At 39.1% G+C, this 144179-nt stretch overlaps 2 protein-coding genes and 1 non-coding gene across 8 annotated transcripts; 2 read left to right on the top strand and 1 right to left on the bottom strand.

The window, feature by feature from the left end:
* Nucleotides 1-26768: 26768 nt before the first annotated feature.
* GPR180 (G protein-coupled receptor 180) lies at nucleotides 26769-48084 on the bottom strand. The gene is made up of 9 exons (XM_010959690.3): nucleotides 47819-48084; nucleotides 45258-45416; nucleotides 39043-39243; nucleotides 35307-35487; nucleotides 35121-35170; nucleotides 32009-32166; nucleotides 30373-30564; nucleotides 28435-28512; nucleotides 26769-27458 (listed from the first exon to the last, which is right to left on the bottom strand). Exons 1-9 carry the CDS (start codon nucleotides 47961-47963, stop codon nucleotides 27300-27302), a joined length of 1323 nt encoding a protein of 440 aa, XP_010957992.3. The 5' UTR covers nucleotides 47964-48084; the 3' UTR covers nucleotides 26769-27299.
* Nucleotides 48085-51230: 3146 nt separating this feature from the next.
* On the top strand, nucleotides 51231-140500 carry LOC105072677 (dTDP-D-glucose 4,6-dehydratase). Of its 6 annotated transcripts, XM_045520175.2 has the most exons (18): nucleotides 51232-51439; nucleotides 53389-53455; nucleotides 54628-54696; nucleotides 55801-55891; nucleotides 61786-61928; nucleotides 63028-63126; nucleotides 64083-64142; nucleotides 65352-65395; nucleotides 65997-66162; nucleotides 67544-67602; nucleotides 68233-68330; nucleotides 121097-121396; nucleotides 123617-123717; nucleotides 123850-124016; nucleotides 126095-126274; nucleotides 127806-127941; nucleotides 134952-135153; nucleotides 137702-140500. In XM_045520175.2, exons 1-18 carry the CDS (start codon nucleotides 51354-51356, stop codon nucleotides 137872-137874), a joined length of 2241 nt encoding a protein of 746 aa, XP_045376131.2. In that variant the 5' UTR covers nucleotides 51232-51353; the 3' UTR covers nucleotides 137875-140500. The 6 variants fall into 6 exon arrangements, with proteins under 6 accessions (XP_045376132.2, XP_045376131.2, XP_010957996.1 ...); XM_045520176.2 differs by lacking the exon at nucleotides 54628-54696 and having other exon boundaries at nucleotides 51231-51439; XM_010959694.3 differs by lacking the exons at nucleotides 121097-121396; nucleotides 123617-123717; nucleotides 123850-124016; ... (2 more) ...; nucleotides 134952-135153; nucleotides 137702-140500 and adding an exon at nucleotides 69470-70951 and having other exon boundaries at nucleotides 51243-51439.
* TRNAF-GAA (transfer RNA phenylalanine (anticodon GAA)) lies at nucleotides 85394-85466 on the top strand. Its single transcript has one exon. It is a non-coding gene; the product is annotated as a tRNA-Phe (tRNA).
* Nucleotides 140501-144179: the final 3679 nt, after the last annotated feature.

Here is a 144179-nt window from a genome sequence, read left to right as displayed (position 1 = left end):
TATATTTTTCTCACTCTGTCAAACATTTAATTTCACGCCCCGTGTTCTGAATATGCTAAAATGCATATCTCTGATGCACCTTTAAGCCAGAAAAACGAATGCAAAATTGAAGATAAAATGATGTGATTTGCACTACAAGCCTATTACTTGAGGTATTTACATATAGTTTACCTCTGCAGTTCTGAGGATGATTTATTAAAAAAAATCTGGATTAAGCTCATATAAATATGTATAAATCTTTGTTTAGAAAATAGATTTTGCAGCTGTTGTGTCAAAAAAGTTCTTTAAGATTCTATGAAGAATTTCCCTTTTAGCATGCTTTAAGAGGGAAAAAAAGGGGGACAGAATTTGACATTCTGCTTGGCGAGGGGGAAGAAAAGCGTATTCCACCATCCAGCAGTCATAAAGACTCCTTTATTGCCCTTCTTGGCCCAAAGCAGGTTGGCCCCTCCTCGCTCTTTTATTATACTTATTTAATTTTCTTTTTTTCCCCCCTGTTTTGCTTGGGCCCAAATAATAGTGCCTTGGATTACTAAGCCCAAATTAAATATCGGTGTTTAATGACTGAAACAATCGTGAGCCTTTTGGATGCGTCCCCTCCGCCATACCCCGCCAGCCTCCTCTCTAGCCTTTCCAAACACACTCCTTTCCGACACATCCTCCAAGAGACTCCTCGCTAACACCAAGCCCTGGACCTGCAGGGAGCAACTGCCAGTTACTGATTTGAAAATGATTATTAACACACTGCAAGGGGGATATCTTAGCTGATGGAAAAGTAATTCTAAAAATACTAGTGTTTCCTCTAAACAATCCCCCCATGTGTTTTAGCCTTCTCTCCCCCTCCCTCTCTCTCTCTCTCATCTAGAGTTTTGCCTCTTTGTCTGAAAAATGCTTCATTTAGTTCGGCCTCTTGCATACTGCTCTGATCCCTGTCCCTCTGTGTTCATTGTGGGGGAATTACTCTTTGCTATTTTCTTGTTAGGCTTTGGGTTTAGGAGAATTTAGATAACAAAGTTGACTAATTCAGAGCTGAACACACATTGGTCTCTGCAAATATACCTCCCGCCACATGATAAGGGCAGGGCCAGCTTCTGGGCTGCACCTGCCGAGATGCTGTGGGAACAGCTGCTTCTGGAAGCAGGTACTGGCAACAGCTATTTCTTCAAAGCCTGCATTAATCCCTCCCCAATTAAACAAGAAAGGGATGTTTACAGGCATTTGATCGCTTTCGGTGAGGGAGATACCAGTTTGCTTACAAAGATTGAATTCCAGTTCTGGTGTGCTGCGCCTGCTTAAAGTTGACTAATGACAATTTAAAAGAATGAAACTGCAGTCATTTTCAAAAGTTAAGAGTCACTCTTTTTTTGCACAAAATGGCTTAACAATCCCCCCTAGTGGTCTGTTTCCCTTTACTGTGAATTATGAACACTCTCCTTTCCAAAACTACCCACTTGGTTTGTTTATAGGTTCATAGCAAAGAAACTGGAAAAAAGAAGCTCAGATTAGTTTGAGTTGAGATGAGCTTTCACTGAGTTCCTCCTTTCCTATGCCCAGACAGAGCCTAATTTTCCATACAGTGATTGGACTAAATCCTACCACGAAGCCAGCTTGCTATCTAGACAGTTTTCTCAAAACTGATGAGTAACCTCAGAGTTCTCATGTTCACACACTCAGCACTGAAATCAGGGAACAGACGGGCATGATGCACTCAAAATGGTGGGTCTGGGTTTCTGAAGGGAAAAGGAATAAATCATAGAAATGGTCTGTGCATTTCTTTCAGGAAGGTTTGGCCCAAACTGGATTATTTCAGTCCTTTAGGATAGAATTACCTTTACATGGTTAAAGAACTCTGTCTTTCAAGTGTAACCTCTAAGAAAATGCCCAGTCATTACTGCCATCCAGTGTGTGGTCCTTTTCTGTCCTCTGCACACGAAGGTAGGAAATCCTGCTTCGTTCAGTGTCTCCAGGTGAGATGAACTGCCTGACACCCTCTGCTGCTTCTTTCTAGGCCCCTGCCTACACGCCAGGCTGACTCTAACTGGGCTGTGGCCACCCAAGTATTTCAAGCTTTGAACGTTGAGACAAGGAAGATACGCTACTCACCCGAATGCCGGCTTCCTTTCCCTTGGCCGTGTGCCCAGTCATGCTCCTTTTTCAGACTGGATAAAAGGGGAAGCTAGCACATCCACTGATCATGGAAGAGGCTACACAGTACAGCCTCTGGACAGCTCAGACGGGAAGAGTGTCAAGATTTCTTATATTACTGGATACCTTAGTCTGTTCAGGCTGCTACAACAAAACACCACAGACTGGGTGTCTTATAAACACCAGAAATCATTGCTCACAGCTCTGGAAGCTCAATGTCCAAGATTTGGGTACCAGCACGGTTGGGTTCTGGTGAAGGCCCTCTCAGACTGCTGACATCTCGCTGTGCCCTCCCACGGTGGAAGCTGTGAGGGGCCTCTCTGGAGTTTCTCTCATGAGCTCTACCCTCATGACCCAACCACCCCGCAAAGGTCCCACCTCCTAATACCATCACATTGGGGGTTAGCATTTCAACATATGAATCTGGGAGGGGTGAGGGGGGACACAAACATTCAGAGCATAGCAATGGAACATGGGAGAAGAATAATATTAGATTTTTACTAAATACGCATCTCCAAAAAACAGTTCAAAACAATCCTAAAACCCTAAGCGCTGACCCACAAGAAGCTTATGACATTAGAAAAAAGTAACAATGAAAAATGAATCCATTGCCAACCTTCTTGTACTTCAGCCTTGAAAGCTTGCAGACTTTAAGTCCGGTTTTCTCCCAAATATCTGCAATGATTTTTTTTTGCTAACACTTGGACTTGGCTTCCTTTCCTTCCTTTCAGTTTCTGCAGTCTCAATCCTGGTCCACAAAAATCATCATTTCTTATTAGAAATATCTCTGGGAGCCACAGGGCCTCCTTTTACTTACTGACTGATTTCATCTTAAGTCCAGTGGCAGGAAAGATCTAGCTGACCACACAGCTTTCCTTCTCAGTGCTCTAGTTCCCAAACACATCCTCAGGAAACTTAATCTCCTTAGCTTTGAGGCCCCCTAAAAGGACTGTGGCCTTTTCAATCAACAATTTAGTAACACACCTGCCACCTTCCTCTACACACTAGACCATAGTTAAACCTGTTTGCTCTTCCTTGAACCACAACTTTGTTTTCACATGTGCACACGCCCCTCCTAAGGAGACAAATTCACCATCAAGCTAATGAAGTTTAGGTCTCAGGGCCTATTGCACGGGTCACTTCTAAGGCCCTTCCCTTCATTTTCTTAAAGAGGACCCCTCCCCCCCAAACTGCATAAACTTTAGGCTCCACAAAATCAGACCTGCCCCATCCCCTTACTGTTGCACCTGGATGTGGACATTCACTCAGTCCAGAACCTTCTCAGGGTCCACACACGTCAGGTCATCCTGTCTGTGAACTACACATCTTGCTTGTGCATATTGTGAATTTCAGGACCTTGAGGGCTTTCCGCTGCGATTACGTTATCTTTTCCGTAAGATGATCTAATGCACAAGCCACAGTGGGGCTGACCTCTTCTTTGCATTCAGTACTGGAGTATCAGTGTTGGCATATTTTTAACATCCTGAACAAAATATTTGACCAACTGTTTCTGAGGAAGTTAGAAATTATTTATTTATAGGTATCTACATTAAAGATTATTAGAGACCATTAGAGGCTTAAACTGTAACTTGCCAATCCCAAGGGCATTCAGATGAAAATCAAAATAAGCAAACATTCATGGAGCATGTGCACTGCTGCATCTTTAAACCTAGCGTGGGTGGGTAATGACTACTTGAATAATTCATACGTCAGTCGGGACTAGGGGTGGAGGGTGGAGATTGTTGTTGGCTTCCATCACTGAGGAAGCCAGGGGGATTTAACTGGCTTCTGGCATGGGCTGGATCTCGACATCCACCTCTTCCTCCATTGGTTGCACTGTCTCTGTGTTGGATTCCCACTCAGGCAGGTCTAACCCACACGCTAGCATGACCTACAGCACCTCTAAGTATGCATCCTACTAGATCAGAAGCCCCAGAGTAAAAACAAACAAACAAAAACAACAACAAAACTCCTTTCCCCCTAAAATTCCCAACAAAACTTGTGAAGTCAAGCCTCACTGGGCCAGCTGGAGGCACAAACTGAGTCGCCTGTCCCTCCTGAGTGGTGCCTGGGGAATGGGCTGGGGCTGGGCCACATGTGTGTCTGGCGTTGGGAAGGGAGCCAACCCCACTGAAGCCAGGTGATTGAGAAAACAGTTAGACACGGTTTCCTAAAAGAAAATTGAGGAGGCCACTTTCATTTCTTCATAGAAAAATGTGAAGAGTTATTACAAAGTGACGGAAATCTTCATAAACTGCTGGTTGCAGTATAAGTTGGAAGAACCACTGGAAAAGACAGTTTGGGGTGGTCTGGTGAAGTCAAACATGTGTGTTGTCTGGGACCCTGCAGTCCCGCTCCTCAAGTGTGTCCCAGAGAACTGCTTCCACACATGCACAGGAGTGTCCAAGGCAGCGTCGCTCAGGTTATCCCTTCGTTATCTGGAGCTGCAAAATGGCGATCGTCCATCAACCCAACCCTTCTTCTTTATGAGCCGGAATACTTGTCTAAAGAGAAACATCCCTCATCTACTAGTATAGTTTATGTCAGTGAGATAAGGTAAGCATTTAATTTTTTTCCCCTTTATCATTTTTAAAAATCAAGATTTAGTTTCTTTCAATGGTGACCAATTTGGGGGGGCACCTCAAGCTGGCTCCTAAGTCCATTAGACAAGACCCTAGTAATGCTTGATATTTTCCTTTCTTTCTGCTTTAACAAGATGCTCTGACATCATCTTAGACACCCCCTGCCCCAAACCTGGGGCAGCAGTTTCTCCAAGGAGCCCTAGTCGTCTGATGAGAAATGACACCTGATACTGGAGGTGCTCATTGCTTTTGGGCTCACCACAGTTTCTGGGTTTTCCCAGTGGACAGCACTAGGCATGTATGCATACTGAAGAAAAACTGTATCAAGAGTTCATAGTGATATTTCTAATTTAAATTCAGGGCTGTAGAGTTTTAGCTCTGTCTTCTCCCACATTTAGAATGCTGGTTCTCAAAGCACTTAATATTTGATTAAAAAACTTGCTTTTAGTAGTTGATCATTTTTACTAATTGGACAATTTAATTGGCAATAGTGTTCTTACAGTTCTAATTAAGTCCACTGAAAGAAAGTTATCTTACAGACATCGTTATTTTCCTAAAAAAACATTTAAATGGCAATATTTTACATTTAACTAGCTCAAAACATTCGTGGGCTATCTCATTTCTCTTTTAGTAATGTTGGTGATGTGTAATGTTGGCAATGTTCTTATTTTCCTGCTTGGGGTTTGAACATGACTCTTGACTCTTAGCCAGATTTAGTCAGATAAGTGCTCTGTTCACACTTTCCACATGTCTTTCCATGTAAAGCATATGATACTAAACAGAGCAATGATCATTTGGTTTTGTATTAAAGGATGTATTATGAGAGAGTCTGGTGATGGCTTATGATGGCATCAACAGATAAAAAGATAGGCCTGAAATTTCAGTTCCTCATCAATACTATAAAGATTTTATTACCCTTAACTAGCAGGTTAGTGGGGAGGTAGGATTCCACGCCAGTCTAGGATTAAATGCCTGAAGGGTGGGGGCCCTACCAAGCAGGCCCTTCTCCCTTCAGAAAAGTGTAGGAAGTTAAATAACGTGTCCAAAGTCACATTATTGTTATAGGGCTGAGGTGATCCTTGAACTGTAAGAGGTCAATGTCCACGCATGGTCTTTCCACTAAGATAAACTATTGTGATTTTATAATATGTGAACGATCCACATGCCTAGCTTTACACATACTCACCCTTTATCTTATTTGTATGTATGTGTGTCTGTATTCACATATAGACACACGTGTGTATGGGCATAAACTCATAGAGATGCACATATATTCATATATAAAAAAGATGAAAGATGAGCATGTAGAGAGCTGGGCATTTATATAATTCACAGATATACCCAATACACATATCTGGCTGACACAGCCTCTTCAGGTAATGAGTTTTATATATCAACTACATGTTTTAACAGCTTGTCTTTGAAGTACATGCCTAATTTAGATCACAAATCCAAGGACCAGGTTTATCTTCCAGTCTTGAACCTTTTTGAATTCTCAGCTCGTGCTCAAGAAATATTAAATTGTGACCATATTGTTATAGGAAACAAAGCGAACAATTCAAAATCAAAGGTCATATCAAGGAAAAATTAAACTAGTCATTTATGGAAAACTAAGCAACAGTCATTGTGACCTTAACTTTTCTAGCCAAGATAGACTGTAAGAAAAAAGAACAATGTTTCAAGTAGATTACACACTACAGGAAGTGTACTGATTTCTGAAATCCTTACTTATACTTAGATGTCTAGCAGAGCAAAATTTGGCCCCTGAGGCAGGCTAGGGCGACTTAATTTTTAGCATTTCAACCATAACTTTAATTTTCTTACAACTCAAAAATCTACTGGATGTACTTTTAGGCAAATCTATTAGTTTTTGTAATAAATTAGACTCCATACCTAGTAAATATGGATACTCATTTGTTGCAATCTGGCAAATGCAAATGGTACTAAACCTTGTGTCTCTTGGTGGATGTAGGGAGAATGAACTGAACTGCATACTTCCAACACATCATGCCACAAATGTGGAATTCAGTGAGTGAATACAAAATGAAATGAGACATATCTGAAAAGTAGCTGCTGTACTTATGCACTAATCACACCTCAAAGCATAACATTGTTTGTTTTTTTTTTAATAACAGAAGCAATAAAATCCTATTATGGATTAATCTTGTGCCAAATTTTGTTTTTTAATCAAATCTATTTTGAGCTAAAGAAAATACAAAAATGCAAATGAAGGGTCTGATCCTCCAGATCTTGTGAACATGTAAGGGCTGATACACTTCAAAGATTTTTTTTTTTAACTCAAAAATTAAGCTCATCATGCGACTCAGCAAAACATACTTATTTGTAAACATTTTAATTCTCTATTCCATGTGAAGTTTCAGCCTAATAAAAAGTCTTTAGAAGGGAGAGTTTTTAAAACCCTGAAATTAGATGTTTACTAAATAAATACTGGTCTAATTTAATTTCTCACAGATGTACCACACTCTTAGACTGCAAGTGAGAATTCAGTTGCTTCACATGGCAAACCAAACGACAACAAGAAAACCACATTTGAAAAGAGTCAGTGTTCTCAAATGTGCAGCCCCGTCCTCTCCAGATACACACACCACTTGAACACAAATGGTGGGTGAGTTCACGGAAGGGATGTTTGTGCGGCATTCCCCTGTGGGTTCCCTCTGTTGGGGATGCAATGTTCATTAGCAGACCTAAACAAACTCGTCAGAACATTTTATCTCAAAGGGAAAAAATGCTATTCAACTAGGCTGCTAATGAAGCCATCCGCCATCTTGTTTGATGTTGTTCTTGTGGTTAAAGGGAGCTTGGAAAGGCTTCAGGCAGTGCCTACTCTCAGTTGGCAACTGTTTTAACCTTTGTGGGTCAACTGTGTAGCTGGGACACAGACTCATCCCATAAAATGTCAACCCACATGCTGCAAATGTAAGATCCAACAATATTCAAGGACATCAACTATATAATATCAAGTATCACATAAACTACACTTTACTGAATGAGATCACACTATGTAGAAGGACCTAATAACATACTGTAAGAATGCTTCCTCTTAGAATTCAAAGCATAAGAAAGAATGTGCTTCGGTTTCTGTCCTGAAGACAGAGAACCCAGAAGATATTGGGAAATAAATGTACACTGTTGAGGAAATACATTAAACAAGTGGTTTGTACGTCCATCTTTCATAAGAATGTCTCACGTTACTTAGAAGCAAATATATCATGGGAAAGAACTTCAGATTATTTCAAGATATGTGTATGTGTGTGTATACACACATATGCACAAAACTCTAAGTAGAGTTAAAGTGCATAAAATTGAAATTTTACAACAAGTTGTAATGATACAAAGAAATTCTAAGATGCTCTTATCCTTTATGCAATTACCACATCTGTCCAGTTGGACAGGAATAGTTATTCAGGAGATGATTTTGCAGTATTTGTGTTGAAGTGGGATGTGTGCCAAAGTCCACAGGTGCTGTGCAGAAATTCACCAAGCCAGGATTCTACACCCAGGTGACACACGGGCATTTCAAACTCAGTACCTCAAAAATTAAACTCAGTATTTAACCCCAATAAGACTGCCCCTCTTCATGTATTTTCTATTTCAATTCACGACACGTTATCTGCGGTAGGCAGAATTCTAAGAGGATCCCCAGTGACCCACACTCTGTGGGGACCTGTGAAGGACCTGTGAAAATGGTGGGATAGCACTCCCAGGATTATGTCACACCGTGTGGCAAAAGGCAAAGGGATTGTGCAGATGTAATTAAAGCCTCTAACTGATCGACTTTGAGTTAATCAAGAGGGAAGCGAACTTGCCTAGGCCTGATTTAATCGGGCGAGCCTTTGAAAGAGGAAAGAGAAGTCAGAGAGAGTCTTCTGCTGGCACTGAAGAAGTAAGCTACTATGTTGGGAGAGGACCTGTGAGAGGACCACATATGAACGGCCTTTAGGAGCTTAGAGAGATCCCTGGCTGACAGCCAGCAAGAGAATGGGGACCTCAGTCTTATAAATGCAAGGCACTGAATTCTTCCAGCAACCACATGAGCTTGGAAGAAAACCCTGGGCCCCAGAAAGGAACACGGCCCAGATGACACCGTAACTGTAGCTTTCAAAGACTGCGCAGAGGACCAGCCAAGCTGTGCTTGATCTTCCAATCCATGGTAACTAGCACAAAAAAGTGTACGTTGTTTCAGACCATTAAGCTTGTGATAATTTGTCAAAAAGAGACAGAAACTAATATATCATATTCGTAGTTTCCCAAGGCAATGCAGAAATCTTGGGAGTTATCCTTATGCTTTCTTGGACCATGACTATTCACAATCAATCTTACTTCCAAAATACATTTTTTAATTCGTTTCCCCATTGTGTTCTGTCATGTCTGCGCTATATCTCACCTGGATTGGTAGGTTTTCTGACTGTAGAGTCAAACTTCGACAACCAATATTTGAATCTGAGGCCAGAATTCTCTTACCACAAAATTGATTGAGTTCCCCTCCTCCTAAGATACACCAGGATAAAACTTGTAACCCTTAGTCTGATATTCAAAATGTTTCTGGCCTGGCTGTTAGCTGCCTTGCTAGCATCATCTTCAGAGCCTCTCCAACTCATACCCTGCTCTCTAGCCTTACAAAGTGACTTGTATTTCTGCACACAGGCTCATTCAAACCTCTGTGATTTCGCATAGACCATTCACTTTGCTTGAAATGCCCTTTCTTTCTTGGACCACCTGGCAAATTACCTCATTCATTTTTCATGATTCTGATACCTTCACCTCACTCTCAACTTCCCCAGTGAAGCCCTCCCTGACAGCCATCCCTAAACCTGTATTTGCTTTTTCCCACAGTCTTTCCATCAAACTTTGGGCAGGACTCCTTCAACACTCAGCTCGACATAATGCCATCATTTGATTCCATGCCTGTCATTTACCTGTAAAAGCTTCTTGAGGACGGAGCCTCAGTTTCCTTTCTCAACCCTTCATGTTTCCACCTCTAACACACTGCTTGGCACATAGCAGGTAGTGGGTGAAATGTTACGGCTGAAAGAAGACACAGTAGAACTCACTAACATAATCCGATATCATGTATGAAAACTCCACCTAAGCTCGGCATTGTACAGCACGCTGGGGAAAGTTTAAAAGCCACAAGGAGTTAAGATCATAAACTATTATCATTGACATAAGACAAATCACAGAAACACTACAAGTAGGATGGAAGCTAAACAAACTAAAGACAAAAAACAGGAATATTATTAAATCTGTGCTGTGAATTAACAAGTGCACTGGGAAGATTAATTTGGGGATGACATGTGGAAATGGAGAGGTTCACCAAAGATAGGGAAAAAAACCACTGTGTGGAAACCTGCCCTTCCTCTCTTCTTTGCTGTCGTGCAGAACTCACTGAGTGCCTACCGTGTGCCAGACAGAGTGCCAATAAAACAGGCCTGATCCAATCTAGTGGAACTTTTAGTGAAGATGCATTTCCATTATTCTACCTTCTCTTTTGATGAAAAAGGCTGCTTGCTTTTCCAAGTTTTTAAGGAATAATTAAATATTATTTATAACGATGAAAAGTTGGAGAAAATCAAAATGTCTAACCAAACGTTTAGGAATTACTTAAGTAAGTTGTGGTATGTTCACCCAATGGAATACTATCAAAGTATTTTAACTGATGCTAAAAATTAATGTATCTTAAAGGTGATGGAATAATATTAGAGCAGTATCCTATTTAATGCATGTGTAATATTTATATTATATTTAACTCTAGGGGGGAAGTCTGTAAAAATACACACAAATTTATCAAAAGTGGTGTCTGGCTAGTAGGCATAGAGTTTTCCTTTGTTTGTTTTTTGTTTGTAATATTTTTCCTTCATTATATTTTAAAATTCTTTTCCATTAAATTCCCCTAATTTTCCTATGCATTTAGCTTTGCAATGGTGTATACGAAAAGAAGAATTTCTAATTAGAAAAACAACATGAATGCTTTTCTCCATAGCTGCATGTGGCCAATAGGAGATCATTGTTCCTGTCAACAAACTTATTTAGATAAGTGGTCATCATTTGACAAATACTTGTTGAGTACCTATGATATGTTAGGCCTACTGCTAAATTCTGAGAATATATTGATGATAAAATACAATTCCTGCCCTCAAGAAGTTCGCAACGTAGACAGGAGAAAGGAAATTGGAAAATTTGATGCAGCACACTAAGGCAAGAGCCTGTAAGCAGGAGCATAAAGAGGGGACATCTAACATAGCCTGGAAGAAGGGTAAGCCAGAGAGGCTTCCCAGAGGAGGTAACGCTTAAGCTGAGCCCCGAAGATCAAAAATCAGGGGATTCTTATTAATAAAAAAAAATTAACAAACACATTCCTTCCTTCCATAGTGCATGAGAACCAAGATGAATGAGGATGTGTACCGACTTAATGGTTTCCTTTAACTCATCCCAGACGGGTTCACCAGTTCAAGGTCAAATGACTGGTAGTTCTTCCTGTGCTTGCAGGCAGCACCACCAACACCGAACTCTAAAGGTTCCAGTGTCTGACCTTTGGCAGATGCGAGCATGTTTAATCCTAAATTCTTTCTAAAATTCTAAACTAAATTGCTCTTACTATAGTTTTGAATTATTGCATATCACTGTCATCTGTGAAATATATAAGAGCTATTTCTTTCATACACTCTATTATTCACATTGTTTGTTTGTTTTTTAAGATGCCCTCTCTGCCCTCTCTTGAATCCTATAACTGTCACTCCTATCTTTTCTTATAGTAACTCTTTCCCATTGTTTTGACTGTCTTCTACCCTCTTCAGTATATCCACAGTCCACTCAAAATACTAAAATCCAATCAGACCCGTTTCAGTAACAAAATAATGCGTTTCCAACTCTTCCATGTAATGTTTCTATTTAGTATATCCAGCTCTTATAGAGTAAAATATACTCAACAGCAGTCTGATATGAATTTTGCATCTATACCTTGTGTCTACTTAGTTATAGTACCATTTTATGTGAAACAACTTTCTTAGCTATCTTTATAGCTATGACTATAATAGCATCTTTTAAAAATATTTTTTAGGTAAAATTTACAGAGCGTAGAATGCATGGATCTTAAGTGTACAATTTGGTGAGTTTCCATAAATGTGTACATCCATGTAACAAACATCCAATCAAGATAAGAATATTTCTAGTACCTCATAAAGATCCTTTTGTCTCCTTCTAATGAATGTTCATGTTTCTGTTGCCTGCTCTGAAACTTCAAACGAATGTGACCATACTCCTTCATGCATGTGGCTTCTTTTGCTTAACGATGTTTTTGTGATTCATTCACGTAGCATATATCAGTTTGTTCCTTTTTATTGCTGAGTAATATTTCATTATCTGAATATAGCACTATTTTGTTAATTCATTCCCCTATGTACAAATATTTGAGTTGCTCCCAGGTTTTGGCCATTATGAAGTAGTAATCTTGGCTCTGCTTCTATGTGACCATGTGATCTTGAGCAAATTATTCCCCTCCCACTTCAGGCTCCCCTCTAGCACATAGAAGATGCCAAAGCTATGGCAAAGTGGGTGCCTGAGTCATTTAACTAATCAGAAAGCTTTCTGCAGAAGAACTCTTACTTGCAATAGACTTTACACTTAATATGGCAGAAACAAATGTCTCCAAACAGGTAACTGGAGTGTCACCTGGATTGGTAGGAAGACATGGCCTCTGATCCTTCTTGGGTTGATCTCTCACAATAATGCATTTCACTTGGACTAAACATGTCTCCTAACAAATTATCGTATGAAACCTTTCTTCACTAATCTCAGTTATAACGTCTACAACTTAATTGGTGTAGAACCATTTGAATATTAAAGCTTAAATCCTGGATGTATTGGAAAAGAAAGTCTCCTCATTTTCTGTATTCTCATTTGAAGAGAAGAATGTCTTTTTTGATTCTAAAATGCATGTTTCAAACTCTAAGATCTTGAAATTGGATGCGTCTAATAGTCGATGTGTTTGGAAAGCACTGTGTCATGATTTGATTAGCAACATTTTGTTTACTTAATCAAATTAATGGTAAGTCTTAAAAGCGATGGAATCTTAGATTCAGTTAAATACAGTAAAATCTTGCCAACCAAATACAGGAACTTTCATAAGGCTCTGATGAAATAAATGGTCTTCAAAGTCTTCTCAAGTGTCAGTGGGAGAATGGACTAAATGTTGTCTAAAGTTCTTAGTTTCTAATGTCTACAGAAGTCCTACATGAATTCAAGATCTTCTTATTAAATTGATTTCCTTCTGCAAAATGAAGAAATGTTATAAAACAAGCTAGGATAAAACCATACTGGCCACAATGATTTCCTCATTGGCCCAAGAAATCAAATGCTGAACTACGTAGAGTCTTTTTATTGGTCTTCCCCAAACTGTATTTTATTCTCAGAGATGAATTAATATTAAAAAGCAAACATTTAATAAATTTAAAATCAGTTATAACTTAAGTTAATATATGTCTATAAAATAAACATGTATTTGTTTATAAAAATATGAGCAGTAGACTGTAAAACTTATGGATTTAAGTGGAACGTCCTCATCTGATAAGCCACCTTCCCAAGCCACAGACTTAATCTAACAAAATTAGCACAACTGAAACACTTCCCGTACTCTTCTACATACTGTTTAGAAAATAATGACTAGAAATTAATCTTTTTCAAAATTAAAGTTATTCTGTAACTAATTTTTCTTATTATAAAGAGTAGTACGTATCCCTTGTAGAGAATTTGGAAAATACAAAAAAGGATAAATGAGAAAATTTAAATCCCACCACCCTGAGATAGTCACCCTTAAGATCTGAATGTATCTTTCAGTCTTTTGTATAGTGCTACGTACATCAGTGTAAAGTTGGAGTCAGAGAGTACTGGTATATACACACACACATAAAGTTTATGGCAATTTTTTTCACTTATGCTTATTGTATCATGACCATTTTCATATCAGCAAATATTCTTCAAAAACATCTTTGTGAGATAGATTGGAACAATTCGGAAAAACAAAATATTAGATCCATACTCAACTCTTTAAACAATGGTTCTTGACTTTGGTTGCACATCACAAATCACTTGCAGAAATTCTAAGAAAAATAAATATGGCCAGACCCCACCCTCAGAGGTTCTAAATGAATTAGTCTGGGATGGCATTTATACACACAGATTTTTTTTCTCATGTAATTTTCATGCATGGTTCTGGAGGAGAACTATTGTTTTACATCCAGATAAATTCCAAATAGATTAAAATTTGCTTGTAAAAAAAAAAAGAAACCATGGAATTAGTGAATAAAAATATAACTGTACACATAATTTTAGGATACTAGAGAACACTAAGAGCAGAAACACCATAGGAAAACATTCATATATTTAACTACATGAAAACTTTAAATATCTGAGAGCCAAAAGAATCACAAACAGAATGGAAAAGCAAATCACAAACTAGGAAAAATATTTCCAACATGCATTATAAGCAAAGCCCTTTGAAATTATAAAGGAAAAGATGAAGAACTAAATAAAAAAGGTCAGGTATAGGTAAATCACCCAGAAAAAAATGCCACTACATATATGGAGATAAAAAAGCATTTCCTTTTTAAATGAAAAATAAGCTGATCTTCACTTCAGAATATATTCCTCCATTCCTGACTCCTCCCCCGCCATTCATAACTCAGGGGCTGGCAATACAGTAGCGTTTACATTTATACCCTGAAGCTTTACCTCATTAAAAAAAATCAAAATCTAAGCAAATGGATTAAAACTAAAATACAAAAACATAAAGAGGAGAGTCACAATGACACATAAAGATCTCATAAAATCAGATGCAAAGGAACATAACGCCGCTTTATGACTGCCCGAGTCCAGCTCTGCACAGGTTCAACCCGCAATAAAAGTAAGTCTTTTCAATCTGCTGCAGTGACTTTACCCTTATTAGAATGCATACTCATTATTTTCTGATTACTCCTTTACATAAAACATACCATTTTGTACCTTGGTTTCCACACCCCTTGTACAGTATTCATATTTTATCTCTAAAGATTGTAATAAATACTTCCAACACAATAACCCATTTAAGAATGGGTTTTATAGGCAAAAAGGCACACCTTTGGCGATGTGATCGCAATCATCAGATGTTCCAACTCTCCTCGAGCACGTACGACACAGTGTGTACACAAGTGATGCAGCAGGGACAGGAGAGGCGATTACGGGCGGAATGAGTCAACGCAACCCCATGTGTACTTCCCTGTTTCAGGGTGTAGCCATAGGAACCCTTTGAAATGTTTTGTTTTATTCATTTGGCTCCTTTTCTATTTTTCGCTAGTGCCAACACTTTCAAGATAATGCAGTTTAGACATGTCACAGCTGTTGAAACTCATAGCGTGAGCTTGAGCTGACAGTGGTGTACCATGAAGAACCAGAAACACCAAAACAACATTATGATGAAGAGTAGAAGTATGAAAAATAAGAAGACAAAAGGCAGGAAATATTGCCTTACCGACTTAAAGCAGAGCCCTGGGGGAAAACATCTGGTTCAGAGAAAATAGGGATTCCTTCAGCCCAGTGGAGGGGTCCCACTGGCGAGAGTGAGGGTGGCCAGGTGAGAGAGATGGGTTCCTGGAAGCTGGAGAGCAGGCAGGGGAAGGGTGCTCTCTGTAAAGGAATTTATATGTAAAAAGGTGAGAGATCCATGACCTTGAAATCTAGATAGTGCTTTTTGCTCTTGTGCTTAAAACCTGACTTTACTACATCTGGAATGCTTTCCATCGTGAATTCTCAAGTTAAGCTTATGAACCTCTCCATGTGCTTTGAGGAACAATGAAAGATACAATTTACAGGGGCTTAAAAGGATTGTTAGTTTGGAAATATTAAACCTTAACAACCATCTAATGTCATTTATTTCTATAGAACCTGATGTCTTTACAAAAGGAACATTGTAGTTTGCTAATCTGATGAGGAACTTGGGTCATAGAAATTGGGGTATCTGAGAAGAAGCCACTTTCCACTTTGACAATCCTCCACCCTTAAAGAAAAAACCCACCTTTTACCAACACTCTAACTTCTGGGTAAGTCAAAACTAATCTTCTGAAAGATCTATAAGGCTCACAGGCTAGGCAAGAGATGTAACAGTTTGTTTTGTGTGGGTGTATGTTGGAATGTAGTCATGTGTGGATTAGACAGAATCTTGAATATACTCCAATTACACCTACTTTCTGTTCTAACCACATATGTACGATTATTTAAAACAAACACCTTTCATCTCATGGACATTTAAATATTATCTCTATGAATGAATACATTGGGAAGAACCTCAGGTTCACTGAAAGTTTTGCACACAACCTTCAGGTCCATAAAGAACATTGCACTGAGTAGGCATACCATACCATACATAATCTTTACACCAATCCCATGCGCTAGTAATATTAGAAGCCATCTTTCACATCTGGATGCTGCTCATTCTACTGTAAGACCTCTGCTCCACGTTAAAGCAATCACTGTTTGCTCCAAAACCAAATGACACAAGAGAAAATCACTGAGAAATGGCAGAGCCAGGGCTTGAAATCAGTCTCGCCAAAAAGTCCCTGCTCTTTCCAATATATAATAAAACCTCCTAAATATGAACGATTTGGGCATGTTTTACACCTAACATGCTATGTACTAAAGCATCTAAAGGCAAAAAAACCTGAAATAGTAAGTGACGCATAAAGCAAAAATTCAAAATAATACAACTGATTTTAAATGCACTTTTTAGAAAAAACACATATGACTCATCTTTCAAAGACATCCTCGAGGAATGAGAGAATCTGAATATTTTCACTCTTCAAACCACGAAAGTTCACACCTTATTAACTATCCCAGTTTTTTAAAAACCTCATCAGTTTGGGATGGTAAGACTTCCAAAAATGTATTGAACGGTGGTTCTGCATCAAGAAATTGTTACTACTCCTCACTATTTCTTAGAACAAAAGAGAAAAATCATTATCATCATATTCTTGGATGCTGAAAGGCACTAGAAAACATCCAATATTCATTTAAAAATTATTTTATTCTTTAAATTATGACACAGTAGAATTGACTTTTTCAGTGTACAGCTCTTGGAATTTTGACACATGTATAGATTGATGTCACAACAACCACAATCAGGATACAGAAAAGCTTCATTACCCTCCCCAAACTGCTTGGTGTTATAGCTTCATAGTCATGTCCTTCTCCCATCTGTAACTCCTGGCAACCACTGGTCCTTCCTCCATCACTGTAGTTTTTGTTTACTTGAGAATGTCATCGAGCTGGACTTATACAGTATATAACTTTTCAAGAATGGCTTTTTCAATTCAGCATAATGACTTTGAGACTCACCTAAGTTGTATGAATCAACGGTTTGCTTCTTTTTATTTCTGACAGTATTCCTTTGCATGGATATGTCACACTTCATTAATCTAGGACATGTGGGCTGTTTCTTATTTTTTTTTTTATATGGTTGTGAATAGAGCTTCTATAAACATTTGTGTAGATTTTTGTGTGAACACAAGTTTTCACTTCTCTCGGGTTAATACCCAGAGGTGGGATTGCTGTGTCATACGGTGACTTATTTAACATTATAAGCAACTGTGAAACTGCTTTTCCAGAACAGCTGTGCCATTTTACATTCTTACCAGCAATAGAAGGGAGTTCCAGGTGCTCCACATCCCTGGTAGGACTTAGGATTTTCAGTATTTTTTTTTTAGCATTCTAATAGGTATGTAATGGTATCTCACCATGATTTTAATTTACATTTCCCTAATAGCTAATTATGTTGAACATCTCCTCATGTGCTAATTTGTCGTCTGTATATTCTGTTTGGTGAAGTGCCTGTTCAAGACTTTGGTCCATTTTTTAATTGCTGTGTCTTCTCACTGTCGGGTTTTAAGAGCTCTTTTCACTTTTTTTTTTAAAAAAAATTAGAGCCCTTAATTGGATATGCGACTTACAAATATTTTCTCCCAGACTGTAGCTTATCTATTCATTCTCTTAAGATTCTCTTTTGCAGGGGGAAAGGATATAACTCAGTGGTAGAGTGTGTGCCTAGCATGCACGAGACCCTGGGTTCAATCCCCAGTATCTCCATTAAAAATAAATAAATAAATCTAACTACCACTCTCCTCAAAAAAAGATAAAAAAAAAAAAGAAGAATAAACAGATCTTTTTAAAAAGTCTTTTTTTGCAGAGCGAAAATTTTAAATTCTAATGAAGGCAAATTTATCAAAATTTTCTTCTGTAGATTGTGCTTCTGGTGTGTAAGAACTCTTTGTCTAACCTTGAGTCACAGAGATTTCATCCTATGTATTCTAAAAGTTTTGTAGTTTTATGTTTTACATCTAAGTCAATGATTCATTTTGCATTGACTTTTGTATAAGGCATGAGGTTTATGTTGAGGTTCATTTATTTTGCACATGGATGTCTGATAGTTCTAACATTGCTTGTTGGAAAAACATTCATTTCTCAACTGAAATGCCTTTGCACCTTTCTCTCTCTTCCACTTACATTTCTCTGGAAGAGACTGTGTAGAATTGGCACTATTTCATCTTTAAATGTATGGTAGAAAAATGACTATAACTCAATGAAAAAATGTTTTAAAAAATGCATGGTAGAATTCACCAGTAAAACTATCTGGACCTTGAGATTACTATTTCAGAAGGCTTTTAAACAAGAACTCCTTAGTCATTATAGGACTATTTTGTATATTTAATTCACCTTGACTGGGCTTTGGTGGTTTGTGGTATTGGAAGAGGTAATCCATCCTGGGCCCTGTGAACCCCTGCGTGCCTTTGCTGGTATGTGAAGAATGCAAGGCTCCAACTACTCCTTATTGGGGCCCTTTCTCAGGATTGTGTTTGCAGTGAGCAAAATGAGCTAACTTCTCCCTCTCAACACAGAGCCAGATATAAAAGGGGGAAATCCCTAAGTTCAGAGTTCCTTAGGGGTTACACAAATCCATTGTATGTGTAACATCTAGTCCCCCTAGCATTGCCCCCATGGGCTTAGGAGGTATGTGTAACCAATGCAAAACAACCTGAATCTCATGATGCTTGCTGTGCTATGCTTGCTGTAATAAAGTCCTTTTTCTCTGACCCATGAGTCTCATGTGCCCTGCAGCCTCAATGAAGCAGTAAAAGTTTAACTAGTTAGTGAGTAAGTAGGGTAAAATCTCAGACTCTTCATAATTCTTTATATTCAGTTTTCAGGAAATGATTATTTAATCTAAATTGTCATATTTATGTTAGTAGAGGTTTTGTTTTTGGCTTGGTTTTGCAGCATTTCCTTGTTATCCTGTCAGAGTCTGTTATCTCCTCTTTTATTCCTGGTAACAGTAATTTGTGCCTTATCTTTGTTTTCTTTGTCAATTTTGTTAGAGGCTTTATCAATTTTATTGATTTGTTTCAAAGAACCAATTTGGTTTTATTGATTTTCTCCATGGTTTTTCTGTGATCAAGTTCATTGATATCTGTTGTTATCTTATTTCCTTCCTTCTGATAACTTTGAGGTTATTTTTCACTTCTTTTTTATTTTCTTCAGTTGGAAGCTGAGATTACTGACTTGGAACTTTTCTTCTTGTCTATACAAGCATTTGATGCTATAAATTTCCTTCTAAGAAATATTTTTGCTTCCTCCCACAAATTTTCATATGCTGTATTTTCATTTTCCATTAAATCAAAATATATTTGCAAAGCCATGGTTCATTTAAAAAGTGTTTAGTTTTCAAGGGTTTGTAGATTTTCCAGTTATCTTTCTGTTCTTGATTATGATCAGAGAGAGTATTTTATATAATCTCAGTTCTTTCAGATTTATGGCTTATGACACAAGGTATGGTCTATCTTAATGAATGCTCCATATGCACCTGAAAAGAATGTATATTCTTCTGCTGTTGGTTTGAGTGATCTATAAATGTCAACTGGATATGGTTTAATAGGTGGTGGTGTTCAGTTCTATATCCTAGCTGATTTTTCACTAGTTCTCCTGATCTTCACTGAGAGAAGAGTGTTGAAGTCTCCAACTATAATTATGAGTTTGCCTATTTCTCCTTTCAGTCCTGCCATATTTTGATGTATGTATTTTGAAGATCTATTGTTTGATGTAAACATTTAGGATTGCAATGTTGTCTTAGTGAATTGACCCTTTTATCTTTTCATCTTTTCTTTATCTCTGGTAGTTTTCATTACTCTAAAGTCTACTTTGATATTAATACAGTCATTCCAGCTTTCAGTTCATTGCTATTTGCATGTGTATATCTTACCCATGATTTTACTTTAAGCTACCTATATCATTATATTTGAAGTGAGTTTCTTACAGACAGCATATAACTGCAACATTAAAAAATCTATTCTGACAATCTCTTGTCTATTCGCTGATGTATGCAGAACACTTACATTTAACATGATTATTGATGTGTTTGGATTTGGGTCATCATTTTGTTTTTTGCTTGTTTTCTGTTTTTCTCTGTTTTTAATTCCCCTGCCTTCTCTTTTGTTGGGTTATTTGAATTTTTTTTTATTATTTTATTTTAATTTTCCTATTGTATTTTTGACAAAATGTTTGTATAGTTGTTTTTTTTTCCTTAGTTTTTCCTCTAGGGATTGCAGTAAATCTATTTAATTTTTCAAAGTCTACTTGGAACCACTTCATGTGGAATGTAGAACTCTTACCACCACGTTACAAAAACTAACATTGTTTCAGAGATACTAGCAATAAGGAATAAAAATGAGAGGTAAGAAAGGGAAAGAAGAGAATTAAAATGACCATTATATGCAGATGACATGATTGTTTATCTACAAAGTACAAGAGAATCAACTAGAAAGTTATTACAACTGTTAGGAGATTTCAGTTAGTCAGTGAGAGCAAATTAAAATACAGAAACCAACAGTCTTCATATGTAAAACAACAGCCATGTGCAGGATATAATGAAAGAAAACAATAAAAATATCCAGAGGTATCAAGAAATGTGCAAGTTCTAAATAAAGAAATCTTTAAAAAGTGATTGACAAACACAAGCTCATATTAAAGAAATAGAAAGGTATTTCATACCAGTTTCTTGGATCACTATGGAAGCAACCACAGTTCAGACAGTTGATGACATGCTTGGCTAAGGAGCCAAAAGGACGAGCTACCATCTGTGAAATTAACATCCAACATGTTAAGGAAGTCAAATCTCCCTAAGTTGATATGGAAATTTAATTCATCCCACTAAAAACAGTAAACAGGATTTGTTTTTCTTTTGAAAAATCAGGAAAAAAAAACTGATTCTAAAGCTCAAATGAAAAAATTGGCAAGAATGATATAAAAATTATGAAGGAGAGTACTAACAGGAAACTATTCCTATCAGTTATTTTAAAGCTACAATAATTAAAACAGTATGGTACTAGATCATGAATCAACAGTTTATAGAAAAGGCTTAAAAGCCCCAAAATAGATTAGCAACAAATCAATAAAGAATAGGTGGATTATACAATATATGATGTTGCAATAAGTGGACAACCATCTGAAAAAAAATTAAGTTGTATCTCTAGTTCATACTTAACAGCAAAATAAATTCCAGGTGGATCAAAACTTTAAACATAAAAAACAACAACAACAACAACAACAAAAAACACAAGGCTGCTGGAAGAAAATATGGAGGATTTAAACAATTTCCAAGAGAAAGGCTTTTCTTCCTGTGAGGTGGAACACAGTGGCCATTAAAAAAATACTTATAATTCAACCTGTATTTTAAAAGAATCTATAAGCTCACAGGAGCTTCAGTGTGCAGAGTTTTTGTTGGGGTTTCATTACAATGGCATGATGGATTTGGTGCATTGACCACAAGGTTGACTTTAATCCCCATCCCCTTTTCCCTCCCCAGAGGTCAGGCTGAGTCACCACTGTGACTCAAAGCCCCAAACCTCTAATCAAATATTTGGTCTTTCTGGTGTGGTCAGCCCTCATCCTGAGTCATCTCATTAGCATAAACTATCAGGTTCCACCATGAATAACAAAGACAACTCTATCACTCTGGAAATTTTAATGATTTAGAAACTGGAAAGTGCAATGAGGAGACAGGAAGGGGCTGGGAGAGGGGAAGAGGGTCAGCAAAGTTTTTATTCCAAGTGTTTAGTGGCTACCTACAATAGCGAAGGCTGAAAACGAACAATGTCCGGTAACAGAGGACTACTTTAAAAAATTAAGATACATTCATATAATGGAGTTCTAAGCAACTGATGAAAAAATGGGGCAACTCAGTAGGTAGGAATACAGAATAAACTGCTGAATGCACAAAACAACCTGTATGGTATGCTCTAATCTGTGTTTCACATATGTTTATTTTTTACATGAGGCCATCTCTAGAAAAATAAACAAGAAGCCGGTAACAAAGGTTGAATCCTTGGAAGAGAAATGTGTGGCTGGGAGGACTGACTTTTTTACCCTTTTCAACCTTCTAATTTTTGTACAATGGACATACATTACCAATCTAACAAAAATAAAACAGTAACAATGTATTTGAACATTTCTCTGAGCATACTGAACATAATTTATAATTTAATTTTTGATTATGAGGGCTACTGTCATATTGAACAATATATTGAACAATAAAGCTCTAAGTGTCTATTGATGCACCAATGACCCCAGGTTGCTGTGATTTGAGTGTTAGTGTCACTCTTAGTTTTTCTGTATTCTCCTGGCTGCTTCTGACTACTGTCAACATTCCTTCTTCTAGCTGACGCAAGTGTCTTTAAAATTGGTGCTTTTAGTTGTGAAGGGCAAGGTGGCAGTCACATAGTCCTACTACAGTCTATATAAAATAAAGCTGCCTCTTTGGCAACTTGAGGAATCCTCTTATAATTAATGAGTTTTAGAGATTAGACTTTATTAACATCTTCTTGACTACTCAAGATTTTTACACATTCACAGTTCCACATGATTTAATAGGCATTATTGAAGTCACTATATAGGAAGTTTAAGTATTTAATTTTAGAATTGCTTTCATCCATTCATTTAAAAGTATTTTTGAGCATCTAGTATGCACCAGACAATGTTCTAAGAGCTAGGGATGCAGCAATGAACAATACAGACAATAGCCAAACTCCCCCAGAATTTACAGTCTAACTGGGGAGAGAGGCAACAGGCAAAGATAAAGCAGTAAGTACCACAAAGAGAAAAGCAGTCAGTGTAATAGTGATCAGGATGGGGAGCAGAATTAGACAGGATGGTGTGTCTGTAGGGTCTGATCAGAAAGGGAGAATCACTGGGACATAACACACACACACACTCACACACACACACACAATCTCCATCTTTAATATATAAAATAAGTAATTTATTATAAGGATTATAGGAGGCTATTTCTTTTGTGTCTGGCAAGTGAGAAGAGAAAATGGATGTGAAGTGGGGAAAGCACGGACACTCTGGGACCTGCCAGGATCCCATCCATGGGAAGCAGAATCCATGGGAACTGGGTGGAACTCATGAGGATGGACTGGAACCCAGGTCAGTCTCTCATGCCTTCAAGCCTCCAACCTTCATGGCGGGGATGTCCTGCAGAACCTGGCACCCTTTGTCACAGAGTAACATACACATCTGGCCCAGGAGTCTGAGAAGCTGAAGGAGGTGACCCAGCGGGAGCTGGTGTTCCTGGGCCTGGCTGTTGGCCCACAGACCAAGATGAGCTAGTAGGCAAGCAATAATGTGGGTGAGCAGCAACAGTGTGTGCCTTCCTTGGACCTTTCAATCATAACAAGTATCTGGATCTGGCTACTTCACTTTGGTCCACTAAATCTCACACCAAACGTCTCTTGTGATCCATGCTATTCTGGAATTATGCAGGGATGATTCTGAGGAGCACATTTCCAGTTTAGCTACCATACAAATCCACCACAGATGGTCAGAGGTCTCTGAAAGATACTTGAGCTGAGAACCTGAAGGAAGAGGATTCAACCATGCAACATGCTAAGATTTGGAAGAGAACATTCCAGACAGAAGAAACAGCTAGTGCAAAGGCTCTGAGGCAGTGATATAAATGAGGTATTTTTGGATGATGAGGCTGAGATATGGTGGGAGGGAGAGTGATATGAAATGAGCTCAGAGATAGAGGAAGGGACCAGACCACGTGGGGCCTTGTAGAACAGAGTAATAAGCATGGATCACTTTTTTCTAAGTGCACTGGGAAGCAAATGGAGAATTTTAAATAATATCCGATCTGATTTACATTTTTAAACTCTATTTTAAATTGATTTTAAACCTAAGAAAAAAGGGGGTAAGTTTAGCACAAAGAACTCCATCAATCAGCTGATCTCCCTTTGCTCTAGGGAGACTGGGCTGTAGTGGGCAGGACCACTCCTTCCACAACTCCAGGCCTCCTGGTACTCTACGTAACTGTCACTCCTAGAGCACAGTGTGCACGAGGCCCTGGAGTTGTGCAGAGAAGGCACCCCAGTGTGGAAGCAGCAGTACTAGAGAGCTACGGCACGAGTTCAAGCTAGCACACGCTCGTTTTCAGATCTCGTAGGAAAACCAATCTCATTATTTTAGTCTCAATTCACAAATACATGCTGGAACAAACATTGGTATTATCTCTTCAGATCTGGTCTCAAGTTGATTAGCCATCATAACATTTCTCAAAAACAAAAAACCTCAAAGGTCTGACACCACTGAAGCTATTTTAAAGTGAATGTTTCACAAATAATTCCAGATTTCCAGAGAATTTCCAGAGCATATGCACAGCCTCCTAAGTGAAACATGCTGAAGGGGCCAATGTGTATGTTGCTGTATGAGTTCTAGTCTCCTTTATGTCAGCACTGGCCTTAGATGTGTACCTTCCATTTTCATCAGACATGGCTTACTTTACTTGAGATCATGAACATTTTTCCTAAAGCAAGCTCTTCTGCCCGGATTATGTCTCCCTGCTAGCAACACAGTCTGGCTGAAAGCCAAGGTTCAAATACTGAAGTGAGCTGAGGTGCACACGGAAATATTCAAGCTCATTTCTGACTTTCAGCACAATTCTAGTTTTAATGTGAAAATCAACAGCTAAAATTAACTATGGATAGCCATTCGTTCTCACTAAAATGTAACACAATATCTAATAAGTGCTCATTAAACCATGAGGGTAAAGTAGAAAAATGAAGTTAGGTGACTATGGGGAATCACTCACTCTCCCTCACACTCAGTTAAAGGGGAGCTTGGTTACTGCACTCGGGCTCAGTGATGAGTGTGAATGGCCTGACGCACAGGAGGCATTCAGCTAATCAGGGGCTACTGTTATTTCACGTGTCAATAAAAATAAACATCTTCATACACCTTCCTAAGGGAAGAAACAAAGTGCCTCTGGCAGGGAGGCAGTGGGGGACGGTGAGCTCTGGACAGACCATTCATCTTCTTTAAGAAAAAAACGTAAAAGCAGATTTTTAAGAAAGCGTTATCTGACAGAGAAAGAAAAGTAGAAAAGTTTTGATCTTTCATTAGAGTTTGCAGCATACACTTAGCTTTCTGTAATCTATGGTGACAAATCTCCACTGGAAACACTCAAAGTGAAAAGGAGGGGATACTGTGTCACGACTTATGAACTATATATTTTGAGCTCTGATTACTAAACTTTATTCACAACTGTTTTAAATGTTTATTAACAACTGTTTTCCTTCATTTAACAATGGCTCTTGAGTAACAAAATAAATTATCAGTGATAACCATAAATTAAAAAATAAAGTAAAACAAAACCTGTTCAAGTCTCATAAACCCAAGCACAGTAACATATTTCTTATAAGCTGATTACAGTTTCCATGTTCTTTGTGTAAGTAACACAAAGATTCTCCTCTTCCCATTGTTGCAAGTTCACAAAATGTATGAAAAGGCTTCAGTTTTTTTCAGCTCAATTAACTACACCTCAGTGGAATACAACAGACAATAACTGGGACTACCGGTGAGATGTGGTGAAAAAGGTCATGACCACCCAGCAGATCACGGAAACCTAAAACATACCTCAGACTTTCTAGTCTCAAGCTGTAGCTCTCATTTATTAAATAATTTACAAAGAACTGTTAGATGATTTAATGAGCAGGCTGCACTCTGTCACCGCGCCATTGTGTTAGTCACAAAGATATATCTTGCCTTTAAAATGAGGCAGAATACTATTCATTTCCAATAAGACTAGGTGTAAGGGACAAAGGCAAAACCACAGATGTTGTTAAGTTGCACTAAGTTATTTCAACTATTTTAATTTAAAAGTTTAATTACCAGATCAGCACACCATTTTTTGTTTAAAAACATAATACCTCTGAAAGTAAATGAAAAATATTTTAAAAAATAAGCCAGAGGTAAAAATGAAAAGGCCTGAATGACTTGGAAAACGGAACAATAATTTCTGATCAGTGACTATTAATGGGAATAGTCATTTTTTACAGCAGGTACCAACAACCATTTAGTGATTCTTTAAACAGGCACCTGTTAAAAAAATAGAGTATTTTTCAGCTAGCATACTCAATATTGGGCATCATACACAAGAAATATGGCTTTATTACAAAGGATTCAAGATGGCAACTACTTAGAATCCAGTGCCAGCATGGATTATAACAAATCCAGTGAGTATTTTGTTTTTCAATTATTCATAGAAAATTTAATCCTGATTAAGTATCCTTGGGCAGGAATTCATGGGTAGTTGATGACTGAAACCAGCATTTATGTGAAATGCTTCTGTTAATTTAATCTGTGTATATGGCTTAATTATGATTGGAGAGTCAATGCAAGAGAAATGAATTATATCAGGATTAAAATTTTAGGACCATATCGCATAGTACTTTTTCCTTCTTTCTTTTTAAACATGTAAATCTGCTTGTGCCTTCACCTAAGTGCTCAGATTTTAAAACCCTTTGCACAACCAATATAATGCATCTAAGTTTTATTTTTCTTAAACTATCTGTCAAAAACCCTTTGCTAATCAAGCTAAAACCAAACCAGAGCCAAAAGTAATAGAAGACGGAGAATAAGCCCACCCACAAATAAACAAAAGCTTATTCATTTAACTATGTGTATATTTTATATTAATTTTTCTGAAGTTAATTTTCAATTCCTTTAAACTCCAATATGAAATGCGTTTTCCTTAAAGCATAAAAAGAAGCAGTTTTTAACCAATGTATTACACTGATTTCATAACTGGACTTAGTTTAGATATGTATAAGTAATCATTTAACTGACTACTTTTTATAAGACAATCAAACCTGAGTTAACTAGTGATACAGGATGAGGCATTATAACTGGTGAATCTCTTACCAAAATATCATATAATTCTTTCCATATTTATTTCCGTAAGGAAATTGCATAAATCATCTCATAACAACACTCTTTCCTGAAAGTTTATTAAGCATATTTCAAAACATTTATTACCTTTTTTCTGTTTTGGTACTGCTTAAATGCAGCTGTATAAATAACATGCTCTGCTTTCTCTGTTCAATTTTTCACACCAAAGGTACGAAAAACAAAGTCACTGTATTTGGATCCTTATTGCACTCTGGTAAATCAATTCACTTTTCCTCTTAAGAAAATCAAGTATCAGAAGTGAGGCCGACTTTTGTGTCCAGATGATACGGTCAATGGTAGTGTTACTGAGGAAAGTGAAGAAACTTCCCAGTACAGACTGTGGGACAGAAAGAGCCTGTAGAGAATGACCATGGAAACAGCCTGGCAAAGGATAACACCTACTGTAATGACCTGAAAAGAAAAGAAAGGGAATGCTTTTACCGCGTGCCAAACAGAGACGTTACACTCAACTTATTATGAACTTATATATATTTTATATACATAGAAATTTATACATACTTTATATAAATATAAATAAATAAAAAACTGTATCCCCCCATCTTTACCATGGGTACATTTTAACAAAGAAATTTTCAATAGGGAAATACAACTAATGTTCAGAACTGTAATTGTTCAAAAGTAAAATTCCTTTAACAGTGAGTTTATACATGTCAAAATAAGACAGAAAAGAGTAATGCGCTAAACCATTCTCTCCTCAGTGTGCATGAACTAAAGGAAAGCAGTAAGAAAAATCAGGTTCTGGCTAATCTAGTAACAGGAATAAAGCACGTCCTGACCTGAATCTTGAAGATTACTCTAAAAGCCCTTTCAGTCACTTCTCTATTTGTGTGGACTACCTTCGTGTCTCTTTACCATTTGTAGATGCCTCGGGTTCAAGAAATATGTGTGCGTTCAAGCACATACTGCATTGCCTGTAAAGGGCTCCCGGCAGAGCTCTACTCTGAAATGATGTGGTCATTCACCTAAGAAGGTAGGTATCAACACAACCAAACCACGGCATGCTTGAGCGCGGCGCGCCAGTCTACAGGCCATTAAAGAACCCAGACTGACTTTTAGAACGCTATTTGGATTTCTAACATTACGTAGCAAAAATTTTAATCATTTTTTCTTAATGAAGATATATTATGAATTCTGTAATTTAATTTATAAAACAGTATTATGAAATAGGCTAAAATAATAACAAAAGCTATTTTCCATCATTTTGCTTATAAAGTAAATTTAATTACTCACTGGTTCAATATTTTGCTTCAAAGTTTTACTTTAAAGAACACAAGAAACCTCTGAATGGATAAACAGGCCTTTCCTACTTCAATAATTTCTCAATAAAGACTACAAAAAAACTACTTTGATCATATATATTATTTACCTTATCTCTTTGGTAGTCATTAAAAATGATAGAAATGCATGCAAGACCTGGATGGCATAAAAACCACAAGATACAGCCCTGAAACAAATGAAAAATAAGGCGAATAAGTGTAGCTACACCTTTGTTTTCATAATTTACCAGACAAAAAAACATTACTAGAATATTTAGGAGGCCCTGATTGATCTCAATTGGCCTTTAGAGTAGAACTTGCAATAAAATGTAGAAATAAATTTGCTATTGTTGTGACAACAATATTTTGTTTCTAATCAAATGGGTGTTTTTTTGGAATATTTAAAATCGTAACATTTTTACAAACATACATTTTGATGTACTACAAATATGGTAATGTAAGTAACAAAAAATTGAGAAAAGCAAGGTACAAATGTGTAATATTTCTGTAAAAAATGAATAAGAATGTACATTCATATTTGCATGTAGATTCACAGAGCTATTTAGTAAGAACATACAAAAAACTGATTAACAGTGGTTACCTGTTTAAGAGTTAGTACAGAAGGCACTGGAAATAGGCAAATAGGGATGAGAAACTTTTTAACACTATACTTCTCAAATATATCTTTTCTATTTTTCCTAGAACACAGCAACATAGCCTCTTTTCCAAAATTAAATTTGAAATAAAACAATAAGTTAGTTCTAGTAGCTGTTGAGATGCCTAGTACATTGAGGATACCGGAGAAAAACCAAAATGTAGAAAAATGTGTTTAGTGTGCTACTATTTGCATAAGTGAAGGGAAATATAAAGTAATATATATTTTAAATTCTCTGAAAAATAAATTAGAAATGAACAGCTGTGGTGATACGAGGAGGCGATAACTGAGTAGATGGGAGAGAGGTTAAGAAGCATGGTTGCTACTCCTTATGTACATCTGGATGTTTGAAACTATTCAAGTAGTTAAATTAAAACACGTAAAAATAAAAATTTCAGTTCAAGAAAGAATTTTGGTACTGTTTCAAACATAGAACAAAAGAGAAAATTTAGTTTTAAACACCTGAAGTACATACTAACTTTTCAAACAATAAGCAGCACTGTCTGAAGAATTCCACGGTGCAATGGAATACTCTTGGCTGTTTGGCACTCAAATCCCTCAAGAGGGGTCCAAAGGCTGCAGTAGCAGCTTGAAAGTGCTCCCTCCACACTGGGAATAAAGAAGGAATCTGGCCCTCCTCCCACAGCTGCCTCCAACAGCTCAGGGACTCTGTGGACTAGGATGGGCTGACCAAACAGCTTATCAGAATGCTGTTTTGAGTTGTCAAGAGGATAGGTTATGGATTCTCTCAGTCTGACAAAAAATACAGTATTCTAGGGAAGGGGGCTTCTGTAATGGTACTGCCCAACCTCCCTCCCAATTTTTTCCATTATCAAATAGGTATAGAAAAAAATTCATGGACTCTTAGATCTCAATAGCATAAGGACAAGGAAAGAGGGAATGAAGTAAACAGGATGCCGTGAAATGTAACATGTGCTCGGCTTCTTGGCTCCCTCTGTTTAAGCTGAAGGATGGCTCTTCATGGTTTGTTATAAAACACTGCATAATTCTGGGAGTGACAGTTCATAGTCAATTAATAATTGTTCTTTTGAGATGTGAAAACTGTATTCTTTTTTAATTAAAAAAATTCTGAGACCAGAAAAAGGAGGAAAATCCCAACTGATAAAGAAATTATAATCCAGGTAAAACTGACCTGTCAAAGATTACATGGAAACTGCCATTTCACAGGTTCTGTCTATAAAATGGGGATAATATCATCTACATCTCATAGGCTGTGAAGACTAAATGAGCTGGAGCACATAAAAGGCTTACAGTAGTGTCTGACACATAAAACAAGTTTACTAAAATTAGCATATGGTTGCTTATTAACTTCCCAAGTGAAGCAGAATGAAGTTGATACTCCGAAGAAGCCATTTTCTAACCAAACCCATACTTTGGCAAATGTGATGTAGAACTCCCTTTTGAGTGTACTTCTCTCCACTGTGATGATCTGGTAGAGTCCACAGCCTAAGGACAATGCTAGGCAAATCCTTAAAACAATTAGAAGGATCCCTGCCAAGTTGTGGTGTGAATGGTGGCTGTGAGGACTGGTATCTTCAAACTGTTCCCAAAGTAGCAAAATGCTCTGCAAAAAACAATGTTACACTTAGAGAAAAAAAGTCACACCGACTTATAATAAAGTACCTTTTCAACTCTTTTAATTATACCCTTAAATAGTATATAAACATTCCTAAGAGGTTCTAAGATTTATCAGACTATAAAAGCATCAAATAATATAGCACAAGCAGGTTTTCCCTCACTGACACCCTTGGCTGAGAAAAGGAATTGTTACCAAATGAGACCACACACAAAAGATAAAAAATGCTACGACTGCTACCATGATTCAAGTAAGACTATCTCTAAGGTTGAGAGTAAGTTGAAAAGATGAAGAGAATAAATGTACACTTTTTTCTAAATCCATCTACTTCTTACTTCAATACCTTATTAGGAATCAGAGTGTTCTGCATTAAAGCCCACTATCTCCAGATAAACTTTCATATATCTCAGCATCTTTTGTAATCCAGGAATTAACAAGTCAGATTGTCACTCCTTTTCCATGATAACCCCCATGGGTAGAGCAGACTGTTAATATTCACCGTAGCATCCAGGGCACAGTTTATCCTTATTTGTTTGTTCGCCTTTTCTCCCACACTAGCACTCTACCACTGAAAGCTCAGCAAGCTCCTCGTGAAGCTGTTCCGTTTACTGCTATTCGGCAGAAATCAGGGCCCACATTCCCTCCAACTTTATGAAACATCAATCACTTCAATGATTATAATACTATCATTTTTACCATCACACGTCAGTAGCCCTCTGTGCTCCCTTCATCTGCCAACTCAGCCCTCAGAATTGACTCTTCAGTGACTTCTAAAGAGTTTAGATCAAAACCTCATTATTAAGTCCAATTCTTTAAAAAAAAAATCCAATTCTTAGGCTTTATGGGTTTACCAACAACCCCTCCCTCTTCTCATTCTCAAATCTCCACCATAATTTTACTCCTGTTACCATTCTTGACAGGTCAACTCCTTTGTCATCTTGCACACATGAATTTCTTTCTTGACCCAAATATCTGCTCTTTGTTACTGAAAGTGCTGTTCCTCTGCTCTACCAAAGCACACCAGTCTGACTCCTTAGCCTGCATTTCTAAACTTAACTTTTATAAAGACATGCTATCGTAGAACTACCATTTCCTGCAATCCGTGTGAGGTGATGGATATGCGAATTGGCTAGACCGTGCTGGTCATTTCACAATGTATATATTATCAAAACATCAAGCTGCCTACCTTAAATACACACAATTTCTGTTTGTCAATTACAAGCCAATAAAGCAGGAAAAAATAAACAACTATTTCCCATGACGCAAATTTTTACATATTAGAACTCTCTATTTTCACATACATATGCTAATGCGTGACCTGTGGAGTGACACAAATTCCTCATGGGTCTCAGGTTTCAATTTTGAAGTAAGATATGCTCAAGGTTGCATTTCTGAATGCTGCAAAGCAGAAACACTGAGTATCAATACTCACCTGTGTTATGACAATGAATACAGCAATGCCAGTGGATGCAGGAGTGGAATCCCACTGCAGAGGCCTGCTTTGAGACTTCTTCATCCTGACCATTGTCCAACCCATGCACAGACTCAGAAGTAGGTATAACATTTGAATTTGAGAAGCGATATCAAAAACTAATGGGAAATGAAAACCAAAGTCAACTGATTCACAATTCACAAAAAATTTGATCCTTTTTGCATTGAAAATATAATCATTTTATTAACCACAAAAACACATATTTTCAAAAAGAAGCTGATGAAATTCATTAAGAAATATTCTTATATAATAATTCTAAAGAATTAAAATTTTGCCATTAAGTTTGTAAACATCTGTGAAAACAGTTAAAACAATGGCAACTACTGTTTTAAATATATATATGCCCATATCATATCTTTATCAAGGCCAACTTTAAATCTCTTTGTGTTTCTTACTTTTCTTAGTATTTCTAACTACAATCTATAATTCATTGTTTATTAAAACAAACAAATGTTAAATGTAACTCCTGCAATGTAGAGTATACTAGTGCCAACATTTCTAGGTTGCTAATTTGTTTGATGGCTGAACTATAATGTGAAGACTACTTTCTAAAACTGTTAATAACAAATAGCATGACAGTAAAACACACAGCTGCTGTAACATCCAATCATGCTGGCTTTACTGTCAGAGCGCCGAAGACAAATGAAATCCTCCATGCATTAGTGTGATGTGCCACCAGGTGGCCATCACTTACACTGCAGGGGAAGCCTGCTCCTTAAAGAGGGTGCAACAAAACAGCCTGCATCCTGTTTAGTGCTACAAGAAAACAACATCAATAATACTTCAACTTCCATGTGTATTTATTTTAGAAGTTGTATTTATTGATTTTTTTTAAATTATAACTTTTTCATTACAGTGAATCTTGATATGGTTTCTGGAATAAATGTGTAACTACAATTTAACAAAATAAAACTTTCTTCAAACTGTTATTTCTAACTTTGATGTCTACGACTTCTACTTTTTTAATATAAAGATGTTCTTGGAGAAAAAGATAACATAAGCTGTAGTATAACAGTTATATTAAAAGTTATAAGCGAAAACCCATTAATAATAGGACTATTCAGATTTATTTTGACATATTTTTCTCCAGCTCTGTCACCCAAATTAAAACCAGATACTCTATATTTATGCTTATATATTTGTAACAGTGAATTCTACTAATGAACTGTCACTACATTTCAATGATATAAAATGTCGGGGCCTTTCAGATCAAGCACAATTTTCTTTCACCTTTGATGTTAAATGACTGTGATGCCAATTATTTTTATTAAACATTTCACAAATACGTACTTAGTTACTTAAAGAAGTTAGCCAAAGGAAAATTCCTACATAAATACCGGGGTGATGGGAGCCCTGATATCCTGGCTCATTTCTTTATATACTAAGCAATGCACATACTGATGATACAACACCGTAACTGTGAGGACAGGCAGAACATAGCTTATTTATTCCTGAAAAGTAACTAACTGTAGATCAAATACACAGATCACACAAAAACCTCACTCTGTGGAATTTGATTAAAAATCTTAAAGTTTTTATGTGTAGTTTATATGAAATACAACTGAAATATGTGTAGTTTACTGTACAGGAACCATACCACAATAAAGGTATTAAAATATTTTTTTAATCTTAAAATTTTAATCACTGAATTAACCAAACCTGTTCTCAGAACTACCAAAAATGATCAACATAGATTTATTGTAGTTTTTCAAAAAAGATTTTGCTTTTAACCTACTATGAAAATGCCAGACAGCTTAAATTACTGTTTTGTATACAGAAGACACTCAAAACTTCAAAAATCCTTGATTTTAGTAATAGCTTTGCTGCTGATGGGCTTCTCCGTGCTTTGCCTCTTTGGACCTCAATTTTCTCACTTAAAATGCGTAAGCTAAATTATTTCTACCTTCTGTCCAGCTTTAAAACTCTAAGATTCTATTAAACATCCTGAGCAGGAGAAACCAGGGCTCTAGATAGTGTCAAAAAAGGAGAAGTAACGTGTGTTCACGCCCAGGAAGCAAACAGGGTACATGCTCTTCACAAGGAAAATAAAAGGTTCTAGAAGTTTTAGAATCTTAAAATAGGCAGCAAGATCAGGACAAGCAGGTCCTGAGATGATTACAGAGGTTACCATAAGATGTCCTATTAGAAAGTGAGAGGACTGGGAGAGAAACATGGAAACATGAGGAAAGCAAATCCTAGAATGGTATTCAGAATTTGCTTTTCCAGGATTGAGAAAGGCATATAACCATCCCCCTGAAATTCTCTTTAAAATTTAAGGCATGAGGGGCAAGGGTATAGCTCAAGTGGTAGAGTTCATGCTTAGTACGCAGGAAGTCCTGGGTTCAATCCCCAGTACCTCCTCTAAAAATAAATAAATAAACCTAATTACCTCCCCTACAAAATAAAATAAATAATTTTTTAAAAGGCAGTTTAAAAAAATTTTTAAATAAAAAAATAAAGTCATGATTACAGGAACTATTATTTTTTTTACCATCATGCTTAATTGAAAAATTACCTCATAAAAATTCCTCTTATAAATCAAAGAACAAAGCTGAGAGGTCAGCTTAATAACAGGTGTACTCTATGGCCGTGAGTCAGAAACAGAAACAAAGGGTCAGAAAAGGGATGAAGAACAGGGAAAAACTTCTGCTTTGCAGTCAGAAAACTTGGGTCTGAGTCTTGGCTCTACCACGTGCTAGCTGACTGACACTTGGAAATGTGCTTCCTGTCACTGAGCCCAGGTTCTTTATCTGCAAAAGAGGGATGAGCATACCTGCTTCACTGAGCTTTTATTGAGGATAAAGTGAGAGAATGTATATAAATAAGCTCTAAAGACGAGGAAGAGCTACACACACTACCTATTACTAAGAAGAAACTGAACAGGATATGTGGAAACTAAACCTGTAAACTTGTTTCCAGCTGAGCTGAATCTAACAACTTTGGGTAAAAAAATTATATTATGCCAAAAAATAATTTACAAAAGAAGAAAGCATACATGAAGAACATATCTAGCAAGTTTATGCTTTAAAAAAATGCTCGGTGAGATACTCACATTCGGCCAAACTTCCCATAAAAGGTACCCCTATTCCGTCTTTGGAGTAACTGAGGAATTGAAGAGGAGAGTATTAGTATAAATTACAAATGTGAAAAAAAATAATCAAAACAAGTATAATTTTGGTGGACTAATTAGGATTAATTAGATGTAATGATGAACACAGTTTTAATGGCTTTGAGTTACCTGGAGAAATGAATGTAATTAGCGAAAGCTGAACCAGCTTGTAACAGCAATGCAGTTGTCAGAACCTTTAAAACCATGTGCATGGGTCCTCCTTTCTTAATAGCCTGCCACAATGACTGAGCATAAATGCAAGCAATCACAAAGTACACTAGGACTAGGAGGAAAAAGAACTCATGTAACCCTGTGAAGAGAAGAAAGGAACAAGCTGTTACAGTGTTGGATTGCTTTCAAATCTTCCCATCAATATATTTCCAGAACTTGTTTTTTAACTGGAGTCATAGCATTCAGTTTTGTTAAGAGAAAAAAAGGGAAATTGTTGAAAGTTAAATAATTTTCTACTTTGGGATAAAGTTTTAACAATAAGAAGACAGATTAAACTAAATTTAATCTATAAAAAAGCATAGTGGTCAGGGAATAAACCCCAAAACTAACCACAAGATCATAGTTTTGTTTGAAATAGTAACTTAAAACAATGACTTTAGCATTCAGTTGGATATGCTTTTTATCTCCAAAGTGGATTTCTTTTACAAGACGTTTAGGAACAGATTTTAGTCAGTCAACAGTAGTTTAGTACACCCTGACAAGGATTCTCAATATGTGAGCCCTGGGCCAGCAGCAGAACCATTACTAGGGAACTAGTTAGAAATGCAGATTCTCGGGCCCCATCCCATATCTACTAAATCAGAGATTCTGGGAGTGGGGCTCAGCATTTAGATTTTAATCAGCCCTTCAGTGATTCTGATGCAGCTAAAGAGTGAGAACGACAGCTCTGGAGTGTATCATAACCTCAATTTTCCATTTGGACAAAGCATCAAAGTACCTGTCATGACCAGAGCCTCCTTCTGAAGTAAATGGCCTTCTGCTCTTGTCAAAGAGGAAAACCTCTGGAGTCCATGTGACCCTACTCCACAGGTGACTGAAACTAAAAACCCAAAAAATGCCTGCCAATCCAAAGACTAGTCACTGGACAGCAGAATCACCTGGTTCTCAAAGATAAGCAACTAATCGTATTCTCTTGGGAAGTCAAACCAGAAAACATAGAAAGGATTCTGCAATAGAAACTGAAGTTGAGAGGAGCTGATGTTGGGACAGGCCGAAGGAGTCAAACCAGGCCAAGATGGAATTAAAATTTTGAGTAAGCAGAAATTTTGAATGAGCAAGGGGAGCCGGCTGGTAAAGACAAGAACAAAGTAAATGTGCAGATTTTATATTAAAAATGGTGCCAGTCATCACGCAGCCTCTAGCTCCTACTAGCAGCTTTTTTAGTGCAGTCTGCATACCTCAAGATAAACACCCCATTTTCTACATTACCTAGAATCTTTGGCTATGTCTTCATTTTTTGGAAATTTCAGAAAATTTTTATGATAAACCAGAGGGCAAGCTTTGAGTTTAACAGCTTACGTTTACTTGGTTACCTCTAAAGCTAGTCCCTAGTATGAGGGTTTTTGTATTCTATCTAAATAACACCAGATGTAGTGACAGTGACTATGAAGAGAGCCATCTCCGTTGACTCTGTGGGTGAACCCTCTGCATTGCAGTCACTTCCACTCTAGCTGGGACCCTGGATCTGCTCTGGTTTCCCATTTGGGAGAAACTCCAAACCACAGGCAGAGAACAGAATATTTCCATTGTAAGGCATATAATTTTGGAAAAGTAATCCAGGAGATATAAATACTAGGAAAAATACTCAATAAACAGTTCAACTTCAACTGTGTTTTTGGTATGGTTAGAAAAAAAGAGAGAGAGAAGTACTTCAACCACTGGGTGTCTCTCCTGCTCTACGTATGTAAATGCCGACAGCACATGTCTCTAGTCCAGGTGAGAAACCTTATTTAAACTTCAGGAAGATAACGTCAAATAACAGAATGGGCATTTTTTTTTAAAGTTCCTGACACAGAGAAGTATTCCAGCTTTAAATAATGGGACACTAAGCCTGGGATTGTTATATTAATGAGACAAGGCAGAAAATAAGCTAAACATATTAAAAGTGTGAGTCTTCACAGTTATAAAGCCTTTACACTATCCTGTGTTCTGAATCTTAGTTTTTATCTTTCCTTTTTCGTATAAAGAATCAAACATAGCATTTTAAGGTTTTATTTATTTATAACACTTTACAGAATATGCATTACAAGATAAAGTTTCAGACTCCATTAGGTTAGAAATCCACCATGAAAAGAAAATCCTCAGACTATTTATTGAGTAACCAGAATAATACATGAGGAAGGGCCTTGAAAATAAGACATATGTCCCTAGCAAAAAATGTCTTAGAATTATTCAAGATCAAATGTATCTTCTAGAAAAAGCTAACATTATAACCAACACATTGTTTCCTTGAGATAATTAATATATTAAAATAACTTGAGCTAGAACATTTGTCCTACACTCTGTTCATTGCATTTTGCATAACTTATTCTTAACTGGACCCTGATACTTTAAAGATAAAACTCTGGTTCTGCACTCAGTGTTCTTTTAAATAAATGACCTTTAGGGAAAAAAGTCTGTTTTTGTTTTTTCTCTTCAGCGATCAACTTTAACTTTTGTTCTGCCACCATCCTTCACAAGAAAGCAATCTATGTTCACCATGAAATTAAAATCTGTAATTTTAAAACAGGTAGATACTAGGTATTAAATCCTCCCTATATGCAAAAAAGAAGAACACTCTTAAATGAGCACGAACAGGTGACAAACACTTATGTTGTCAGGAAATGTGCAGATTTTAAGGCAAACTTAATGGGAAGAAGCACTGGCAAAATTCAATAGGAAGAAAGCTTCCAGGACAGCTTCAGAACAATTAGCTCCAGTTAAATGATGGGATGCAGGTGACAAGAGAGTAAGAAAAGGGGAGATTCAATGGGTCATGGGCCATCTACCTGGAACACTCTCGCCTACCCATGGTCTTGCTGTCTCAGAACCCCAATGTCTATCCCTCAAGTGTCTCAAGATATATCCTGATTAGTCTAAACCAATTAGAGAAATTCAAATATTCCCCTTGCCAAAAGAGGGAAACCTAAGCCTTTACTTTGACATATTGGTTTGCCCTTTTCTCCTTTCTGACATCTTCACTTACATTTCTCTTATGATGTTGTCACGTGTCCCAGTTCTGGACAATGAAATGCGATGAGAAAGCTTCTGGGAGAAGTTTCCTTGCTCTTAAAAAAGAGACAGTGAATTTTGCCATTATCTAAATGTAAGGCCCAGAAATGCTGCAGTCAACTTTGAATATGAGGGAGTTCACAAAGCTGACAGTCAGAGGACAGCAGGTGGAGAGAAGCCATACAAAGGAGTGCAGTTTCTATCTCACTTAATCAGTGGGTTTCTAATTTAGATTGCTCAGTTTACTAACATTTTTCTGTTTCTGAAAATAAAGCTAGCTTATAAAAACAACAAAAAGATTCAAAGTGTGGAGAAAAACTAAAACCTATCCATAACTCTACCACCCAAAATATGGAAATAAGATGTAAATATTTCTGTACTTCTTTCTGATTATTCACTGCATTTTTTAACGTACTTGAAATTATACAATATAAAGTTTTGAGTTCTGCTTTTTTAACCTAATAATATAGCTGTTACAATACTGTAAGAAGATTTATTTAACCATTTCTCTACTGCTTAAAACTTAAAACACTTAAGTTGTTTTTAATTTTCAATATTCTAAAAACACAACATGAAGATACTTGTGTATAAATCTTTTTTTTTTTTTTATATTTAGGATATACATTTAAATATATATTCTTACCAGATTCACCAGCACTAAAGTGGTCATATGGATTCCCTTCAGCATCCGGGTTTAGTAACATCATTTCAAAAGGGATATCTTCCACCTGAGAATTCTCACTGTCCTCTTTGCATGTATACTTGTCTGCATAAAACACGTGCCACGTTTGTGGATATGGAATCTGGGACACTGTCAGATTATGTTCAGTCTGATTCACGGTCACTTAAAAGAGAAAAAAATAGCACTTTCAAAGTAAAACTCTCAAATATATTAATTCTTTAAGTCATATAATCAATTTGAAATTAGAATTCTTTTGTTTAGTTGTCATTGCCTCAGTAGTCCAAGCCCTGATGTAGTATTGGAACAAGGTCCGTAAATCATAAAGCATTTGAAAATAATGTATTTTAACCAACCAAAGGAATGACTACAAAAGTTCTACGAAATACTACAAGTGAATAGAATGATTTCACTGAAACTTTGAATTTCAATTTTAAATATTTTCAAAGTTTTCATGTGAGTTAGCAACATTAAAAATTCTTTTCTGATGGGGTAAAATATGTACAACACAAAAGTTACCATTTTAACAATTTTTAAGTGTACAGTTCTATATTAATTACATTCACAATGCTGTGTAACCATCACAGGGACACTTCTGAAAATTACTTATCTGAGTTCAATTTAAAACAGAGCATTCAACTTTGGGAATTATTATATCTAAAAACTATAACTGACAAACATCTTCAAAAGATTTTCCAAAATTTTCTGATTGGTTATTCTTTAAAAAGGTTCTAAAAGTAGAAAAACAGAAATCACAGGAATATAAGAGTTGTTACACTGGGTCAGATCTATATAATGGCCATGGGGGTGGGGAGGTACAGGGGCTCATGAATGTTGGCCTCACACTGACCTGTGCTTGAATCCTGGCTCCAATACTTACCTCCTACATGACTTTGGGCAAGTTAACATAAGCAATGACACTCACTTTCTTCATCTGTAAAATGAAGATAATACTTAGAGCAAAGAGCTGATGCAAGGACTCAGTTACTTAGCATGGTATCCGTCATATAGTAGTTGCTGAATAAAGGTTAATTGTCCTTTTCCTTTCTTTAAAACAATACTAGTAAGTGGCTTTCAGACTAGAGTAATTCTTTTCCACTGCAGTGCATCTGAGAACGTGTAGAGACAGTTTCATTGTCACAGCAGTTGTGAAGACAGCTGAAGCAGAGCTGTGCTAAACCTCATGTAATCCGATGTAAAGTCTCACACAGTAAAGACCTGTTCCACCCGAAAGTGCCAATAGCACCCCCTTTGAGAAACACTAAATGATGTCTAAGATCCCTTCTCAATCTAAAACTATGATTCTGACCTAAGAGAGACTCACTGCCAGCATCACAGTGTTGTAGGAGAACAGGGTCTCAAACACCATAGATAATAGAGAGAGAAGAGTTAGAGGAGCAAGTCTTGGCCCAACTACTTACTAACCTTCTGACTCATCATATACATCACTTAACGTCTCTAAATTTGTTTCTTTAGTAGTAAATTTAAGACACTTGCCCTATCTGGCTCAGAGTTCTTGTGAGGAGCAAATGAGACAGTATATGAAAATCCTACGTGAACAGTCTGATTCTATACAAAGTATTCTTAAAATATAGAATTATGATGGGCCCAATTTCCAAGTCTAGACTGCCCCCACTGCTTGCCAGTTAGTCTTGATGTTTTTCTCAACTGAAAAAAAAAAAACTTAATAAATAAAAGACATTTCGTGAGGTAGTTGTGGAAATGTGTACATGGAAGAGGTTTTAGAGGCCGTTATGAAATTATTCCTTTTCTTAGGTGCATAATGGTATCGTTATGGTAATGATGATGATTATGGAGAACGTCCTTACTTTCATGAGATGTACGCTGAAATATGGTGAACTGCTCAAGACACCCACAGCTTGTTCTCATTTTGATTAAAAACAAAAATTACATATATACAAACATAAAGCAAAGGTAACAAAATATTAAAATTATTAAATCTATGCCAAAGATATACAGATGTTGGCTGTACTACACTTTCAACTTTTCTGTGTAACTGAAAAATGTCCTAATAGAAAGTTGGGAAAATATTATTTATAGATTGTCTTTATAAATGTCAGGATTCAATTTTTAAGGACTTGGAAAATTCATTAATAGTAATTAAAATGGATAAGATGATTTTGTTAACAATGTCACAGCATTGTTTTGGTAGTAATATCCTAATTTAGCTGACATTTATACTGTTTTTCTTACTGCACAGCTTTTGGAAAAATGTAGCAAAGACTCTAGTTTCTGTTAAATATTTGAAGAACTTTAGTAAGAATTCAGTATATGATCAATAAGCAGCTCGGAAATAAGGGTTCTGAAATGCGCTGCTGGCCATTATATAATCTGGACTTCATTATATAAAAGGGTCTGCTGTGTTGAAGTTTTATCATTTGACTTATTCTCTTAGATAAAACAATATAAAAATTAACCATTATATTTTCATCAGTACTTTTTGATGTTTCATAATTTTAAATGATGTGGATCTACATCAAATCAAAACAAAAGGGTGCTTCATTAAGTAATATTGGCCTTTAGTTTTTGTCTGGCTGTCTTTTCAGTAAGCCTGGGAAACAAGCCTCTTGACAAAACTGTGTGTTCATTGTTTTTGAAACAAAACACTAGAGCATAGCATACTTATTCTATGCTGATGTAATTAGTACCTCAAATATTAACAAAACTCAAACTGTGGAGAACAGTGTTGAACAGCTAATTGCCCAATCATATTATAAAAGGAAATGAATACTGTTGACAAAAATACCCAGAATAATAAAATACTAACATCTTTAAGCAGTTTATAAAATACATCAAATGTACAAAAGGAAATATATGCATATGATGCAAAAATACTGAAAATGTTTTATATACAAAATTACATTTAGTTCTTGTAATCTGATAGCAAATTTTTTGTTTTGCATAGAAACTTCATTTTCAGTGCATTTAAATATCTTGTTTGTTTCCTTTAAAAATCTACAAAATACTTTTTATCATTAAAAAATCTGATGTTTTATGATTTTACTAAAAGAGAACAAAGGAAGACAGGAGAGTAATTTCTCAAACATTAATTTGGGAGAACATATAATCACAAGCAACATTAACACTATGAGATTGTTCAGGTCTACTAATCTCAGTTCATGGCAGCAAGAAGGTTTTACATAGGGTTAGGAATAGCTAATGAGCTCACTACCAAGTAGGTGAAAGGCTACTAATTCTCAGAAGTTTCATTAACGGTCAGGAAATGAGAATTATTTCTAGAAGGAATTATTTTCAAATATGTGATACTACTACACTGTCACCAATTTAAGGACATGCTTTTTGTTTCAATGCATCAAAACTTCTAAATAGTAACATACTCTAAATATGACAAATGATACATAAAAGTTGGAGAATACAGATTTTGTTAATACACGGCTTTTGTTACTGGAAAAAGAATTGATTAAATATGTAGAAAGTGATCTATATGTCACCAGTACTTTATTTCAGGCTCCAAATTTAACAGACCAATCTTCATTCCTCAAAAATTTCTGTTTCTTGAGATTTCCATTTCGATTATTCCAAAAAATACTCTTGCACTTAACAGAGTAGGGAAGAGGAAAAGGAAATAGAAAAAAAAAACCAGCAAGAGGTTTTATAAATTATAGCTCTCTATATATGCAGCTCCACCTAGAGAGTTATAGTTAGAATCACAGCATTTTAGGACTTTCAGGAACCTTGGAGAAACCTAGTCCAACTTCCCTGTTGTGTGGAGAGGTAAGGTGCAGCTCAAAGATAACAAGACATTGCTACAAGTTACTAGCAGTGATTCTTAGTTTAGCTTTCTTTCCAATGCTCCAAGTGCATCCTATATACATAAGTTCTGTGACTGATTTGACTGATACAAACATTATCTTTTTGCACGTATATATACTACATGGTATACTGTTGACCGCATGATGTAAGAAAACAAATCGAAGCTTTAAATTGCCTGATAAATTTTTAATAGAGAAAGAAAAAGGCTTTGAGATGCCAAATATAAAGCAAATGACCTCTCAACCAAAAGCTCAAGCCCCTCAAGCACTAAGCTCCATAACAATTCATTCTACAAATACTTAAGTCAATGCCCAACTGAGCACTAGGGTTGGGCATAAATTCTCACACATAGTACCATGTAACTAACATTCATAGTCCTTATCATAACTGCAATCTCACATTTATTCACAGTGATCTGATTCATACCCTCAGCAGCCTTAGGGGCTGAGAGAGTGGCAGTATTTTGGTCCCTTGATTTATCGCTAGGGCCTAGCATAGTACTGGAAGAGCTCTGTGAATGAATGAATGAATGAATGAACGAACAGATCAAAAGAGCCCTGCTGCTCTCTGACTGATTTTATAACAAATAAATAAAATGTAAATTGGTAACTATTATAAGTGCTGTGGAGGAAAACATCTGGCTATAAAAACTCAAGTATTAACTGAGTGGAGGGAGGAGCCAAAGAGGGGAAGGAAGAACAAGCAGAGGAAGAGCCTGTGCAAAGGCCCAGGGCAGCACTGAAACAAAACCAGTGCTACAAACAAAATGAGGCCGAAGGGGGCAGCACTGTGAGGTGAGGCTGGCGGGTAAGCAATGGCTAGACTCGGATGGCCTTCTGATCAGGTGAGGGAGGGCCGTCTTTGTCCGAAGAGCAGTAGGAATCCACTGAAGTAGATAAGGGTGCGGTGGGGAAGTGAATGTGACATGATCCAACCTGCTGTTCAGAAAGATCACTCTGGTCACAGAGCGGGAGCACACAGCTGCAGGGGCCAGACAGGAGCTGCGGCAAGAGTACGGGCACGAGATTACTGCAGCCTGGAATACTATGGTGGGGCTAGAGGTGATGAAAAGTAGGTAATTCAAGAGCTATTTAGAGGTAACTTACTAGTTTGGAAGGGGAAAGAGAAGTCAAAGAGGGGAGTGTTGGAAGACTCCCTGGTTTCTGACGGTTCACTAGATGGATGGTGTGGTGGTGCCAGTTCCTGAAACAGGCAACACTGGAAAAGGACCAGATTTGGCCAGGCAAGGTGATGAGCTCAGTTCTGGACATTATGAGAATTGGGAACAGAAGCCTAGAACTTCTCACATATAACACTTAGATGAGCAGACTGGTATAGAAAGGAAAAGATAATTGATAATGAGCATTTGCACAAGTTTCCCAGATAAGTTCTGAAATTCAGGATTGAGGTAAATAACTTATTATATGAATAACTGTCTCTCTGATATCTGAATCCAGTCACTGAGACTTCTTCAGCACCCTGTCAATGCCACCTCACAAACCTAGACTAAAAGATTCCCACAATGAGTGGCAAGGACTGGGGACTTCTACTCTTATCCCTATTCAGGCTACGAGGGAACCAGACAGCTGCTAAAACTAGGAAGAATGGATGTTTAGAAACGGCACTGTTTTACTGACTAGACTAAAAGATTCAGAGACTCATTGATGTGCAGAACATGATAGGGTAAATACGGCAGGGAAAAGGGGAGAAGGGTAATTCTGGATCTTTTCTCACGGATGTTTCACATTCCTAATTAACAACCAATTAACTTCCAAGGGGTAAAATGGGTAGCATGCACGTGCTCTTCATTTCTACATTACAGAGAACGCAGGCAACTAGAATAATGAAAGTAGAGTCTCTCGAGAGGCAAACCTAGAGGTTTACAGATGATGCGGTGCTGGTACCTCCCAAAATGACATACTGTGTCACTATATGACTAGGTCCTGTGTTCTAATAACATGTTGCAAAACAGTATCACTTGGGCTAAATTATACAATTAACTGAGATAATACATGCTTATTGCCTAGCTCAGTGCTACCAGATAATAAGCATTCAATTCAAATGTCATCATTCACTCTATGCTGCCGCTTGATCAAAATATACCTGCCATATTGGTATGAATTATGTGACCTGTAAGTACACCTTTACAAATTATCTGGATATTTTTTCAAATAATTTGAATGACAAAAGGGGGAAAAGGCATTCCATCTTTTGCTCAAGGGAAAGATTAGTTTCCTTGAACTTCAGCTTAAAATGTACTAGGCAAAATGTCATCAGTGTGATGTGTGGTGTGCCATGAAACATCTTGATATGTAAATACTATACTCCAACATTAAGAAGGGAAAATAAGTACCTAATGATAAAAAAAAATAGGATATACTCACTTGTCAACTGAGCTTTGGATAATTTTTCACTACAACTATAACCATGACCACTTTCCTGTAGCTTTAGCCATTCCTGGGCTTGGAACAGGTAGAGTTTAGCTTCCTTTCCAACAGCTACTGCTATGTTGTTGATTCGGACACACAGAAGAGCATGGTCACCTGGACAATGAAAAAAAAATATATCAACTAGTTTGGGCTTCCATGGAATGGAGATGGTAGGACAATTCAATACGTCTATTTATCAAACTAGGAATTAAAAGAGCAAAATTTTTCTCAAGTCTCACAGATCACATTAGAATGAACATCCCATTCACATGCAAGTCAAGAGATTATTCACATAAATTATCCAAAACAATGTGTAGTGTTTCCTTATGCTTCAGCTGATAACTGATGGCATTTCACTGAATAAACAGCAACATCTACCATATGTAGACATTCACTGTGACAGAATTTTGCCTCATTTTCAACACCCCACATTTTAACATTTGTTTATAACCTATCTATAGAAGTTTCCTGCCAAAGTTTCTTGTTTTTTAATATAGGATGGCTGTTAATACTCAACTATACTTTTAATATACAAAATAAACATATCTAGCATCAAGAAAGTTTAAATAAATGAGTTTTGGGGTAGACCTTTTATACCTGATACAAAATTTGACATCTGTGACTTTTACAAAGAATTTTCAGAACAATATGTGTTGTAAGACAACTACAGAATGAGCCTAGTTGCACACAGCAACTGCATTTTTGGCCTAGAACAGAAATGGCAAAAAGTAGATGCCTCTAGGGAAAGCGATTTTGGGTGAGAAGTGAAAAAGCAAACTGTCTCTTCATCTTAAGATCTTTTTATTCTCCTATTGTTGTTTTTACTACTATCACTTTGATCAAACATTTTAAATAAATTTAAGTGCACAGTATGTATGAAAAATTATCTAAGTCTCCTATATACGCTGATTATATTATACATTACATATTATCAAAGCCTTAAAAGTGACTCTAAGGCCCTCTGAACATCTTAAATCACTTTCTGAATTAGCGTTCATTATTTCAGTACTACAGTCTTAGCGTTCTTATTTTACTACCTTCAAATTCACTGAAAATTGGTAATAATAAAATATATGTACACACATAGAAAATGTTTATGTTAATATACTTGGAACATCTATTCCCCAATTTTTCCTAAGAAATATGGATTTACTACATGTTCCTCCTCTATGTTTATCAGGTAATCACCATGAAATATCGGGGTTGCTTAAGCCTGTAGGCGAGTCATGAGTCACATGTCATGCCACAGCTTCCATACATCCCAGATTTTCTAGCACTGTCCAGATCGTGCCATTTGTTGTAGTGACATTACTATTACTGTCAATACTCAAAGTATAGTTACAGCCAGTTGATTAAGAAACTGAAAATGTTACCTAAAAAAACTAATAATAAAACTGTTTCTAGCATTTTTTTCTTCATTTACCCAAGGTCGATTCCACATTAGATTTTGGAAAATAGGTTGCATCTCCTTTTCTCAGCTATTTTTAAAACTTCAGATTAAAAACAATAAATTAAGTTTCCCCTCCTTTCACACCAACAATTCTGTAATTCAATACTTTAAATTTCTTTCCCAATTAGCTTCTTGTTTTTATTATCTTCTCCTAAGAATATTCTCTAGCACCATATTCTGAACTTGCATCTTTTAATGCTAAAGTCTCTATGAATCAAGGATCTTAATCTTGTCAAGGCGAATAATTATTTGAAATATAGTAGTAGTCAAATTAAGACTAGCAAGGGTATGTACCACTTAAATTTTGAGGGTGCAAGTAAGTAAAGCAAAAATTAGAATGAATACAGATTCATTCATTGAAGAATTATGGATTTTTGAGGGAGACCAGGAGGGAAGAATCAAATGCAATCTGATTTCAGAAGGACCAGAGAATACAAGTTATGAAGCTTCCAGGACACATGTGCAGCATTTCTGTCAAGTTACTTCTAGGCCTCGTGGTCTATAGTAAAGGTATTCCTTTAGTAGGGAAGTAACCAAACTGTTCTAGCAATGGGACAACTAGATTATTAGGTGTTTTATTTGGTTTGTAAAATCTTTCAGCTGTAAGCAGGTTTTAGCAAATTGGCCTTAAAACAAAAAGAACAAAACGCTGGAAATCTAAGTTCCAGAACTTACATTCATGTGTAATTTCGGTGCCTTAGTGTGCACAATGAGGCTGAGACAGGAGAGGGCTGCTTTGAGCGAAGGCTCTGAAAACATGCAACAGGGGAGTCATTTGCGCTTTCGTTGGTGCGGAGAGGACTGCGGAAACGGTCTTTTAGGTGCAGGATACAACCACCAATCCGGGGAGGGCGCTGACGAGGGTCTGGGGAGCAGCAACAGTGGGGCTGGCAATAAAAGCATCCCGAGGTTCCGGGAAGCTGCGATGGGGAAGGCTACCGGCGACGCTAGAGGCGCAGGTAAGCGGGGTGAAGCCCCCAGCCTTGCCGCAGCGGGCTCCAGGTTCCCCACGAGAGGCGGGGAGGGGCCCACGCGCCTTCATCCCTCTCCCCGCCCCGGCACCTACCGTGGAACTCGAAGTGGCCGATGCTCTGGCCCTGAGAGTCCCGGGCCGCGGCACTGCTGAAGCTGCCCCGCAGCGTCTTACCCTGGCTGCCCGGCGGCCACCAGCAGCAGGTGAGGGCCACCGCCAGCAGCCGCAGCCCCCCCATCCCCGCCTCCCGCTGGGCACCCACACCCCGGCACCTAACCGCCTGCGGCCGCTGCCCCACGTCGACAGCTGCGGGGGGTGAGGGGAGCCAGCCCGGCGTTGCAGGCCCGCCTTCGAGAGATTGACAGCCAATGAGACGGGCCCCTCCGCCACGAGCCAAGGACATCCACCAATCAGAGGCTGAAATGGGCGGGACGTGCAGATACGCGCCTCCCGTCACTCCCCTGCCTGTTGGCTAGTTCCCGCCTTTTTTATGGAGAATCAGGAGGATGTTGCTTCAGGTTAGGAAAAATTATTGCCCTCCTCTCCGCCCCTGCGCGTGGTGCCACTGCGCATGCGCGGACTCGTCGTCACCAACCCGGAGAGTGTTCCAGAGATGTGTGGGATTCCGAAAGAACTAAGACAGACACAGCAGCAACATTTCTGGTGAAGAGAGGAGAACTTCAGCAAAGTCCTACATGCCTATGTAACCTACTGGACGTTCCTAATTTAATAACTCAAAGACGCGTAGCTGTACATGTCCACAGTTTAACGCATGTTAAATCTCTCTTGGCATCTGCAACCAATTCTTCCCTCCTAGGTCTCCCATCTTCTTGAGTTATGCCATCAACCAGCAGGCCAGACAGCTGAGAATTATAGCGACCCCCCTCCCCAACCCCACCCCTTATATCCCTACATGCAATCAATTCAATGAAACAGAAGTTTATTAGCGCCTTTTCTGGATGGTTAGGTTAGGGAATAGCATCTACGATCCTATCCAGGCCACCATCTTATCACCATGTTGTTGGCCTAGGGCAAATTACCCGACAACAGTCAGTTTTCTCCAAGTGGCTATACACAGTCCATCTCTACCCTAGAGACACAGAAAGCTTTGGGAAACGCAGTATGACTGCATCACTTTCCTTCAGAGGCTCTCAGTTGCCTTTAGAATATGACTTTCAAGTCTCTCAAATTTCCACCTCTCAACGTTTAATGTGCATGCTTACCGAGCCACTGTAAGTTCGCTAAACACACTTCCAGTTCTCCCGTCTGGGTCAATAGCACTTGCAGATCCCTCTGGCTGGAATGCTTCATATATTGTACCATTCAACCCCCATATCATCTCCTTTTCCTATTTTTCTTTCCAAAGAGCACGTTAAGAAGCCTTTCTCAAACCCTCAAATCTGTGTTAGGTACCCCTGGAGCCAGAATCCCTTACTGCCCTACCAAGGCACTTACTACAGTGTATTGTAAATGTCTCTATCTGAATCCCTTACTATGTTGTGAATTCCAGCTGGTCAGACTCTATGTCTGTTTTGATGAGAGTAGAATCTCAAAATCATTTCATGAATAAATATATATAAATTATTTTCACTGGACAAAAAGCTTCTATTACATGTAAGTGGGTTCTCACAACAGACCTCACCATTTAGAAAAAGAAACCTGAGGGAACACTTCCAATCATATTCCCAACATTTTCTATATCTCTGGTTGACAAGGAATAAACTGGAGGTATTAATATTATGAGATTTTTTAAACTGCATAATTTTAAATTATAAAAGTAGTTCATGCAACCTAGACAAAAAAAAAATCAGTCAAAAGTGTATGAAGCAAGAATGGAAGTTCTTATTTCCTCCTTCCCCTGCTCATACTGATACCAAAAGAAACTCCTTGTTAATAGTCTATGGTGGATCCTTTAAGATATGCACTTACATGTATGTGGTGTTTGCAAACCAAAGACAGGAATGTAATTGGTCCCGAAAAAAGATCAGAACTTGAGCCTTAAATACTGAGGCTTCTTTTCTTTCTTCTTTTCACAATCAACATTGTTTTTTCTCTCTCACTAAAAACAAACTTTTTGATTCCTCACTTCATTTGAATGAGATGGCTACCAACAAGTCCCCAGTTGGTAGGTCCTCAGAGTTCAAGAAGAGCAACTAGACTGCGTTGAAACCTTAGTCCAATTCCAAAACTCAGGAAGAGGATTCATTTGGCCTATGGTGAGTCAGATGCACATCCTGTGGTCAATCTGGGTGGATCAACTTGGGGAGATCATAAAGGGTAGGGAAGTCTGTTCATACAAAACTGTAAGTAGCTACTGCAATATATTTTGGTCCTCATTCCATGTTGGTACATTTCTTTTTAAAGGCTATATATCAGCCCGGTGTATTAAAAAAGTGAGACAACACTAGTAGACATATAGATTGTATCCAGTTTTTCATTATCATAAGCAATATGGCAATGAACACATTTATGTTTTTCTGTAATTACTTATGTTACACATCATGGAATTTGGGGACCATAAAGTGGTATGTACATTTGAACTTTTCATATATGTTACCACTTGGCCCCCAAAAATGGCTGCAACAAATGATACTTGCACATATACTGGGTAGTCCCATTCTTTTTAGGCTTTGCCAATACAGTATGTGGAAAACAAAAAAACAAAAAACCCAAGATATTTATTCATCTGTAAACAGTGTTTACTGATGGTTTATTCTGTACCAGGCCTGGTTCTAGAGCCCCAGGATTATAGCGGGAAACAAAACAAAGCCCCTACCCTCATGGAGCAGTAACAATGATTAATTCAACATAAATGTTGAAGACAGCTATGGAGAAAAATACAGAAGGGTAAAGTGGCTGGGCGGGGCTAGGGTACAGCTTGCTATTTTAATTGGAGTGGTCAAAGAGGGATTCTCCTCTAGCGTGACATTGAAGTTAAGACCTGAGGGTAAAAACTAAGCAGACGTCTAGGGAAAGGGTGTCTAGGCCCAAGAGAAGTAACATGCCTGGGAAATTCAAGGAAGAGAAAGGAGGAGAGGGAGGCTGGGGCAGAGTGAGCAAGAGGGAGAACAGTAGAAAAGATCTAAGGGTAGGATCTAGGGAACGTGTTTACCAGAATTGTAAGTAGCCCGTACTGTCTGTAACAATATCAACGACAAAGTAAACAGCCATTTTGCAATTCCAACCTCCAATCTCCATACTTTGCAAGTACTCCCCGGAGTTCTCAGCTCAACTGGTGAGTAATGTGTGAAGATCGCTGTAGTTCAAGAATGAAAATCATTCCTAACTCTGACTATCTCTGTAGCTAAGTAAAGTCTAATCCACGCTGGTGTCACTTACCCCGAAATGTTTAAGGCCCCACTTTCCTAGCCACCCCAGTTACTCCTAGCGGGCCAGGTGTAAGCACAGAAGAGCTGCGCCTGCGCAGTGTCGCTTCGAGGCTCTCACACCCGTGGGCCCGCCCAGCCTCCCAGGGGGCGGGGACAAGTCGGCCCAAGCTCCGGAAGTGGCCGCTGCCTGCCCCATTAACGTGTCGGGGAGCAAGACGCGTCGTAAAAAGTCGCGGTGGAACGTCCCTGCGATCTACTGAGCTGGCGCTTTACGGTGCTGGGCACTGCTGAGCTGGGAGATGTCGGCCGCGGGCTGGGCCGAGCCCTTGGGTCCTCCCAGCAGCTTTGCGAAGCGAGTTCTGGTGACCGGGGGTGCTGGTTTCATGTAGGTAACGGCGCCGCTGGCCCAGTAGTGGCTCCCCAGAAACCCCAACCTTTTCATGCGCCTCCGCTTGCCCTTGGCACCTTGGGATCAGCTTTGGGGGTCTGATTGACATGGGGAGGGTCTTAACGCACGACGATAATAATGCCACCTTCTCCCCCTTTCCTGGCCTGCGAAGACTTGGCTCCTTTGATACTTAGACTTCCTTTAAACGCCTCTCAACCAAAGCAGAAGTGCTGTGGTACAGTCCACCTTTCTACCTGGGCCGAGTGGTACCCGGCACTCTTCTGAGTGCGCCCACTTCGCAGTAAGCTGCTCACCCCTGCCGCAACCCCAGCTCAGCTCCCGTGCCCCCGCGATACGCAGGCCTTGTACGTGTCGGCGCCAAGAAACGGTTTTTGGATTATGATAGGAGTTTCTTTTAGTCAGCTGACTTTTAAAATTCCTCTGCCAGTGCTTTGTACTAGTTGTTTGAAGCCTCTTTCCCTGTCACACCCGCATTTAATCAGCACGTCCTCTCAGTACTTCCAAAGCGACCACTTCTCACCCTTTCAGTCCTAGCCCGTGTTACTGTTTGCTTTTGCCTAGACTGTTACTTGTAGCTTCCTGATTGGTCATACAGCTTCCATTCTTGTTCCCTTAAAGCCTGTCCCTCACTTAGAAGTCAGTGTTTCACTGTAATGGTTCCTGCCAGAATTAGAATAAAATCCAAACCCTACCATATCTAGAAGACTCTCAAGTGCCCAGGCTCTTAACCTGATCTTCTATCATTCTGCGCCTTGCTTTTCTGTGCCTGTCACACTCACCCTCTTGCAATTCCTGGAACACACGAGTCTAGTTCCTCCTATTTTGAAGCATTTGCACTGGCTTCCTCTTTGCTTAGGCTGTTTGCATCACTCAATTCAGATATTTACTCAGACATACCTCCTCCTGGCTTTACCTGACCATCTTATCTGAAATAGTTCCTGTCCCAACTAACACACTTATCACTACCTGAAATTATATTGTGTATTTGTGTTTACTTGCTTATTGCCTACATCCCCACCCTAGAAGGTAAACCGAATGCGAGCAGAGACTGTGGTTCCCTCAACACCTGGAAGAATGCTCCCCCACCAAACCTGCACCCTTTAGCACATTAGATCACCTCTTCTAATCTGACAGTGACTTGTAGGAGGGTCCCAGGCAAATTTCATTTACTGAGAAGAAGAGCATGGGCATTAAAGGGTGGTCCAGGAAGGGTACATCCTAGAAAATTCTGTGAAAGGGCCGTCAAGTACAAACTCTGAATTTGTTCATAATTTGTTCCTAGGAGCTCGCATGCTGGTGTATGATAAAATCCTAGGGATCATCTCACTGAGAGATGCCTCTGGTTCCACTTCAGGGTCCCCTGAAACCTGGGAGCCCTGTCAGTATTCAACTCAGGAAGGTTTCAGCAGTTATTTGCCTTGAAAACCTAGGTTTCTGGTTTACTACACCACCAAATTCTTGCACCAGGAGCTGGCAGTTGCAGTAGGGTTACTGTGAACATGGACAACTCCTATGCTCTTATCAGCTTACTTTTTACACATTTACACCTACAGTCTCTGAAAAGGCACGTTTTAGTTTCAGTCCATCTGTACTGACTACTACCCGCTATGTTTATGATACTGCTTTACTCCCACACTCAAAGCGTGCATAGATAGCATCATTTGATTAATTATTTTCTTACCCCCAGCACCAGTGAATTCTCTCTTCACCATAGTGTAAAGGGAGTGTAAGATTTTGTATATCAATACTGTTGAGATTATTGAAAACTGTGGGTGTGTGTATATTCAGTGTAGTTATATTATTTCTGTTGCAACAATTTAAAGGATCTTTGAATAATTTACTAATACTGGACAGCTTAGAGTAACATTCACAGTTTAGGGAAAAGGTTTAATTTTCTACTAACAAGATATCCTTTTTTTCTATAGTGCATCACATGTGATTGTCTCTTTAGTAGAAGACTATCCAAACTATATGATCATAAATCTAGACAAGGTGAGTTTTATAAAAATGAGCTCCACGTGCTGGAACTTATTTATATTTATATTAGAATTCTGTCGTGCTGATATTTTAGTTTTTTATTTAGTCATTTTAGCAACTTTGGGACCTATACAGTCATGTGTTCATGCAGTTTTTAATCTTACATAAAGTCTTGAAACTTTTTCACTTATTATGATAGCCCATAACATAAAGGTTTTAAGTGCAGTATTTTACTAAAACAAAATCTTCACTCTAAATTCAACATTTAGTGTAATCTTGTGATTGTTAACCTTTTCTGGAGTTGAGAGACTCTGATTATTTCCTTCTGTCATATGGTTTTACAACTGCCACCTCTTGGAAAATTGCATTTATTTTTAAAAATAAAATGCAGTTATATTAATTTTGAGAATTTTTCTGTATTAATTGGAATATCCCTGGAGATTCTGAAAGCTGTGATTGGTAGTCACTGCACTGTTGACTTTAAACACAACATGCAGTTAGTTATCTTAATTTCATAAAATGTTGTAGTAAAAGTATATAGAAAAAAATAATTAGCACAATATTCAATACCTTGTCATGGCCTATAATGAAAAGGAATATGAAAATGAATGTGTATATATGTATTTATATATATGTATATATGTAAGTATATTTGAATCACTATGCTGTGCACCAGAAATTAACACAACATTGTAAATCAACTATACTTCAATTTAAAAAATATGTAAGTCTTGTTAAAATTTACCTGTCATAATACTGTAGACAGTAATTTTTTTTCTTATCTGTATACCAATTTACTAACAGATAACTCAGGAAAAAGCGTAATGAGTTATACTATGTGTAACATAGGTGTAATTGTATTCAATCACTAATTCCTTTTCAGTAAGGAATAGTAAACCCTTACAGCCACCAGTAGCTGGAGGCAGATCTGGGCAGGAAAGTTTTTTAAAAGAGAGGCTTATAAAAAGCAATTTTTTTATATTTTGAAAAGGTAACAAAATCACATGTTTTTTGTTTGTTACTTTTAAGATAGCAGAAACTTCTAAAAACACTGAGGACAAACACTTTAAAAAGACATGTTCTTGTATTATGATCAGAACATCTATAGTCTTTAAAATAAATTGAAGTTTTATAGGAAAAGCTATTATCACTTTTTGTGTTGTTTCTCCCTCCTTACTTTTTTTAAGCTGGATTACTGTGCAAGCTTGAAGAATCTTGAAACCATTTCTAACAAACAAAACTACAAATTTATACAGGTACAAAAGTGTTCTTATAATTATATGATTATTATACTGTGCCTTTTTAGTCATTCAGATGTTATATCTTTCTGCTTGATAAATTTGTGTAATAAGGGCTTGGAAAGCACAATTATTAAAGACCTTTTAATTTCCAGAAGTACCACGTGCTGTGGAGAATACCACTTGTAGATTGATGTCACACATAAAGCAACATGTGATTTTTGATGCCTTGGTAGATCTATGAGTAGCTGATTGAACTTCCATGGTTTGTGATTTGGGGGACTTCACTAGGCTTCTTAATAAGGCCTTGTTGGGATTTAAATGAAAGAGACTGGTATAAAGCAGGGTGTGTTACTCAAGCCAGCCAACAGCCAAAACGTCCACCAGACAGTCCCTGATAGTTTTTTCCCATGAAGGTGGGTTGATTGGCCCTGGAAGGGTGATTCTTACTAGCTTCTCTTGGAAGAGTCCAAAATATAAACCAGGGAACCAGGTCATTAATTCACAAAGGGAAATTTTAATGTCAAATAAAGCTATTTATCTAATGATTTGTGTGTTTTTTTAAAAAGTGATTTTATAAACTCTTCTTTTAACCACAAATCTTAAAGAATCTACTGAGCAAACATTTCATAATTCTGTTCTTCTTTATGAAAGTGTTTTTCAGTCACTGAAGAATTGTTGAGAATACCTATTTAGAACTAAGTGTATATAACATCAAAAGTACTCATAAATTTGCTTAGCCATGGTGAAATACATTTTTCAAAATGTCATTCCAGTTGTTAACATTTACTTTAAATATATTTCAATCATGGCTATCTCAAACTTTGAAAAAAATAAATTAAAAATTTTCTTGGTTACATAGTCACCTTAGGTTGGCAAGAATGTTAAAAAAAAAGCTACCATAATTCTTAGTATTGCTCAATAAAATGTTGTTTAGACATTTATTTACAAAAACTTATTTTAAATTGAATATTTTATATCCTAGGATGCTGGAGAAATACATCATTACTACATTTGACCCCTTGGTTGAATTTTCAAGATAACTCTCTTTGAAACCAGGATGGTCACTGTGAATGAGAGTGTTCAGTGAAACAATTTTTTCGTGTTTGCTTTTTTATGCAGGGTGACATATGTGATTCTCACTTCGTGAAACTGCTTTTTGAAACTGAGAAAATTGACATAGTACTACATTTTGCTGCACAAACACATGTAGGTAAGCATTGTTTTATGTTACAGTTTTGATGGGCAAATTTTTTTTCCAGTAGCTAACTAGCCAAAATTAAAATCTAATGATGGAGTTGAACAAATAGGTATTTAAATATATGCCTTTGCAAGAACGTACACCATGCTTTACCAGAAAAGCCCATGGTCATTCTGTCATCGAGATACTTGGTGCTTTTCAGATCGCCTATATTAGTGTATGTTGAAATGTAACCTTGAGTGCTGTCTTAAAACTGACTTCAACCAAATCCAGAATAGTGATTACTTCTGGGGAGATGGGCCTTCAACTGTATTTTTATGTTGTTTTTTTTTAAGGTGGGTGGTAGATACACAGTTGGACATTATATTATTGTCTGTACTGTTTTGTCCTGAGATATTGTGTAATAATTTGTCTAAAATTTTATATTGTGAAATATAATATGCATTAAAAAGAATTTAGGAGTAGGGCTAAATGATTAATGATATTGCAAATAGCCATGTAGCTATCATCTAAACAAAAGATAGAGTGTTGCTGAATAGCAGTAGTATTACTACTGCCTTATTAACTGATTTTGTTATAATTTCCCTTGGTTTTTGCTATAGTTTTACTGTATATGTATTTATCTTTAAACAGTATAAGTTAGTTTTGCCTGTTTCTAAATTTTATAATAATGTATATATAAAATAACAAGTAGGTTTTTTGATCTTGCTTTTTCATCCTTGTAGATTCTTCCTTGCAGTTTGGTGTAAGTGTAATTTCATTTTCAGGGACGTACAATATCCCATTCCAAGTATACAGCACCACTCTTGGGTTTGTTTTACTCTTGATGGACTTTTGGGTTGTTTGCACTTTGGGGCAATTTTGAGCAGTACTACCATAAGCATTCTTACACATGTATCTTGGTACACATTTCTTTCAATATGTAATGGGAATCATAAGATCTGCACACACTTCAACATTGAGATAATGTCCAACTATTTTACAAAGCAGTTGTACCAATTTCCTGTCCTCCGGGAGACCCCCTGTTGCTCCAGATCTCACCAACGCTTCGTTTTGTCAGTCTTCTCCATTTTTATCAATCTGAATAGTGTGTAGAGAGTGGTATCTCACTGTGATTTTAATTTATATTTCCCTGATTACTAAGGCTGTCTACATTTTATCTGTTTATTGATAATTTCAATTTCTTCTTTTGTGGAATGCTGTTGAAATCTTTTGTCCATTTTTAAATTAGCTTGTTTATCTTTTTCTCATTGATTTGAAGAAGTTTGTTTATGTGTGTACATACATATATACACATATACATACATATATATATACTGGATACTAGTCCTTTGTTATGTGTATTACAAATGTCTTCTCCCACTCTGTGGCTTATCTTTTCATGTTTTTGTTAGCCTGTTTTGATGAACAAATATTCTTAAATAAATTCTTAATGAATTTGTATGCCTTTTATGTTGTGATTAATGCTTTTTGGGTCTTAAGAAATTCTTGTCCCAGGATCATGAAGATATTCTCCTACATTATCTTTGAAAAACTTCATACTTTTGTCTTTCACATTTAGATTTGTAATCCATCTGAAATTGATTTTTATATGAAGTATTAGAATCCAGTTTCATTTTTTTCTATCTGAATACCAGTTGGACCTCTACTGCTTATGGGAAAGTTTATCAGTTCCCACTGCCCTCTCAGGTATCAAGTATCTTTGTATGAGTACCTGTTTCTCAACTCTTTATTTGTCCATTTGTGTATGCCTGTGCTGATTACACAGTATATTGACTGATACAGTACTTTCATATCTTGTAGAGCAAATCCTTATGCTTGGTTAATGATACGGCAGTTCTCCTTCCAGCAATTTATGGGATACTCACCAATATTTCTGTTGTCAATCTTTTGTGATTTTTTTTGATGTTTTCCCTGATTATTAATAAGATTAAAAACCTTTGCATCTGTTTATTGGGTTATCCTCCCCCTTTTCTTGTTGATATATCTTCTTTAGAAAGTTTCTGTTTAAGTATCTACCATTTTCTAGTGGATTGTCAGTGTTTTCCCTGCAGATTTTTATAAGACCTTTATATATTCTGAATTCAAGCCTTTTGCCACTACCTTTTTTCAATCTGTGGTTTGCCTTTTCACTTTCTTAATGATATCTTTTGATCAATTGAAATTCTTCATTTGAGTGTAGTTCAATTTATCAACCTTTTCCTTTAGTAAGGTTACTCCTCTTTGTGTTCTGTGTTAGAACTCTTCCTACCTCCAAGGTCATGGAGATATTCTCTTATATTCTTTTCATAAAAGTTATTGTTTTGCCTTTTACATTCAGATTTTTTTCCCCGCATATCAATATCAGTTTGACCCGACACCGTTTATTGAAAAGACTCAGCCTTTCCCCGTTGCCACCTTTGTTGGAGATCAGGTTCCCATGTGTGCTTGGCTCTCTTTCTGGGCTCCTGTTCTGTTCTATTGGTCTTTGTCCATCCTTATGCTGTTACCACACAAATTACTATAACTTTATAATAATTCTTGATACCCACAAAGCAAACCCTCCTACCTTTTTGTGGTTCCAAAAAATTATCTACAACTTTGTTGATCTTTTCTATTATAGGCTTGTTTTCTACGTAATGAACTTCTGCTCTTACCTGTACTATTGTTTCTGCTTTGTTAGGCTTATTTTCTATTTTTTTTTCTACCTTTTTGTGGTATTATTTAGCTTATTAATTTTAGCTTTTCTCTAATGATGCATTTTAGGCTATAAATTTATTTCTAAATACTAAATACTGCTGTATCTGAATCCCATGTTTTCATGTGTACTAATTTAATTATCTTTTATTTTTAAGATTTGATTTCTTTTTCAATCCATGGAGTTACTTAGAAGTTTGTATCTCAACTTGCAAAAATGTATAGATTTTCTTGTTACCTTTTCATTACTGATTTATAGCTTAATTGTAGTATTGGTTAGATAACACACTACATTGATTTCAGTTCTTTGTGCTACAACTTACTTTTTGGCAATATAGGGTCACTTTCTGTAAATATTCCATGTGTATTGAGAAGAATGTGTCATCTGCAAACATTAAGTGCATTGTTCTTTGTAGATGCATTAGATTAAGTTCATAATCCTGTTCTTTAAATTTCCTGTATGTTTCTGGTGAAATGAATCTTTCAGCCTTATGAAGTGATCTTTCTTCCTTGGTGATGGTACCACCTTGAAGTCCATTTTGTTTGACATTAATATAGCTGTATCACCTTTCTTTTTGTTATTATTTCATGATGATGTCTTTTTCTATCCATTTATTTCCAGCCTTTCTCTGGCTATGGTTTAGCTGTGTGTCTTATAAACAACTTGTGTGTGGATTTTGGTTTAATTTTCACTCTGAGCATCCTTGGTAATTGACTTGAATGTTTAGATCATTGATATATTTGGATTTATTTTTACGAGCTCATTATGTGCTTTCTATTTTTCTCACCTGTCTGCTTCTTTGCTTGTTTCTTTTAAAATTATTTTTCAGAACATTCTTTCTTGCCTTCCTTTTTAGAAATTCTTACTTGCGTTTTTAAGAGCTTGACTGAAGGAATTTTATTCTATTTTTCTTCCTCTGCTGGTTCAGAAGTTATATATTCTGTTTGTATTCCTTAAGTGGTTACCCTGGAAATTACCATATGCATAATTAACTTATCAAAGTCTAAAGTCCATCAAAACCTTTGCCCTCTTCCCAAATAATACAAGGGCCTCAGACACTTTACCTTCAGTTATCTATTCCCAACTGTTTTTAGCCAGGTTTTGAAGTCTATCTTGTTTTGTTTTTTCAATTCCACTAGAAATCATTTTTTGTACTTTATATAGTCAGTATTCATTTGTATGTGGGGTTTGCAAAATGATGACATTTTAACTATGTCATACATTCTTCATTTATGAACTGGAATACCTATAAAACTAAATTTTTCTTTTAAGTTATTGGGTTACCTGAAATTTAATTGATATAGAAAGGACAGGTAAAATGCTTGATTCTTTTTGTTTACTTACAGGTTTTATTATAATGAGTTAGTTTCCTAGCATCCTCCTTTTTCCCTCTTTTTTTTTTTAGTATTGTAAATTCTTCAATTTTTACACATTTAATTTTTGTTAATTCATTGTAGTTATTATTCTTATTTTTGTTATCTCTGTCTTTTGTCTTTTCCACTGTGTTCTCCTCTTCCCCCTGCAGATAACTGTATATGCTTTTATTTATGATTTATCTTTTCTTTTTATTAAAAAAATGTAACCTACTCCCCTTCTTGGAGAAATGGTAGCCTGCTGTATATATTTTACTCCATCTTGCTTTTTTTATATAATGGTGTATCTAGGAGATCATTACACAGCAGAATGGATGCCTTCTTTATTTCTTTCTATTTTCAGAGTACTTCATTGTGTGGATGTACTGTGGTTGAGTTTCTTTTCTTTTTTGCCATTTTAAAAATAGTGCTGCAGTAGACGGCTTTGTGCCTGTGTCTTTTTGTATATTTATCAGTTGATGTTGGGGAGAGATTCCCAGAAGTAGGATTACAGGATATATGACCTCCTAGGGCTGCCATGACAAAATTCCACAGACTGTGTGGCTTAAACAACAGAATTTTGTTTCTCACAGTTCTGGATGCTGTAAGTCCAAGATCAAGGTGCTGGCAGGTTTGGTTTATGCTGAGGTCTCTTCTCAGCTTGCAGAGCACCTTCATCAGTGTCTTTACATGGTCTCCCCTCTGTACATCCCTGGTTCTTCTTTTTGTGTCCAGATATCCTCTGTTTGTAAGGACACCAGTCGCTGGGCCCCCCCTGAAAACCTCGTTTTAGGTTTATCACCCTTTTGAAGATCCCGTCTCTAAGTACAGTCACTTTGTGAGGTACTGAGGGTGAGGGCTCCTCCATGAGTGGAGGGGACAATTGAGTCCCATAACACTGGGTTAAAGGCCAAATGCGTGTATAATTTGCCTAGATATTGCCAGATTTCCCTCATTAGGAATTGTAAACTTTTTTTTTTTGCATTCTCACTCCCAGCATATAAGTGTGTTTTTACCTATAACCCAACCAACAAATTGTGTTGTCAAATTTTAAAATTTTTGCCCATCTAATAGGTAAAAAACAGTATCTGTGAGTTTTTAATTTGGATTTTCCTTGCTATAATTGAGGTTGAGTATCTCAAGCTTAAGGACTATTTGTATTTCTTTGTCTTAAGTCTTTGTTTATGTCTCCTACCCATTTACTACAGGGTCATTCCTTTTTACTTTTTATGACTTCTTTCTAGATTGAAGACATTAACCCTTTGTCTCTGAAAACTTCAGATATTTTCCCCTGTTTGTCCTTTGTCCATTTACTTTGTTTATAGATTTTTTTAAACCATGCAAGACTTTTTAATGTTGTCAGATTTATCAGCTTCTTTCCTTTTGCTTCTGGATCATAAGTCGTAGTTAGGAAAGTTTTTCCTGTTCCCAGATTATAGAGAATCAATTCATTAAAGTGAATTTGTTTTAAAATAATTCATCCAGCATTTTTTTTTTGTCATATTCGGCAATCACATGTCAATCTGAAAAGCCTAGCCCTCTGTTAGCAGAAACTGGAAGTTTCAACATTTTTTAAATTTAAGAGCATTTTGAAGTTAGCTGTATCATTCCTTTTTTTGTCATTTTCTTTTTAGAATAAAAAAAAATTTCCTGTAAATATAGCACTGGTATTTTTCTAGGTTCTAAAAATTGACATGTACTATGTAATTTGGGCTTAAAGAAGTCGTAAATAGCAGTGCATTTTTATGTTATTTTTAACACTTGCAGTTGTGGTGAATGAAGAAAAGTAAATAGAGCTCTCCTTAAACCTGAGTCTACTGTTTGGTATTTGCTTTGTCCCTTGGATGGAATCATTCTAGCTTTTTCTTCTTTTTTAGATCTTTCCTTTGTCCATGCCTTTGAGTTTACATATGTTAATGTTTACGGCACTCACGTTTTGGTGAGTGCTGCTCATGAAGCCAGAGTGGAGAAATTTATTTACGTCAGCACAGATGAGGTATACGGAGGCAGTCTTGATAAGGTAAGCTTAGAAAATGTCCATTTCATCTCCTTACCCTCTTCCATGATACAAGCCTGTCTTACTAAAACCTACTCTGGACTTTTTTATTCTCTAATATACACACTTACGGGACTCTCCAAAATGTTATTCCACTGTGTCTTCTGTTCAAATCAAATAATGTGACCCCAAATGGGGAACAACAGCCTTGTCTTGGTGCAGACTTATATGTAATTTGACTGACAGTGTTATGTGAGAGCAGCAGGTCTCACCCAGCTCCCATCATGCGCGGCGTTCCCACGGGTCATAGCACGTGCTGGGCTGCAGCACACTCCCGCCTCCCTTCTCCTCCACTCAGGACAGCAAGTTGCAGTGTCAGGGAGCGACTTCTTTTTGAATCATTTGTAAATATTGCACTTTTTATGCATAGCAATGACTCCATTCTCCAGTCTGTATTTTTCAAAGTCAGCACCTCATTTTGTCCTGTTTTATTTTTTAAATATATCTATTTACCAAAACACATGCATAGTGGAAAAAAACCCACGTAGTCTGAAAAGAGTTACAATGAGAAAAAGCAGACCCTGGCCACTTCTCCTCAATTCCTAATCCTACTTCTGAGAAACAATCCTTTGCAACTCTCTTTGCAGTTTTTTCAGGTAAGCTTCTTCCTTCTTGTACTCTTGTCATCCTACATCAGCTCTGACACAGTAACCAGAATGATTTTTGAAATATAAGTCAGATTATGATATTACTCTGACCAAAACTGGTCAGTGTTTTGACAGTGGTCTTCAAGGTTCCACATGTTCTGGCCTCTAGCTTTCCAACCTTGTATCCCATTTCTCTTCCCTCACACCAGCCTCCCTGTAGTTCCACTGGACACAGTTCTGACTCAGGGCCTTTGCACCTGCTGTTCTTTCTGCCTGCCTTATAGGGTTGTTGTGAACCTTAAAGAAGTTACTACATGTGAAGTGCTTAGAAAAATGCCAGGCACATAGTTGGGTTTCAATAAATGTTTTTTAAATGTAGCGATTAACATTTCAAATTTGTAATATATATTCCTTGATTTTTCTACTTAGAAAGTATGCATAATACTTATTTTTTTAACATACTTTTTCAAAATTAGGAATTTGATGAATCTTCCCCTAAACAACCAACCAATCCTTACGCGTCATCTAAGGCAGCTGCTGAGTGTTTTGTACAGTCTTACTGGGAACGATACAAGGTAAGAGCTGACCTCAGAACCTCTTGAATCCCTTTTCTTTGAATGTAGGTGTTAAAACTCCCAGTTAGCATCAGCAACATTTCATTTTCAGAACAGAAGACACAGACTGAGAAAAGTTATATATTAAGGAATTTTAAAAACTGATTTCCTATATTGTGCGGACAAAGCCGGACCTACTTCTTTTTATCCCGTGCATCATTTAAAGGAGCAATTTATATATGTGTATTTTTCTACTTCAGGAATAGGTAGAGCGTTACAGCTAGAGTGAAAGCCCTGTTGGAATGCCCTGGGTCCCAGGAGCCTTCTTAATGGAGACAGAGGGTGGGCAGATTCCCCACCTGCCGCTGCTGCTCTTGGCTCTGTGTCAGTGAGAGGTAGCCTGGCCCCGGTGGCTGTCAGTGTCCCTGGGGAAGCCTTTCCCACTATGAATCTTGAGCTCGAACTCTTGTATTTGGCTTCCCACTGATCTTCCAGTGTGATTAGGGACTGGGTCAGAAAGGCAAGCCAAGGAATTACTTAAGGTTCTCTGGCCTTTTGTGTTCCGGTAGCTTTGGCCCTTTCCCTCCATGGTAGCTCTTCTCATTTGTAGGGGTTGATACAACAGAGAAAGACAACTTGAAGTTTGACATCTAAGGTGGTCTCTGAAATAATCAGGTGGAAATGATCTTAATTCCCTGATGTCAAACCTACAAACCTGCCTCCATCTATATTCATCCATCCCTAGTCCCAGTAAGGAAACTAGTCCTCTTCTTCCTCTTGGAACCTCTGCCTTTATCTGAATCCTATCCTGTCCTGTCTCTGCAGGAACCTTACATTAGAAAAAAAATCCCTTCATTTCTGCCCTTAAGGTGTATAGAATTATTTAGCCAAAACCTCCCTCATTTTAAAACTGCTTGTTTTTTGATAATCATTATTATTGGACCTTTCCATTGCCTTAATGTCAAATACTCTTTAAGTTTCCAGTTGTCATCACACGAAGCAGTAATGTTTATGGACCACATCAGTATCCAGAAAAGGTACATTTAACTTCTGAATCCATAATATGTTTTAGTGATTGTAACTTCTCATTGTTTAAAATAATCTTTCTTCAGTTATTTGTTTAAGATAATCTGTGTTGTAATTAACCATAATCATAAATGCTACATAGGCCACATGCAAATCTCATCAAGTTTAGAGTTTGAAGACTCAAGTTTAAGTCTCAGCTCACCAGCTGGCATGACCTTAGGCCCTTTGAACATGGTATTTAAGTTGACGGGTAATTATAATACTTAAGAAGGGCTTCGAAGGATCCAGTGAGATGATGTATGTGAAAACGCCTTGTACTTTGTGGGATTCTAGTGTTACACCAGTGAAGACTCCTTCCTGGTTTGCAGTCAGACTGGTATGTTAGGCTGTAGAGAAATGTCAACACTAGTTGGAGAGTGATGCGGGAAGCTCAAACATAAGTTTGTCTTGGTCAGCTGGTCCAACCCCTCTGTGTTGCTGCAGGCCTGAATGTCTTCCAGAAAGTAGTTTAAGTAGCGAGTAAAGAAATGTAGATAAAAGGCTGAAAATGCCTGTGTGGCCGATTCTGTATCATTAAGCTCAGTGTTAAGTAACTGTTAGTCTCTCTGTCTAAAGTCTCTCTCTCTCTAAGACTGAGTTTTCTCACTTCCTAGCTGGTTGCACTGATCTGTTTGCCCAAGGGAAAGTGTTATATCATGATCTGCTGGTATTAATAGCTACTTGGCTTGGTTTTTGAAGTATCTTTAACAGATTTATTAGAAATTCAGTAATTTCTTATCTTACCCTGTTTAACATAAATTTTCTTTAAATCCAGTGGTACTGGAATTACTTTTTATTAATTTCACAAGCACAAATTGAGTGGGTACTATATGTAAAATAATAAGTAAGAGATGATTCTTGCCCAAATAAATCAACATAAAAATGAGTTTTGTGATGAGAGCAAACTGTTCATCAAGATTTTTTCTGAACTTTTTCACTATTTGCATCATTTTTCCTCATTTTCATCTAGCAGATAACTGATTTTTGTGAACTACGAAGCGATCTTAGAGTTCTTTCATTTATCAAAATTATAATAAGTGTTTCTTGAACTCCTGATAAGAATTAGCAGTTATCCATAAGTGTATTTCTTGACAATAATAATCTTCTAATCTTATGATGAGTTCAGATTCATATTAATGAATGAATTTCCAAAGTCTAAAATGATATTTAAATTTTTTTAGGTTATTCCAAAATTTATATCTTTACTACAACACAACAGGAAATGGTATGTCATTATTTACCTTTATACCCATGTTTTTCTGATATGTGATAGTAGTTAGTGTCAGTCTTTCTTGAAAATCATGAAGTTTTAGAGTTGGAGGCCATAGACTTGAATGTCTCAACAAATTTAAGAATTCTTCCTACAATCAGTGTAATAGTTTTTTAAATAGTTATAATCTGTAATTCATCTTTATAATTTAATTACTAATTTCAATTTAAATGATCTACCCTAAAATTTTGAGTTATAGCATTAAAATTTACCATCTGTCTTTATATAATTTTACCTTTTCAAAGGGTTTATTTAATTCATAGAGCTACAGATATTCTTCAAAATGAACTTAAGTTATCAAATTGATGAGTAAATATTTCTCAGGGGTCACTTATATGTTTGCTGCTTTCCCACTGAGTACCTGCAGAGGGGTTGGAGATCCTTTAAGAATTATGGATAAAATTTAGAAGTCATGATGATTTATATTTTCAATAAAAGATATCTAGGATCCTCCTGGGATTGGCTTCTCTGGAATTGTACCCAGTCATCGCCTTACTCTGGTTTGGGAGAATTTACTTTTTATACTTTATGATTCTCTTTCATTTCATCTTTTTAGTTGCATTCATGGATCAGGGCTTCAAACAAGAAATTTCCTTTATGCTACTGATGTAGTGGAAGCATTTCTTACTGTCCTCAAAAAGGGGAAACCAGGTGAAATTTACAACATTGGAACCAATTTTGAAATGTCAGTTCTACAGCTTGCCAAAGAACTAATACAACTGGTATGTATATATTATAAAAGGGTACTATTTTCAAAATTGTCACTGAGTCAGTGACAGTAATCACTAATTGTCAAAATCAACAATTTACAGTTTACTCATTTGAAAAATGAAATAGGAAATGTATGCTGAGATGTTCATTATTTGAAACTGTATCATTCATTTAGTAACAGCTTTTCAGGAAAAAAAATTCCAATACATTAAATGTACATACCCATTATAAGACATATTCAATTTGAGAAAATTGAGTATGAAATTGTGTGCCCTAGAATCAAGGAACAATGATGTGTAAGTAACAATTGTGAATGCATGTGTGTATTAGCATCATTTATAAATCTCAGGATTCAGTAGAAAGAGGACCAAGCGAATGGAAAAACTGATTTTCCTTTACGCCACTCGCAGAACGCTCTGTACTCCAAACGTGTGGGTTTCCATACCAAGCAATTCTCAGACACCAGCTCGTGTCCTACAATTTAACTTAATTTCGACATTTTCTACTTGGAGATAGCATCAGATCCCACAGGTTAAGGCCTCAGTCCCACAAGACTGCCCTCACTTCACCTGTCAGTCACAAGACCTGGTTGTCACCTGTGCCTCTGATCAACCACCTGTAAATCTGAGGTAATTTTCTGGAGTGGTTCACAGAACTCAGGAGAACAGTTTACTTACTAGATTACCAGTTTATTACAAAGGATGGAGGAGCTGCATAAGGCAATCTGCCACGCCCTCTCCAGGTGTGCCCCCTCCCAGCACCACCATGTGCTCAGCAGCCTGGAAGCTCTTCTCTTGAGTTTTCACAAATATTTCATTAAGGAGCCATGATTGGTTAAATCATTGGCCACTGATGATTAATTCAGTCTGAAGTCCCTTTCCCCTCCTTGGAGGTGCGGGCAGGGAGGCTGAGTTCCATCCTTCTAATCACATGTTAGATTCCTTTGGCAACCAGTCTTCATCCTTAGGGGCTTTCCAAAAAAATCACTCATTAACATGAACTCTGGTGTGGTTGAAGGGACTTGTTCTGAATAGCAAAAGATACTTTTATCTCTTGGGAAACTGCAAGGGTTTTAGGAGCTCTGTGCCAGGAACAGGGATGAAGACTAAATATCTATTTCTTATTATAAATCACAGTATCATGCTGAGTAATGATCATAAGCCAAAAAAATTTATTTTCTCCCATAGTTTATATAATGTGTATTCTTTCTGAGCTCAGACAGAATTTAGATTATAAAGTGTAGAAAGTGTTAATAAAATGCTCTTTATCTTGGCCATCTCCCCCACTCGGAGGAGGTTGTTTTTCTTGTCTTTTGAATCATCTGTTGAATACCGTTTTTATTCTCTGGTCTCATTTTATAATTTGACTCAAAAGTCTTCTCCATTCTGACAGATCAAAGAGACCAATTCAGAGTCTGAAATGGAAAACTGGGTCGATTATGTTAATGATCGGTGAGTAACAAGTTAAAACATTGGGGAAAAGTGTGAAATCTTAGGTACTTATAAAATTGTAAAATGTGTGGACTTACCCAGTAAAGTTTATCTCTTGAGTTTTCTGCTAAAATATTTGTTCCTAATTATAAATAACGTAAGAATAAAGTGTAGCATTGTTACTTATAACAGCTGTGTAACTTAAAGAAGGTTATTGACCCTTTCCAAGGCTGAGGTTTCCTTGAATGTGAAATAGAGATAATATACCTTGCTTACAGAAGAATTTAAAAATTTAATTTATAATGTATATAAAGTATCAGATCCAGGGTGTGGAACATGAGTCCTGATATGTTTATGTGTATTTATTTATTCATTCATCAGACATTTAGGTATGAGGCATTGCATTCATACCTAGATTGTGGTTGAAATAAGAAAAGAATAAGTCACAGAGATGAGGCATCTAGATTATAGATGATTTTTAACGTATACTTTATTTTACAAATTTTCTATAAAAAGTGTGTCATCAGGGAGAATTTCTTGAGAAGAAATTAGAATTATGGTAAAGATGCATGGACACACATAATTTCTCTTAGCATTTAAATTTGTAAATATATATCCACAATGTTATTTTAAATCTGTTTGTTTTCCAAGACCTACCAATGACATGAGATATCCAATGAAGTCAGAAAAAATACATGGCTTAGGATGGAGGCCTAAAGTGCCTTGGAAAGAAGGAATCAAGAAAACAAGTATGTTATGAATTGATCATTTTAGGGTAGAGGGGGATTCAGGAAAATTTTGAGGCACAGTAATTTTTAGAACACTCCAAATTCAGCAAAATGTGGTGGTGAATCACTTTCACTTTTGAAATTCTTACATTTAATATATTTCTAACAGTAGTACTTAAGTATCTTGAATTTCATAGTCTAACTTTTGGTCAGGCTTCCTTTGTCTTAGTACCATTTATCAGGTACCTATTTCATTGGTTCTCTGGCACGCTTTTTCAGTTTTTTCACCTCCTTGAAAGGCATGTGTTTTACAGTCACTAGTGTCTTATAATTATTATTTCAACTTTTTTTTCCTTTCTTACTGATACATAAAATAGTGGTCCATCTTAAGATCAGTGGCATCTTAGATTTGATGAAATATAGACATTGATGTCTTTGAGTGTCTTAAGTCTTTTTATACTGAAACAAACAAGTAGGAAATAAATTTAGTATGTGCAGAAATATCCATCCATTGAAATAAGTGTAAGGTCTGTATATATATGTTAAAATTCTATTTAGAAATGTACTCATGAGAAAAGATATCCAAGTGTAGGAAAAAGTCTTGATTAGAGCTTGACATACAAAATACTTGTGTTGAATTTTAAATAGCAAATTCAAAATAATTTATCAGTTTTTGAACTAAAAAATGTATTAATCGGATAGCAACATAAAATGATTTTACATATTAACAGAAGGAAGTCCACATCATCTCACTAGGCCTGTCATGCAGTATAGTGAGTGACATTTACATGAACAAAATACTGTACTTTTTTTTCTGTAACTTTATTTTTTCCATAACTTTAAAACCAGTGCAAATGATTTCTCTCCCTTTCCCCCTGAATTCCCTAAAATCCGAATGTTTTAACACTTCATACTAGTTAATTCAACATTGAAGGACTTTTCAAGTTATAACGAAAAAAAATAGTTGATTTTTAAATCTAAGTTTTCAGGTATTGAAATACCTTCTGATTAATGTCACTGGTTCAAAGTCACATTCTTTTTGTCATTAGGCAACCCTTGCCTGCACATTAGCTGATGGGCAAGACTTTTCTTACTTAGCAGGAACTCAGTAAATAATGGTTAGTTTTTTTATTTTTTATTTTTGTCTTTTGTTTCATCAGTTGAGTGGTACAGAGAGAATTTTCACAACTGGAAGAACGCGGAAAAGGCGTTAGAACCCTTTCCAGTACAATCACCGTTTGTATAGTCAGGACAGTTTTCAGAGAAAGAAGAAAATTTCCCTACCTCGACAAGTGATATGAAATCAAGTGACCAAATGAAGTGTCCTCTTTTCATTTGGAATCAGATTATGACTTTTTGTATAAAATTCAAATGTACAATGCCTCAATCTTGGAGGAGTTTCAGTATTCGCATAGGACTTAAATATCAAAATTCTCTCAGAAATCTTTTCTCCTGAAAATTAGGAACTGATGGGCCTAGGAAGATGTAGGTGTGGGCTGGGAGGGAGGAATCCCCTGGTTCTGAGAGCAAGGACAGGTAACAACTCTGGGCAGATGACAGCCTCCCCTGGCACCGCACTCAGCTTCCCAGCCTTTCCCACCGCCTAGAAAGACTCCGAAGTTTTATAGGAAATACAGGATGAGCCTTATGCCCTAATTTATCTTTTTTTAAGGTTTGATGTTGTGCTATAATTGCTTCAAAAATGGAACAAAATGGAAGCATATCTAGCACTTTTTAACTTTTGATAATTTTTTAAAATTAAGTTAAATATTTATAAAAAGAAGGATGTAGTTTTTATATTTTCAAAATCAGTCATTGAACTATATATGTAACTTTGTATCAGAGAAATTTTATCATGTATTTACTGTTTAAAATAATCTTATTTATAAAATTGTCAGTATTTTAATGTACTTAATGTAGAATGTGGCTTTTTAAAAATAATGTATGTTTTTATTTTGCTGTAGAAAATGTTTTTAAACACTTGATTATATATTTTTAATTCCTCTCTCTCCTAAAGACTTTAAGATGATTTGAAAAGGTAATTGATTGCATATTGCCTTGAGAAAAGGAAAAGAGTCAAAGATGGTGCCTAGATTTCTGGCTTCAGTGTATGAGTGATGGCTTGTTTTCTCTGTGAAGCAGGAAGCAAGGTTATTAATTCAGAGTTGGGTGGGGGGGTGGGGGCTGGGAGTGGAGTAGGGGCCTTGGGGATGTGGAGATTGGAAAAAGAGTAATGAACAGATCCAAAATTAGTAAGAGGATTTGCCAAACAGGAATGAAGCACAAACTGAAGTTGAACACTGTAATTTCAGAATTCTGATACATGTAAAAATAGAGTGAGCCAGAATTGGGCCCAGTAGGAAGCTGACTGGGCACCAGGACAAGAGAGTTGAGTGAGAGAGACTGAAATGATGGTCCCCTGGTCTTAGTTGTGTAGGAAAGAAAATGCTTCTTGGAAATAGCCTGTAGCTCTAGAGAAAATGGAGAGGAGGAGAGGGCATAAGGGAGTGGGGGTTAAGAGATCAGAGAGGCAGCTGTAGGAAGTTGCAGGAAGAAAATGGGACCAACTGAGAGCAGACGGTCTTTGATAGAGCTTGGTCACTGAGGGTAGATGACAAAATAAAAACACTTTTTCTGTGTCATTTGTTCTGTGTCATTTGTTCTTGTACATGTTTTTGTGTACTTTTATTTCCAGTTTTAATGTTCTCAGTGTGATTTACTTTTATCATTTGTCTAATCTCAGGAGATAACCTTGATAGGCCTTAAACATATAATGAACAAAGTTTGAAAAATTTATGCAGAAAGTGTTAAAAAAAATTGTTCCATGTCATATGTCGTTAGGGAAATGTAAATTAAAACAGCAATGAGATACTACTGCACACCTATTAGAATGGCCAAAATCTGGAACACTGACACCACCAAATGCTGACAAGGATGTGAGCAACTGAACTCTGGTGGGAATGCAAAATGGTACAGCCTGTAGAATTCTCCCTGTCGTCACCAGCATCAAAAACCCTCCTGAGAAATGTCAACTACTCTCGTCACTTTAATTGCCATCTTTTCTCTTTTTCTTTTTTAGTTGAAGTACAGTCAGTTTACAATGATGCATCAGTTTCTGGTGTACAGCATAATGTTTCAGCCATGCATATACATACATATATTCCTACTCTTTTTCATTATAGGTTGCTACAAAATACTGAATATAGTTTCCTGTGCTACAATTTCAGTTTCTTATCTCTAGCAAAGATCTCTTTTCTGAGGTTCCGATCTCCAGTTTGAAGTCAGTGTGATAGGGCCTCCAAAATTTAAACATAGAATTACCATTTGATCCAGCAATTCCGCTCTTAGATACATATCCCAAAGAATTGAAAGCAGGATCTCAACATATCCTTTGAGACCAATGTTCAGTGCAGCATTATTCACAATAGCTGGAAGGTGGAAGCAACCCAAATATACATCTACAGATGAATGCATAAATAAGATACAGTCTGTACTAACAGTGGAATGGTATGATTCCACTTACATGAAGTACTTAGATTAGGCAAATTCATAGACACAGAAAGTAGGACAGAGGTTTACCAGGGGCTGAGGGGAGAAAGATAGTGAGGAGTTACTATTTAATGGATACAGAGTTTCTGTTTGGGATGATGAAATTCTGAAAGGAGATAAGGGTGATGATTGCATAATGCTGTAAATGTACTTAATGCCAGTGAATTGTACACTTAAAAATAGTTAGCATGGTTAAGTTTTTGGTTATGTATATTTTTGCATAATGATAATTTTTTTAAATGTGTACCCAGACCAACAGCATTTGTGTCAGTTGTTAGACCTGCAAATTCCTGGACCCCTTCCTAGACTTACAGAATTAGAAACTTGGTAGGGGGCAGTGATTCTGATACACCCTAGTGCTTAAGAATCCCTGCTCTATACCATGGAGGTGGGGAAATGAGGCCAGAGAGAAAAGTGGCTGGGTCATGGAAGGCCTTGTCTGCCATGAAAAAAGTGCTTGGACCTCATCCTGAGAGTTAATTCAGGATCGAAGAAAGAAATCAATGTTGTTAGATTTCTGGGATTTATCTAATTCTTAATTTGAAAACTAATATGTGCCCGTTGCAGAAAGCTTGGAAAACTAAATTAATTTTAAAAAGCAAACTGCCCATTGTTTACACTTGGAAGCTTACCCCTGTTAATATTTAGATGCACGTTCTTCATTTCATTTCTTGGAACATATAGACACATTTTAAAAAACCAAAATGGGATCATAATGGACATACTGTCTGGGAGCCTGCTTTTTTTCACTAAGCAATATATCACAAACATTTTTACACATTATGAGATCTTATGCCATTTTCATTGACTGCAGAATTACGTTTTTGATAGCTCATTCTGGCAATAGTGTGAAAGATGAATTTAAAGGAAGGCAAGATTGAGCCCCTGCAGGGATCCAAGTTACGAAGCTGTTGCAGTAAATCAGCCTGGCGATGGTAAGGCCTAAAGCATGGCGCTGCCAGCAGGTAGCATCATGGGCAGTTGGGAGAACTCTTGAGATTAGAAAACTTGTTGATTGATTACATGTGGGAGGTGCACTTCCTTGACTTGGGTGGTATTTTAAGATTTTGAATGTTGAACTGGCAAGAGTGGAGAATGGTAAATTGTGTTTGGGAGATGTTGAGCTTTAGGCATCCATGGGTTATCCAAGTGGAGATATCTTATAGTCAAACCTATGAATCTGACATTCAAATTAGTGAGTGGGATTTGAAATCTACAGTTGCATATCTGGGAGTTAAATGGCTATTTAAAACCCTAAGAGTGGATTAAATTCCACCCCCCAACCCCGACCCTGAGGAGAACATACAAAATGACAAAATTGTTGGTGGGTGGCCTGATTCGTAGACAAGCCCTGAGAAACACCAAGGTCTTAATTGCAGGCAGGGGAGCCAGAGAGATTAAGAATGAATGGTTAAAAATAAATAAATAAAAATAGAGGAGTGGGAGAGAACAGGAGGAAATAATATCACAGAAGCCAAAAGGGACAGACATTCAACAAACAGGTGGCCACTTGAAGTTCAGTAAAACAAAGATTCAAGAAGCTCGCATTGGTTTTGGCGATGTGCAGGCAGATTTCCTAGAGTCGTTTTTGTGGAGTATGTGGGGTGGGGGAGAGGGAGAGAGAGCATCTGGGTAATAAAGAATTGAGTAGTGATTAAGGTTGGAGAAATGGAGAAATGGAATTTAGATGAGTCTTTCAAAGATCTGAGTCAAGTCAAATTAGGGTCAGCCCTAGGGAGGATACAGGGTCAAGGAAGCCCTAGGAGGATGTGGTATAGTAAGAAATAGATCTGAGCTTTGTCCCAGGTTCTTGGCACAGGCTCCTAAAACCTGTGGTATTCCCTCAGTGATTGGAGTGTCTTTGTTATTCGTAAGGAGCCCCTTTAGATTACACTTCGTATGCTAATGAAGGGATTTAGGGCAGGGCCTCCAGACAGTCTCAGGTTGGGACTGGTCACCAGAAGGACCAAGCGATTAGAGACTGGGATCTTTCAGCACCACCCACTGACCTACAGGAAGGGGAGAAGGGGGCCTGGCGCATAAACTCCACAAAAACTCTTGTACAGAGAGGTTTGATGAGCTTCCAGGTTGGTGAACAGGTGGAGAAGCTGGGAGAAGGGTACACCTGGAGAGGATGTGGGAGCCCTGTGCCCCTCCCTCTACACCTTGCCCTGTGCGTTTTCTCTTCCATCTGGCTGTTCTGGGTTGTATCCTTTATAATAAACTGGTAAGCGTAGGTAAAGTGTTGCCCTGAGTTTTGTGAGCCATTCTAGCAGATTATTGAACCCAAGGAGGGAGTCACAGGAACCTGAGGTTTTTATAGCCAATTGGTCAGAAGTACGAGTAGTAACCTGGACTTGCAATTAATGTCTGAATTGGAGGCAGTCTTGTGGGACTGAGCCCTGCATCAGTGGAACTGCTGGATGGGCAGTTCTATTTTTAATTTTTTGAGGAACCTCCATACGGTTTTCCATAGTGGCTGTACAACAACACTCTTTTAAAAGAAATTTTTTTAATTGAAGAGTTAGTTTACAATATTGTGTCAATTTCTGGTGTACAGCATGATGTCTCAGTCATACATAATACAGACATACATTCGTTTTCGTATTCTTTTTCATTATAGGCTACTACAAGATAGTGAATATAGCTCCCTGTGCTATACAGAAGAAACTTGTTGTTTCTCTATTTTGTATACAGTAGTTAATATCTGCAAATCTCGAACTCCACAACAACAAACTCTTGAGACGGTATCCCACTCTGTGTCTTATGTCCTTACTTCCCAGTCTCTCAGCGCCTCGTTGTAACCTGATTTCTGCTCCTCTTACCTTACTGAGTCTGTTTTCACTTCACCATTGTCGCTCATAACTTCCTAAATGTGAAAGATCAATTTTCTTCCTCTTTTCCCAGCAGCACTTGGGCCTGTTCACTCCCCAGACGTCACGTTTTCTTCCTTTGCCTACAGCAGTGCCCCTCTCTCCCATATCACTTACCATTTCTATTCCCTTCTTTTTCTTGTTGGCTTTTAATTCTACTGCGTATTCCCTAAGTTGACAGTTGGGGCTGGATAATGCTTGGTTGTGGGTCTGTCCTGTGCACTGAAGGACACGTAGCTCTTCTAGGTCCTTTGAAATCTCAGTGCCTCTGTACAGCTATCTGTCCTGTGAGAAGTGCATCTTCCTCTTTGTTGATGAACCCCTAGTCAACCTTCAAAACCCCACCTGAATGTCACTCACTCACCAAAATTGGCCTCACCTGCAGATGTTGAGGTTCTGCCCTCTGTATCACCATCACACTTACTCATTTGAGTCACCTGTTCATAGGTTTGTGTTCCAAATAAGACTTCTTGCTCCTGGGAGTGTAATCCTTTGTGTGTCCCAGGACCCGAACATGCAGCATCTCTATTCATTTCTGGGGGTTTGAAAGGAGCAGGTTCTTTGTTGCTGTCTATGTTTTTCTTGGTTTCCCCCCTGCCTCTCTTCACACACACATTCCCACTCCAGGCACAACTTCTTGCTTTTCACACACCACTGACCACATAAAGCTCACTTTTTCCTTGAAACCCACACTTTAAGAAAGTGTTAAACCACTTTTGCAAGTCTTGTGCTTGCTACTGATTTCACTTATGTTTTGTTGTCATTTAGAAGGACTGATCTTTATTTTATTTATTTTTTATTGATTTATAATCATTTTACAATGTGTCAAATTCCAGTGTAGAGCACAATTTTTCAGTCATAAATGAACATATATATATTCTTTGTCACATTTTTTTCTCTGTGAGGTACCATAAGATCTTGTGTATATTTTCCTTTGCTATACAGTATAATCTTGTTTATCTAGTCTACAATTCTGAAATCCCGTCTATCCCTTCCCACCCTCTGCCCCCTTGGCAACCACAAGTTTGTATTCTATGTCTGTGAGTCTATTTCTGTTTTGTATTTATGCTTTGTTTGTTTTTAGATTCCACATATGAGCGATCTCATATGGTATTTTTCTTTCTCTTTCTGGCTTACTTCACTTAGAATGACATTCTCCAGGAGCATCCATGTTGCTGCAAATGGTGTTATGTTGTTGGTTTTTATGGCTGAGTAGTATTCCCTTGTATAAATAGAAGGACTGATCTTTAATCCTCACTTTGGTCCTTCATTGTAGAAACTTCTGTCTTTGACTAATTGTCCTTTGATCTTTTCTTAGCTTTACCAGTCGGTTTTTCTAATACTGCTGTGTTTATAGCCAAACTCATTATATTCAAATTGATACATTTTTTAAAAATATTCTGTTTTTACCAATGTAATCTTTCAATCCTAAATGCAGAAAGTAGGAAGCCCCCTTTTCATCGTCCTGACTTAATTAGGTCAATTTTGAGGAGCAGAAGAAGCAATAGTTTCTCTCTCGGCTCTAAACTGCTGGATAATCCTCCAATCAAATGTCTAATAACAGCTCTATACTTTGCTTATTCCTTCATCTACTAGCTTGGAATGAAAACACTGCTCACTTAATGGCCATAGTTGTGAGAATTAACTCTAGGGTTAGAAGAGGAGGAAAAGCACATATGCAGGTTAAAATGCTGAATTAAATGGACAGAGATAAGAAATTTTAAGTAAGATAGGCCAAATAAGCCCTTGAGAAACATCTTTCTATTTCCAGCAACTTTTAAAACTTTGATTAATGGTTCTGGAGTTCTGCCCTTCACCTATTAAGTAGAATAAACTTAGGTAAAAATATAAAACAATTTTTCTTTGCCCAGAAAAAAGCCTCCAAAGTCAGATGTTCATTTTAGCCATTTGGATGTCACATAACAAGTGGAAATTCCATGTGTTAATTTAGAAGCTACACATTTTGCTTTAATTAATCTGCCATTCTGCAGGTTTTCCTTTTGCCTTCGTAACATTCTAAATAAGTGTGCTACCTCTGACTTACTCTGCAAATATTTCAGCTGTCAAAAAAAAAAAAATAATAGCGTACTACCTAGCTAAAATTGAATCAGTTTAAAATTCTCAGGAATTGAAATTGTGGTTGCATAAGCTAGTGGACTAATCAAACCACAGTTTCAGCTGATGTTTCTGCAATATTCTAATTACTGCAATCTGATTTTCCCGAGTAATTACAAAGGTCAAAACTGAAAGTCAGATTCGAAGAAGAAATTAAAAGTTAAGAATAAGAGACAAGGAAGACGTTTGTATCCCCAGCATATGTCATGACAGATTATTAAATTGACCTTGTAAAGTTAAAGTAAGATTTTACTGCAAATCACTTTGGAGTTGACTACAAGGTATGGAAATAGGTTCCACATCTTCTTGCAACAGCATGATTTCATTTAATTGTGTTATTTTTTTCAAGAAATGTGATTCATTATATACTAAACAAACAAAATTATATCTACACTTTTTTAGAAATTCAAGTATAGTTGATTTACAATGTGGTGTTAGTTTCAGGTGTACAGCAAAGTCCACATGTTTTGATTTGTATGCCTTTGTAAGGCTTTCATATGTGAAAAGCAGAAGTAAGAAAAAAAAAATCCTTTGTCAGACTACCTGATTTGGTGATTCCAAAAATATGGTCCTTAAATATATAGGACCAACCTCAGCATTAATGGACAAAGGGGCTACTACCTAGACTGATGACAGATTTTGGGAAAGGCCTCTCTATTTTCACAAAATATATTTCTAGTTGTATTCTGATGCGTAAGATCCCATTAGTAAGCAACACAATTCTTCAGTCTTTAGTAAAAAAAAAAAAAAAAGCATTAAAATTCAGAAATTTTAGAATCTGTAAGATAAATATTTATCTTTTTTCCATTTTATTGTGAAAAATTGAAAATATACAGAAAAATTGGAAGCTATATTTCTCCAGCTAGATTCAACAATTGTCAACATTTTGCTATATTGATTTTATCCATATGTGTGTGTCTGAGACATTTCAAAGTTGTAGACATCACGACACTTCAACCCTAAGTACTTCAGCATAAATCTCCTAAAACCCTAGCAATCTCCTGCATAACGGCAATACCGCTTTACACTTAAGGAAATTAATAGTCATTTCCTAATATACATATTTAAATTTCTCCATATTCCCCCGAAAGCTAATGGAATATACCACCATAACATGTCACTTTGGCATAAGATGTTATGTGTTAATTGAGAAGGCAATTGAGAAGATGAAGATACAAGAAAAGCTCTCTGCCCTCCTCCTATTTGCCTAAAAGCAAGACATAGTTATAAAGATGACCCCCTTCCCTCCCTACCAAGAAGGACCGAGGTTAATCCCCAGAGACAACTGTACACCCGGATCAACACACAGGGTCCTGTCACTTCTCTACAAATGTCCTGTTTTTGTCCTGTTACTTCTCTACAAATTTATTATTCTTTTGTAAGATGCCATATAAACCCAAGTTCTAACCACGCCTTTGACTTACTCATTACTGGGAGCTTCCGTGTGTATATACAATGTGCATGTTAATAAACTTGTTTGTTTTCCACTTTTTGCCAGACTAACTTACAGGGCTCCATCCAGGGAACCTAAAACAGGTAAAGGGAAAACAGACCTTTTTCCTCTACAACCCCAAAAGTATCGATAGCTTTTTTTTTTTCTTGGTACTGGGCTCCACAAAGCTCCACACGTTACTTTTGATTATGTCTTTCTAGTCTCTTAACTATAGATCTCTCCCCCCATCTTTTTGGTGTTGTTGGGTTTTTTTTCCCCCATAATATTGGTATTTTGAAGACAGCAGGCCAGATGCCTTAGACAATGTCTCTGGATTTGTCTAGTTATTTCTTCACAGTATCGTCTAACTTATTTCTCCATTTTTTTTAATTTCATATAAACTGGAAGTTAGGTTTACCTAGAGACTTGAGCAGTTTCAGGGCAAACATGTTTTGGCAAGAAGCCTTCCTGGTTGATACTATGCACGTTATATTACAGGACTAGGAGGCCCATAAAAACATCTATTTACACTGACATATGAATGATTCCTACCAGATCCTTTTCTGAACCCAGAGTTTTATTAAGAGGCAGTGAAAGCATTTAGACCTCAAGATTCTTAGAACAATAAAGCTTCTTCACGTGCAGAGGAAGTGAATCAGGTTAGTGTAAGCAAGAAGATTCAGCACTGAGTAAGGTCAAGGAGATCATCTGCCCTGAAACTTAATGTCCCTAAAGGGTACGTGACCATAGATTTAAAGGAACTGCCATTTTTTGATAAAGCTGGCCTAATACAGGGACAAGCATGGTGCAACTCTGGACTGGGGGCTGAGAACTGAGTCCTACCTAGTCCCTCCTCTGTCACCAAATGACTGTGTGACACTGGGAGATATTAACCTCTCTGGGCTTTTATTGACTCACACTGTTCCAGCTGATCAAAATGAGGTCACTTAGTAAATATCACGTAAGCACCGATGTGATTGAGTGTCAGTGTTCACTTCTTGTGGAGACAAGAAAAACACTTTGATTTTACTTCTCACGTTCCTTATGGGGCAAGCAGGGAAGTTTCAGTCATTCCCAAGTCAAAGCAGTCTTCCTTTTCTAATCACTCGGGCAATCATGGTTAAGAGGGCAACAGATTAACAGTGTGAATAGGGCACCTCTGTCTGTGGTGTGGTGGGTTCCTTCCTGCCCATCAGGGAAGCTATGGACACTGGACTATCCATGGGAAAACATACAGACTAACGCGGTGGGACTGCAGCCCCTTCTGAACCATATGCAGTCTTATGTGTTTGAGGGAAACTGGTTGTAGTCAATTTTCCAATTGCTAACGTTGGGAATAGGCTGGATAGTTGAGTGGGAGAATCTGAGGTCAGGGCCCTACTGACTGTCCCTCTAACTTAGGAGAGCCCTGGAAACGTGCCCTGACAGCTCCACCTGCAGGACAGAAGAGACTGGGTCCAAGGAGGCTCCTGCCTCACACTATGGAGTCCTGAGCACAGGAAGCAGCAAAGCTCTGCTCTCCCTCTCACGCCATCCCTCCCACCCACAGACGTCCTGGAGAGAAACTCCAGCCTGTCTGTGCAAGGAAGACAGGGAGGAGGTGGGGAGAAGAGCTGACTTATCGCCAAGGCTTCTGAGTACAAGTCAGGAATTGGCCAGTGGTGGGACATGGAGTCAGAGGTGTAAGGATACAAAAAACAGGACTAGAGATGTGACTGAAAGCAGTGGAGAGTCAGAGTTCCAGGCACCTGGGAGGCTGGAGGGGCATCAGGACCAAAAACAGCACAGGTGCTTCTGTGTCTTGGCCTCCTTTTCTGAGTCTCTGGTCATGTAACACCATCTTGTGCATCTTCGGTGAGGCAAACAAATAGACTTATTTCTTGTGCCTGGCTTTTTTTTTTTTTTTTTTTTTTTTGAATTAGCTAGGGATTTAGGAAAGTCCTGTATTAAGTTTATTTTGCCTTATTTCTTGGGTGAATAATCAGGCCTTACCTTTTAATTGCTGGACAGGGGTGGGGCGGGGAGATGGGACAGGGATGGAGCTGGGAGGCTGGCCCAGTTCATCAAAAAGGAGAGAAGCAATTAAGCTGACAAGTATTTAAAGAGAGCCCAAGCCTCTGAAACTCAGGCTCTGGAATCCAAGTTTTCTGGCCTTTAGGGCATTATGTAAAACCCACATGGTTAGTTAGGTGTTTGCCTGATGGACGTGGGAGGGTTGGATTAGAACATAGGAAAAGCTCTGTAGGTTGTTCTCGACTATAATTTACTTAATTGTTTCTGGCCTGGTAAGTGTAGCCTGAGGCTTAATATTGATGTCAGTGATTCAACAAAAACAAAAACCAATAAGGCCTTTATCGACTTGTGGTTTAATGGCTTTAAATAAATTAACTTCTTTTAGATCAATTCAGCACCCTGATGATATTTGCAATCTATTAACTTTTTTAATACTTCTCCCCTAAAGTACCACTTTAATATACAACTTTGTGGAGAAATCACTTTCTATCCGTCAAGCAAAGATATGCTTTTCTGTACGTAGAGAGCTTCAAAAGGCACAGATATGCCCATAAAAAAGCATCTACAAGAAAAAGCAGAATATTGGTGCAAGCTACAGGATACATATATGAGTCAGTCATCAGTTCAGCACCAGATTAGCTGTGTGATTGATGTGGACTGAATTGCGTTCCTCCCCTAGTTCATGTTGAAGCCCCAGATCCCACTGTGACTATTTGGAGAGAGAGCTTTTAGGAAGTAATTAAGATTAAGGAGGTCATAAGGGTAGGGTCCTAACCCAATAGGATTGGTGGCTGTATTATAAGAAAAGGAAGAGCAAGAGAGACAGACAGAGGAAGAGAAAGATCTCCAAGCACAAGGGCCAAGGAAAGGCCATGTGAGCACACAGCAAAATGACAGCCATCTGCAAGCCAGGAAGAGCGTGCTTACAAGGAACCCAATGTGCTGGCACCTTGACCTTGGACTTCCCAGCCTCCCAACTGTGAGACAAGAAATTTCTGTGGTGCAAGTGCCCCACTGCACCCCCTCAGTGTCTATGGGTCTTTGTTATGGCAGCCCAAGCCGACTAAGACAGTATCCTTAAGCAAGTTGCTTATAGCATCTCTGGGGCTCAGTTTCCTGATACATAAAATTTGTGGATCAGGCTAAATTAACCCCATGTTCTCTTCCATATCTAGCATTACTATGATTCTAACTGAAATTGGCTACAGAAGAGCATCAAAAGTTTTAAAAATTTTTAAACAAATTCTGAATTTCCAATTTTCACAAAAGTTATAAGATGGTACAGAGAAGTCCCATATATTTTTTACCCAGATTCCCCAATTTTTAATATTTTTCCTCCTTTATATTTTCATATTCTCTCTCTGTGTGTACTTGCACACATATGATTATTTTATATTATTTTTAAGAAGTTTTTTTTTTTTTTTAGTTGTTGTTTTGTTGGGGAGGTAATTAGGTTTGTTTATTTATTTTAATGGAGGTACTGAGGATTGAACCCAGGACCTCATGCATGATAAGTATGTGCTCCACCATTGAGCTATACCCTCCCCCTGATTATTTTATTTTTCTGAACCATTTGACAGTAAATTGCAGATATGATCTCTCTTTATCCCTGAATACCTCAGTATGTATTTCCTAAAGACAAGGATATTTTCTCCCCTAACTACAGTTGCCAACTGTAGGGAATTTAACACTGATATGACACTTGTATGTAATATATAGTCCATGTTCCAATTTCTCTAACTGTCCCAATGATATCCCTTAAAGCCTTTCCCCTCCCGAATAGAAACCAGTCCAGGAGCACACATCACATTTAGTTGTCATGTCTCTGTAGCCTCCTTCCATCTGGAACAGTCTCCAGCTCTTCTTTGCTTTTATGACCTGAACAGTTTTGAAGAATACAGGCCAGTCATTTACTAGAATACCTTTATTTTTGGATTTATTTAAGGTTGCCTCATGATTAGATTCAGGTTATACATCCTTGTCTGGACCACTTTATAAGTGATAAGTTGTGTCTTTTTGAAGGAATCATATTACAAGGCGCATGATGTCTCAGTGTCCTTCACTGGTAATGTTAACCTTGATGGCCAGATCCAGGCATTGTCCAGTTTCCCCACTGTATAGTTTCTGTTTCCCGCCTTGTTACTATTAAGCAATCTGTGGAGAGATACTGTTAGGCCATGCAATGATCCTGCTCCTCTTATAACTTTCCCCTCAGACTTAGCGTCCATTGTTGATTCTTGACCCAACCCAGTCTTTACTACAATGCTCAGAAAATGGTGATTTCCAATGACACCACCGTTGATCAGTTGATACAAGTTACTCACCTGTAAGCCAAAACCCTCAATCTCGTTCTTCTCCCATTATTGTACTCATGGATTTTTATTTTATTCAAGGGGTAAATAATCTATTACTCTCTTTATTTATTTAGATGTTCATATTGTACCAGATTTGGCCTGTAAGAGCCCCTTCAAACTGACTCCTTTGTTCTTTTGATAGACTCCCATCTTTTTAATACTTTTAAGAAAAATTAACACCAGAGGCAAATAAAGTAAGTGCTACTTTTTTGGACTGTGGGGTCTCAGGAGCAAAGTTAAGGACAGATGATCAATTGACAGCTGTTCAGAAATGTATTACATAGTATAACCATATACAGCATATTCTCTTTAGTTTTGTTATTCTTAGATCTTCTGGTTAGTTCTCATAATTAGTCTTCATGATTTTCATAGGTAATTAGACTCGAGTTGGCCAGAATCCTTGGATTAATTTGGAAGACAGGACAATAGCCAAAGCTTCTTTTCAACATGGAGTCCTTCTTCAACATCCTTTTACTGATTTGAATGCCAATTTCATCATCATCTGTTCCTTGTTATTGTGATGTGTGTGCATAGATTTTTCACTTTAGCCCTTGGCACTTGGACTCTGTGGAAGTTCTGATGGTTCTTCTTGCTCTGCAATCTTGCTGAGCAAAGCCACATTTTCTCCCAAACTCAGTAATAATTTTCATTCCTGCTATCGACACTAAAGCACTAAGCTAGAGGTTTCCAAACATTCTCTGTTCATAACGCTCTTAGTGCCTCAGTAAATTTTTCCAATGTCCCCAGGCCAAAAGAAATACCAAACAGTTCCTTCTATGAAGTACTCAGGCCCAAACAACTTATTAAGTATTTATGTCCATCGACTTTGTAACTGTTTGGAAAAAATTATACACATAAATCAAAAGAAAAGTTATATTTTTATTTCATTCTTAAACAACTATCTTACCGATAATGTACGTACCAATGGGATGTGTGTACCTGGTGAGTACTACACAATTTCTCCAACCATAGAAGCAGATCAGACATCGATACTCTCATTTCCTGTTACCCATTTATTTTTCTGGGCACTTGCTTTTTATCAAAACTGCAGAAAACCTAACTGCAAAGAGATGACGTCACTGAAAGAAGTGTAGGGCGATCTATTGCTGAAACTATGAACTAGCTAGCAGTTTGTGCAGTGTTCCACTGATGTCCAGTATCACTGTGTTTCCCTTAAAACTTCAAATATTCTGCAGCCCCCTGTGAATGCACTGCCGTGTCCCAGGGTGCTTTGCTGCACAGTATGGGAACTGTGACACTACGTCCTGGAAAATTTCAGACGCCTTTGTAAAACAGCAACGACAAATGCTGAATTGATGTTAAAAATCTTTTTAGTGGTGAAACGTAGAGTTCATTACGTAGCCCCACGCTGTGGCTCTTTTCTGTTATTTATAAGTTAGGTGGTCACATCATTCATTTTCCATTCATTCTGGGATACTTTTAAGAGTGAAAGGGATGTACTATGACAGGATTCTGGGACAACAGATGGAAACAAGGACAGTTCTGGGCAAACTAGGCTGTGTGGCCACCCAGTTAATCCAAGCCATACATCACAGCACTTACATTCTAAAATACACATTTAGTCAAAGAATGGTCACTACTAGATTGTAGTTCTGTTATCTTAGCTACATTAATGACACACAAGAAAGCTAAAAGCCCTCTTTCCTCACCTCTTTCGTTTTGTTTGACCCGCACAAGACAGCTGCTCCAAATTTCTCCTCCTTCCACTCCAAGCCCCACTACGCCTACACAGAACTCTGTTCATCTCCAAGCTTTCCTCTTCTTAACCAATGACTTCTTTTAAATCTCAAACTCTTCTGTTTGGATTTGACACAACAAAGGAGCTCAGAAAGAGACTCTCCACCTTACAGACTACAAAAGCTTCCCATGTTCATGTTTCCTCTTTTTCTTTCATAGTAGAATGCATGCATCCATCCATCCCTCAAGACTGGCTGTGAAACTTCCACTTAAACAGAAAAGGGGCGGTGAGATAATCCTCCCTGCCGTCAGAGAATTACAATTTAATGGGAGAGAAGAAAAAAAAAGGATGTTGGGGCATTACAGAGTGTCTGTGCTTAGCGCTCAGCGGGCGCTTCAGAAGCACTTGTCAGCTAGTGTAGGAAGTAGTATTGACGTTGGATGATGGTTCTGGTGGAGCTCGCCAGGCTTTTACGGTGTGCCTGGCTGGCTCCGTGCAAAGCGGTGGTAGGTTAAGGGAGCATTTCCAGGCCCAAGATCACAAGGAGGCTGCAATCCTACTTTCACGCCCTTGTCCACTCCTTGTCCATCCCAATCGTGACAACAGATGCAGTCGCAGCGGGAACGGCCTACTTTGGGCAGGGGGCTCGCGGGGAGCAGCCGTGAGACGACGGAACCCGCGTCCGGACAGGCGTGGGGACCGCGAGGTCCCAATTGGGGGGTGCAGGCCCCGCCCCGCCGCGACGCTGCTTTTGACCCCGCTGCCGGCGCCCACGCCAAACCCACCACCCCGAATCCCGCAGCTGGGACACCGGCTCGTTCACTATGCCTGTTGTTGATGATTAAACTAGAGGTTCGGATTATTTGGGGGGAGAAGTAAGTAATGTATACAGTGCACTTAATCGTGGCTTGTAAAAAGGCAGAAGAATTCTGATCTATATAACCATTTAATACGACAAAGAAAAAAACTGTGATTGTTGGGGAAGAGAGAGAGAAGGGGCGGAAGGGACGAGTTCAGTGATAGTTTACAATTAAGGAAACGAAAAGGGCGCCGAAATAGCTCAGTTGGGAGAGCGTTAGACTGAAGATCTAAAGGTCCCTGGTTCGATCCCGGGTTTCGGCACAGCGTTTTTTTCTTTTTAATTCGGAGGGATTGGAATTTCGTAGGATTCCCCTGCGCCTGGCTCACTAACCCCAGCCTAGGTAAAAACTGGGACTTGAGGGGCGAGTGAGAAGTGGAGAAAGCTGTTCTCAGGCGCCCCTAGGAAGGAGGCCGCTCGGCACAGCCGCTTCCGGGCGCCCCCGGGCCTGGCGTCGGAGGCGCTGCTGCGCTTGCGCAGTGCGGAGCACGGGGAGAAGCCCCGCTGCGCCCAGACCCGGCCCAGCGTTGGTCCCAGCTCCCCGGCGCGCCTTCGGAGGGCGAGAGGGGCCGCGCAGGTCGCTTTGGGAAGGGAGTCGATCTGTGCGGGGCGGGGCGAGAAAGACAACTTCCTCCCAAGTTTCATTCCCAGAGCATCCCAGTTTGAAAAGCAAACCCCAGCTTTTTAATCAGATAGTCCGATCTGGCCTTGCCCAGGAAGGGAACCGGGCGCTAGGTACCGTCAGGAGCGCCCGAGGCACTCTGGGGCGGCACAGCCACGGTGATTGCCCAGTGAGTAAAGGCGTGTCAGCTTTACCGTCCTGTAAGATTAATCAGTCTTGCATCTAAACAACCTTATTTAGAGTCTAGATCAGTGGTTCACAAAGCATGGTCCCGGGACCAGCAGCCTTGGCTTCCCCAGGGAATAGTTAGAAATGCAGATTCTCGGCGCCTCCTCAGACCTGCTGAAGGAGAATCTCTCGGGTGGGCCCAGCCCTAGGTGTTTTTAACAAGCCTTCCAGGGGATTCTGAAGCAGCTAAAGTTTGAGAGCCACTTATCTAGACATTCCTTTGTATTTCTAAAAGAACTATTTCCTTAGACTGTTTTTGCGAACAAGCTTTTTCCTTTTGCTGTCTTTTTGTTCTGCGAAATAAAATTTTGACACGTGCTCAGAATTAAATTTCCTGAGAATTTTAGCTTTCCTGATGAGTGTGTGTATTGGTGGTGGGATATGTAGGGGCATGGTCTCTCCTAGTTATCTGTGACCCATCCCGCCCCCAAGGCTAATCTAGGAGCCACGGAGTAAAGAGAACAGAACCCAGGGTCCTAGTTATATATCGTGCGGCTCCTGGGAGCTGAAGAAGAGGTAGAAATTGCAAGGTCGTAGATTTGAATTAAAAGAGGAAGAAATTGCAATCCATTGAAGCCACTAGCAAAGGGAAGATGAAGTTTAGTGGGGTGATGAGTTGCTGGTCAGCAGATAAAAGACAGTCACTTGTGACATTTATACATTAAGTCTTGCATATATTCTGGGTTTTGTTTTGTTTTGGGTTTGTGTGTGTGTGTGTGTGTGTGTGTGTGTGTGTGTGTGTGTGTGTGTGTGAAAGGGAAGGCAACTCACAGTTATAAAGTCCTGTACATTCACGATATTAATTCAGTCATCATTTCAGCATCAATTATGTGCCTCCCTCTCTGTGCCAGGCATTGCTTGATCTTTATAACTACCCTATGGAGTTACCTATTGTTATCTTCATTTTACACACAAGGGTCCTTGTGGGAGTGCAAGGATTAAACATAATATATGTCAGGCACCTAACTTCTGCCCTTTCCTAAATGTTACTAAAAGTGAATAGTTTTCGGAATATTTGTGTGCATAAAAATGAGGATTGTTGTAGGAAGGAACTAAAAGCCTCTGCTGGTTAATCAGAAAAGGCTCCATGGGGACGTAGGTCTTGACTGAGCCCGCGGAGGAAGATTTCTCCGCTAGGGAAAGACCAAACTGGAGTGCAACCAGCCATCCACGTGTTTAAATGGGAGGGGAATGGTGTGGGTGCTGGAAGTGAGTGTGACTGTTCCTTTCAGGCCTGATTACTCAGTGGCAGACGTAAGAAGGCTGTGTTTTTGCTACAGGAATAGAGAATTTGGTGTGGGGGGAGGCTAGAGGTACACACCTGGTTAGAACTCTGAAGAGGTATTAAAAAACAAATTTTAACTGCGTAAATTTTAAAGATCTTACTGACTTTATTCAACGATTCTGTAATCGGGCAGCAACCCAACTGGGAAATACGAAGGGGCTTCCTGAGGAGCTGCCGGAAAGACTCAGAGGCCAGAGAAGGCAGGACCAGGAAGGTGTTCCAGCACGGAACTGCTTGTTTCCAGGGAGGCCGTCTTCCTTTGCGGGGCAGCAGTGGTCCATCAGTCGGACTCCCTCTGTTGAAGGGGAAGAAATATCCCCCTCTACTCATGTGATCTTGTGGCTGGACTAATAATAAAATTGGCACAAGACAGATTCATAGTAGAAAAAGAAAAACACGTTTTAATACATGCTTGTGGAGGGGCCTGAGAAGTGGACAAAGCGGACAGCTTTTATACTTTTTAGACAAAGAAACAATGAATTTGTGAGGACAAAGAAACTGAGGCTTTGGGTACTTAATTAGGGATGAATCTAAACAGAGTTCGGGTTTCGGGTCTTAAATTAAAGAAGTAACAAGCTTTGTTTATAAAGGCTTCTTGGTCGAATTTCCTATCTGATGATAGGTGTGTCCTGCTACCTCCAGATGCAGGGTGTGCACCTTTCACACGGGAGATTTTCCCCAGCTTTCAGGGAGATAGAAAGGATGGTCAGAGTTCCTCTTGCACTGGCCATGTCTTAAGTAACTTCAGTTCAAAATAATCAATATGCCATTGAGGCATGTTTTGGGGTGGCCCTATTCTGGGTCCCAGCACCTCACCACTGCTGACCAGGTAACTTCGGACTGATTGGAAGAGTCCATTTGTAGGAAAGGCCAAAACCGCAGTTAGGTCAGGTGTCAAGTCTCGGTTAGGTGACATTGGGCTTAGCACAAGTAACTCCATTGTGGGCCTGACATCTCTTTTTTAACAAGGGGAAGATGAAGGGGATAGTTTGGGCAGACCTCCACTGGATGTGTGTTCCTAAAGGTTTTTGCTGACTTTGTGGGAGGGAGGAATGATTAGGAAGAAGGTAGGCAGCACTTTAAAAAATTAAATATATATTTTACTTAAAAATAATTACATATATACACATAAATTTTTTACCTTAAGAAATAAAATCTAAAGATGTAATCTGATCATTGTATTGTCTTTCACTGACATGTGACATGCTCTGATAGACATCCAATGCTGTCACTTTGGGGAGTGAAGGCTGAGAAAGACTGAACGTGCGTTGTTTCCTAGGAGCCCACTCCACCCCCCCAACCCCCCACCCCCGCCCCGACTCCAGAGCAATCCTTACTTGAGAAAAGAAATGCTTTCAATGGAAAGAACACTATCAACGTCAAACATTTATAAGAGTTAATGTTCAGCCCAGCTCTCTCTTGTCAGCAGAAACGGGAATATCTCCTCTAGCTTCAAGCCATTTATCCCGGGTGGGAGGGGGAAGGCATCTTCTCACGTTTTTTTGGTGAGATTTTGGAAAGAAACCTAGGACATCTTGCTCCTCTGACAAATTTCTAAGGTGACGTGCAAGCATATTGCTCAATGACTGTTTACCTCTTAATTATTTTGGATACTATATTCATTTTAGGTCAGAACTAGGATATAATGATGCTTTTATAATTGTTATATACAATAAAACTATATGAGCACTTAATTATTCACTGGGGCCTTTTGTGTAATCAGTATGTACATGCATTAATGCCTGTTTTATTAGTCTTGGGTCATATTTCTACTCATTTAAATGTATAGTGGTTGACAGTTGTTTAGTTTCATGTTATATTATTTGTCCCATCTCTGATTTATCTGATGTTGAAATCTGATGTTGGTCAGAAATATGACTGTTTGGATTCGCTGCCAATTCCAGGAATATACAGATCCCACACCACCCTCCTTAATAGGTGATATCAGAATGGACTATGTTTACGCATAGCTCACTCATCTAACTGGAAATCTTGGAAGATTGTTTGCAGTCCTTAGCTTTTGGAGTGTAATGTTTGGAAGAGAGAACGAAGCAGGACAGTTTGATCAGGGCACAGGGTTCTATATAACAGATACTCAGCAGGAGGTGGAGGAGAAGGCTGAGACCACGGTGGGTGCCACTGCTCTGTGCACCCATGTGGCATGGAGAGTGGCCCAGAGCACAGCCCCGGGAAGCAGGCTGCCTGGGCCCGGGCTCTGACTCCACCTATTGGCTGTGTAATGTTCGTAAGTTACAGAACACTTCTCAGCTTCAGCTTCCCTTTCTGTAAAATAGAGGAAAAAAATACTTATGTTATAGGGTTCTTGTGAGAGTTAAATAAGATGATCCATGAAAAGTACAATAGAATCTTACTCAGCCATAAAAAATAAAATAATACCATTTGCAGCAACATGGATGGACCTGGAGATCATCATTCTAAGTGAAGTAAGCCAGAAAGAGAAAGAAAAATACTATGCGATATCATTTATATCTGGAATCTTAAAAAAAAAAAAAAAGACAGAAACGAACTTGTTTACAAAACAGAAACAGGCTCACAGACATAGAAAACAAACTTATGGTTACCAGAGGGGAAAGGGGGTGGGAAGGGATAACTTGGGAGTTCCAGATTTGCAGATACTAATTACTATATATACAATAGATAAATAAAACGACAAGTTTCTACTGTATAGCACAGGGAGCTATGTTCAATATCTTGAAATACGTTTCAATATATAATGAAAAGGAATATGTGTATGTGTATGATGACTGAAACATCACACTGTACATCAGAAATTGATGCATCATTGTAAACTGACTATACTTCAATTAGAGAGAAAGAAAGAAAGAGAAAGAAAGAAAGAAAGAAAGAAAGAAAGAAAGAAAGAAAGAAAGGGCAAGCGAGCTCAGCCTGTGGCTCCAGGCAACCACTCAGGTAGCCCCTACAGCTTCCTGCTCCACTCTCTTCCTTCAGGAATCAGTTTAAGCATCAGCCCCTCCTGGTTTCCCAGGAAAGCTTAGATGTAGTTTTTGCTCTGTACTTCCCACACCGTAACCATATATCCATCTGGATGATGTTTCCTGACTGGCTGCTATTATCTCCTTAAGATCTCTATCCAGGTACATAGCAGAGAGCACACAGTAAGTGCTCAGTGCATATTTATCCAATGGATAACGGTACATCTCCCTCCTTTTCATCCTCCCAGTGCTGGCTCCCTACCACATCATGGCCCCTGGCCCTAGCAAGAGAATGGACTCTTCTGAGGGTCTAGAATGAGATTCCTACTCCCTTTTCTGTGCTTTATGCCATCCAGTCCTGTGCCAGAAATGTTTTAGGTTCTCAAGAAGTGCTTCTTAACATCTGTTGATTTCACAATCAGCAACTCTTTCAGATGGACTAAAAAGGTTTTATGGTTAATTTTAAATTATGGGTGATTTTTGGTGTTTTCTTCTCTCTCTTTTTTTTTTTTTTTGATATATTTTCAAAAATGTCTCACTAGCAAAATTGAAAAATGAAGGAAGAGAAAAAGGCTCTAAACCTTCTCCAGCATAGGAGAGCAGGAGGCATGACCTCTGCGTTAGTGCCCCAGAAAGAGCACGAGCTTGTCTTAGTCTAACAGGGACAAGTTGAGGTATTTCGGGGACCAAGATTCACCAGGGCACTAACCCGCGTTAATGCAGGTCACAAACCCACGAGGGAGGATCATAGTCATACATCACATGGTTGACATTCAATAAATGTCTTAACAACAACAGTAACATTCTCTGCATCTTTCAAGTTCCTTAAGATGTTCCGACTGCTATTTTTTTAACATTTTTTATTGATTTATAATCATTTTACAATGTTGTGTCAAATTCCAGTGTTCAGCACAATTTTTCAGTCATTCATGGACATATACACACTCATTGTCACATTTTTTTCTCTGTGAGTTATCATAACATTTTGTGTATATTTCCCTGTGCTATACAGTGTAATCTTGTTTATCTATTCTACAATTTTGAAATCCCAGTCTATCCCTTCCCACCCTCCACCCCCCTGGTAACCACAAGTCTGTATTCTCTGTCTGTGAGTCTATTTCTGTCCTGTATTTACGCTTTGTTTTTGTTTGTTTTTTTTTTTTAGATTCCACATATCAGCGATCTCATATGGTATTTTTCTTTCTCTTTCTGGCTTACTTCACTTAGAATGACATTCTCCAGGAGCATCCATGTTGCTGCAAATGGCGTTATGTTGTTGTTTTTATGGCTGAGTAGTATTCCACTGTATAAATATACCACATCATCTTTATCCAGTCATCTGTTGATGGACATTTAGGCTGTTTCCATGTCTTGGCTATTGTAAATAATGCTGCTATGAACATTGGGGTGCAGGTGTCATCCTGAAGTAGGGTTCCTTCTGGATATATGCCCAGGAGTGGGATTCCTGGGTCATATGGTAAGTCTATTCCTGGTCTTTGGAGGAATCTCCATACTGTTTTCCACAGTGGCTGCACCAAACTGCATTCCCACCAGCAGTGTAGGAGGGTTCCCTTTTCTCCACAGCCTCTCCAGCATTTGTCATTTGTGGACTTTTGAATGATGGCTGTTCTGACTGGTGTGAGGTGATACCTCATTGTAGTTTTAATTTGCATTTCTCTGATAATTAGTGATATTGAGCTATTTTTAAATGGAAGCTATTTTTAAATTGACTGCTATTTTTAAATGGAAGATTTATATAGCTTTCTAGATAAACAGGTTTTAGAAAACCTTCCAGATGTAACTGAGAGATTACGGGCTAAATAAAGGTTTTGTGTTCAGAGAGATATAAAGAAAACAAACAGTCCAACACAAATAGGAACATGCCTTAAGATGGAAACATTTTACTCAATCCACCAATTATCAGTTTACTCATTCTTGCTGGTTATGCGGCTGTGCAGGTGTTGGCCTTGAGCAGGTGTGCTTGGGGCTGGGGAGGTCCCCTTTGAAGAGCAGCTGCTGGACATTACAGGCCCTGGCAGCTCCCAGAACATTTTTCTGTCCAATGTCCACGTGAAATCACCTGGCCCAGGCCTTTTGGTACTTGGCATCCTGGAGGGTTGGACCTGTCAGCCCTGAATCCTAGACTATATCTGCTACCGGCCCTGGGTAGCTGCCGCATTTCTGGCCACGTAATTTGGTCCACTGGGCCTTAAATAAAGGGCTCACTGTCTCTAGCTGTAGAAGGATTTTGTGTCACTTACTGGCTTCTGAACTAGTTCTTGACACCATTTTGGAAACACAGCCTAACCTTTCCTGGCATTGAGGGTTAGACTGTTTCTTGCTAACACTTCTTTTATATTTCTGTTGAGAAACTGAATTGACTTCAGTTTTCCATAGGGCCTCTGTGGAGTGGCTGAAGGTATTTTCCACCGAAGAGGGCAACCTAAGCTGGGCTATGCCGTTTAAAAGTACCAATGTATTATTAGAGCTTATTTGCAATTCACCATGTGCTACCAACCCGAGGGCACAGATGGGCCACAGTATTGGTGATAACTCAAAGTTTTCTTGCTTTTGCCCCAACTATTTATTGAAGCCCTCAGCAATCAGAAAGAATCTCGCCTACCTACCTGGGAGTGTTTCACCTATTTTCACACAAAAAAATCTCAGATCACTGGGCACTACACTGGGAACTCTGGTCTCTGAGGGGTTCTGAGGGGTTCAGAGAACCAGGCTTCTCTGAGGGGCCCTGACATGGATACATTCGTGCCCTCAGAGTAGTGAGTGTTGCTGTGTTTTGCATCAGGGAGTTGCTGGTGGCTCCCAGTTCTCCTAGTATTGTGGCATAAAATAACCCACTGGGAATGGAATGGAAGTGCACCATCATCTCACATTCAGAACATGGGGATAGACCCACGGATGGCAAGGATTACCGACACCTGGAATGATGGGCCATATTCAAAACCCCACACTGATGCTATTAAATTCTGCTGGCAAGATGCAGTCAGATTCTGTGGTTCAGAGCATAGATTCTGGTGCCAGGCTGCAGCCTGGCTTTGAACTCTCGCTTTGCCAGTGACCAAGTTGATTGTGGTGATGGATGCACAGCTCTGTGAACATGCTAAAAAGCCATGGAAGTGGGCACTTTAAATGGGTTCATTGCATAGTATGCGAGTTGTATCTCAATAAAGCTGTTACCTTAAAACCAAACGTCAGCAGTTGGAATTACCCAAGCTTTGAGAATGTGAAACAGTACCTTTCTCTCTTGGTACTCATGGGAAGTCTTTGGGTTCCTCTCTTGACAACAGTAGCAGCTAACTTTAATGAGTGCTTGTGTGAAGTGCCAGGTTCTCTGTTTCATCCTCATGCTATAAGTTTCCGTCTCCAGTTTAGAGATATGTAGCAAAAGCTCAGAGAGATTAAGCAACTTGCCCAAGATGACACAGCTAGTGAGTCCCCATGCTGGGGTTTGAAATCAGGCAGATGGGCTCTGCAGCCTCCGTCCTCCCCGTCACCTCCTCCCGTCTTCATTGAGAGCATATGTTGAAAGGTTTGGGACTCTATTTTGTCTCTGTGAGCTTTCCACTAGGTTTAGATACATGTGGCTACCCTATTTAAATATTTACCGTGTAATTTGCCATCAGGGAAAAAAAAAAAGGCGGTGTCTACCTTTTGGGGGAAATAATTATTCTAGAAAGGCATAAACTTAGAACCAGCAACTCCATTTGACTTTGCTGCCGGGCGTGTGTTTGATCTCAAGATCATGCCAAGAAGGTGTGTGTTTCTCAGCCTTTTCATCTGCCTTGTTAGAAAGCCAGTGCTCCAGATATTAGCAAAAGCCTATGTATGGATCTGTTTATAGAGAGGGAAAAAAGGTGGGCTAGGGGGATTAATTGGGGGAATCGTTGAACATTCTGGTAAGACTTGGGAACCCAGAGTGGTTTTGTGATCTAACTTGTCGTGGGCATGAAAGACTATCCACGAGGAATCTGCAGTCCCCCCGCGCGCTCCAGGTCGCTTCGCCCGTTGGCTTAGGGCGGGTGGCTGTTTCCCGGCACGGCGGCGCATCTTGCCACCAGAATAGATTAATTTTGTCATTACCCTTTCTCAATTTCCGTCTTTGACTAGAAGAAAGAGGTTAATTGTGTGCCATTTCTCAGGAGAATTAGGTATCAGCGTTTTAATTCCTGATATTTTTATGAATTGTGGGCAGCTAATTAAAACTTAAAGATTAGAGGAGCTACTTTGGCTAAGAGGCCTTTTGCAGGATTGTGAAATGGAGAGAACAAAGGATTGTCTTTTCTTTTTATTCTGACAGTTTAAATGAAACTTCAGGCTGGAATAGAGCCTTAAATTGTTTTACGTACTGAGTATTCACTGTATTGATTCTAATTTTAATTTTGCAGCAAGTGGTGCGGTATCTGAAAGCTGCCAAGGGGTTAACGCTGAGATGACTGGGAATATTAAGCAGTGAGATGTATGTTTGGAGGCTCCATCTGACCCTTCTTGACTTCGGAGAGACATCTTAAAGTCAGATAGGAACCACTCTCAGATTCTCTTAGATGTCCTTAATTGCCATCTCAGAGCTCAAAACGAATTTAGCTCTTCTGTTCTCCCTCCTGCTTAGCTGGTTGAGCTGCTCGGTGGCTGGTTAATGGATCTGCCACAAGCATCGTATTGCCCTTGGTCCCTCTACTACCTGGTTGACTTCCAGGCTATTCCATTTCTCTGGGCACCGCTTATATCACCAGAGCCTACATTTTGGGGATGTGAATCAAGGAAACCATAAGCCCCTACCCTACATTGTGCAAGTTAGAAAAAAAAGGCACATCTTCATCTAAAGCAGTCCCCACAGACACGTAGCTTGGAAAGTCAAGTGTGGATGGATTTTAGCTCCTGCCACCTCCTGACTCTGCCCTTGGGCAGGGCACAACCCACACAGTAGATCACAGTGGCCATGATTCAGACAACTCTTTCCATCTTAAATGTCTTAGCCATGTGTCTCAATATGCTTCTTTTTTTTTTTTAACCATTTTTTCTTTTTTTTTTTTTTGTGGGAGGAGGTATTAGGTTTATTTGTTTATTTTTAGTGGAAATACTGGGGATTGCACCCAGGATCTCCTGCATGCTAGGTGTGCACTTTGTCACTGAGCAGTACCCTCCCCCACTTCAATATGCTTCTTGATGTAAAATAATTTTTTCCCTCTGAGATGGGACTAGGTTAGATGAGACTGAGCAAGCGTCTAGATGCAAACTCAGGTGCAAAACCAGGCTGTGCTCATTTTGTATATCCCCAACCTTCTGGTTTTTTCCTTCCATCCAAATTAAATAAGCAGCTACTAGGGCCAAGAAATAGCCAGGTTGGGGGTGGGGGAGTGACAGTGGGGCAAAGGAGAAAGGACTTTCCATCCAGTTGGAAGAGTATGGGCAAAGACTATGAAGCTGGAAAGACTTTGGTGCATTCTAGGAACTGAAATCAGACCAGCAAGATTGAAGCTTAGAGATGAGGGAGAAGCAGGAGGCGGGATGAAACCGCAGGGAGGGGAAGAGGGCAGATCATGGCGGGAGGGGGCCTGGAGTCCCTGCTAAGGATTCGGGACTTTATCCTACGAGGAACAGAAATCTACCCAGATACTGTTTGAAGCGCAGATGAAAGATGGTCAAAGTTGTGTTTTAAACATGAACTCTGGTCACGAGAAGTGAACCAGCTGGAAGAGAGCAGGAGTGGATGTGGGCAGTCTGTGCAGAGGCTACGGCCCCAGTTCAGGCAACCAATCACGGTGAGTTGAACGTGGCACTGGTGGAAAGTAGGGGAAAAAGAATAGTTTAGAAAAGCCTTGAAAAAATTAAAATCTGCAGGATTTGGTGATGAATTGACCAAGGACACAGGAGGGGAGAAGTGCTGAGGTTGAGCGTCAGGTTTCCAGTATGAGTGACTGGACAGTATTAGCACCGGCTCCTGAACTGCAGAACCCTGAGGAGCAGGTTTGAAGAGTGAGATCCTGAGATCAGTTTTGGATGCGTTGGGTTTAAAGTGCCTGCGTGTCCTCCAGGTTGAGCTGGCAGTTGGATTTGTATGCTCTGGCACATGACTGAGGGCAAATAGGGTGGAAGGCCCCTTTGAGACTCACACCAACAATTTTTGGTGGCATCCGTCCATCTGCATGGATGAATGATTTTTCTGCAATAACACTTAGTTGCTCCGGTGCTGGCACAGGACTGGCCAATGGTTGGGTGAATCTAGGTGGAGAGTAAGTCAGCTGGCTATGCAAAGAGAGAAGGACAAGGGAATCGTGAGTATTTGCAATATTATACTGGTGGAAAGTGGAATTTAGGATGGATAGGGAGGGAAGAGAAGACAAAAAGGAAAGTGGAGAGGGCAGGGAGAAATCCAGTGATCCAAAGGTCTGGCAGTCCCATAAGACTAATGTAACATCAGGTGAGAAATAAAGGAAACAAACATAAATAAGGTGACATTTACAGGTTCCAGGGCTTAGAACCTGTTATCTTCAGGGACCATGATTCAGTCTGCTACTGAGTGCTTGAGCAAGGAAGCAGGGAGGATAGGAGGCTGTGGGTAGTTGCATGTTTTCACTACTCTACCTCCAAAATTACACAGAGTTGTCATCTTTGGAAGCCACACAGTTTCAGGTGATGTTAAAGTCAAGAACAGGACTGTGAGGATGATGTCTAAGCTGGAGGAGAGGAGGAATTTATTGGAGATGAGCTCAAGGAGATGAGAGTCCAGATCCCAGATGGGTGTTCACATAGACCTTGAAGTCACATTGGATGATGGCAGAAATGGCGGTGGTCCAATGGTCAAGGTCTTCAGAGAATGAGGAAGTGTGATGGTAAGTTAGAAGAGGACAGAAAAGGAGATGTTGGTAGGGAAATAAAACTAAAGGGTGGGAGAGAAATTATCTGGAAGCTATTTCCAACCTCCATCATTGCCTCAATCCCCTATTTCAACACTTACCCTCTTGTGATTTAGCAAATGACCATTATTTTGGCGAGGGTGGTGGGTTTGAGAAACTCCATAATTAGTATGCCTTGACAGATCTTATTTTCAATGGTGAAACTTTGTCCAAAATTTTGTGTTTTAGGACACACTTTTGATACTAGTTTATTTTGCTTTTCTCTGAATAATCTGATGAATGACTCGGTTGGTTTTAACATGGGTTGCTTTCAAAGATTTAGTCTTTTGAAAAGTGTTTTGTTCCCCCGCTGCAAATGACACAAACCGTGAAATCTTGAGCACAAAGAAGCATTGCTTGGTTCACTCAGCTTGAATCATGTGGTTTTCATCAGGCGTGTCTCTCCTGGGTGGCAGTTAGAGAAGGGTTTAAAGGTAATGCAGAAAATAGTCAACACAGTTTATACCTCACGCCCTAATTCTGCGGGTTTGCCTCTCCCCCAAACCACACTTGACCATCATCTCATCTTACTTGAGCTAATCCAGGCTCACAGTACCTTCTGGGAACACTTAATTAGTGGATCCCTTTCCATATATAAGTCTGGTTAACAGTGCACTAGGTAACAGGAAGCTTGGGGGTTGCTGGGACCAACTGACTCTGGTTCCCGAGTCCTGCTGGGTAAAATGAGGAGTTCCTCTGGTTAGAGTGGGTGGGCAGCAGCCAGGAGCCTGGGTCGCTGCGTATCATTGCCTTATATATCAGCCCTTTGTGGATGCTGTCTTACTGCTTCTCATTTTTCTCGCTGCAGTCTTTCTGAGAAACCTCATTGTTCAGCCCCACAGCTCTCAGATCTGTCCTTCAGTTCAGAGCTCATTCTTATGGTCCCGATGCATAGACCAAACATCCCACTCGAAGATCACACAGCACACCCCGACTCCACTTGCTGTTCCCCAGCTGAACTCGCAGGTGAGCCCTGTTACCATGCTGTAGGCAGTCTACACAGCAACTGGCCACTTTCTGGGCATTACCTGCATTGGCACTACTGGCTGGGGCCCAGTAGAATGGCCGGTGAGTGAACGGGGAGGAGGCCTGTTGGCATCTCAAGGGACATGAGGACAGGGCTGTGTCCTTGGCAATTATAGAACCTCATCAGAATGGCCCATTCCTTCTCCCTGAGCCACAAATGAGAAAACAGCACAGACAGGAGTCAGAAGAAATGAGGAAACAGTCCTCTGCAGTTTTCTAAGACGTGAGTAAGAATTTGACTTGGCCGAGGAGCCAAATCAGCACTCTCCGAGTGGTTTTACTCACTGCTTCCTCCACCTGGGAAGCCCTCCTTCCTCCTTCCTGTGCTTTTAATACTCCCAGCACTTCCTCTTCAGATCTTACTACAGGCGTGAAGCCTCCCTGGTTACAATGGTCCACACTAGTCTCTCCCTCATCTGAAGTTCTACTGGATTTGGATACTTTGGCTGTTTTTGGCTTAAATGTTTCATGTGTTTCTTTTCTATCTAAAAAGGTACATCTATATCTATATCCTAGGTCTTTGGTTCTATTCTGATCATTGAAAGCCATGTAGATTTCACACAATGTTGTCATCTTAGCGTGTTAGCAGGTAAATAAGGATGCTCAGGTATCAAGTCCAAAATACAACATCCGTAAATATCTTCTCTCCTTCACACCTCCAGTTTCTATGCTTTAGCATACCCACATTTTGTACCTTACCACCAGCCTGTACTTGAAGATCAACAAGATCTGTACCTGCTGTTGTAAGATCTCTGAGATGGGCGGAAGTGTGGACGACATGCCAGAATCTGTTCCAAAGACAACTAGTATAAAACATGCACCTTAAGCTCCGGGTTGATTCACCTGGATTGTACTTCATAGGATTCAGAAGGAGATCGGAAGATAGGGTTGGGTAACAGCAACATGTCATCGAAGATTAAGTGAATGCTGATGACAGAGTGAATGGAGAATGAGACGGGCGGAGAGAACAATTAGTTGGCTCTGCTCTGAGGCATGCAGGTATACGGTTCCTTTCTGAGGAAAGCCTGCTAGCTGACTTCTTTTATTCAACAGACTTACCATGCAGCGTCACTACGCTTTGCAGAGTAATCTTTGCATGAATTCCGAGGAGGTGCCTTAGTAAATCATGTATAACCAGATTTACAATACATTTTTCATAATTGAAATCTGGAATCATGTTAAAGCTCTTATTACTCTGAAAAGGCTTATCCAGTTAAACCATGTTCCCCCTCCCTTTGAGATCTCTGTCCTCTGCAATCGTGGAGTGATTAATGTCGTTAGAGACTGGGTAACAATGAACATGTGGCAGAAGTATTATAACATTAGTGTTGTGACATATTCCATAAAGGTCTCATGTTATATTCTTATGTTCACTTCGGATTTTTGCATCTTGCATTTTGACACACACTCCCCAAGCCACAAAAATTTGAACTGATGATAGCTGTAATACATTTTTTTAAAGTTTTGATCTTAAAGATGAAATTGTTTCTTGGGCACTTGTGTGCTGTGCTTTTGGGAGTGGAGATGCTTTTTGGAGGCAATATGGGGACATGTTCCAAAAGCATTAAAAATAAACATGTACTTTAACACAACAGTCCTACTTCTAGGAATTTAACTCATGGAAACGATCAGAGATGAGTACAAAGATTAAGCAACAAGGATGTTTGTTACAGAATTATTAATACAGGTGAATAACTGTAAACAACACAAATGTCCCAAAATAGGGAAATGATTAAATCAATTATGATAACATCATGATTATTTGTGGTGCAGTGAGTTATTACGTATCCTTAAAAACCATATGAGAAAAATGGGAAAAATATATTGCTAAATGGGAAAAATTATAATACAGATGTAATACTGCCACAATTTGGTTTAAAATTATGTGTATGCACTGACTGAAACAGATTGAAACTATAAATATAAAATAGCGAGCTGTGGCTATCTGTGAGTCAAGGACTAATCGATAAATGACTTTCTTCTTTGGTCTCTTGAATACTTTGTAAAGTTTCTACAATGACACGAATCATTCTTTTATAAAAGGACAAATGCTAGGCTAATGCTAGGGAAGACCCTAAGAAGCCAGACAGCAAAGGGTTAATGACACACAGACAGGACACCCTACTTCGGGTGCATAGGGATGAGGGAAGGAAGCAGAGAGAAATAAATGGTACCAATTAAATGTTCTTAAGTAGGACCCTGCCCAGGAACTCTCAAAATAGACAGGAAGAACTAGTCTCAGGGAACCCCCAGTGAGATGAGTGAGCCGGACTGCACCTAAGAGTGACTTGAAGCACGCACACAAAAGGATGGAGACTGGGGAAGAAGTGACAAAGGAACAAAAGTGGATCTCTAAGATATCTAAGGAGATATCTCCTGGGGCCTGCCAGGAGCCGGGATCCTAGAAGGCTCACCATCCCCGGAAGGCAGGTATCACCAACTGTGAGACCTACAGGTGCCAGGTGGGCAGTGTTCGTGGGGCAGGAAGAACAGGCTGGGAGATCTGGGGAGTTGAGAGTGGGTTTAACACAGAGTTGCTGGAGCATTTGGTCCTTCAAGATTAGCTAGAAATTTGAACTATTAGGTGGAATCTCCTAAATTAAGGTTGGCACCTTATTTTTTTTTCATTAATAGACTTTATTTTTTAGGGAAGCTTTAGGTTGATAGAAGAGTTGGGCAGAAAGTAGAGAGAGTTCCCATATACCCCTTCACCTGGGCCCCCCAGATTCCCCTTTCATTAACATCTTGCATTAGTGTACTACGTTTGTTACAGTGATGAGCCAATATTGACACGTTATTATTAACTAAAGTTCATAATTTACCTTAAGGGTCTCTCTTGGTGGTGTGCATTCTATGGGTGTTGACAGATATGTCATGACATGTATCTACTATTACGGTATTGTACAGAATAGTTTCACTGCCCTAAAAATCCTCTGTGCTCCACCAATTCATTCCTCCCTCTCTTCCCCTGAACCCCTGGAAACCTCTGGTCTTTTTACTGTCCCCATAATTTTGCCTTTTCTAGAATGTCAGGTGGTTGGAATCATACAGGATGTTGTTTCTTCAATTGGCTTTGTTCACTTAGCCACGTACATTTAGGTCCCTAAATGTCTCTAAGTGTCTCTTCATGGCTGGACAGCTTATTTGTTTTTAGTGATGAATAGTATTCCATTTTGTGGATGTACTACAGTTTGCTTTTCCTTACAGCTGTTGAAGGCATCTTGGTTGCTCCTAGTTTGCTCATTTGTTCTTTCTCTCTTCTTTTCTCTCCTTCCTCCCTCCCTCCCTCCCTCCCCCCTCCTTCCTTCCTTCCTACCTTTCTTTCCTTCTTTCCTTCTTTCTTTCTTTCTTTCTCCTAGTACTTTTTTTTAAAAGCAGCTTTATTGAGGTATAATTGACATACAATAATCTGCACATATTTCAAGTCTAAAATTTGATGAGTGTTCACATGGCTATATACTAGTGAAACCATTGCCAAAATCAAGATAATGTATCTACCTCCCCCAAGAGTTTCCTCCTGCTCCTTTGTAATCCCTTCCTCACACCCCTACCTGGCACCCTGTCCCCAGGCAAACACTCACCTTTCCGTCACTTGACGTTAGCCCACATTTTCTAAAGTTTGTATAAATAGAATCACACAGTGCAAATTCTTGTTGTCTTGCTTCTTTCACTCAGCATACGAGGGGGAAGGTATTTGCCCTGGATTCTGCAGGCGTCTAAATTTCAAGAAGCTGCATGTCTCTTGAGGATGGTAACTAAGAATGTGCAGCCAGAGATTTGCCCTACTGTCAAATGCCCCCTCATCAAATATCTCCTTATACACCATGCTAGTTATGAAAATGGCTTAAACTGTTCTCTCTTTCAGAGTCATGTTTCAAAAGTCTCCACTCTCTTTAGTCCACACGTGTCACAATCTGATACAATCTGAGCCTTCCAAGCACCATGGCCCCCGGATACCGCCACTTTCTTGTTTTGATATGACTGACATGGTTTTGATGGAGTGAAGCTCTCAGCTTTCCTTTGCCCTGTGTTTTGACAACTGCAAATTATAGAAAAGTGTTTTCAGCGTGTAATTAAGTGAAGGATAAAAGTAGATTATGGAATGTGTGTTCTATTATTCCAGTTTAAGACAATTGAAGGAATCAATCATTACATTCATCTAGAATGATGAACAGCAAAAGAGGAATCAGAATTATTCTTTGATGGTGAAATTATGAGTGATTTAAATATTTTTCTCCGTGCTTTTCTGTTTTTCAAATTTTCTAAAATGAATGTGTGCATTGTTATCAGAAATAGTGTGAAAAACTTTATATTAAACCTCAAATTTGGGCTTTTGATTTGCCGGAAATTAGCAAGTTCTTTGGGGTAAGTTCCCACCCTCAGCTAACTTGAATCCTAAGGCAAAGATAGTCACTATTTATCATTCATTATTCATTCATTCACTTGTTCCTCCAGTGAACATTTATTATTCAGCTATTATTTGTGAGGTGTTGAACACAAAGATGAACACAGTAGCAATCCCCTTTCCTTGGACAGATCCCTCTACAGGTTGTCAGTTATACAGGTCACTTTGCTGATTTGGAGGGGTGAGGCAGGTGGGCGTGGGGAGGGCACTTAAGAATTCAACTAGAAAATAGGTTTTGAAAGAGGACGAGAAGGGTGTTGCTCTTGGTTCTCAAGACCGTGGTCTCCATTCCAGGGACAAATGTCTTTGAGCATGATTGTACTGGTGCCTCCATCAGTGAACTAGAAAAACAAGGACCGGTCAGTAAGTAGTTGAATGCAGTGGCAACTGCAGTTCCACCAACGTGCTAGCTGACTCCATTATTCTAGAGATTTTTTAAAATTAACTTCTTACTTTGATTCCTATGCACTTGTGAGAAATCATACAAAGAGATTCCACATGCCCTGTACCCAGTTTCCCCCAATGGTAACATCTTGCAAAACTCTAGTAAAGTAAGTATCACATAGTCTAGAGATTTTCATTTCCAGGAAAATGAAGAAGAGACAGGTCTGGCTCCACACCAGACTTTGAATGTAGCAGGCGCCTCTGCCTTTCCTGGCACGATTCTGCAACATTGGCTTTTTCTCTCACACTTGAATGAAGACCTCCCTTAAGACAGATTTTTCTTTATACCTTAAAATATTTGAGTATTTCCTTAAAGGATTACATGACAATCACCTTAAATCTTGATTATTTTGTTGAATGAAATTAATATATAAATGTGAAGGAACAGCTTCGAATCATCAGGTTACAGGGACACTGTGAACAGAAAATCGTAACCTATGAACAGTCAGGATGTTTGTAGCAGTGTGGGGAAGACTGAGGGAGGGGTTATTCCCAAAGGAGACCATTCAGCGCAGTGCACAGTCTCAGAGTGGCCTTGACCGGGGCATCCGGAAGTGAACGTAGCCTCCGCCACATCCATATGGTGCCACACACAAGGAGGCTTCTATTTTTCTTCTGGAAGAAGAGGAGCAGCCATACTCAGAGATTCTTAAGACATAAGTTCAAGGGGAAAATCTAGGAGGAGAAGAGATGGAAAGTTTTCCCAGGAGGAACCCAGCCCACTTCTCAACTTTAAAGGAAGCACAGGCGCTCCCTCGATCTTTCTATAGAGATCAAGGGGAAGTGAGTCAGGAGACCACCTCGATGTTCAGCTGATGAGTTTATCCTTAAAGGCTCAGCGCTTCCCTATTCTCATTCAAAAACTCATTTAATAAATATTATTAAGCACTTTTCAATCTGTCCATCCCTAACTGTTGAGTTGGCAGAAAGGTGAGAATTAAGAGTAACTGTCTGAGATACTTGACACAAAGATGGGAGGAAAATAAGTGTCCATTATCAGGAAAGAGATATCTCATATTTTACTCATCCTGGTTGCCTTGTGTCAGGAAAGAGCAGTGCACTATGAGTCAGGACACTGAAGCTCTGTCGCTGACTAGGTCTGAAATCTTGGATAAGTTATTTTTTGGCTCTGGGTGGGCACTGGTTTTCTCAAATGATTGGTCCAAAAAATCTTTAAACTTCTCATCAAATCTATAATTTATAAGATAATATGGCTCAAAAAGACCACGTATAGCACTAACTGTAGAGTCACAGGCGTTCCTGGTACTGCCCGACAAATGCTAACTTTTACAGAAGTAGCTGCCTCCACTCAATTGTGAATTTCAATTGAAATTAAGCAGAATTCTTCATGTCACCAGAAAGCAGCTAAGGCTTACGATGGTGTCCCCCTGATTTCTCCTCAGTGTCTCTTCCCCCACCCACATGACCCACACCGACGCTTCTACTAAAGCTAAAATTTTGCAGATATGTTGAGGGTGACCTGGTTGTGAAAAGAGATTGAGCTTATGAGTTTTAATGTCCAGTTTCACCATTATCATCAGTTACAAGTTAAACTGTGTTCCCTCTGTGTTTCCCCACTAAATTGATGTGTTGAAGTCCTGTCCCCGGTACCTCAGAATGTAACCCTATTTGGAAATAGGATTTTTGCAGATCTAATTAGATATAAGATGAGGTCATGCTGGAGTAGAGTGGACCCATAAACCAGATACTTATGTCCTTATAAAAAGGAAAATTTGGACCCAGAGGGACACACACGGGAAGAACGCCATGTGAAGACTGGAGCTGGGGGGAGGGAAACAGCTTAGTGGTAAAGTGTGTGCTTAGCACGCACGAGGTCCTAAGTTCAATCCCCAGGACCTCCATTAAAAAAAAAAAAAAAAAAGAAATAGAAAAGAAAAAATAAACAAATGAGGTCTAATAAAAAAAAAAAGCAAGAATGAAATTAATGCTGCCATAAGCCAAGGAAATGCCAGAAGCTGGGAGACAGTCTGTAAAAGATCCTCTCCACTTGCTTTCAGAGGGAGCATGGCCCTGCTGACACCCTGATCTTGGACTTCTAGTCTCCAGAACTGTGAGACAATAAATTTCTACCACTCAGTTTGTGGTTCTTTGTGTTAAAGTAACCAGACAAGGAGGCCATTGGTCTGAGTGGCTCTAATACTCTGGTCGTCTATGTAAGCAAGTCAGAGCCTAAACCACAGTGTGTAACTGTAAAAGCCTCAAGGTTAAGAACAACCAATCACAGACAGTCAGCTAAGCTTTCCCCCTAAATACAACCACTTAAACTACAGCCAACCAAATAATTTCCTTGCTTTGCTTCCGCATCTTCTCTGTAAAAACCTTGCCCCTAGCTCCCAGTGGTGGGGCACTCCTAACCACGTCCAGTTTGGAGCTACCCAATTTGAATCGGTATTTGCTCAAATTAACTCTTAAAATATTTAATATGGTTTATCTTTTAACAGTTCCTTATAAAGCCGTAGCAAACTAATATACCATCTGTGTGATCTTGGGCAACTCAAAGTATATGAGCTCAAACTCCCTCAGTGGAAATTGAAGACATATAGGAAGACTTTTTTTTTTTTTTTTAACGTAGGTCTTTTTTTAAAGTGTGTTTTACTCTTTAACTCTTCACCCTCCATAGTTCCAGTCCCCAAGTGCACCATGGCTTTGCTTGTTCACTTACAGCTTTGTATTTCTTTGGGTCATGAGTGAGGACACACATGATTCCATCAGAAGACTGTTCACTCTGCCATCATTTCTGTATCTTTTGCTGAGTTTTGACCTGGGCTTGGAATTATCCTCAAGATGAAACCCATTTCCATAGCATAAATAGACATTGGTGTTCATAAATTTAAATTGAGTTCTGTGGCTACAAAAATATTACGTTGTTTTAAATTTCTCTCCTAATTGAAGTAAACTGAGACCTCCAAGAAATTATCTTGTTTTGCCCTACTTTCAGTCTGTTCTGCTTATACTGGAATGCTTTTTAGAAATGAAAAATTCATAACAGCAAAATTTACATTTAGTAGATAGCTGTCTGCCATGATTTGTGAGAACGTATTTCTTTTTTATAGCTTATAAAATGAATTGGAAGTTTAGAGTTATTCTTTTGGGCTATGTGTGTGTGTTCGTGTGTGTATGTGTGTGTGTGTGTGTGTGTGCGTGCGGGGGGGCACTTGGCCTATTAAAAGTAACTGAATTAGTTTAGATGAGATTAAATGAGAAGGAATCATTTTCAAAGACAGTGTTAGGCACCACAGCTAGATGCTTTTTGACAGCAGTTGTAAAATAATGAGCTTGGTATAAAGCATTAGATTCAGGTCAACTATTTTTTGAAGATGTATTTTTTATTTTAAATGATAGAATTCATTTTTGTCACCTCTTGAAATTAATGAGTGGCCTCAAATCTGATTTACCTACAATCTCTGTGGCTTACTTAAGTCTTGTCCACACATCTATTTGTTATAATTAATGATGGAGATCCTAAGTTCTAAGGCTAAGAGAATAGCATACATGTAAACATAGCATATCTTCATTTAATTAATTCAGCAGAATCCAAAAAAGAATAGTTCCCTTCATTTCTGGGTAGTAATATTGTATAATGGGTAAATAATATTTTCCATATGCTGAAGTTGGAAGTACTGATTTAGTTTCCAGGAGGAAAAATATAATGAAAAGCACTTATAATTAGCTTCTTGGATTAGATGTGTGTATGTGTGTAAGTGTGAATGTGATTTGTAGATGAGGAAACTGAGGCTGAGAGAGGTTAACCATATTGTCCAAAATCCTTGAACTAGTAAGTAGCAGGACCAAGATCAAGAAAACAAATCTGTGTTGTACCAAAGCCTTATTCTTTTTCACTACTTACAGGAAGTTCCTTTATATAATGTCATCCTCACAAGTACCCATCATCCTTAATTTTTTAACTTAAGATTTTAAAATTACTTATGTATTTATTAAATTAAAGTATAGTCGATTTCCAGTGTTGTGTTAATTTCTGGTGTACAGTTTAGTGAGATCTATATCTATATCTATATATCTATATCTACACATACACATTCCTTTTCATATTCTTCTTCCTTGTGGGCCATTACAAGGTATTGAATATAGTTCCCTGTGCTATACAGTAGAACCTTGTTGTTTATCTATTTTATACACACTGGTTAGTATCTGTAAATTCCAAACTCCCAATCTATCCCTCTCCATCCCCTTTCCCCCCTGATAACCATAAGTTTGTTTTCTGGGTCTGAGAGTCGGTCTCTGCTCTGTAAATAAGTTCATTTGTGTCCTTTTTTTTTTTTTTTTCCAGATTCCACATATAAGTGACATCATGTGGTATTTTTCCCTTTTCTGTCTGACTTACTTCACTTAGTATGATGATCTCTAGGTTCATCCATGTTGCTGCATATGGCATTGCTTTATTCTTTTTTATGGCCTAGTAGTATTCCATTGTATGTATATACACCACATCTTCTTTATCCAGCCATCTGTCGATGGATATTTAGGTTACTTCCTTGTCTTGTCTATTGTAAATAGTACTTATATAAACACTGGGGTGCATATATCTTTATGAATTAGAGTTTCCTCGGGATATATGCCCAAGAGTGGGATTGCTGGATCATATGGTAAGTCTGTTTTCAGTTTTTAAAGGCATCTCCATACTGTTTTCCATAATGGCTGCACCAGACTATGTTCCCACCAACAGTGTAGGATGGTCCCTTTTGTCCACACCCTCTCCAGCATTTATTGTTTGTGGACTTTATAATGATGACCATTCTGACTGGTGTGAGATGATACTTCATTGTAGTTTTGATTTGCATTTCTATAATAATTAGTGAAATTGACCTTTTTTTTTTTTCATATGCCTATTGGCCATTTGTATGTCTTCATTGGAGAAATGTTTGTTTAGGTCTTCTGCCCTTTTTGATTGGGTTGTTTGTTTTTTTTTGTTACTGAGTTGTATGAGTTGTTTGTATATTCTGGAAATTAAGCCCTTGTCAATCACATCATTTGCAAGTATTTTCTTCCATTCCATAGGTTGTCTTTTTGTTTTATTTATGGTTTCTGTTGCTGTGCAAAAGCTTTAATTAGATGCCATTTGTTTATTTTTACTTTTATTTCTATTGCCTGGGTAGACTGCCTTAGGAGAGCATTACTACGATTTATATCAGAGAATGTGTTACCTATGTTCTCTTCTAGGAGGTTTATGGTGCCTTGTCTTATGTTTAAGTCTTTAAGCCGTTTTGAATTTATTTTTGTGTATGATGTGAGGGAGTGTACCAACTTCATTGATTTACATGCGGCTGTCCAGTTTCCCCATCACCATTTGCTGAAGAGACTGTTTTTTCTCCATTGTATATTCTTTCCTCCTTTGTGGAAGATTAACTGACCATGCTGTGTGGATTTATTTCTGGGCTCTAAATTTTAAAATTCATGGTTAAAAAAATAAGTACTAGATGTGCATAGTTCAATATTCAAAATTTATGAAAATATAGAATGAAAATAAATCTCCTTTTCCCTTTGGTTCCCCAGCCCTTGAAGCCCCTTCCCAGAGACAGCCACTTTACCAGTATCTTGTGTATGTTCTAGAAACAGAGAGGCCCGCGCGCGCACACACACACACCTACACACACTGCTCTCCCTCACTATGTTAGCATGGTGAATATGTTTTTCACTTGATGTTATATTTTGGTGATCCTCCCAGACCCCAAACAGTCTTAACTGCACATTTGTAAACTCTGGTGGATCTGCCAGTACTAAAATTGTCTCGAGACTTTACATTTTGAGCCCATACAACCCCTTACAAATGTATAGGTGGTATTTGCTGGACTTGATAAGAAGTGAGCAGAAAAGGGAGTGATTCCCTCCCTTCCACAGATCCATATTTTGAAGGAGGAGTAGCTGTATTACTTACCCAAGTCAGTCATTCAATTATCAGGGTACACATAAAAAAATCCAAATTAACTACCCATTGCCAGGATGAAGGATAAAAACCGAAATGATAAAATAGGGATTAAAAGACACAAGTGTGCATAAATAGCAAAGCTCTGTGATGGCTATAAAGATGAGTGATGCAAAATCTGAAATTAAAAAAACCAGTTTGATGTGTAAACACAGCCTTAAGGATAGACTATCAAAAAATGCATGCAAGAGGGGAAAAAATGCATCTGATTGAAATACCAGAAACCACACAGCCCATTCCTCACCCTTGATTCCTCTGAAGAACAATTCACCCCACCAAGAAAAGAAAAGCTCTTAGATGTAGAAAGCAAAATCCTTATCAGGATAGACACCCAGCATTTAGGAAACAATTTGAACACGGGGAAAAAAATAATCTCTTTTCCCCATGATGTGGCAGCAGAGAATAGATCAGAAAGCATCAGACAGAGGAGTCCAGCAGGGCTAAAAACGGGGAGGATTTTCACATTCAGAGGTCTGGAGAAAAGAGCGGGCAACTCACTGACAAGCAGAAGACAGATGCAGATGATTGATTTTTCTGTATTCATCTTCGCAACGGCTCTGAAACGTTTACCAATCTATTTGATTTCTTACCAAGCTCTGAGCAATTTCTTCCTCCTTTGAATGTAGAGACAGCACAGCTGGCATCCTCCCTCCAAAGTTTTACATGCCTTCCCCACGTTATCCACTCCCCGATTCTCAAAAGTATCTAATTCAATTCACTCCCATGAACACACATTGCGTCCTTATCTGCACGATGGTAATAGGTGCTGAGAAGCAAAATCAAAGCAGAACATCACTTTTCATTCCAAGTCTTGCGTCAACTGTAAAAGAACAGGGTAAAATAAATTGCTTTCTAATAAGGCATTTTTCTACTCTCAGATTATTTCACTCTGTGATACACACTTGCCTCTCTTTACTGGGTTTCAGAACAATCCTTAGAATAGTCCTTTCCTTGATTTTATGGCTTCCACTGACAACAAATGGTCTCAGAATGCCCAGGAGATGTCTCCTCCTGGATTCTGCAATTCAGTTTCTAGCAAAAACCTTCCCTTTTGTAAATAAGGCAATGTTTAAATAAAGCCTTACTTATGATCTGAGATCTTCTAGGCTTATGTCCTTAGATCTGTGATTACTTACACCGCTTCTTAAGAATTCTTTCTGAATTCTTCTCTAAGCCTTACTTTGCTTACGAACAACTTGGCTGGGAGTTTATTACCTTTGGATGTACGCAGAAATAATGTGTGCATGTATATATCTCTCTGCCTCCTTTCTCGAGGGATTTGAGATAGGCTGGAGAAATACATAAATTTGCAAATGAATAAAATAAAACTCCCAGAATCCAGGAACATATGCGAAGGCAAATGTCAAACAAAACACCGTGAGAATCAATTGCTTGATGTGAGGCTGCAAATTTGGTTCTAAGCATCAGAAATGGCCAAGGCAAAGAAAGAAACACTGTCCTAAGATTCACAGGATCTAAAAGTTCAGGACAAGCGAGTTGCTATGGGGAAGCACAGCTTTTCTGGATACTGAACCCTGAGAGACTTCTCTCCCCTGGATCCTCATAAAAACAACATTGTGAGGTATATTAGATGACATTAAAATGCCTTACAAGTTTCACGTATTTTGCCATTACATGCCTTCATATAGGCTGAAGGCTTGATACGAAAAGATAATTCAGTTAATGTAATGGGAAGGAGGGACCCCAAATTACTGCTTTAGCCAGCCTCCTGTATCAGGAAGAAGATTTCTTAATTCTGTTCTGCCCTGCTTAGGGCTTACATCGAGGGTACCAGTATTAAAGCACAGAGAGGAGGAGGCCATGTACTATGGCAGAGATTGGGATGATGTGGCCTCAGAGCAAGGAGGCTGAGGAAATGCAGCCACCAAGAAGGAAACTGGAAGAGGCAAGGAGGACTCTCCCCTAGAGCCTTCAGAAGGAGTTCAGCCCTATGGACACATAGAGTTTGGATTCCTGGCCTTCAGAACTGTGAGAAAATACATTTCTGCTCTATCAAGCCCCCCAGTTAGTAGAAATTTGTTAAGGCAGCCTGGGGGAAACGAATACAAGTGGAATATTTCAGATGACTTAATTCCAACTTTTCCTTCAGAGCAGTGCCTGAAATGGTTTCACATCAGCTCGCTGTCCAGAGCCTTCCGGCTCTAAGACAGTCCTGTTTCCACGCTGAGGAAGTGCTGATGCTTTGACAGGCAGCCACCGCTGCCGGTCTGGCTGCTTCCCCTCGCTGCCCCCGAAGCACTGGGGAGGCCTTGGCACATGGGAGCTGGACAATGTGCCACTTTCGCGTCCGTCAGAAGTCTCTTGTAAGCCCTCGTTCCAAGTGGTCCTGCTGCCCCCTGACAAATAGTGACAATTTTGAATTTCTGGTTGCATGGTACTTTGTGTAATTAAAAAAAAAGAAAAAGAAAAACCTGCTGCAGAGAGGAACTGAATAGGAGAATAGTACATTATTATCTGGAGGGAAGAGGGTTCCTAATTGTGGAACAAAGCAATTCCTTGTACGTCAGCCCTAAATCAATGTTTCTTTATTTCTAAAGTTGTGTGACGGCCTGCAGTGGTCTTTCTCGCACGTCAGGGCGCAGTCAGGAGTGATGTGTGGTTAGCAATGCGGCTTGTCTGTGAAGGGCCTTTGACGAAAAGCTCACTGCATCTATTGACTCCCCAGAAGTCTGAGGTCACAAGCTTGGCTGGATCACATGAGCCCAGATAATGAAGATGGTTTTGCCCTCCTGAAACAAAGCCAGAAACTTTATCTACTTCATTGTGCCCTTTGGGTCATGTGCTAACGATGAGGATTTGTCTACCAGTAATCCCCCTAATGACGGCTTCTCCCAGCCCTTACACAAACCCCGCAAGGCCCCGTGATCTGGCAAGCCGCGCAGAATAAAGGCAGCACGGCATTTGGCTTTTGAACTGAGTTCAAGGCAATTAAAGTCATGGGCTAAGGAGGAAAGGAGGGGGTTTGGAAATACCAGTATAATAAGCAGTATGACTAGAGCGCTTGGTAAATTAACTCAATTAGACAAAGCCTGCTTTAACAGGGGAAGACGGTGAGAAGCGCTACCCTCATTAAATCCCGCTGCTAGAGACGCTTCTAATGGAATTAAATCTGTTTTAGTTGTTTGAATCACATAAAATAGCCTGTGCGTGTGCACGTGTGTACGTGCACACATGTGGGTTCTGTGATCTTTGTGCTCTTTTTTCAAGAGGAGAGGAACAGAACGCAGAAAAAAACAATATACCGAAAAACCGCAAATCCCCCAAAGCAAAAATCAAGAGCTAGGTGAAGGCTCCAGAGCTCGAGAGTGGAAGCCAAGGAGAAAGCAGGGGAGGAAGGAGGAGCAGAAGGCAAGGCAGTTCTCCCGATTGTGAAGCCATGGGCCCCCTTGGGTGGGGGCTTCTGCTCGGCTGCCTCGGCTGCGGACTCCCGCCGGGAGCCCGGGCGCAGTTCCCCCGGGTCTGCATGACGGTGGGCAGCCTGCGGTCCAAGGAGTGCTGCCCACCAGTGGGTGCGGACCCGGCCAACGTCTGTGGCTCTCGGGAGGGCCGCGGCCAGTGCACGGAGGTGCAGGCTGACACCAGGCCTTGGAGCGGTCCTTACGTCCTGCGAAACCAGGATGACCGAGAACAGTGGCCAAGGAAGTTCTTCCACCGGACCTGCAGGTGCACAGGTGAGGGAGGCGGGCAGAGGTGCGCATGCGCCCGGCTTGGTGGGAAAGGCCCGCTGGCAATGGAGCCCCTGCTAAGGAAGAGGGGATTCTTGACATGGTTAGATAGGATTGCAAGGCAAACCAAGTTTGTCCATCGTACACAGCGAGCTGAGTAAGGCTGATGTCTTGTATACACTTCGCACCCTTCAGTACGTCTAGTTATGGAAACTAAATGCATCTTCTGTGGGCCAAGCTCCATTATGTGAACGCATGTCAACCACCACGCGCTTGTTTGTTGGGGCGGGGAGCTAAAGAGCCCAAGAGTCAGCTTTGAAGCTCAGAGCAAGTCCTTTCAAGATGGATTCGGTGACCTCTCCTTCTGAAATGGGTCTGCACTTGTCGAAGAGGGTGGTGGGGGAGGCTTGGCACCTGGAAGACAGACATTGAGGGTAAATGCTCTGAGTCTTAGTGTTTCTAATGTTTTGAGCAGGCCTTAAGCAGGATACATCTTGCTCTTAAATGTTATGACTGGGTTGCAACTTGCTAACGTTGCAGAGATCGGGGGGGGGGGGGGTTGGGCTGGGGAGGGGGCAGCGCTTTCTCCGGGAGCTCAAGAAGAGAGGGTTGTTATTCAATAACAATGGCTTTTTCCCCCCGCTCTTGTCTGGGATTGATGTGAGCATTTCAAAATTTGCTCGGCGTCCCTCTTTTAGACCTTGGTCTCTCTTATTACCTGTTTCTTTGAAATCTCCGTGCCGTTGTTACTCTGCCGGCTCTTCTGAGCCTTTGAGATCCTCTTTAGTGATGCTCCCCTCCAGTGTTCTGCAAACATGCACAGCAGTGATAAACACTCAAAGGCTGGCAGGGTGTGCGAAACACAAAAAACCCAAGCGGCAACTTCAGCAGAGCCCTTGGAAACGTTTCTACGGTGTCCAGCTGCAGAAGAGTTTTTCCTTTTTAAATTATATGTTTTTATTGATGTTCTTCTATGATGCTGGAACATAGGAAAATATAGGTAATTAGGCAAGGTAGGGTACAGGAAGGTAAACTAAGGGAATGTACAAAGGGCATGTAGGAATGATATCAGGTTTTTTTAAACTTAAAAAATTCTGGCTTTATAATCATTTTATCGTCATATTCTTAAATTCTGTGATTCAAAGGAACTGTTAGTTTTGTCTTAGGGTATCAATTGTGATAAAAAGGTTTTAATAGCATGTTGAGTATATTCATTTTTTTTCTAAGCTAATTGAGCGTTTGCTTGGATAGACATTATCTTGCAGATTCTCATGGTTTTTCAGTCTAATGAGATGCAGCAGATTTCATTTGACTTGTGGGGCTGAAAACCACACTACACAGTAACTTCTTTATCTATGACTCAAAAATTATTCTAAGACATTTAGTCCCAGGTCAATCAATGATAGAGTGTCACAAGTTACAAAGGTTGGGAGTCTCCATTTTATAGAATTCTGGGGGCAGAAGACATGAGGAGATCAGATACAACTGTTAACTCTCCTTGTCACAGTCTACTTCATTTTTTTTACTTGGCTAGCAAATTTTTTTGTTTTTTTGTGTTTGTTTTGTTTTTTTAAAGCAAGGATGGAAGGAATTGAGAATGGCAGAATAGAAGGGATAATTGCCTTCTCCTTGTCCTGCAGGAACGCTTATGAATATTCCTCTAGAAGTGGCAATAACTTAGGATCACAGTGACCTACTTTCAAAACATAAAAGGGTATCCCCTGCTCTGAGAAGGATAAACATACTTAAGAAGGTAGAAGACCAGAAACATGGCCTGTCCTGTAAATCCAGAAGGACATCACATGTCTATGGACTAGTCAAAGGAAGCCTCAGGGTGTATGGTCTCCAGTTTTAGCCATTGTCAAGGTCAGGACTGCCCCTGAGAGCCCCTACTGGGTTGTGATTTGCCTCCCTTCCTCCATGATTTGATCTGTCTAGACTCATCTGTCTAGACCTTAGGATGGAAACATCTATGATTCTAGATGGTCTTTTTCTTTCATTCTCAGGGCACTAGGCTGAGTCTTCAGTGACCAAGCTAGACAGCTATCGAGGACACACAGTAATCACTGTGATGTATCATATGCCCTTAAGCAAGACACATGTCTTTCAGTTTATTCTCCTTAAAGAGTGAGTTGTTCGCCTTTTTTGGGTAATTTCTTAATGATTTAGGAGGCAGTCTTCAGAATTTAAACCTGATCTTGAGTGCCCCAAAGCCCTCCACTCTAGTAACCTCAAAATTTCTTTGCAAATAGAACCCCAGGGATTCTTCTGGGGTTACCCAAAATTTATTAAAGAAGAGATGTAGATTAGCGTCTGGTGACCAGACTTTTGATGACCTTGAGCTTTGTTAATTCAGTGGAAAGATACACAAACCAATCTTCTGTTGACAGACATTTAGGTTGTTTCCACATCTTGGCTGTTGGGAATAATGCTGCAATGAATGTGAGAATGCCCGTATCTTTTTGAGATCCTGATTTCAGTTCTTTTGGATAAATACTCAGGAGTAGGATTGCTGGAATATATGATAGTTTCGTTTTTAATATTTTGAAGGACCTCTGTACCGTCTTCCATAGCAGCTGCACCATTTTACATTCCTACCAGTAGTGCGTGCAAGGGTTCCAGCTTCTCCACATCCTAGCCAAGTGGTATATGTATTTGCAGTTGAATACTATTCAAACTTAAAAAAAAAGGCAATCCTGCAATATGCAGCAACATGGATGAACCTGGGGGATGTTATGCTAAGGAAATAAATCACAGAAAGACAAATACTGGATAATTCCACTTATATGAGGTATCTAAAATAGTCAAAGGATCAAAGAGTGGAATGGTGGTTACCAGAACTGGAAGGAAGGGGAAACAGAGTTACTAATCAGCAGGCACAAAATTTCAGTTAAGCAATATGGATAAATTCTAGAGTTCTGCACGACCTTGTACCTAGAGTTAATGATAATGTACTGTTAAACACTTAAAAAGGTGTTAAGAGGGTAGGCCTCATGTTAAATGTTCTTAGCACAATAAAAATAAAAATAAAATAAGATAAAATAAAAAGCACCCATAGTCTTCACAATCTTAAAGTACATAAAAGATTTTAGCCCAATAAAAAGAAAGAAATGCAAACTCTTGGGGTGGGGGGGAATTGTGTACTCAAATTCTCTACAGAGAACTTCTCTATTCTCCCTGGATAAAATTAAAAGCAAAAAACTTCTGAACTCAATTGTCAAGAAAAGCTGAAGACTTTCAGGAGACTTTGGCATTAACCATTCACCTTCCAAATTTACCTGCCAGATGGCATGCCTGAGGATAGATTATTGTAACTGTGTCTTCAGATTTTTGAAAAACATGTGCACCAAATTGTTTTTGAACAATTGTCTGAGAACTTCTTGTTTGTACAAGTGACTAAATGCCTCCATTTTCCAATCTCTAAAATGGGGATAATGATGAAACCACACTTGTAAAATCCTTTGAGCTCTGTAGATGAAAGACCTTACATGAATATAAAGTATTGTTATTAATATAATAGAATCTCTAATTAAAAGGAATAGGCTATTTAGAGCACCTTGTAAATTCACTAATCGGTGGTCTTTAAGCTTATTTAGTCTAATAGTCTTTTGAGGTTGAGCTGATGCAGTTCGTGTAGGAACGTGCATTGTTTGGTTGTCCTCACTCTCTTTCCATGTTTGTCCGAGTCCTGAGTAGGTATAAGACTTTGTCTTTGTAAATTTAATTTTTGCCCTAGTATGTCCTCAATGATAGATAGACTGGTGTCTAGGGATCCTTTAGTTTTTCTCTCTTCATTTCCCTCTGAGATAATGCAATCCTTTCTAAAAGGGCTCCCTTCTTATATATATTTTTTGCTGCTGCTATTGGTGGATTAACGGAAAAAATTAACTCATATTAGACTGATGTAAGGAACTACTAGAAAATCTAAAGAAATAAACGTTTTGTGTGCTAGGCTTTTACCTTATTGCCCTTGTCAGTTGTCTTCAGCATTTTAACACATTCTTCAGACCAGGTTTAGCAGCTCAGAAATGAAAGGGATCTGACTGCAGAGCTGTGGGGTGTATTTTCTCTGATACATGCTGCAGAAGGGCTTTTTTTTAAATCGAATACATTCATGGGTCACAGGTGAACTCAAATCTAGACAAATGCTTTTTTATTAGTGTTTCTACATTGCTTTTCGGGGACAACTCTGGCTTTGTGTAAAGAGATGTCTTTGTTCGACATAATTGTGAAGCATCTCTGGTCTTCTAAGCCAGAATTATCACTGTCTTTTGTCATCCTTGGTGCCTTGTTAATTCTTCTGTTTTCACTTTTCCCACAGTGAGACTCGAGTTGGTATTTCATTGTGCCCATGACCCTAGTCTCCACTAGATGAAGGCACTGTGCCTTATTTATAATTGTATCCTCTAGCGCCTAATGCCTTTAATTCAATTATTCCTGGATTCCTTCATCACCCACCCGATCAGTTTACTTAGCACTAATTATGTTAGGCCCTTCTGCTACCAAGAGGGAAAAACCCAACATGATTTTTAATGTGTCTTCAATATAGTGGATGAGTTAGATGGTCCAAAAACAAATACTTATACCATACGACTTGATAAATAGTATCTAATAAAACTAGTGGTAGTAGCACTTCATATAGAGCTCGCTAGATACCAACAATGTTCTGCTAACATGATTATTTTCCATAAGAATCCTATGAAGTAGAACTCATTCCAATGGGACAGGCTCTGAGAGGTCAATTCCAAAGTTACCAAGTGTGGCAACTGTACAAATGTACATAAACCTGTAGGAGCACAGAGTGGGGCATGCTTAGTTTTGACCTCCTGTTAGGCAGTAGGTGTTAATAAATTATTTGCTGAATAAATGAATGACGTAGATAATTTGTTATTGGCAATTTTGTTTCTAGCAACAAAAAGAATCATGGCAGAGAAAGTGCAGGGATCTTAAAACTCAAGGCCTAAGTTATGAATTACTCAACTTTAAAATGAGAACCCAAAATTCAAAGATAAGTTTTATGCCTTTAAATCTGGAAATGTATTGAATTTATTATTTCAAAATTAATGTGTGCTGTTTCTTACCTTCTGGGGGAAGGAAGGAATTACTCTCTTTTTGTGGAGCTGTGACAATACATTCACCTCCAGTACCTGGCTGTACGTGAACAGCTGGAAGTTTGGGTATTTGGAATTTTTCATGTGCATTTTGTTCAATCAGTTTGAAAAAAAAAAAAAAAACTCTATTCCTATAAAAGCTACCAAAGTAGGTGACCCATTTGAATCAAAGATGTTTTAAAAATAGATATTTTACAATTTTAGTAGGTATTCCAAGGAAAAATAAATAGACTCTAAGCTCCATGAAGGCTCAAGCCCTTTTAATAAATATTTGTTAAATAATTTGTATTTTATTGCTTCACTCCAGTGATCAACATAAATTTTAATGTTTAATGCAAACTGTTTAAGAACATGATTTTCAGACTTCAGACTAGTAGAATTTTTCCTTTTTAAATTTTTTTTTTTTTTTGCTTATGTTATCATTTGGTGTTGAAACAAGGGAAAATACAAGTAACTGAGCTATGTAAGAGATGGTAGAATATTTTGTATGTTGCAAAGAGCATAGAACCCAAATGACCAGTTACTTAAAACATTGTTCTTACTTATGGTCTTTGTAAGGACATTTTCTTAAACCATCAAAAAATCCCCTGGGTTAATAGAGAAGGAGGCCTGTGTGTTTTCTTTACATAGGACAAATGCTAATCATTTTGTTTTTATGCTATTGGAAAATTTTCTTTTCTTTTAACGATCCAAATAACCCTCTCTTTACTACAGTCATAGTATTTTTCACTTCCTTCTATTTTGGTACATACAGTTTGTCAAAATCATTTACAGGTTCTGCTTTTCCTTCTAATTCAAAAAGACAGTGAGAAAAAGAAGAAAATTTAGGTTTATTGAATCATCTACTACATGCTTTATACTCCTTTCTTTTCTTTTTAAAGTAGGATGGACCTAGAGATTATCATACTAAGTGGAGTTAGTCAGACAGAGAAAGACAAATATATGATATCACTTATATGTGAAGTCTAAAAAAAACTTATACAAATTAACTTATTTACAAAACAGAAATAGTTGCATAGACATAGAAAACAAACCTGTGGTTACCAAAGGGGAAAGCGGGGTTGGGGTGGGGATAAATTAGGAGCTCTGGATTAAAATACATAAAATAGATAACCAATGAAGGCCTACCGGATAGCATGGGGAACTATATTCAATATTTTGTAATAACTTGTAATAAAAAAGAATCTGAAAAAGAATAGATTTATATATATATATGTATTACTAAATCACTTTGCTATATACCTTAAACATTGTGAATCAACTGTACTTCCATTAAAAATTTTTAAATTTCAGCTTTTTTGTGGTATAATCAACAAATAAACTAGTAAGATATTTAAAGTGCACACCCTGGTGATCTGGCTCCATACTTCTTTGATTCACCAAACAAATATTCATTCAGACAAGGCCAAGCACGGGTTGCCTGTAGCTAAGACAAGCAGACGCCTGCGATCTGCAGGATTAATTCAGTGAAAAGGAAATAGGAGGTAACATGGGAGGGCAGCGTGGGACCATCTGACCCCGATGCGCGGAATCCGGGACGACCTTGCGGAGAACCCATCGTGAAGCTTAAAGGTGGAACACATAGGCCAGGCAAAGAGGAACCTAGGGAGGCTGTGGAAGTGAAGTATTCCAGGCGGAAGGAAGAGCACGTGCAAGGATCTGGGAGGGGGAGGAAGGGAGCTGGTCACCCACGTTAAATGCTTTACATAACCCTCCTCAGCCCGCAGTTGGTAAGTGTTACATCCCCCGCTTTTGAAAAACTTTTAATTTTTTTTAAAGTGTCAGTTTCTTTTTACTTATTCATTTATGGAGGGATTGGCCTTATTTATTTATTTTTAATGGTGGTACTGGGGATCGAACCTCATTATCCCCTTTTGTTTCAAAATTTCATGCCAATACTTTATTCCTTTATAACTATGTAAGTTTTAAAAGCTAAAGCTCTAAACATTCTAAGAAACAATGAACAGTACATATATGTAAATTTTTCAAAATGTGCAGTGTATTGTATATATGTATTTACATGCAATATATTAGATATGTGCAGTCAAATTGTAACAATTCTACCTAATAACACTGAAAAATGAAAACAAAATTCATGCCAGTAGTATTTAAATGTTTACTCTAACTTGTCACCACCTAAGGAATGAGGTGCTGGTCATACTAAAAGCAATAATCAAGGCTAAGAAAGGAAAAGTCAAGCTAAGATAATTTAAACTTTAGACACTCAGAAAGATGCCTAGAGCGTGGTGTGACGAGTGCTCTGTCCCCGGATTGATAAAGCAGAGTCATTTGTGCAAAGACTGGGACCCTGCAGTGATTTGCACTCCCTGACACCATGGCAGCTAATTCACTTTTATAACCTGTCAGCTTCCATTGATTTTTGTCTTAACTCTGTCTCCTTTGTGAAGTAAACCAGCTTTTTACATGTTGGATTTCACCTAACTTCCTGGAAATCAGCTTATTTCTTTTGGTTCCACCTTTAGCTGGTGTCTATTCTCTTCCTTCCGTAAATCCATGACCAGTTTTGTGTCAGCCCTTCTGTGGGTGCCGCAGGAGAGGGGCGGCCCCACAGAGGGGACATCAGGGGTGGCAGCCCAGCCCCAGGCGGGGGCGTGGAGGGGACCCCAGCATCACCTGTGAGAGCAAGGCGAGTGTGGACGGCAGCCCCCAGGGTCTTAGTTCGCTAGAGCTTCCATAGCACAGTGCTGCGGACTGGGGGGCAAACAGAAACTCATTCTTTCGCAATTCTGGAGGCCTGAAGTCCCAGGTCAAGGGTTCTTCGGAGGCCTCTCTTGCTGGCTCATAGATAGCTGTCTTCTGTGTCACTGTGTCCAAATGTCCTCTTCTTATAAGGACACCAGTTGTATTGGATTTGGGCCCACCCTGATGACCTCATTTGAACATACTTACCTCTTTAAAGACCCCCATCTCCAAATACAGTCACATATTGAGGGACTAGGGGTTAGGACGTCAGCATGTGAAAGTTGTGGGGACTCAGTTCCGCTCACAGCAGCATGGAATCCATTTCGTATCCTGTTTCCCTGCTGGGAATATTTCTAGAAACTCTCTAGTGTTCAGTCCACTTGGGGAGACAAAGCTTTCAAGAGGACAGAAAGAAAGGAAGTCGGCTTTCCTTGTCTTCTTGTCAGCACCTTCATTTCTCTTCCCTTCTCCCCAGAGTTCCAATTCAGGAATTTCTCCCAAACCACGTAAACTCACTTCTTCTTCCTTCTTTCTCTTCATTTTTCAAATGCACTAGGAAACTTTGCCGGCCATGACTGTGGAGACTGCAAGTTCGGCTGGACCGGCCCCAAGTGCGAGCAGAAGAAACCACTGGTTGTTCGGCAGAATGTCCACTCCTTGACCCTTCAGGAGAGGGAGCAGTTCTTGGGGGCCTTGGACCTTGCCAAACACACCCCACACCCCGACTATGTGATCACCACGCAACACTGGCTGGGCCTGCTCGGGCCCAATGGGACCCAGCCACAGATCACCAACTGCAGCATTTATGATTTCTTTGTGTGGCTCCATTATTATTCAGTTAGAGATACATTATTAGGTGGGTTTATTTTTTTCTTTAGCTTAAGGTATTTTATTGTAGGTTTGGGATTGGGGGTGGCTGGGTGGGAAGTACTTTCGGGCAAGTTCATTGACAAGAGAACAACCTCAAGGAAAGATTCAGTTTACGAAAGTTATCAAATTGTCCAGTTCCGCCTGGTGTTAGAATGGAGGGCTTTCTCCCTGTGCGTTGGTTTCAGACATTTGAAAACATTCTCTCCTGTAATTTGTGCTTTGGGTTCAAGGTCTCAACTCTTCTCTGAGGAGCTATTAATCCTTGAAGGCAAGAGCTGATGAAATGGAGGCAGGTTCCTTTTGATTCCAGAAGAAAATATTTCTAAAGCTGACCATGGAAGCCCTCTCTGATCTTCTCTTCAAATTAGAGAAATTAATTGAACATGGGCTAAAAGCACATGTGGCTTCTTGGTGCAGAATGAGAGTGTTTGTGTTGGAAGTGTGTATCTCGTGTGTCTCACCAAACTCACATGCATTAGGTTTGAGACTTTCAGGCCATCGCTCACGGTGCCCATGCACTGCTGGCATCCCCAGATTTTGGGGAGTCGAACTGTCAAGGAAAAGCATAGGCTGAACCCCAGCAATATAGCTGAGCTTAACCCTTTGAACCACAGTGATGTTGGATGCTTGAGAAAATGGTGCCCTGCTCTTCCAGATCCTAAAAACTGGGACCTCGGTAGGACTTGAAACAGAGAGCTGTCTGTTAGGAACGTCATTAATCTAGCACGTCCCACTTTATCCTCTGTTACTTTCAGTCAGGGCGAAGCCATAGATACTAGTTAGTTCCAGGAGGGCTTGAGTCCATTCCAGATTCTGCTCAGCGCGGTTCTGAAGTCTTGCTATATTTGCAATTACCCCCACTTTTGCGGTTTCTCTTTGGAGTCAGGGCAAATGAAGACGCAGAGCTCACTTTGAATAGTAAGATTCTCATTTGGAATCATCTGCCCTTGTGTTTTTCACTCGTTTCCCCCTCATCGTTTTGTCTTGAAAACTTTAAACTTTGTTCTCCATTAAAACATTCACAAAGGACGGCTGCCGGCAGCAGCAACAGCCGTTTTTTTCCCCCTCAGTGTGAGTCTTCTTAAAACTTGCCTCGCAGGTAAGCATCTGTCTTTCTTTATCGATGGATTTGGACGCTCTACTGGCCAAAAACCTTTACAGTTTTCCTGTCATCACTCAGGAATGTTTGCTGTATGAGAGGGTAGTCTCTCAAGAGGAAAAGAAAACTATGTTTCTGGTCGTATGTAGGAATTAAATTTATATTCATGTCTGTTCATCTCTCTGAAGTTATTGTAGGTACTTTGAAAAAGAACTAAAGTTAGCTAAAGTTCCTACATGGCCATCAAAAAGCTGTTATGAAAGGGAGAAGAGGGCTGGAGCAGGCAGTAAGGAGGTCATTAAATTGCCCAGAGCTTCTCATGAAAATTGGCAGTTCCAGAGGCCGGCCAAATTGGCTTGAATGTATTTTTCTCTCTTCTGGTCTTGGCGACCATGCTTGTCAGCGAAGAGCTGTAACTGATCGATGGCTCAGGCAAAACCCTGGCAAGTTCCTTTTGGTTATGTAACTGCTGAATTAACACTAAGCGCAGCTGAAGTTGCTTTATTATTAATTAGTCCCGCCCTATAAATGCGTGCATTTATAAGGAGTAGGTTAGGAATTGTCTTTTAAAAATATATTTCGTTTATATCTTAATGATCTATTCCTTTGGATACTCTTATTTTACCTTAATGAAATGTGGCTTAGAAATTAATTTTAGCGGGGGAGGTTATAGCTCAGTGGTAGGGTGCCTACTTAACTTGCACGAGGTCCTGATTCAATCCCCAGCACCTCCATTAAAATAAATAAGTAAATAAATAAACCTAGGGACCTCCCCCCCCAAAAAAAATACAAACAAAAAAGCCAAAAAATAAACAAAATATTAAAGAAAAACTAAATTTATAACAGGGCCTCTTAAGATGACCTAAATTTCTGTGGATCTCTGCTGTCAATCAAACTTTCAAGAGATGAAGGAGAATTTATCCTAAAAGTGATAGTTGCTTCTGAGGTCATTTTGTTGTCATCGCTTTCAGAGAGAGAAATGACAAAAACAGTTGTTTTCTGACTAAAATGTCATGGACATTGGCTCTGCAGCACATCCCAGGTAAGGTTTAACATTAAAAAAAAAATCTATTCTGTGACCTCTCATATGTTTCGCAATGGTTTTAGGACCAGGGCGCCCATACAAGGCCATAGATTTCTCACACCAAGGACCCGCCTTCGTTACCTGGCACCGGTACCATTTGTTGTGGTTGGAAAGAGATCTCCAGGTTGGTCAAAACTTTTGTTTCTTGTATTTTGCTATATGTTTGGTCCAGACCCATACCAGTCTTTGCTCGGTGTGATTTCTTGTTGCAACTGATGGAGTGAATTAAATGACCAGGCATGCCCGTTGCTTTTAGCGACTTATTGGCAATGAATCCTTTGCTTTGCCCTACTGGAACTTTGCCACCGGGAGGAACGAGTGCGACGTGTGTACAGACCAGCTGCTCGGGGCAGCAAGACCAGATGATCCAACTCTGATCAGTCAGAACTCCAGATTCTCCAGCTGGGAAATTGTCTGTGACAGGTAACGACATGTGCACCTGCAGTGGAAACCCAGAGACCACGTTTTCTTGCATCTGAGAGATGGAGGGTCATTTTACTGTTCTGTTTCTCATGCATGTTGGATTCTGTGTATGTGTTTCTGAAAATTATTTTTCTGAGAGAGGTGGGGTTTTAAAGAACCCTGAGCCTTTTGATAAAAAAAATAAAATAAAATAGAGGTTTGGCAATCACACTTGGGAACTGAATATGCTTGGCCATCATTTTGAGATTTTAAAAATGAGAAGTAGTTCTTGTATTCAGCCACCATGTCTTAAGCACCGATCATATTCTAAGCAGTTTAATAATGCTGGGAATACAAGGATGAATAAAATACAGTTTCCCTTTGGAATATCGTTTTATAGTTACAAAGCTAGATTGCTGGTAAACAAATTACATTGCAGCCTGGTTGCTGGTAAACAAATTACATTGCAAAGTGAGAAGTGTTATAATAGGCGGATGTGCAAAGCCAAGAAGAGAATCCTGGAAAGTCTTTAAGAGGTGGAGACACTTCTCCTGCGACTTCAAGGAGACACAGACCTCTCAACCAGAGGTGGGGGAGGGTGGTGTGAGGTAGGAGGGAGGAGGGGAAACCACATATAAAGCTAGAAAAGTCTTGGGAAGCCGACTGGTATGGCTGGACCATAGGGTGCTGCTGAGTTGAGGGGAACAGGAAATGGGGTGGGGAGAATGATCTCTAAGGTACCAAAGAACACATAAACAGCCCTCAGTCCACGGAGAATGCTGTCCTCAGTGATTCCTTGAATTTGTTTCTCTTTCCTGGCACACATGTCAGGAAGGCCTCCCAAGGAGCTCTTCTGTCTTCCTTTATTAATTTGTTTCCTCCACGACCCTCCTGGTTTTAACCCCACTATGCTAGTGCCCTTACCCTGTGTCTTTTGACTGCTTCAAGGCACACAGCTTCGTTGTCAGCCCCCCGAGGCTGGGAATGTGCGTGTTTTTAGGGGTATCGGTCTAGTTCACAGGGATTCCATCATCTACATCCTAAGCTTTTCCTACAGCCCTCCGGCAGCGCTCCACAACACGTAGGGATGTAGTGAGTGCTTTCTACGTGACTTTGCGAAATTCCGCGAAGCATCATTTCCCATAGTGCCTTGGGCTATTGCTAGGTGGTATGGTGAAAAGAGATTTCTCTGGTCAAATGAATTTAGAGAATGTTGAGTTAAAATGGGTTTCTAAATTTTAGAATATCTCAGAGACTTTATTAAGTAACCGAACTCTTATTTTTCAAGAGGGGCTTAGACTCATCTGACCTTGGCACCCTTATTTCACAGACCATCTCACTGGAACCCACTTAGGAGATGCTGCTTCTGAGGCCCAGGTTTTTGGTCCTGGCCTCTTTTATCCTCACATGTGTGCTGATTCGATTCTCACACACCCACTACGGTCGCCTTACCCACTAAAATCCACACAGAAGTGTCTTTAAAATTTTATTTCTGCCAGATGAAATACTCTTCTGATGGTGGAATTCCAAGCCACACAAGCACGTAGGACATATTTTATGGGCATGGAACCTTCTCAGCCCCCATGTTTACGAAGTAACCATTGTACTACTAGAACATTTTCTAATATAGCATTTCTCCTAGTACCTCTCCTCCACATAATTTCATCTGTTACTACTCTGACCGCCTCCATTTGTCTTCAGTTTGCTTAAATGCTTTCCTAGCTTTATATAGACACTTCTGCCAAAATTGGCTTAGCTCAGCGTGACACAATCTACTCTGGCCTCTCTTCAATTACTCGACATTCAAACACACATAATAGGAGTCACCATCTTGCTTTGTAAACCCCCTTACTGTCTTTCTCATAGAATTTTTCTTCATATTTATAACGTGTAGATTCATATTTTATGCATCTCTGTTTTCGAAACTGCTTAATTCATAGTTACTTTCGGAAGCAGTACTTTTTCCACATATTTTTTTGATCCTTGTAAAGAGAATAAAACTCTACCACGACTATGACTTTAATTGGTTTGCTGAGCCCCAGCTATGACACTATCCATGAGTTAAGACATATTATTTCTAACCGTCTTACAAATCTTAGCTTAGATGACTACAACCGCCGGGTCACCCTGTGTAATGGAACCTATGAAGGGCTGTTGAGAAGAAATCAAGTCGCAAGAAACAGTGAGAGACTGCCAACTTTAAAAGACGTACAAGATTGTCTGTCTCTCAAGAAGTTCGACAACCCTCCTTTCTTCCAGAACTCCACCTTCAGCTTCAGGTTGGTGCCCTGAGCTCTGCTGCACTTTACAACACTTAGATTTACATGCATGTGGTTGTGACGAACTGGAAGGAAAGCCCGGGGTTGGGAGACATCAAAGCTCGGAAATGGAGAGGCTCTTGGTAAGAGTGTTTAACAAGGCATCAGCGTTAGGAAAGCCATCCTACACCTACTGTCATAACAGTATGGTTTCATTATCTTCTAACTTAGCTATTCAGAACTACCTTTTGCATTTTTAATTTCTGTACACATATAGGTACAGTCTTTAGAACCAAGACACCTTGTTAAATAAAGTGTTTTTTAAATACTTGTTCATGCTTTTTGTTGTTGTTGTTTTTTTAATTTATCAGCCATAGACCTTAATATTGGGGTCTGAGATGTCAGAGGAGTATCAGACCAAATGCAGCTCAGATCCCAGCACAGCAGTGACGTTACAATACTTGAAATTTAAAAACCAACTAATAATCTTCTTCCCTTAAAATGATGAGAACTATGTATGAATATAAATAAGATTTTAAACAAACATCCTTGAAGCTCCAAAAAGGAATGGCAGATAGACTCATGGTTTCTCCCAAACTGGATTCTCTGTCTCGTAACAGTGTATAAATTATACAACTGATGGGTTATTTGGGGCCGGGGGCAGTGTAGGCTGAATTTAATGCAGAGGTCTGTGCTGGGGTTGGATGTAGCCCTCAGAGTAGTGTCAAAGGTGAGATAAAGGGTGACATTTAAGCTTGTCTTGAAAAGGAGTATGCATTAGTTTTTCATTGTGATAAAAGCATGATGGACACAGATTTAGTTCCATATAGATTTGAGTTAAGAGACTAGTTCTCAAAATGTGGTACCCAGACCACCAGAATTGGCATCACCTGGCAGCTGTCTAGGGCCACAGATTGTTAGGACCCAGTCTGCCCCTACTGAATCAGAAAATCTAGAAGTGGGGCAGGAAATATGTATTTTTTTTCCCCCAGTGATTCTGTTGTGTGCTTAAATTTGAGGATCACTGAGTTAGGGAATGGATAATTGAAATTTCCTGAAAATGGGGAACAGAATAAAAGAGAAGGATAAGGAGAATTTGGGGGTATATTTAGCTGAATATATTACAGTAGCAGAGTTAGTTGAGAAATAGGGAGTCAGATTATAAGTTAATTTAAAAAATATTTATTGATTTCAGACCATGTACTGAGAATGGTACTGAGTTCTGGCAATGCAAATCTGAACAAATCACAGTCTCTGTCCTCTAGGAGTCCATAGTCTGGCATGAGAGACAGATATGATGGTAAATAATTGTCATACAGTACCCAGAAGAGACAGAATCCAACTCAGTAGGTGCAGAAGTAGCGCTGATTGAGAGTTCCCTCCCGTCTGGAAGAGCATCATTTAATATTGTGGCTAATTCTTAGTTAATTGCCTACAACAGAGCTTCCCACTTCCCTCCACAATCTCAAAGACTGTTATTTAGGCTGGAAACAATAAAAAGAGACCTTTATCAATTCATGGTTCTTGTTGCTGACATACTGATTTCCCTCAGGAATGCCCTGGAAGGATTTGATAAAGCAGACGGGACCCTGGACTCTCAAGTAGTGGGCCTTCATAATTTGGTCCATTCCTTCCTAAACGGGACAAGCGCTTTGCCACATTCTGCTGCCAATGATCCTGTTTTTGTGGTACGTTCAAAGGCTCAGAACAGATGAAAAATTTTCTAGATAATATGTTGGATTTATTTGCTTTTCTATGAGATGAAAGTTTAGTGTGTGTTTTATTCTCTGTGTGAACCATGGATGTATGCGTGTGTAAATTAATTCTAATCTACACTGTACAGGTAGTTAGATAGCTTTTGAAGTCCCCTCATCAGAAACCCGGGCTTTGGAGATGGTGAGCTTTGTAACAACCCTAGATAGGAGTTTACAGTCCAGGGGTGGGTTCATACATTAGCATAATATTATAAGTTATATCATGATTTGGCATATCATACGTTAGCATAATGAGGAATGATTTTTCATTGGTGGAATGAGTGGTTGTTGAAGATAAGTGGGGGTGCTGAAGGACGGGGCAGGCACTGTGTCCCTTAAACGATGCCCGACTACCTAACTGAGGTCCAAAACTCTGTTTGGTGTTTGGTCCTGGTTCCCCTCACTTTACAAAGGATTCTGACCAAAAAGGAGCTGCTCCTGCCATCAGAATATCATTGTGTCCGCTTTGGAGTGAATCCTCCATGCAAGGCACTTGTTAGGAGAGAGTGTGGACTTCCCTGAGTGGTACAAGAACAGGTTTTTTCACTCTTTCTGCGTCTACTTGCTAATAAACGTGTGTGTAGGTTGACCAGAATTTGTTCTTATCCTTGCTTTCATGGTTATGCAACACTAAGTAACAAGTTTATTTGAGACGGGGGAGAAGTATGGCCACTGTCCACCCCCATTCGCAGGAGGCTACTGAATGTAAAAGAACCTGGCAGTGCTGAGAGGACGAACTGGCCTGGGTCAGTTTGCAGACTTAAAGTCTGTCCTGTCTCTTTTGTTTGCAAATGAACAAAGATTGAACTCTAATTTAGAATAAAAAAAGTCAACTTATTGGCTTAAACAACTGAGAAATTCAGTAGTGCTCCTGGCTTCAGGCATTGCTGAATCTGGGGGCTCAAGTGATGTCCACTTTCTGTCTTTGTCTTCATGGACAACCTCTTTCTGTGTGGCATTTGAGATGGCCATTAGCAGCGACAGATGTACATGCTACCAGCTTAGCACACTGGTAGAGAGAAGCCGTGTTTCCATAGCAGCAAGAAAACGGCCTCACGATTGGTCAGGACTGGTTACCTGCCTTCCCTGAGCCAATCAGTGTGGCAACGGGCATGAGGTCTTCTGATTGGTGGGACTAGAGTCACATGTTCACCCATTGCTGGAGGTAGTGAACACCCTCCACCTCCCCTCTACCGCCCCCCCGCCCCTCCCCCTAATATACATTTAGCTAATTCCCTGCAGAAAGAAAAGAGTTTGTTAGCCAGAACTCGGGGGAGAGTTGAAGCAGGGTTTCTGGACAGACAAAACCAGACCAATGCCTAATATAACAACTCACATTTGACGTCGCTTACTTTTTTAACTGGCTTTGTTATATCCGAGAGGGAACACAACCCCTAGAGAGAGCTGTTATTGACTATAGAGGAACCTCACAGCTTTTTAATAGTACAAAGTGTGATCCACTCCCTTCATATATTTGAATCTGACTTCTGCCTCACTTTAAAACAAAAGGAAAAACAGATGCATACTTGATAACGAGATTATAAATGTTAGAATTCCAAGCTTTATTAGTTTAAAAAGTATGTTCACCAAGAGGCTTTCCTAAGACAAACAAAATATGGGCAGTACAAGTCAGAACCCCATTACCCCAGCTCTCCTTGGTACCCTCCAGCCACGGGGCACTGGCAGCCACAGCATGGGGAATTGTGAAGTGTCTCAGGTGTGAGAAAAGACTGGAAGGATTTGGGCTGGTGCTAGATGATTTGGGGAGGGTTTAAGGAAGCACAGCTTTGCTCTAGATTGGATGCTGTCAAGAAGCAGGGTTAATTCTATAATTGGGTATCCCCCAAATTCTTATCTATATGGAAGGCAGACTGTAATTGGTAAAGCAACAGCTATTGCTTGTATTAGCCAGAAAGGGCTGATGTTCATGCTAAGTATTTTGTGGTTTGGAAAACGTTCATGTTTTGTCTGTGCTCAGACATGATAATGGAGTTGTCTTTGTCCTGATCCTCTGCAGTCTGAGTGACCGTGTCTGATGTTGATATTTCATGAAATTGTTTATGTCCAACAGGAGAGGCACCGAGACCTTGCTGATAGTGTCAGACCAGCTCCTGGATGTCAGGGGTTACTTTTTTTTTTTTTCCCCTTAAGTACATGCACCACAGTTGGCTTAAAAGCTGTAGACAGCATAAATGTTTGTGTTTCAGCTGCTGGACCCCAACAATACCTCGGCTTTACAGATACTGTTTACACTCACTGTTTACGCTGTCTGTCTTTGGGGTTGTATGTCTTGGATAGATGGTTTCAGAGCAGTTACAAGAAGAAATTTTACCACTGGTCCTTTTTTATTTTGCCAATATTTTGAGTTTATATTATTATCCAGTAGAGATTGTACAGTAGCAAGCAAACACTCTGCTGTTTTTAATCTCTCAATTTTTCTCACCTTAATGTTATTCTTAGCAATATGTCTTAGTCTACTCAGGTTGCTGTAACAAAATAGCCCAGTCTGGATGCGAGATGTTTACAGCTCACAGTTCTGGACTGCGACGTCCAAGATCAAGGTGCTTGCCGATTTGGTTCCTGTTGAAAGCTTTAGTCTGCCAACTCCAGCTTCAAGGGGTCAGGGTCTTCTCTGCAGTCTGGATCATCTGTTCGGTCCTACTTGTCTTCCTGCTCTAGGTAGAAGCCCACATTATGACTTTAGGGATGAGGAATTCCATGACTTACATGTAGTTCAAAGACACTACATGTTTAATCATCCTTGTCTTCATTACTTTTAGCACCTTTTGAATTTAAAAGTTTATTTTCTTTGGTATGAGTTTTGTAGCTATAAATAGACAAAGAACCACAGCCTTTCTTTGAAGGCACAGAAGGAGTAACGTTTTGGCACTGGTTCCAGAACTCTTAATTACTACGGCTATTTACAAAGAGTTTCATGTTGAAGCCAGTTCAGCCTCACAGTATTGAAAGCTGGGCTGAGGCTCTTAAGTTAACAGAGTTGTAGCTTCTGGAATTTCAAATTCACGAGGCAATTTATGCAAATATATTGCATACAACATTAATTAACATTATTTTTGTGAAATCTCTTCAAGCAAGAGGAGTACAACGTTGTATGTGATTACAATAATGAGTAAAAGAAGGTATAATGTTAAAATGCAGGAAAACCTCTGAACTGATTTCTGAAAGTCTAGTAATTCCTAAGGTAACTGAAGGAAATGAACACATTTATCATGAAAAATAAGATAAGGTCACAGGAATGCTGAGTAGTTCTGTTTTCAATAGGAAATTTAGGTATCATCTAGAAAAGAAAAAAAGGAGGGACACCAATAGTCAGTAAAGTTAAATAGTTGAGTTAAGCACCATAAAAGAAACTGTGAATTCAGCTGCTTAAAACAGAAAACCACAGTGTGCTGGTCTTTGGTAACATACAAATGTCTTTGCAGTCAGCCTTCAGTTTCCAGAGCAATCTTCCTCCAGACAAAAATAGTCTTCTTGTGTCACCAGTGTGGTGGGAATCTGAATTTGCCACCATCTACGTTAGGTTTGAAAGTAACTTTATGCTCCATTGATCTTAAGATATGCATGCTTTCTTATACTTTATTAAGTTTCTTTTTGCCTGTAAGCATAATGTTAGTTGATCAATTGTTTTCTTTTACAAGGGTTACATTGAAAAATTCTTACCCTGAAAGCCCATGTAATCATATTTTCTTCAATACTGCCTTCCAAGTTGAAATTTAGTGACTTTTTTTTCTTTCCTGTACCGATCCTTATTTTGTTGGAAAAAGATAGAGTAAGTTTGTTTACCAAAATTTGTATCCTCATTTCTGAAGCACTCAATTATTAATGCCAGAATATAACTGAATCTCTAGAGCAGATATAAGGCAATGACAGTATGCTTCTACTTTGCTTTTGCTCTTATTTATTATCCTCAAATTACATTTAGCCTTTTCAGAGATGTTAACTTAGCTTATCTTCAACTTGTGTCAGACAAAGATACCACTAGTTTCTCAAGAACAATTCAAGATATTTTGTTTAGGAACGATGTTCACAACTTCCACAAAAATACCTAGTCTCCAGGCTGCACTGCTTCTCTTTCTAGTCTGTAGACACATTCTTGCTCACAGTATTTTGTCTATTGCATTCCTTGGATCTTCTTGACATTCACTAGCCTTTTTTTTTTCTTCCTACATTCTATAAATTGGGTACTCTGAATATAGTTCCTATAGATCACTTATTGTATAATGTTTAACAGCCCTTCTAAGACTTATAATCTCTCCTTGTTATTCTTCCCCTGTTCTTTTATCTCTCCAAATTATGAATTGTTTTTAAAGTCTTGTCCCTCCTTAATTATTTACACTTGGCACCGAGTAAATTCTTCCTAGTTATTTGCCTCTCACAGCACTGAATCTGCATCTTCCTATGTCCTGAGAGTCTCTTACATCTCTTTTTCTAATCACAGTTTGATCTTTAACTTGAACTCAGACAGTATTTAAAAGTTCAAGAAATATTGAGTGCCCTTCTTTGGAAAATACATTCTGGTACAGCCCTGGATACTTTTTCTGTGTCTCACCTAGGATTTGGTTCAGCTGCTTAAAACAGAAAACCAAAATTACAGAAGCCTAAACCAGAAAGTGGTTTACTTTTCTCTTAATGTAGAAGAGTTCCAGTAGTGGGCAGTCCAGGGCTGGTACAGCATCTCCACAGTAATCATGGGCACCATCTGTCTTTCTGCTTTACCGTCCTTGGTGAATGGCTTCTTGTCTTAACTTTGCTTGTCGGCTGTTAAGATGGCTGCTGCAGCTTCAGCCATCACATCTGTGTTCCAGGAAGCAGCAAGGAGAAACGAAAAGGGAAAAGAGGGCAACTTTAAGCAGAGAAAACCACCTTTAGCAATACTTCCTAGAAGTCCTGTGCTATGACTTCCAATTAAATCTCATGGGTAACCTGGCACATTGCTTCACCACAAATACAAAAGAGGTTACTGAGGAGGAAGAGGAAAAAGCACAGGACTGAAGGACACACAACTCTCCGCTTTGGGAACAACCTTCTAAACTTATCTGGGGTTCCCGGGGTTTAGAACACGTGGTATCTTTTTCAGGGACCCACACTGACAACTAATGCTTAGCTGCTTTTCCAGGGCGGATGCCTCTGCTCAAAGATGGCTTTTTCTGAACTCTACTTGTGGGAACCATTGTTCACTTGCATTATCATGTGTTCTTCCAAAGTCATTGCTCATGCAGTAAACTCTATGCCTTTATTCCTTTGGGGCTTAAATTTTGTTACTCAAAGCCAAGATTTCAGAATTCAAAAAAGTCTCTTCTCTATGTAAAAGTTCAGGTCTTACAACTTGATGTTTTGGTTTTTAACATGATTGTCTCTGCCATGATCTTTAAAAATCCATTCAGGGTTAAAAAAAAAAAAATCCCTTCAGTAAATCACTTGGTTCTTTTTACTATCCTGAGTGTAGAAAGTTCTTGCTACTGCTTGAATGGGTCCACTAACTACAAAGAGCCTTGGGTAAGATTTGAAAATATTACCTATTAAATAAACAGGAGGACAATGCAACTAGAGGGGTTAAGAAATGCAAAGAACTAAGAATTCAGACCGAGGACAGTCAGGGAAGATGTCTCAGGACGGGGACTACTGAGTTTGTCTTGAAAGACTCCGGTGCCAGAAAACAAAAGGAAAGGAACTGCAGACAGAGGAAGTAGCACCCACTAGAAAGGGGCCTGTTTAGATGAATTGTACAAAAAATAAAACTACTGTGCGTGGCACTGTCATCAGCCAACAGATGCTTTTTAAGCATCGATCCTGTCCAAGTTGCATGCTAAGCCTGAGACATCAAAGGTGAAAAGACCTTATCTCCGAAATTTAGGAGTTAGGGGTGTTGATAGGAGAAACAGATAAACAAATAACAAGTTATAGTATAATTTGACCGGTGCTATCATTGGTGAATGGATAAATGAATTCTTTTAACAAATATTTATTGAAGTAAGTATCTCCCTTGTCCCATGTGACAAGCCGTGGGGTGACAGGCACGGGGAGCACAGTGGAGAAGGAAAAGCAGACGCTGTCCCTGGAGCTCACTGTTTCTCGAGTCTAGGAATGAAAGAGGACCTCTTACAGCCTGGGCTGAACGCTCACATTTATGTCCCGTTGCCAGATCAGGCCGATAAATGTGAAATTATGCTGTTCACATTTTACAACATGTAATAATTGCTCTATTTGGAAAGGACTTTAACAGCTTCCTTGAGAAAATAAAACTGAGTACTGTGCACATTACAACATCTTTATACTTTCCTTTGCTGACATAACACTGAGAATTCAAAGGAGAGGGTTATAAAATGAGCACATAGAAGGACGTTCTTGGTGAGATAAATTTGAAAACCCATTTTGGATATTTTCTATTTCTCTTTCTTTCTTTCTTTCTTTCTTTCTTTCTTTCTTTCTTTCTCTCTTTCTCTCTTTCTCTCTTTCTCTCTTTCTTCCTTTCTTCCTTTCTTCCTTCCTTTCTTTCTTCCCCCCCAACCATCTGTATTGTAATACTGGTAAATACTTGGTGTCCCTTCTCTCTTGTTAAAATCAGAGCATCTGAGTTTTGACTACAATATGAGTTTCATCATACTTGCCTTTTTTTGTCTGAACCTAATGATGAACACGCATTTGTTGAAGATATGAGAAGTTCCTTGGTCAACGTTAAATCTGCAACAGGAACTTTCATTTGTTTCCTTAACCGAGGGATTTATCATCCCGTTTGGGGAGACTTACCGTACAGCCTTGGTCACGTCACTGACAATGCCAGCAGATCTGTCACCAAGGTTAGATTGGGGATACAGAGGTTCCTGATGTGAAGAAGCTACAACCCCATTTCATTTTTGAGAGAGCGCCAGTCAGATGGGTCAATACGAATGTCAATATGAATGCCATGATCAACTGTTTTGCAGGTCCTTCATTCCTTTACCGATGCCATTTTTGACGAGTGGATGAAAAGATACAGTCCTCCTGCGGGTGCCTGGCCTCAGGAGCTGGCTCCCATTGGTCACAATCGGATGTATAACATGGTTCCTTTCTTCCCACCAGTGACTAACGAGGAACTATTTTTAACTGCAGACCAGCTTGGCTACAGCTACGCCATTGATCTGCCAGGTAACTAGCGCAACTTCTAAATCGGTCATTCCTGCCTCTTCTAAAGGAGCTCTCTTTCTTTTTTTCTTTCTTTTTAGTGGAAACCAAGACCTTAAATGGAAGTGCTCAGGACTAGTTAAGTTTAAGGGCAATTGTACAGAATATATATACTTAGCAAAATGAACCTTTAAACTACCAATTAAACGTCAGAAAAGGGACTGGTTGGATGACCTCTGTTTTAGAATACTGAGGGTGGTTAAGAGAACTTATTGCACAGGGGAAATATTGACAGTGACACCTGATTTGACAGTTCTCTTTGCAATAACTGAAAACTGGCCATGGTTTGAAATGCCTAACCAGCAAAATCAAAATGCACTAGCCACCCGTGGACAGGGACTCGTACGTCTTAGAGATTATTACTTGACGGCAAGGCTGGGTTTAGCGGGAGGCAAATGCAGCACTTGCCACAGGCACCAAGTTCAAGGGCTAGCAATAATATAATGCAATGTTTTCAAAAACCCAAATGAATACAAACAATCCATGATGCAAACGCTATCATACACACAAAGCGCACACACACACACGTGTATCTGAATCACTTTGCTGTACAGCAGAAACTAACACAGCATTGTAAATCGACTATCCTTCAATTAAAAAAAAAAGAGATAATAGGTCTTAGGTAGGTGAGGGGGAAAGAAGAGAGCATTTTAGATGGAAGAAGGGGCAGGGTGTAGGACTGTGGAAGGCACACGTAGTCTGTGTAGAAGACTGTGACAAAGAAGCCTGGCTGTCGTGGAAGGCTTGTGTCGATTACTATGAATTCAGGTTGGATCTGATTACCGAGGGCTTTGAAAGGTAGGCAGAAAGCGCAGTGAGAACCACTTTAAATCGTTAAGATGACGACTACCAAGAAAGCCTAAAATAACAAATGTTGATGAGGATGTGGAGAACTTGGAACCCTTGCGCACTGCTGGGGGAAGTGTTAAATGGTGTAGACTCTGAAGACAGTCTGGCAACTCCTCAGAAAATTAAACATAGGATTAACATATGATCCCGCAATTCTGCTTCTGCGCATATACCTCAGAGAACTGAAAGCAACTACTCAAACAGATATTTGCTCCCCTCTGTTCACAGCAGCATTATTCACACAGGCAAAAGGTAGAAGCAATCCAAGTGCCCATTGGCAAATGAGTAGATTGAAAAAATGTGGTCCATACCTACAATGGAATATTATTCGGCCTTAAAAAGGAAGGAAATCCTGCCACACGCTACTGCACGGGCGAATCTTGAAGACATTATGCTAAGTTAAATAAACCAGTCACAAAAGGACAAAAACTGTACGATTCCACTTATATGAGATACCCCGTGTACTCAAATTCATAGAAACAGGAAGTAGAATGGTGTTTGCCAGGGATTGGCGGGGTTGGGGGGTGGAGGACTGGGGAGTTAACTATCTCAGTTTTGCAAGAGAAAAAAGTTCTATGGATGGATGGTGGTGATGACTGCACAACAATGTGAATATATTTAATGTTATGAAACTAAGTTAAAAATAGTTAAGACGATAGAATACATGTAATGTGTTATTTCCCCACAATTTAAAAAAATAAGTAGTTTTTTAATACAAGCTAGGCAGAGGAGTTTGGACAATAACAAAAAGCAATCGTTTCTGGCTCCTGAACAAAGAAATGGCAGAATAAAAATCTGTGTTTTAAGAAGATGAGGATGGCAAGAGATGCCGCTGGATTGTTCCCAGAAAAGAAATTAGAATTGTCTTGGAGAAACCCCATCAGGAGGAGCCAGGGTCCTCTGTAGGACAGAAGGGAAATAAGCAAAAGGCCAATCTTACATTGAGGTGAGCGTGGAGAACAGAACAAGAGCCCAGTTCAGAGAAACTGAGTGTGAGAACAGCTGGCCAAGGGTAAGATAATTTTTAAGGAAATGACCAATGGGCATAAATATACTGAAAATGAAATCCATTCATTTTTGTGGAAAAGTGCTTATAAAATATATTTTGAATAGAGGATGGGGTTTATCATGTGAAGATTCAGATTTTATTCACAACTGTTTAAATGGGTACACATTCCATCTGCTCTTGCTATCCAGTGCCTCCTGTTATAATAGCCAATCTCATCTGTCTTACTCATTTATTGCCCCATAAAAAAGGGAGAGACGGTAGCAGAATTGCTAGACCTGGAGGTTGTATATTATGCATTTCCCAGATACCATTTAGCATGCACTTGTACAAATGAGTTTCCAACTCACAAAAGTTGTTATAAACTTCCTTGGAGAGTTTATTCTCTATAAGTATTTACTGTAAGAAATTTAAAAAATGCGATGAGCTATATTCAAATAATGGAATGCCATTTCCCACTTATTCAAGAAAAACAGTTGTGGATATGATAAACAGTGGGTGAAGAAGGAGGAGATAAGTTTTATTCCAGACAGTGTAGTTTTGCTTTATCAATGCAAGTGCATGTGGAAGGCAAACTGGTTTACTCTTCCCTTTTCGAAGAATATTCAGCCGGTGAACATCCCAATCATAGACGCTTCTCTTCTGCTTTAATTTCAGTTGAAGAAACTCCAGGCTGGACCACAAGCCTCTCAGTAGTTTTGGGGATGCTGGTGGTTTTGGTTGGTCTTTTGGCACTGCTGCTTTTCCTTCAATACAGAAGACTTCGAAAAGGATATACACCTTTAGTGGAGACACATTTAAGCAGCAGAAGATACACAGAAGAAGCCTAGATGCTCACAGCTTATGCTATGAAGAGGTTGGCCATGCCCTAGTTCTGACCTTGACAATGAGCAAATTAACTCTCGCTGTTCTTCCTTTAGTTGGAGAGCTTGGGTATAGCTCCTCCTATTGTGGTGATGATCCCAAACACAGAAGACACTTAGCTGTGGTTTCTGGTTTGCTTGTTTATTTAACAAACGAGCTAAAGTGCTGGAAGCTCTCTCTCCCATCAGACAAAGGGAGAGCCAATGATTGATGGGTGGGTATCTGATAATAATTCCCCGTATTGATTAAGCTCCCTCGTGTTCTGAGAGCTCCGCACCAAAACTGACAGAGTGGATTCATTGAAATTTGCAGGGCAGTGTTATTTGAGACGTGGGTAAGATCATGGTTCAGTTTTTCTTAGCCCAAGTGTCCTCATCTGTAAAGAGACGGGGCAGGAGGTTGGCCGGCACTACGTGAGTCTCCAAGGCCCCTTTTAGGCATAAATATCTGTGCTTCTAGGTGCCTTCCTCATCCTCTTCCTGAGGCTGCTGTTCCTTTTTTCCTCTTCTTTTTCCTCCCTGGCCTTTAAAGTGAACTTGAAGATGAAAGTAGGCCTTATTTTCCACATAGGATGGAGAATGAATGATCAGTGAATTTGGTTCTATTTTATAAATTAGACTTTACAGAGTTTAAAAAGAGTCTGGTTCTTAACAGTAGACCTGTCACAAGAGTCAGTAGCTGAATAAACATTGATCCTGTAGTGGTAAATGAGCAGATGAGGGATTAAATTATAGAGCTTTCTAGTTGATTAATATACTGTCCTGAATTTATTAATTTAGTATAGAATCACTGTTTCCAGGAAAGGCTGAGTGGAGAAGGCTGGTGATAATCCTGAACATGAGATATTTGATTAGAGTTCCTTTGCTCAAGTCTCATTTGGCTGATCTTGAGCCAATTCCTTTACTAGGTAGCCTCAGATGAAATATTATTCACGCATTTGGCTTATTTTTTAAGAGTTGACTTTAAATTTACTAACGCGGCACTGTACTGACAGTTACAAATGCCGATGAGTTTAGTCTCATCATTTAAAAGCAAACCATTCGTACAAAACATACGAATTCAGAACTAAATGGTTATGGTCCCCTAGGTAATCCACCAACTCATTCAGATCATAAGAGAGAAGAATGAGGCAGTCTTTCCGAAGATGTTTAGACTTATCAGGATGATCCCTACTTCTGAGAAGTGAACGGTTATGGAGATTTCAAGGCAATTCCATCTGTTCATATCACGCATTAGGAGTGAGGCCAAAGTTCTAGCAGGTGGTTCTTCTGTGTGCTCATTTCAGACCTTCGCTACCGGAATGGACGTGTGTAAAGAATGGGTGCTAAGAGCCCCCTGGTGCCACCTTCTACATATTGGGGCTGGGGGTGGGGTGGGGGTACAAGATTCGGTGAGACCCAGTTTTATCTCCTGGAGTAAAATCGCAGAGGCCAGGGAAATGGGCGAAGCTCGGTGTGAACTAAGTCTGAGTCTGACTGGGTCTCATAAGTATACCTGAGAGTAGGCGCGGAGGATGGCAATGAAGACAGCCCAGTTTCCTTTATGAGATGAAGCCCTGCTTGGACCTTTTAGCCACAGCCACATGCATAGATCTTAAAGCCTGCCTTTAACAGAATTCATGGAGAATTCAGCAGTTGTCATTAACATGATCCACTCTGGAAGGTTTATGCTCTGAACTCAGGGCTGTTGGGGAACACATTTTTACATCTTATTTTTAAACCAGAAGAGAAATATGTTAAAATGAAGATATAACTGTGCTTGGTAGGTATGGTCTTGAAAAATTGTGTGTAAATCAATTATATGTTAAAAGCACCAGGGGAAATTACTTTTCGTAGATGAACTATTATGAATACTTCTATAAAGCACAGAACCACCTCTAGCTTATCTTTCAGGTATATCAAAATTTCATACATCATATTCTCGTAAGTTTTGCTTAAAGCAAGATCTATCTGCACTAGACATAAAGAGTAACCATTTATGCTTCATTCTTTTTATCTATAGTGTGTGCAAGTTTTTATAAATATTATGTTTTATGATGTTTTCCTAAGAGAAATAATTTCCTAATTTTGTAGTTCATTTTAGAGGGATAAAATTTTCTAGCATTTTCTAGCATTACAATAAATCAATGATGAGTGCCTTTCAGCAAATCTAAAGGCAGAATAAACCTATAGAGTGAAAAAGTTGATATTTACTTACAGTGAATTTTATGCAAATAAACTGAGAAAAGATCACCGAGCATTGTACGGCTATACTTTGCAATGATGGCGGGGGGAACTCAACCTCCAGGAAAATGAATAGATCGCTTTATATGCTTCTGTCTGTAGTATTAGAAAGATTGTATATGTATGAACTATGCTTTTAAAAGAAATGCTTTTATCAAGCCAAGATTCAGAAGTGAAATGAAATCTAACAACATCTTTCCTTTGCAAACTAAATCCTCTTCTGATTTTGAAATTCTTTGACATTAATTTGCGTCTTGCTTAGGATTTTACATTGTTAATGATAATAATCTTAATGAATAATTTTAATTTCACATTATCAAGAAGTAGAAAATTTATTAAAGAAGAAAATAAAAATAAATGTTGCCTTGCAGATTATTGTTCGTCTGTTGGGGGCTGTTTTTCAATCTGGGAACATTGATTCCTATCTTTTTGGTACTCAGTAGAGCCATAAAATTATATGTACATACATAAAATATATAATAATTACTTCACATTTGAAAATGAGCACTTAAATAAACTGATGTTTCAACTTTCAATTTTCTAAGCGACCGTTACTTCTTAGCTCTCTATTCCACAGGTAGGAAAATGAGATACTACCCTTTTCTCCAAGTAAACAGTTACTTTGATATTGTTTTTGGGGGTGGGGGTGGGTAATTAGGCTTATTTATTATATTTTTTTAACGGAGGTACTGGGGATTGAACCCAGGACCTCATGCATGCTAAGCATGCGCCCTACCACTGAGCTGTACCCTCCCTGCTAAAGAGCTACTTCGGATGTCTCCACCGTCTAATGACAGATATCGGAACGGAGGGGTGGGGAAGGAGGCTATTTGAAGTCACTGCCCAAGGAGGCAGGCTTCTCCTAGAAAGCCTTCCAGGTCAGTCAGCTTGTTGGGGATGCCCAGGAGGAAATCAGAGCCAATGAAGTAATGGTTACGTAGAGTTCGCTTCCACTTCCAGACTTGAAGCTTCTGGAGGTCAGATTGTACAGCTGTATCAAAGCACTCTCAGTACTTAGCAGATGTTGGTGCTTACTTGATATAAGCACGTGAAAGCCAGTTCACCCGTCCCAGTGGGACATAGTTACCCTCTTCAATGCAGTGGCAAAACCCAAGTTGAATTCTTCCTATTTCTCCTGGGCCTTGTTCCTCCTGAGTACTCTGGAAATACTTTTTGAATGAATAAACTAATCTCAAAGTAGAGCTTTTCATCCTGGGCCTCTGGCATCTGTTTTAACACATACTGGATAAAACATAAGATACTGGGGTCTTGTAACCCTGCCATGAAATGATTAGTAACTTCTCTTTCAGGTTCTGTTGTACATATGCCAGGTTGAATTTTAATCCTTATAACCTAATACAAGGGGACACTTGTTGGACCAACTGACACCCTTCAAAGTCCAATGACCCCCATTTTTGGGCTAAAGTACATTCTTTACTGGGCGTGTTTCCCCTAACAAACTAGTGGCCCTAGGTAATGCCTAATCTCACAACAGCTCATGCTGACTTGTTTCAGCCCACCTTGTCAGAGTCATAAACCCCACCACCCTTCAGGGACCCTAAACTTCTTACCTCACGTACAACCAATCAGAGACTTGGCGCATAAGCCAATCAGGCACCTTGTGACCCTACCTTTATAAAAACCCCCAACAACTGGCCCTCGGTGCTCACACGGACACCTCTCTTCTGTGTGGCTCGCTGTTGTCTATGACAACGTACCCTGATAAACTCCTTTCTATTCCCGTACTTTATCTCTGGTAAATTCTTTTACCAACCCGTGTGTCACTGGTTCACTGACCGGCCACCCCACTGTGTTCCACGACAACACTTTTCAGCCATATTTTTCTTCTGGAGTGTATCTTTTCCCCACTCTTGGTAGGCCTTCATTCTACCATTTATATGGACAAGAATAGAAAATTAAGACCTCACAGTATCATTATAGTGCCTTCCACCGCCTGATGTCTTAAAGCCTTGTTTCCATGGAAGGAGTTGGTAGGCAAATTAGCTGAGCAAATCAGTGCTTTTCTTACACAGATGGACCCATTGATGAAAGTAAAGAAGCTCTCAAAGATGACATGATACTTTAGTTATAATGGCAGTTTAAGATGAGAACAACCTCTGTGAATTTAACTACGCTTTGGCAGGTAGTTTAATGAAATCTTGAAAACCACACACAAGAAAATTGTGAACAGTAAGATAATTAAAGTTTTTGAAAGCTGAACAAAACAATCAAAAACACAGGCTTCCTATTCAAGGCCTGAATGCTCTGCATGTTCTCACCAACACTGTCTCTCTTTGGCAGAAACCATTAGTCCATTTGTATTATTTGCCACATCGATTGAAGTGAGACTTTGTGGGTGTAATATGACTGAATTTGGTCCTTTCTTCTTCTAGCTACTCTCTGCTCCTTTGGTGGTTTATAAACTGAAACTATCACGGTGCCTCCCAAATATAACTGTTCTCTGTCTTGTAAATAACGCCATGTAGAGAGACTTAAGCTTGTCCTTCTTTATTAAAATACGAGAGATTTCACTGCCAGGGCAGACACTCTGATTACTCATTCACTTTGAATGTTACTGAGCATTTCTGAGTTTGGAATGAGCGCAATGACCATCTTGATTAACGGCAGGGGGGATTTAAGCTTACAATAAAGCAAAACCTGCCCTCTTGTGTTTTATTAGAAAATTGCACAATGCAATAAAATTCTGAGAGATGTTTTCCTCTACTAACGTTAATTGCCTGGGTCGGTGAGAAAAAAACAAATGCTGGAAGATTTGCCATGAATGCAGAAATCAGAACAGATAAAGCACAATATTTGGAGGGAAATTATTTCCTGCACAGGCAAGATAATCATATAATTAAGGCTTTTAGAATTTCCTTTCTATTATATTCTGAAACCGTCAAAGTTTCCTGGCAAGCCATAAAAATTTGGGAGAACATTTCAGGACACTGGGCAAAACTCCTTCATGCTTGTCAAATACCCAGAGGCCATAACTTAGGCAAATATTACTTATATGACCATACAGCAGCTGACGATTGCTTTTTCAATTAAGAACTGTTACTGAGAAGCTGGTAAATTTCAGAAAAGTTTTTAGGAAAAAATACTGGGTCAGTGAATCGAAACCAGGTATAAGTATATGAATTTGGGTATGGGCATTTGCAGTGTCAGAAAATCTCCCTCGCCGTGGAGAATTCATTTTTCAAGACTGGACTATTGGCATGATGGTGCCAAAAACAAATATTTACCAGGGTGCCCACAGTGGCTTATCTTATATTAGGTGATTTAAAAGAGACTCAAATAATGAAGAAAATACGATCTCTGTCTATTTTTCATGAAGATTTTCTTCTAGCATGAATACCCAGTAAAGACTTGGGGGTGGGGGCTGGGAGGATAGGCAGGACATTTTTTGCTTGTTCTGAGGTTTTATTTAAATGCGAAAAATTGAGATTCAAATTTTCCACCTGGCTCTTTCTGTTATTCTTCTCTGGAGGTTGTCTCTGAATAGGGGTTCCACACATGGTGACAGTAACTGTTTTTATGGAGAGTAAGGAAAAAGAAAAAAAAAAAAAATCCCCAAAGCAGGAATTGGGAAGTCAGAGTCAAGACACTTGGAATGCTGCCAGAAGATGCAGTCAGCCCTGGAAGAGAATCATTAATTCACTCCCTATTGATAAATATATCATTACATGGCACACTTTTCTGAAAATTTGTTTCCAAAACAGCAAACTATTCATATTTTGATTCAAAATCTCATTTCCAGTATTTTTATTTGCGTCTTTAAAAAAGCAAGTTTTGTCTTGACTACTGTCCCTAATCAGTTTTTTTTTTTTCTTCTGAAAAGAATATGTGTATTTCAAAAGTCTTGCATTTCACACCAAGGAGGCATGCTCAGTTGAAACGCACATGTGTTGATGCTTTAAGTCCCAGACCTTCTAATGAGAGTGAACGACCAGTCCTGAAAAAAGAAATGTAACCTTGATCATCATCCGTGCAGGCATCTATTGTACCGCTTTATCCTCTCCGAGTGTGGCCAACACACAACTTCGACA

This window comes from Camelus bactrianus, chromosome 14 (assembly GCF_048773025.1).
Source record: "Camelus bactrianus isolate YW-2024 breed Bactrian camel chromosome 14, ASM4877302v1, whole genome shotgun sequence".
Classification (NCBI taxonomy): Eukaryota; Metazoa; Chordata; class Mammalia; order Artiodactyla; family Camelidae; genus Camelus; species Camelus bactrianus.
The sequence above is the reverse complement of the archived record's forward strand: the minus strand, read 5'-3'. Positions and strand labels throughout refer to the sequence as shown.

Coding starts and splice junctions, on each gene's coding strand:
- GPR180 (XM_010959690.3), bottom strand. CDS start 47,963: ATGGGGGGGCTGCGGCTGCTGGCGGTGGCCCTCACCTGCTGCTGGTGG. Junction 35,488..39,042: donor CTTTAGTGCTGGTGAATCTG/GTAAGAATATAT, acceptor TTCTCTTCACAG/GGTTACATGAGTTCTTTTTC. Junction 28,513..30,372: donor TCTACATCACATTTGCCAAA/GTATGGGTTTGG, acceptor CATTTGTTTCAG/GGCTGTATCTTGTGGTTTTT.
- LOC105072677 (XM_045520175.2), top strand. CDS start 51,354: ATGTCGGCCGCGGGCTGGGCCGAGCCCTTGGGTCCTCCCAGCAGCTTT. Junction 65,396..65,996: donor CTACAACACAACAGGAAATG/GTATGTCATTAT, acceptor TCATCTTTTTAG/TTGCATTCATGGATCAGGGC. Junction 68,331..121,096: donor AGAAGGAATCAAGAAAACAA/GTATGTTATGAA, acceptor CAAATGCACTAG/GAAACTTTGCCGGCCATGAC.